The sequence below is a fragment of the Ptychodera flava genome, chromosome 9 (genome assembly GCF_041260155.1).
Source record: "Ptychodera flava strain L36383 chromosome 9, AS_Pfla_20210202, whole genome shotgun sequence".
In the NCBI taxonomy this organism is placed as follows: Eukaryota; Metazoa; Hemichordata; class Enteropneusta; family Ptychoderidae; genus Ptychodera; species Ptychodera flava.
In genome coordinates this window covers 12,351,559-12,473,454 of record NC_091936.1, presented here as the reverse complement: position 1 = coordinate 12,473,454, position 121,896 = coordinate 12,351,559, and the positions used below count along the sequence as shown (strand labels likewise).

The following is a 121,896-nucleotide window of genomic DNA, read 5'->3' as shown; positions in this document are numbered from 1 at the left end:
ACAGTCAAAGAAAGAAAGTTTAAACAGGAATAGAAAGATGAAGACAGTAACTCAGTCATACTCTCAACAACCTACAGTTGTTCGCTGGTGAATATGTTGTGTTGCATGGGGTGTGAATTTGAAACGTAGACGAGTAAAATTTAAAATTTCACCATTCTGTTTTCTGGAGTTAAAAAAAGTCATTTTCCCTGACAGCATCGTTCTTAAATCATCTTAGGTCCATAATTACACTAAAAGTGAATTTTGATTTCAAATCGATAAAGTTGATATTCTTCCATTGAATCTCAATGGATGTTCTGTCAATGGAGATCTATGCCATACGTCCATAGAGCTGTACAGAATTGACAGTGGCGCTTTTCAATAAATTGATGCACGAAAAATTACCAACCCTCCACTAATTGCTTGGGCAAAAATAATGAACTTCCCTTCCCAATAATTATATCATGTCACCATCCAGAACCAGTACCAAGGAGCAGTAATTGTTGTTTTAAATATTCTTTAAATTCTGTCCAATATCCCAAATTGAAATTCAATCATAATCTTATGCCTCATCTTTTATTCAGCTTTGACGTGAAGTATTGGGTAGTACAGACAATAGACTGTCTATGGTAGCACATGTGACAAGCACCTACACAACTGAGGATCTTACATAAATGAATTCAAAGAAAACATAAGAAATGAAAAGGAATCATGGAAAAAAATAGTAAAACAACTATACGAACAGAAGTGACAAAAATTAAAATATTGAAATAAGATCTAAACAGCTTTCATCCAAAAAACAACAACAAAAAAAAACCAGTAAAATTACAGTGGCACTTCCCTTCCCATGATACGTGCGTTATTATCATTTGGAAAATTCGTGTTTGTTTTGTTCACAAATTATCCGTCCTTTTCTTTTTCAGTGCCTCTACGCTTATTCAAAATTATTTATCATCACGATGTCAGTTTGTTGGCGTCAACAATGTCCATTCCAATACAAAAAATGATCTCTTGCGGCGTTCCCAAAGGATCAATTTTTGGCCCGACTTTATATCTCATCTATGTAAACGATATCACTGTGTCATCACGCAGACGCTTTTGACTTCCGACTTTACGCAGACGATTCCAATTTATTCCACACTTTCAGAAAAAGCTCGTGGATATTGAGATCTACAAACAGCATAAGTTACAGCTTGCAGTTTTTGTCCGTTATGCTCTTCATGCCAGACTTCCATGTACTTTTCAGGACTTTTTTACCCCCATTTCGCATTCATGGATTCATGCAGCACTCGACAAAAAGATAGGCGTGACCTTGTTATAGCCAAAGCAAAACATGGAGTGGGTCAGTTTACACATGATTCTGTGGGGTAGAGTAACCGTGGTAAATGCAGCGACAAAGACTTGGAATTACATGTAATAGCATACCAGACGTCATACGGAACGTAACGACAAGAGGCCATTTCAAACGTGAATATACAAAATACTGTCTTCGGATTAGTCTGTATTGTATACAATCTTAACAATTTTCGTTATATCTTTTTATGTAAAATTTTGTTATTATTTCGTCTTTGTTACATACAATGATATTTCTCCGATTTTTCATATCGTTTGTATGCATGTTAGCGAAGTACATCTTGCCCAGAATTTTCTAAGGGTGAATGAGTAACGTGTCTGGAGGCGGACTCGATTAATTGCTTGACAATTGTTTTCCGCAACCAGCCTTTTTCCTTTTTCATGTACTCAAATCAATGTATGAATTCTTTTTTTTAAATATGTTTTGGGAATAAAACATTAATTGAATTATAAGTACGAATTCAGTGTTCTGTCTTCTCATTCTGATGTAAAAATCATAATTTCACTAGATTTGTACCCTTTGTCAAATTTTAGTCAATTGTTTTCATCGTTGCACAAAAAGGGCATGGAGTGAACTGGTCTTCTCAGAACCTTTATGTGACAAAGGAATGGCGACCTGGCATCCGGTCGCAATAAACCGATGTGTTGATGCTGCCAAGTCCTAAATAGAGGAGATTATTGTAAAGTTTCCCCTTCCGCAACCACAGCTAGGTCGGGAAAATTTTGATTTATATCGATCTTTGACCCGTGATGACGCATGCTTGCAGTGCCCTTTCACATCGAAAGCGATCAGATTTCTCTACACTGTATGTGCTTCCGTTCTTCGATATTCCCTATTGCAGCTGAGAAGTGAACAACTTTTGACATAATAGTACAAATAAAAACATTACAAAGAATCTACTTTGACCGAATTCCTTTTTGAGTGATCATGACATTAATCCTATTTAAAAGTGAGTGTTGCCCTTAAGCTTATGAATTTCTTAGCAGTCGATTAGGGTAACAAAACCCTTGAAATTCGATACCTTGAATTTTTGCTAAACCTTTCCCGAAGGAAACTGCAAATCATTCCCTTTCGAAATCAAGAATAAAGTCAAGAGACACCATGCAAAATTTGGTACTAAATGAACAAATTACCAGATTATTTATTGACACTTAAAATTGGAAATGGCCGTCATTCCTGTGTTTACTCAGTGGGGAAAACAAAATTTCGATTTTTACAAAAATAAGCTGGTGGAAACTTTATTTACTCCATAAACTTGAATTTGCGTCCCTGCAAGTTGTAGACAAGAAACAGCATTGCAAAAGTATTCGAGTCAGAATATCTTGCCGGATCTAGAGGCAAAGTCTACCTTAAAGGGAGGGTGTCGTCGGAACTGCGCGTGTGCAACTTTCTTGTTTACAAACAATGTATTTTATGCATGATATCTAGATGAATCACGTCCAAATAAAGTTTACGATATTCATTGTCAACAAACTGAACAAACATTTTTTAACTTTCATCAATCGCCAACGTACTCTATCTACAGTGTTTACATAGGTCTTAGGGGTCCCTGGTATAAGCCTTAAGCAGAGTTCCGACGGTACTCTCCCTTTAACCCTTTCACCACCATGGTTTGTCCCAAATCCATTGTTTTCTATGGTAAAGTTGGACCTGTATACAGGGAACTGGGGGTGAAAGGGTTAAATGAGCGTTCGGTATATCCTGGCACGTGAGCGTGCAAATTCAGAGTCATCTAAAATAAGAAATCTGCTACGAGAGGTATTATATTTTCCTAAGATAGAACAGGGGTATGGTGTCATCGTATTTTCAAAATTTCTACCCAGTCACAAAACTTTGCTTTGGTGTACCAATATGCTCCGATAAATATAGTCGATTCTCCGCATGTTATCATTCTTTGAAATCATTTCACTATAGTCTGCATATAAGTATTCATTACCCCGTCTTGTCAAATCTTGCCTTTGCAAGCAAATAGAGATTCAAACAAGTTTAGGGTTCTTTCAGTTTTATTGGCAAACAACAACATAAATAACAACAACTAGATTACTAATTTCCCTGTGATTAGTCAACAAGTACAGCACGTATGATGTGCTAGGAGTACACAGATTGCGCCTTCAAGCCAAAATGACAGACCATTTCGACCCGAACAAAAATTTTAAAAAGCTGTCACTTGCTGTCCTTGCCATCACTTCACCGAAACACTTTTTTCAAAGCAATATTTCTTCGGGCGTGAAATCACCTTTACCATATACTATACATTTTCAAAGAGGAGAGTATATAAGCTTATGTAAATTTAGTATGGTACTAATGAATAATTTACTCGAAGGATAAAGGGGTATATATTTGGTTTAGAAAACCTACATTTTGATATTACTAGTGAAAATAATTCAGTCAAAATCTCTATAAATATATCATTTAAAGCTAGGGTAGGACAATTTTATTTTGCATTTGTATCTATTTTCACAGACATTCTTAAAAAGGATTAAATTCACACTGAGCACACTGGCAAAATTGAAGTGACTCTTGTTCAAAACTTGGATTACCAAATAAATTGCCATTTTCCAGTATAGCGTTTAAGAAACTTAAAAGTTTCACCCAGCTTGAGGGAAGTTATATTTTTGAACGTTGAAAACGGGTGAATATGGAAGCCAGGAAATCGGTTGATTTGCATGTATTTGCATGAACTTACACTACTCTCTCACCCAACTTACGACTGCTAGTCCTGAAAGGTGAAACCGACAAATACTTTAATCTTGGGTGACCAAATTAATGAAAATTGAATGAATTTTTTCAATTTTTCCAATTTTAGAAAAAATAAACTGCATTATGTGCTACGTCACCTTCATTACTAGATTGTTGTTTAGATTAAAAACCAGAAACAAAAGCTTATGTCTAAATCACCGGAAACTTGGCGTAGCGCATAACATACTGAAATAGTGACAGGGCCTTCCAAAGTGCCAGAAGGTAATTTTTAGTTGTGATTTTAGTCTTTTGTCACTCTATCTTAGACCTACTTCTTTTTTTATTAAATGTGCGCTGAGGGTCTTCAATTTTTTTCAACAATCTTCCTGAGCCTCTCTGACTTTAACGGGCCTCCTGCTGTTTGAGCACTTTCAACCGTCCGGGGCTTCAAAAAACACATACCGCAACATTTTCAACAACCCCACCCCCACCCCAAAAAGCCAGACTAATTAGTCTCCATGGTAATGAATCGAACAAAGTATCTTCAGATCTTGGGGCGGTCGAATGCAGCTCGCGAAGTATGGAACGAAGAATGTAATCGCGAAATATTTGTGACGTCACACCTCCACAATAACAGTGACCTGTGTGGTAAACGTTCCACGAACAAACACGCTTATGGTAACGAACGTGACCGACGCGTCGTCTGCCATTGCCAAGGTCTTCGTTCGCCTGATCGCTTCACAAGATGCACAGCAGTGCTGAATGGAGTTGAAAGGTTTGTGAGCTGTCAAAATATAGTATCTCTTTCCATACGTTAGACTAACATGATAGGGTGTTATTTCCCCAGGTTATTTCATTTGGTGTGATGTGAAACGAGTCCAAACGTTCGGTGGCTCACGGTCTTTCAACTGGATAGAACGCAGTTTCAGAACCCAGAGATTCTTGAACAACTAAGTCAGATTCGGATTTAAAAGAGTGGCTTTGTTACATGTACTTTTCGTACATACACGAAATATGACCAAATGTATGCCTAAAGTATCAATGTGAGACAAGTCCATTGACTGATATAAATTTCGCTGTATGAGATCCATGATGTAGAAGTATAATTTGCTGCGAAAACGAGCCCTGCCACTCCTTGACGTGTTCTGCTGGGAGTGGGGCCTACCACTCCAATGACCAAGCTACCCGAGTGGCAGAGGCTACGGATTCGCAGCAAAAGTATAATATGTAGTACAGAATTCGTGCATCATAATCAGTAGTTTATTACCCTTGAGCCAGATGCCCGGTTGGGGCGATTTTAAAGACACAATTTCGTCAACAGGCTATAATACGATGTATTGTTTATCTTAAAAAACTCGCCTACATTATCCATAGATAACGTTCAATGGGTTAAAACATACACTTGGCAAAACAATGTATCGAAGCTAGCCTGTGGCTGCAAGTGAAAGTATACCTTCCGGATCCGAAGATTGTTTTACGTGGGGTTATCATTATTAGCCTAATAATGATCTGATAATATTATAAGAACTTTGTGCTCTCATTCTGAGGGACTGTGACGTCACGATGATGTTAGTTTAATCAAAAGTCTGATATATTGAAGTCACAGTGATGTACTTAAAAGTTGTCATCTGCCCTTGTTCCGGCTCGGCAGCAGCCTGTACATATGTAGTCAGATAGCTCAGCTATATAGTTGTCTGGTGTTAAAACCAACAATTTCTCATTCCAAAATATTCCGCATGTGTGATAAATGTCTTTTATTTCTTTGCTTACTCTCATGGGGCAACATTTTTCCAGACAATTTCAACCATTGTGACAAAACAGGGAAGCTATTTTCCCATTCATAGCGGTAATTAACAGGTTTAATACCAACGAAAGAATTGATGTAACACTATGCTTCGCCACCTCACTTTACTTTACCATAAGTTTTGAAACTTCCAGAATTATGTGAGAGTGGCTTTTACTAACTGTTTTTCAAGAGAACTATCATATTATTGTAAATTGACCAACTAATATTTTTTTGTAATATTTTTTAAATTTGAGAACACCGTATTTGTTAATTGATTATACATGATGACCCAACACTGTGACTGTGCATGTGACTAGCAAAAAACAGATTTTCTCAATATGAATTCAATGGAACATTTCATGGAAGAAAAAAGATTAACATTATGTAAATAGTCAAGGACAACCACAAGTAATGTGAGAACAGTGGATTTAGGACTGTGGTTTTTTAACAGTCTCTCTTGCTACTGTGGATGAAAATGATGAGTTGCTACTATAAACTAGGATGCTAATAGCACCTTAGGGTCCACCATCTTTCTGTGCAAATGAAGTGTCAGATAGCCATGTTGCGAATCAGGGCAATAGCTCAGTCACTAACAAAACGTTGCAGGTGATAGGTGTATAGGCATGTCTGATAAGGCGATTTATGTATTTTGGCATCAAGAAGAGATATAGGGACAGCTAATGCAATTTGGACGACATATTTCAGAAAGTAGACACCATCACTTCATAATTGAGCTGATCTTGAAAGTAACAGTTAACAATACAAAAAATGTCAGTGCAATGCTAGCTTTATTTTAATCATTAGATAAATACAAGGACTATTTTTGACACGTTTACTCACAGGTTATTGTAACGTTGCTTGGATAGTCGTTCGAGGCGGGCGGCCGTAGGTCGCCGTTTACTTGGAAAAAAGAGAAAGGTCAGACATCGATTTCAGACAAGCAGCCAGAAAGAAACAATCTGGCGTCAAATAAATGATCCTCGACTATCACAAATACCTTCAAATGTTTATTGCTCCGGTATGGCCGGCCTAGAAACGTTACATGTGCCGAAATTTGGCAATATTCACTTCTTGGGGATTCCGCACACTTGTCCTGTAACCGCCATACTGAATTCGAACTACCTTACCCACAATTCAATGCGAAGTCCAATTAAGTCAATTTCTTTTGTTTCTTTCTGGCTGCTTGTCTGAAATCGATGTCTGACCTTTCCCTTTTTTCCAAGTAAACGGCGACCTGCGGCCGCCCGCCTCGAACGACTATCCAAGCAACGTTACGATAACCTGTGGGTTACTTCTCAACATTTTAAATAGTTGCTGGATTGTTGTCTCTAGATTAAGTGATTACATTTGTTAGTTCAGACAATTTTTACTGTCCACCATTACTATGATCTATAATGAAAAGATCTTGAAGATGAATATCAGTGACACTAGGAGGGACAAGTTCTGAAGCATTCAACTCTTTATAAACTGATTTACCTGTATATCAAACATTGAAATAGTTTGTTTTGCTTTCCAGAAGTATCCAACAGCCATCACCCATTGAAATTTCTTATCGATGCCAATCAGCTGACCTTTTTTACCGTGAAGATATGCAGCTTGGTAGGATGTTTGTGATTTAAAAATAGGATTTCTCATCGAATCAGAGACACATCTAAAGACAAATATGTGACAGGTACTCTCCTGAAAATCTGTGTTCTCCGATAGTCTCAAAATGGAGAATGAGAAAGGCGATGCTGATGATAGAAAAGACAAAGCCAGGCAGTTATCATGTGGTGTTTGTGATGCCAAGTTTGTCGATCAGTACACGCTGCTTTGTCACCAGACGGAACACACCGCATTGATGTGCAGCCTTTGTCGTCAGATCTTTTCCAACGTCAAGCTATTTGCACAACATCAAAATGATGAGCATGGCTACTTCATCTGTTACACCTGCAAGCAACCCTGCAAGAGCCAGGGTGAACTGGACAGGCACCAAGAAGCTGAACACGCCAGTGTAAGCACAAATTCATCTGTACTTCATACTCCAAGGCATGTCCAGGATGAGCATGGCAGGCACAAAGAAGCTGAAAACCCTACGGATGCAATGTGTGCAGCCGTTCCTTCAAAACTAAAATTTCACTGTTGCAACACAAAGCTGACTGTCGTCACGCGAAGGTACATTGCACCGCGAGTAGCCAGGTATTCAGCGCTAGGAAAGATCTGACGGAACACGAAGCAGATCAAAGGAAACAGAAATTCATCTGTACTACATGCGCCCTGGTATTTCCTGATGAGGATGAGCTTGTGAGGCACAGAGGCCTCTGTGACACCACTTTGAACTCTGTACATGGGTCACCCAGTGAATTGCCACCTGCAAATGTTGTTTGTGAGATCTGCAGTGAGAAATTTTCAAGCAAAGTGACACTGTCTCAGCATCAAATCGCAAAACATGGTGTATATCTTGATGCTGGCAATGAGAAATTCAATGATGAAAAGACACTGTCCAATTGCCACTCTGAGCTGCGCAATACATCCTGCCCACACTGTAGCATGTCATTTCCCAGCAAACATGCATTAGTTGCGCATGAAGTGGAGATGCACAAATTCACATGTACAACCTGCCAGCAAGTCTTTGTTGACCAAATCAAACTAAACGAACACATCAGAAGTAACGATCATCACCTCAAGTGCGACATTTGCCAATGCGTCTTTCTCAACAAGGAGCTAAAGGCTAAACATGTCCAACAAAAGCACAGATATTCCTGTAAAATTTGCAATAAGCTGTGTTCTGGCACAGTCAAGAGCCTTGCCTCCCACTTACTAATAAAACATAAAATGCCATGGTTGTGTGAATACTGCCTGTTGACGTTTTGTAGTGAGAAAGCGCTTGCAGGACATCAAAGTGAAATGCACAAGTTTCCTTGCAAATGCTGTCCTTGTTTCTTTGACAACCAAGATGCTCTGGATACACACATGACCCAGGAACACCGATTTATGTGCCAGATCTGCAAACGGTCTTATACCGGAGAGGCCCCATTGGAACAACATCTCATGGCCAAGCACAATGCACGCCTGCATTTTGCTGGCTGGGGGAGCCAGGTAGAGTGTCACACAACTGCAGATGTTATTCAAGGACAAGCCAAAGACAGTGAGTCTCTGTCAAGTGGTATCCCAGGGACACTGTCAGTTCATCCTGTTTTGTTTGGCATCCCGGAAGGGTCATCCCAAGTGCCACAAATGGTGCAAGTAGCATCAGAGCCAGCATCATTCCCGATTGCACCAACTGACCAAGGTGAGAAAAACAGTTCCTCGGTAAAGCCTTCTCGAACATCAGAGCAACATATGACCCCAAAATGTGAGTCACCACAAACTTCATCGTGTGAGCGAAATCCGGTTCAGAATTCCATTTCCGAGACAGTGTCACGCCAAGTTCGGACTCTCTTGGAAGCAATGACATCTCCAGCGCTGGTGTCGCCCCAGTTCCCGTTACCAAAGCTGAAGTCTCAACAAGTGGTATCCTCAAAGCGAGTTTCATCACACCCTCTTTCCCATCAGCCAGAATCAAAAACAGAGTCCTCAAGCAGGGAGCTTCCAAATACTCTGTCCTCTGGGTCATCACAACAGCCATGCTCAGATTTGCTCTCAAATGGTTCCCAATCAGGGTCCCGACAGAAAGATACAACCAAGAAAGAACCAGAGGCCTCAGTTTCCTGTGATTTATGCGATTATCATATTTCAGATGAATCTGAACTGCATCACCATTACACAGACACTCACAAACTCTCAAAGACGATCTGTTCTTGCAACTCCTGTGGAAAAATATTCATCACTGCAAGCACACTTGAACGACATGTTCTTGAAGTTCATTCACCACCGGTGCATCATAAAGCATCAAGTTCCATGCAAAAGGGAAATGAGACTGGGAATTCTAAAGCTGCTGCTTTGAAGAAGCCTCAGCGAAATCAGCTGACTGAGAATTGTCAAACTTTCTCCGATGATAAGCTGTCTGACCAAAAGGAGTTTCCCTTGCCACAACAACTGCATGAGCAACCAGGAAATAATTGTGATGAAGGAGCTGCTGTTGAAGAGCATGGAATGTTGCATTCCTCTCAAAACAATTGTTTTCCTGTAGACAGTGGCTCTGAAGACTGCAAGAGATGCTTGATCCCACAACGCAGCTCTCAAACAGTGCAAACAAGCTGCCATTGCTGCAAACAGAAAGGTGATAAGGGTAAAGATATAAAATCAGAAGCACGATTATCATGCTCAAATGAACAGGTATTGAACCATAAAGGTAGCATTCAACAACATGCCCACGATAACCGTAAGGCAATTAAACTTGCCCCTCCTTCAACTGTGAGTAGACAAAGTGAACTTTCATCATGCAGGATGCAAAAACAACAGCACCAGCAACACAAGCTAGATTCTGAAATTCGGCACACTCAATGCAAAAAAGACTTCAAAAAATCAATGCTACTGGGTCAAAACAATACTCGCGAACTACTGCCACAGAAGAAGAAGATGAACACGATCATACCAACTGTCATGACAAGTCAACACAGACATCAAGCTTTCAATGCAGTCAGTGTGAATATGTTTCCCGCGGAAGAGTGAGCTGCAACATCATAAGAAAAGTCAACATCGCGTCTCCTCAGGAAGAGCTGTGCGATGTGTAAGGTGCTGCCTGACGTTCAGAGACAAGAGCAAATTGGAAAACCATCGCAACAGCCAATCTTGCCGGAAGTCAGTGCCTTCAAATTACTGCGTGAAGTGTGGACTGACCTGCAAGGATGATGATATGCTGCAGCAACACATGAGAGGCAAACACAAGAAGAAAGCACAGCTCATGTGCAGCAGGTGCAAGAAGACGTTCAGAGAGGCAGAAGCACTTGAAAGACATCAGAGAGACAAACATGGTTTCCACATCCCAGGTGAGTCCTATACTACTGTCAGGACTTCTTTGATTGCAATGACTGAAGGACATCAGAAGGCTCTAATTTTAATTGATTACCAGATCACTCTTTGAAAGATCATTGATCATCTAAAAATAATTTGAGACAATGAAAACAAATTTTGTACCACTGCATACACATCGGAAATGTTTCAGGTAGATTTTGAATTATCAACTTATTATGAGAAAATATTACCAGCATCACTATTACGTTGACTTTGTTTGATATACTGTTGACGTCAAAGGAAAGAGTGCTTACTATCAGCAAATGCATATTTCTTTTGCAAAACACAAGTATCTTTGTCGGATGATCATATTTCATCATAATCTGTTTATTTTGCCATGGCTTAGATGATGGTATGAGGATTCCAGGGAACATTTCTTTGAAAGCCAAAGGCCTGTCTCTGTGCCAAGTCTGTGGGCGTCTTTTTACTCACGAGGATGATCTAGAACAGCATTGCAGAGACAAACATGCCAATGTGGATGTTACAAATGCCAGTGTTCTGTCTCCCTGCCAAGTCTGTTGGCGTATTTTCACTCAAGTGGATGATCTAGACGAGCATTACAGAGACAGACATGAGAAGGAAGATGTGAAGAAGACATCAAGTGAGTTGAATACAGCGTACCCTGCCCTGCTGTAAAGTCTTATCCAGCAGCCCATACACTGAGCCTTTGGAAATGCCATTCAAAATCATTGAGTAAGATGGCATGACTCAGAAAAGAGCACTGCATCCTGGGAGTAACTTATCTATGATAAAATAATTATGTTTTGAGACAAATTCATGGAAAATATAATGTTAAGGTTATGTGGAAGTGGCTTTTTAAAGTCCGTACAATGAGTGTGAACTATGACTTATATATCCAGGATCAGTTGTATCATACTTGTCCATAAATTAACTGATAAAAAACATTGAAGTTGTCGGTCACACCCTTTTCTGAGAATTGACTTTTAAAGCCGTGTATTTCTCCATAATCTTGAAGCTGTCCTTCCAGTTACTTTGTCTCAAAACATAACAATAGCATCATAGATCAGTTGCTCCCAGGATGCATCACTCTTATCTATGTGCCTTCTTGCACAGAGTTTGAATGGAGCTTCCCCAAACTGTAAAGGGGCAGCTGGATGAAAGCTCCAAAGTGCAGTCAGCCTGGTAACCAAGACTACCAAATGTGTTTTTGTTCGCGAACAAATCTTTCATTGCGGCATGGAGAGAAAAAACAGTCTGCTTAAAGCCCGGTGCGGGGTATAAAAGACCCCTAACTCATCGAAAATTCATAATGGCTGCTTGAGTGACAACTGGCAACAGCAAGGTAGACCGCTCCGTGAAAATCAGCTGAAGCGATTCTCAAACAAACATTATTGGCATACCATAAACATAGACTGTTTCATAAACACGTAGGCCATACAGGTATCCGCAAAATTTCACGAAGCATTTTAAAATTACGACAATTAGGGGAAAAATCGCTTTCGTAACAAAGGAAATGGCCCCTAGAGAACAGTCGTTCCGTGATTCAAACAATTGTCAATCATTCAGTGACGCGCAGAGGTGTAAACTGGTCAAACATTTGCTATGCATACGAGAACAATTACGATGTAAACAAACCATGTGTACGCTTAGAGTTACATATATATATCGGCGTGCACACACGATGAAAACTTCATGGTTGTCATAAACTATTTTACTAACAAGCGTTTATGATGCAATGACATCGCGTAAGTGAACCCTTTTCGGATGTGACTTAGCAAGAGATGAGTCAGTACCGGTACGATGTATTCTTGCGAAAAGTGCGTACACTATTTTACAAAACTGTAGGCAGGGTACATAGTTTGCATTGACAATGACATCGAAAAGTACTAGCCTCTATGATCAATTTAATTACAGTCAGTCAAAGAGAGCCACTTTTTTTTTAAACAGCCCCCCCCCCCAAAAAAAAAAAAAATCTACGGCCGAAAGTACCAGTACGCTACAGTCGCTTTGATATAAATGCAAGCCCTGAAAACGGCCGTTTGGTATGTACGGTATATGTACACGTGTTCTCACACACGGCAATGAAATGTCGTGTTCGGAGGTTTGGTAAGGTTTTGACATACCGCTTGCCCAAGTAACGTTTGGACTTCTGTTGTAAGGTTGTAAGACATCAAAACAGTTGAAACGTTGTATTTGTCAATGTCATTTCAAGGTGAGCAAGTGAGCGTCACCACCCGATCTTCTTTGAAAGGCTATAGGCCCAAGAAAATACGTGTGTCCAAGATCGGCTCATTGAGTTGGCACTACATCGTAAGATTTCGACAAAGGTTGGACTTTAATTTCTTCAATAACGAAGATATCTATGAACCCAGTCCGTGGTTCATCCCATTGCTCCGAAAATAAACATAACTCGTGATGAGTTGTCCGGGGTCACCCTCAAAGCAACCGAGCAGTCGACCTCGATCGCTTACAGATATCGTGGTACGCGAGATTCATGGAAATCTCGATCCTTCCGTGACGTAGTGAACTTACTTTCTTATTTTAGCGATCGGGAAATGACGTCGCGTCGTTCACCTATCAGACATATTTCCTACCATTTTCCTGTCCGTGTTTCTCAGTCAATGTTTAGATCGGTAATTCGTGATTTCAACATACGAAATTGCCAGCTTCGGATTATTTTTAATGTGTATGTTTATTACTTTCTTGATGATTATTTCCACTACGTACGGCGCCATTTCCGTATGTACATATGGCGGTCAGTACCCGAATCATTCTCGAACGATGACATGACCCCGAAACTTCAGTAAATCAACTCAGCAAAAACTTCAGTAGATCCAATCAGCAGGCTCCTGTTTTTATGAAATTGATATTTTTCCCTTCATTCTTTTTTCTTTCCCGTATTGCGAAAGCTGTACCCAAGCCTATAGTCAGAGCGTGATTTGAGAGCAAACAGATTACGCAGATAATGCGAACGATAGCAACCGTTACCAACAGACTCATTATGCAGAGCCATGCCCCAAAACGCCCACCCAAACTTGGCATTAATCCGGATCCCGGTCCATTTCGCCCCGGGCTTTAAGTGTAAATTGAAAGCTCAGCAATTAACACTTTGTGAACTGTTGTATAAAAATTGTTTTTAATGATTGCCAAGAATATAACCAGATGTCTTAATCCTTTTCTATCAGGCTCCATAGAAATAAATACCACTTGAAAGAAAGAAGTGTAAGATGATTTGTTAAAATGCTAGGCCTGATCAGTGAAAATGATATACTGGGGACTGAAAAAGACGAGTGATTGATATCAATAAAGTCAAATCATTCCAGATTAGAAGATCAAAATAAATTTCATTGTGATGATGCTTATCATTCCTTAACCCTGTCACTTACCATGAGTTGCCCAAACCTAGTCTTTGTCAATGGTGATTGTGGACCTGTTTACAGGGAATGGGAAAGAACAGGTTAAACTTTTGACCCCTGACCTCATGATGGCCTATGACATCATGCAGAGGTTTCTGAGCAGGGTGCAAAGGGTATAAATACTGTTGGTCTTTGAAGTCAATGTTTGCAACAGTAATTAACGTAGTTTTATTTTTGGTTGATCATCAATGTATTTTTGTTTACTTATACACTTCCAGGCAATGCAGGGCTTATAGACAGTGCCATTCCAGAGACAATTACCCATGCACACTCCATGAATTGGGGTAGTTTATTAAAACAGAAAGCAGACAACCTGACGACCTACATGGAGATGCACCTTCAACCAACTGATGAATGCAATGATGGGATCTCCAGCATCATAACTGAAATGTTGACTTACCTCCAAGGTTATACCAAAATATGCCGGTATATCAAGGTAGTTCTTATCAAGTTGTATGTTCTCAAAAGCTATACAGTTAATTATGGCTGTCCCATAACTTGCCCCCAGTGTGATCTGTTTTGTGGTTGCTGTTGTATGGATAGACAGAAGTGAACAGCAGGAAATGCAGTGACATGCTAACTTTTGTCAGATTGTGACCGTACCTTTTGTAATTTAGATTCATATTTCCACTTCTTTATTTTTCTTTGGACTACATTTCATGTTCTCAGTCAGCTTTTTTTAATCATCAAAGCTCGATGCAAAAAGCTGTGGTCAACTTTTCATTGCTTTTGACTGACTTCCAAGTTGGAATATTTGCTGATATAACTTAACACTCACTTTTTGAAAAGTGAATCAAAGTTCTCATTTTATTTTAAATCAAATTATTTTTTTTAATTAATGAATGCAAACAATACAGAAGGAAAGTCACAGTTATGTTTCAAGGACCAAAATGTATTTTGTCGAACAAATAAAGAACTACAAAAAGTTGTCAGGGTGACAATGTTTGGGGCACAATTTTTTTAAAAGTTTACTTTTATCATCTCAATAATTGAAATTGTATGTAAACTGTATTGGAGATACAAACTTGTTTGCCCTCATGCAGCTTTTAAGGCTTTCTACAATATGATACCAAAGTATGAAGTGAGAAAACCTTTGATCCTTGTTCAGGCTGGCTGTCTTGGTCAAGGAATTCATCTGCTCAACTCTGTGGACGTGAAACTCTTGCTCTTCTTGGAAGATTTCAACAGCCTGGAAGACATGAGGCACAACCTATGGACCAAAATACAAGGCATCAAAGAGCACCTGTTGAGTAGTTTGAAGTGGAACAATGAGTTTGATATGGAAGCTATCACTCTGTACAGCCTGAAACTACGCAGTAAACCATCAGCTAATCACCTTTGCACCATCGAATTGCTACCCACTTGTGATGTCCTGGGTAGCCACCCTTCTGACGGTAATAATTGCAGATAGATTTAATTGCCTTTTTTCAGTCACTTCACATTTTTTTTGCTATGAACGTTTAATTTTCGGAATATTGAACAGTTAAATCATACTTTCTGAATCTTTGTATCGTCCAATTATTCGTAGGTGTGCAAACACTGCTAGTGACCAACTGACAGAATTTATGGAAGTAGGGAAAATATCTTTTTTCTTTTCAGTAACTATGTGTTCTTTCTTGCATGCAGAGTTGAACTTGTCTATCCAAGCTTGTACATACAAAAAGAACCTGTTTTGAACAGCATACCGGGTACTATCAAACAACTTTCAGTGACATACCGTATAACAGCCAAATTTCATCAACTACTAGTATGTATACTAAAATGCATACAAACAAAATCTTACATACGGGGATGACAATCCATGACCCAAATAGGCAAGGAATATATAACCAGGAATATAGTTCAGTGATGAAAATCGACGAAAGCTTTGCATGGTTGATCAAGGTTTGCTTTGTCAATATCTTATTTTTGTTTGATTTTATTACAACAGAGAAAAAAGAAGAAATGTTTTACAAGATGCTGGAGGAGAATGTTTCCAATTGGAAGTTTTATTCCGCTGTTTTCACTCAACTGAGGGTAAAATTTTTCCAAGCCTTACCACCGAGGGTTAGGGACCTCATTCGAGTGGTAAAACACTGGAAAGACTGCCACCTTTCTGCTGAGATAAGTAAGGCCAAGAATCAGACTGCTCCATCCTCATATGCATTGGCTTTGATCACTATCGATACTTGGGAGGAAGTAGGAGAGCCGGTCACATTCAGCGTTGTGCAGGGTTTTAAGGCAGTTTTGCAACGGCTTGTAGATTATGAAAGTATTGACATTGAATGGTACCACAACTACAGTGAAGACATAGCAGAGAAGACAAGAAAAAATGGTCTCTTGTCTCTCTCTAGGTATGTAAAGCAGATATTATCAGCATGACAGACGTCATTCCTCATTCGAATTGAACAGGAGCTCACACCCCCCGTGATAAAAATCTGATTTACCTGCAGTGCTAAAACTGACCCCTCAACTGCCATTCAGGGTTTCTGCAGAGACAGAGTTTCCTTATCAGAAAAAATACAGCATCGTAGAGTAGTAAAAACATTTAGAAAATCACTTTTAGAACTGCATTATCAAAAAAGTTGCTCTATTAAAGATTTAGCCTGCACTTTGCCATGTCACTTCTTATTATCTGCATGGCAGCCACTATCCGCGTAACAATGCTCAGTCCCAAGTACAGAATTCTTTTTGACGACGGTTGCTGAATTTTTTTATTCAGAATCTGCTCTTCTGAGTTATGAAACTACAGGGCATTCAACTTATCAGTGTCAGAAACACAAATTTTGATAAATATAACAACAATAACCCCTTTTGCAGACATGCATGTACCTGATTTTGGTAAGGTTTGCTCCATACAGCACAAACTTAGTGGCTACTATGTTGTGCAGTATACCTAAAACTTGTGTATACCTGCCTGTGGCTGGGTTATCTTTGCTGCATTCATGCAGGATTTTTTCAGTCAATTGAACCCGTCACCTCATTGCCTGTATCTGAACCCGTTGAAAAGAATGGTCTTGTGGTCACAGGCGTGCTGTTTTCTGGGTAGTTTTTATAAGTGTACTTCTACGTTTCGACGTTCTCTTCCATAGCCTAATCACCAAGGTAAGAAACAGAATTATCCGGCCTGCAAGAAAACTGCACGTTCTAGTCGAAAAATAAACACAAATCCTTCATTGAGTTACCTAGTTAGATGCGGAAGCATCTCGGCTGTCCAAAAACACACTCATGTCACGATAAAATGAAAACTTTCGAAGAAATCTGCCGCGTTTTGACAACATCGGCGTATCTGATGGCCACTGTTGTAATAACGCAACTCATTAACATAATGGACGGTGTCTGCACATAGAAAGTGGTGCATCTCAGTCTGAAGCCGTTGATGGCGTTGCTCACAGACCAATCAGCAATGCGGACGGCGTACAATTATAATAATGAGTTGCGTTATTACAACGTTGGACGCCAGAAATGCCTAGTTTGTCAAACACGGCAGATTTCTTCGAAAGTTTTCATTTTATCGTGACATGAGTGTGTTTTTTAGACAGCCGAGATGCTTCCGCATCTAACTAGGTAACTCAATGAAGGATTTGTGTTTATTTTTCGACTAGAACGTGCAGTTTTCTTGGCAGGCCGGATAATTCTGTTTCTTACCTTGGTGATTAGGCTACGGAAGAGAACGTCGAAACGTAACTACTCAGAAAACAGCACGCCTGTGCTTGTGGTGTAAGCGTTACAGAAAATTTTCTTTGCATCATTATCCCTGTGTTTCAGAAAGCCATTTCATGATAGCCTGATCACTGAAGCACATCAAAGAAACGAAATTTGCATATCTCATGTCAAATGTGTGGGCACATTCAAATGGGCTTAGTTCAATAATAAATGCTATTGCATGTGTTGCTTTCAGACCCCTCATTGTGGACCCAGGAAACCCGACCCTCAATGTCTGTGCCGACTGCAATAGATGGGGTGAAGTTGCCACGGTAGCATGGGAAAGTCTACAAGAACCACTCCTACAGGGTACTGTGATCAAACCTGACTGGACAGCATGACCTTTTTCATAGGCGAATAGTGTTTTACATTTTTTTGCTATTTGTACAATAACTGCTTCACTTTGAACTTTCTTTCTCTTCTATGGAAATATTCTTACATTTATATATTCAAGAAAATATTTCAAATATTTTCTTTTATGTAGAAGTATTAAAATGATAAATTACAATATCAAAGCTCTGTGTTTTTATAGAGTGCTCGCAGAGATTCAGTTGTGTTGTCTGGTGGTCTAGCTAATGAAAAGAAACTTTGTAAAACAGGTTTTACCATGACTGTAGGAAATGAGTTTCAGATCATCAGTGTGAATCAACCTCTGCTGAAAAGGATAACCAAGAGAGCAACTGTGAACAAATTCTGCAAAGTCATCCCAGGCAAATTTGAAGAGCGCCACCTAGAGTTCATTTTGATTAGTTTTGTGATGTTGCTCGGCTTGGCATTTCATTGGTTTAATCGTAGACAGTAGAGGGATGAACCTCCGCTGTCTGTGGTTTAATACACAGCTACATTTTGAAAAGTTTCCTTAATCAGTTGGATATATTTGACATTAAATTGCTTCAAGAACATTCATAAATTTTTGAAGGAAATAAAAGAGCGGCTTGATAAGTAAACCAGCTAGTGGTACATGTAGTAATCACGGTTATAGTGAACAGAGTTCTGTCACGTCGAGAGTGACACTGTACATCTTTACCATTTAATTATTTTCTACCAGACACAGAGTGATCTTGCAGCAAATTATATACATTTCTCTGAAACAGATAGTACATTTATGCAAGCTGGCCACTCCATAATATAAGATCATTACATATTTATCCTCACTTGAAATTTGTGATCTGTAAGCCAGAATCCTGCAATTCATATGCAAATATTAACATTGGTATAGGTCTATAACCTGTCATGCAAATATTTGACCTTCATTGGCTTGCATACTGTGAATTAACATCAATCGTGTACACAGGATTCCTGTACCCTGGTATTTTATTATGTAATGCTATAGAGCTTCAGAATGTAAATATAGGTATTTATTTTGCTCCTTATAATCTTGCTGTGTAACTTATATATATTTGATTTTCTTCCACAGAAAAGAATTGAGTTGTTACTGATGGATTTGATAGGTAGTTTTCTCTGAATCTGCAAAGGTGCATATGGGGAGCTGAGTATGTTGAAACACAGCAACTTTCAGAAATAGCCAAAATTTTTCCAGTCTCTTGACTGACTATGACTCATGCGGGTTAACCTTGGGGAATGGGGCAAAAAGGGCAAAATCAAAGGACAAGCACAGCTGGTATCTAATCTTGACATCAGTCACGGATTTTCAACTTCTCATGATGGATTAAGGTCTACCCTGTATTAGAAAGTTGATGTGCAATTCAATGTGAACAAGAGTGAAATGTGTCAAAACAAAATGTGTCCTTGATGTCTGGCCAGGGTCCCTTTGTAGCCAAGCTCTCTGTAGTGAAAGAAAAAAAAACTTTTAATTATGTAAATGTAGGTGACATCTTACACTTTATTAAAACCCACTTGTCTGAAGCAGATACCATGCCTTGTGATAATGTTGTTAGTTTTAAAACAGAATCTGAGTTAATTGGATGGTTTTACGGAGATCCCTAATTGTGGTGAATAGATATCCACTTGACCTGTATGGAGTTGTGACCCAAAGTAAGAAAACATTGGACCAAAAGTAAGAAAACATTGGAGTTGAGATATTACAGATATGTAGACCAGTGTTGGTCTGTATTTTGTTTGCACATGCTGGAATCTGATCTTGAGAACATGGAATATACTTAATGGCCATCCCATGATCTTTCAAAAACTAAATCCAGCTTGCTTCTGCAAAAAAAATAAAAATAAAAAAACAATTGTGTGGTTGACGTTATTGTTTTATATCATTGCAATATTATACATAAAACTTACTATATGATAGAATGTTTTGGTGAACAGGTAATTCTGTAAACATGGTCCAATAAGAAAGACTGATGTATAACTTTTTAACAATGCAAGGAGTGAGCTAGACAGAAAGATCTGTCACTGGAGGGCTACATTCCTCCAAGAGGGGGAAGCGCAGAGAGCATCCGTGAGTGATTGATCTTCCAGTCTAGGGGTGAGTATGGCTTACTGATAACATATGTAATTCAAAAGACAACAACTGACCAAAGGGCAGAAGTTGTGCAAAAAATCACAGTTGCTGACGTCTAATGAAACTGGGCAATTCTGCATTGATCTTCAGCCGCTGATAGGTAAGTATGACCTGGCACTGCTACTGTTTGAAGTCTACTACATTCCTTGTTTCTTGGTTTTAATAATAAAGGAGAAAAAAACCAGCTTGGATTGCCTGAGAGTGAAACAGAATAATAGACTGTAGTGGACACACAACCATCTACAGTAGAAGAGACAGAAGTTGTATGGATCTACACACTGTGCTATAGGTCCAAGAATGTGCCTTGAGGGGTATCGGAAATGTTTTCATTTGTGAGAAAGCAACTGAATCAAATTTGCAAGTGAATATCTCCGAAGTCATCTAATGGGTCCAGCAAAGTACCAGATTTTTGCAGTGATCAGTGTCTCAAAACGGTTACCATGGTTTTGTGTGTTACACACACACACACATATATATATATATATATATATATATATATATATATATACACACACATATATATATATATATATATATATATATAATGTATTTATTTGTACAGTACTGAAATTTCAGTTCTCTGGGCCCAGCTCGCTTTCTCTTGAAAACAATGGGCTCCTACCAAAGTCATGTGGCAAGTTGATGTCTGCAACAGAGACATGCTCTATTGTCATTTAAATTGAGGTTACATTGGGTCAAATCATAAATTGGTAATTGCACTTTCTATTGTCTACTGTTTTTCTCCTGGTGTGTTGTCCATTTACATTCATAATGTATCTTGATGTACCATGCCATACTTTCTGTTAATATACGTGTCAAGTAAAGCAAAGATTGATTGGATTATGTGGATTATATGCTGGACAAGTGTCTGGCATCAATTACAGTATGAATTTGTTTTACCTCATAATCTAGCAATTGTTGCATATAAGACATGGTTAGGAAATAAAAAGACACTTCAACCAGTTTTCAAAAATTTGAAGTTTGTTTTTCTAGTCACATAATCGTACAATCAATAATTATCTCATTATCAGTGATACAGCAGAATACTAGCAGTTGGCAAATGTCAATGATTCATATCATTTTGAAGAAGTGAGTAAGGTAGACATTATAAGTGTGGCATGTTATTGTCATGACACAACAGAATGAAATCAGTTTGCAAAGGTCACCATAGCTTGTAAGACATCCATGTCCATATTACTGTATAGCAATTAGTAATTTGTAAAAAATGTCTACGGTACCTCATTTTTAACGCACTGTTATTGTGTTATTTTCATATTAAGTTTTCCTGTTCATTGCTTAGATTTGTTGGTGCCTGAGCCTTGTGCATACACTAGTTTTATGTATTTTTCTGCCAATATCATCAATAATGAGCTGAAGCAATATACACCCAGTGGAGTACAGAAACAAAAATGCAGCATTTTTATGTAAAAATTGATGTGAATGTGACTGACGTTGTAGGTTATTTCACTTGACCACAATGAGTTTTGACCTTTCACCAACTCTTGTCCACTGAAACATGTTCTATTGTTTGGAGGATTTTTGTATCGGAAAGCTGGCCAAAATGTTTTGGTTCTACTGAGGCTGCATAGTTAATGGATCAGCACTTCAGTCTGAGTCAGAAAAAGGACAAAGTTAAAAGACTAAAAATCTTGCTTGAAAACTACACTCATTTCTTTTTAGCTATTTTCTGTACCACATACTCTCCCTAAAAGACAAACTACCTCAACCATGTTAGCTTTCTGGCATGATTTTCCTCCAAGAAATGTTATTGTTTCAAGTAAAATTATAGTCCAACATGTGTAAGTGCAAATAACAGCATATTTCATGAGCATCAATTCACAGACTCTTCTTAAAGTTTTTGAATACAATATCCATCACTTGTCTCTTAAATTGACTGGCAGACTTCTTCTGGCCAAGTCTCCCAGCTTCAATAACGATATATTTCTGCAGTTCATACAACAGGTAAAAACTTGTCGTGTCTTAGCCTCGGGTGTCTCGTCACGTTTCTTCCCATACCCTTCCCAGAATGCTGGTCCTGATATATCGCAGTAGTCCAAGACAGCAAATTCTATCTCAGGGTCCCCCCACAAGGCCCTATCCCAATCTAAAACACCCGTGACTTGGCTGTTTTCATCCACCAGTATATTTTGATGCCAAATATCCATGTGGAGAAGGTGTGGCAATACAGGGCGGTCGAACAGTGCTCGGTGTTCTTGGAACAGCCCCGTCAAAGCATCCTTTTCCTTGTCTCCATAGTAACCAGTCATGACGATGTCATCGATGAGCTTGCCCCACATCACTTCAAACGCGTCCACCCAGGTGTCCTGTGGGTCCATTGGTTGGTGTTCACCTAAGTAGCCGTATTTCTGAGACACCGCCGTCAGAGAGTGGACTTCAGCCAGATGCCTCCCAACCTGAAACAGGATCTTCTCCCAGTCGGCGTTTTTCTGATCCGTGGCAAGCTTACCGGGGAGTCTCTCCATGAGCATGAAGTCTCGGTCAATGACCTTTCTCGTTGTATCATAAGCGACAATTTTTGCGACTGGCACGGTGGTTTTTGCCGGATCAGCTCGTGCAGCCCTGTTCCTGTTTCATCATACCACGTTCATAGAACACAAAGACAGAATCGTCAGGCGGTGCAACACGGACGACGAAGTTATTGTCAACGTAATATGATGAATTAAAAAGCCCAGACGAAATATATTTCAGCTGAGAGGTCGTGGTAATGCTGGGAATGTGTACCGCAATGGCTTTAACCAGATCACTCTTAGGAAGTTTAGCCATTTTTAAAGACTGTTCATAATACAATTATCGGTAGCACCCCGACCTAAAGGATGTCCACGGTTCCTACCCGCTAAAGGACCATACTACTCGGATAGTGTCGAGCCTTTTCACACGTACAAAACACAATGACCTTGAATGCGTGTGCGCGACTCGACGGTTTGTTGACAAGCGAACCAGCTGATAATATGGACCATCTAACGTGACATAAAAATTTCCCAATCACTGGTGATGATTAGGGTATGACATATGGAGCAAACGAGGAAAATTCTCCATGATAATCATATCCAAAGGAAATTCGGACTTTTTCATTCACTTATGCAGGGTTGTTGGACGTAAATACAGCATACTTGTATGTGATGCGGGCCAGCTATCCAACAAGTATTTAAAAAAAATACAGTCTTAAAAGGCCTTTCCCCACAATTCTGTGCGTGGGTATGGCGTCAACAACTTAACTGATCGTCGGACTCGGAGCAGCCAGTTAGCCAGCATCTTCAGGAACTCGAAATCTATCATCGAAGCCATATTGCAAATTAATCGAGCGAGCGCGCGTCGATAAGTGTGCTTTGGCGACTTGTAGAGTCTTTGCACGTAAGTACAAGTTTCATAGTACCGACGTCTTCTTTGAACCCTCACATATACATGCATATATACATAGCTACAGCAGCCACTGTGGCCAGCTATGCGTGCAAATGCTGGTCTGGTCGTAGTAAATGCATTGGCCGTCCTTGAAAAGAGCTGGCTTTGTAGATCGCGCGACACCACAGCCTTCATGACGTTCTTACGGACGATGAGTTTGATTATAAACCATAAGGTGACCGTTCTTTGTCCTCCTCGACTCGAGCGCGCGATAAAAACTTTCCGGGGTACACGTCATGGTGGTTTGTTGTGTACATCTTGATTTGAATAAAAAAGGCACTCACCTGCAAGGCTGCCACGTCACTCACGGTGTCTCAAGGAAGACTTGAAGTAGCAGTTAATTGTTATGAAAACTGTATACTATAAGTGTCCATTAACATGATTAACCCGCCTTTTGTTATCGCATTGCACCAGCATTGTAACCGTATGTTTTTTGTATTCTATATTTGTCACAGTTCTTTTGTTTTCTTTTTTGTTTTTTAAATAAGAAAACAGTTATTTTGCTGCAGCATTGCAGACACCTTTCCAAGCAAAATGATCCCCTCTTCAAGTGGTGATTCCTACACCATCAAAGAATGGAAAGCTGGCTACTATGTGCCTACAAAGAAGAGATGGGTGTATGGAGTTCTCATCTTAACACCAAACTTCTTGCTGTTTCAAGACGATGACAAGAAAGAGCCCATTGATGATGTGATTGTCTATTTTGCGGAATTCACAGAAGTCAAGCGGGAGAACAGCAGTTACATGTTCAGATGTGTCACTGTCAACACCAACACAGGCAAGCACTGGTTTGGGTCGCTGCCTAACAGAGAGGAAGTGTTTCATTATGTGGAACACTTCTGGAAAGAGAGGCTGGTCGGCAAACCTGCCCCTACGATATCCCTCGGTGAGAATGGAGAGCAAACTGAACTTGGTAGGGAGCTGCTGCGATTGGCCTATGACTCTCAGAACACCCTGAACATAGCTGGGGAAAGACTAGCCATCCAGGGTGATCAGCTGGATTACGCATCACAAGTTGTGGACGATATCAATAATGATCTTACCGTCGCTGAGCACTTGATAGAAGGGCTGGATTCATGGCTAGGAAAGTGGAGCGCCGTGGCCAGAGTCCCAGACTCTCCGGTTACGGAAGATTCCAACAAGCCCAAAACCTACCCCCTGCTGTATGCGAAGAAATTCAATGACTACGCATACCCAGCAACACTGGAAATCCAAGAAGACAAGTTAGAATTCAAGGACTTGAAAGGAAAGAAGGTGCAATCCTTCAGCTTTAAGGACATATCCACCATGGTGATCAGCACACCATGGAATGTGAAAATCAGTCAATACATGATTGGTAAACCAGACATAAATTTCTTCATCACCTCCTCCAAAATGGTGCAGATTTTGAAAGCTTTAGAGCAAATATGTGGCCAAAAGTTTGAATATGATGAAGCCAACTTGCCTGAGAATACAGTCGACTTGGACTCACAACCAATGAAATCATATGGAGGTAAGACACAAAGATAGACCTCTACCCATATTACTACAATTACAACAATAAACATTATCAATAAATACCAGGGTGTCCCCACGCAATATGTAATTATGTCTGTATATTTGTGCAGTCTAGTCAAAATAATGTCTGTACAGACACTAGCTACTGTCAGTCTCAATGTTAATTTGCGTGAAAATGATTTGCCACGAGAAAGTGTTAAAATTTTATGTATTTGAAAATGTTGCTTGTTATATTGTGCATGTGCAATGAAGGTCAAATACACTTTACTGTTTGCAGAAAAAACATGGTACAATGGTGTTTTGTTTTTTTATCACTATTGTAGGGGAAGACCTTGCCTGACTAAGCTGATTGTGTCATGAATAAATTATCATCTAATTTGTCTGATCGTGAAAACATTACAAAAGCTTTCACTCATCTCCCAAAAGACAGGTGACATAATACATTCCAGGCATCCATATTGCATAATTTGTTAACTGATACAATGTGCATCACTACTCCAAAAAAAGAAATGTGTCACAATAGGCCAGTGAGTGACATGGCTGGTACTCTGAGAGTGAGTAGTAAATGGTTACAATATGATGACCTTTCCATCTGATTATAATGCTTGCCTAGCCTGTCAGGGTTTGGAGATTTGTTTATGATGATCTGTCTCACAATCATGATGATCTGTCTCACAATCATGTGACGGGTATCTTCCACGTCACAGCACAGTCTAAGCCAAACTGTGCATCATAATAAGATAAAAATACAAATAGCACTCATGTCAAGCTGTCATTTACAGCTTTATACCATAAATTTTGGGTGTAGAGAATTAAATAACAATATTCATGTTATATTTTGACAAATTCTACAAGGGTTTCTAGTTGTATTACCAGGTTTAATTAATTATTTGATATGCAGAGGTCCAGGAAAAATCAACAATCAGAAATACATTCTCATGATGACTAAAAAAAACAACCATCATAATGAGCATAATTGAAAATTCAAAATGTGAAAATTCTGCGTATGTTTGGAACATAAATTTGAGGAAGAATGTTTTCAGTCATCAGAAAACGGCAAATTTCTGCAACGTGGAAAAGTAAAAGATATCATGGTTCACAAACTTTGCTTTTTTGATGCGTTGTACAGAACTCACATCCAGACCCATTAAACAACAATATTCATGACTTGATTTTATCAGTTTTCTCAGTGACACTGACTTAGAACATCATACATGTATGAACCAACATCAGTGTAAGCAAGCATTCAGTTTTCATGAATTCATGGTTTACTTTTTCAAATGGAACTGTTCAAACTTGTATGCTAATATGGATATGCTGTATGTTTACCAGTTGACAGTTATATCAACCTTTAATATATTTCTCAAAGAAATTTTAATGCGTTTTTCAAAAGTGACATAGAGAATTTCTATAAATAAGTAATTCGGTGTTTTGTTTTTGAATTGGATAAATGTATGTGCCATCAAAAGTTAGCACAAGGCCATTGTACCAAGATTTGCATTTCATTGAAATACTTCAGGCTGTATCCTTTCTTTGTAAAAAAAAAATTTTATGTTATGTGACTGACATTGCACAGCACTTGTAAGGTGATTCCTTGGTTGGATTACAAAAGAGGTTGAAAATTATGTTTCTTATTTGATGTGAACAGTTTTAGCCAGTTGGTGTGAAGATACGTTTTGATAGTGTGTTCCATCATTTGATCCTTTGTCAATCTCAAATCAGTTTATTCTGTGAAACATACGGAAATAATCTTGTACAGTGACAACCTCAAACTTCCATAATTAACAAAGTGTCATATATGATGTGTGAAGATTTGATACTACATAGGTGGCCTGTAAAGAAGCAAATACACTTAAAAGCTGTATTGATGTCATTGCTATTGTATAATGCTGGTATGTCATCAAATCATCAATATATCATTTCAGCTTTGTGAAATGAATGTCATCAGTTGAGCCACAAGTCGGGGAAAATTTTCCAAAAGTTTGAATGTTATTGAAATTATAAACTCCTGTTATTTAAATCTTTTTCCTTTTTTCACAACTTTGTGTTCCTCATTGTGAACTCACTTTCATTTTGTGGAACCTGCACAATAAGCTCACCTCTTAAATAGAAATGCTATTGAAATTACTTTGAAACTAAAGTCTATTGACCCTTTCCTCTGTTTGGAGTCTATAAGTTCCGTGATGATTTAAGTACATGCAACAGAAGAAATCAACTCTTGAAATACCTACTTCTGTCTTTGCAGATCTTGACACTGGTCATGAACACTACGGTGGAAGTCCACGTGTGAGGGCAGGACACCACAGAGTCACGCGCAGAAAACGTCTCAGATCGTGTCCGACGCAGAGGCTGATGAGCTCAAGCACGTGGTCGGAAACCTGAAATCCATGGCACTTGACATACAAAAAGAGCAGGACTTACAGAGTGAGAAGATTACCCACCTGACTGGAAAGGTTGAAGACACTACAGAGAGAGTTAAAAGTGACTCTAAAGCACATGAAAAGGCTGTTGTAGACTGACATAGAACCCAGAAAGGGTATTTTTGTACACTGTGTTGGGTTTTGTGAATATGTCTTTCCCAGAGTACTTGTTTGCTATGGGCAACATTCGTGTGAGGCTTTTACGCAACAGCTATACATAGATATGTTTCAATTTTGTGTCTAGCCAAATGGTAATGAAGTGTAGACGGAAAAATTTGACTATTTTTATCCGTCAAAGCTTTGTTTTCAAAACAACACAAGTATTGTAAAAATATACATCACTCATCAGTCCTAGATTTATCTCCGATCGATGCATAGGACTTTCTTGATGACAACTCATGACAATAAGCTTTGAACTGGATGTCATTGTGTTACTGCACAATGTCACCATGAAATGTCTGGCTTTGCAAAGTGCAAGTCGTCTGTGGCGTCCAGGAGTTAAAAATGCTAGTGATTTCAGAGCCAGGCCAGCAGATACAGGCTTGGATCCTTGCTCATTTGTGTTGGCAGAACACGAAAAAAAGGAGTTTGCATTTTACTTAATTAATTTGCTCCACAGTATCAATTACTTTGTCTTTAGATTAAGTTACCTTTTTTCAGTAATCACAGTCTGAGCTATTCACCGATAATTATGCCAATTGGCCAATGTGCAAAGTTTTATCAATTATTGCAATTAACCATTGTTTTGTCATTTTAGATCAATTCATTTATCAAGTCAGGTGCAGTAAACATACAAGAAAAAGAGCAAGGCTTCTTGATTGGGCCCTCTGATATATCAAAAGGCAATATTTCAAGCTGTTTGTAATATCCCTCCTTCCACAAACTCTGTTGGAATAGACACTGGTTGAAAGGTGACAAACTGCCCTCTGAATTTTGAGACAAACTCTTGTCATCTGCTGCCGACAGTAATCCAAAACACTCATTACATCTTAGTCAATTCTTAAAGGCCCATGAGCTGCAACTCTGCAAAATTTGTCCAACCTCAAGGTACCTCCAATTTCCTCAGATATTCATTGCAATCTGCAAATTGAACGATATAGTCATTAAGTATGCCTCAACAATGTTTACTTGTGGCAGAATAGGCAAGAAATTGAACAGATTTTTGTTCATTTTAAATTTCCCGCCATTTTCAAAATCTTGCCATGTAATGTGAAAAACGGAGAATTTTTTGTCAAAGTGGAGTGAATCCCTTTCCTGTCCTTACAGTGGGCTGCAGTATGTTGTATTTGTAAAGATTCAAATGTGTACATGCACCATCACACTGTTTATCATGTAGTTGTATGGAGGCGGCCAAATTTGAGTGTGACACAAGTTTATTATTTGTCTTACTCAAACCTCCCCATGCAGTCCCACTCGGTGGATAATTATACTTGAGTAAACATCTCTGAGTAAGAACATCTCTATGGACTGATTTTAATCTAAATATAAAATCATGAAAACAATGCCAAAAGTTGCAGCTCATGTGCCTTTAACCGCTTTAACACATAGCTGTCTCCCATTCAAAGTTAGTTTTTCTGCAGATAAAAAAAAAATGTTGGAATAGTGTTTTTAAGCCTTATTCTCACCACATGTGAGACAAATGTGTCCTGTATATTGTCAAAAAAATATCTTGACCATTAATAGTGCGAGAGAAAATGTTCAGTCTGTGATAAAAAATCTCTCTATGCAGCAGTTTACACTTGCTTTAAAACATGAACAGTTTTACCAGGTTGAATGTCCTGGTAATTTACCCAACTGAAAAAGTTATATAAAATTTTCTTTATAATGATAGTGTTGTTTACTGCACCTGATTTAGAAAAAAAATGTTTGTTTGCTCCGATAACTAAAATGGACATTTTTATGTAGTTTTAAGTTATTGAGTTTACATGTTTAGGAAATGTGAAATCTCAAGAGTACAAAAACATAACAATGCACCATTAGCTGAACCTAGATTCCATCCTTATCATTTGGTTTTCATGTGAAAATTTATCTACAAAATAATCCGCGTGAAAACACAACAGCTGTTTAATTTAACGTTAAGTTTGTAGATTAATAAGTTGTGAAATTTAAATAGCATCAGAGCTGTATCAGTAACTATGAAGGACGTGTTTTATAAATAGCAACAGGAGACGTAATTGATGATGTGTTGGCAGAATTCAAGTGTTTACGTATCTCACTTCAAAAGTATGACGAGTGTTGACCTCAATCCCTTGGGTTTAATATGTAGTTTGTCAAAAAGTGCACAACTTCATTTCTTGCCAAGAGTGATCACTTAATAGACAAATACGATATGAATAACATGAATTAAAATCTATGTGCAAAGCACACCAGTGCATGTACCTTTGTGCATTTTTTATCAGTTGCAATATGAAATTTTGCAAGGCCTATAGAATTAGTTGTAGAACGAAAATATTTGGACTGCTTAACACTTCCTTAAACGCAAATATACGATACAGTAACAATACAAAATTTAATAAAAAAGATTCCCTTTTTTGCTGTAGCTGGTAGTGCAAATGTTTATTTTGAAATGATGAAGACATTAGGTAGAGGTAAAGCATTTATAATTTCCGATCAGGTGAATAAGCAACAAATAATGTGAGATTTTGTCGATCCAATTGTGATAATACTTCGAACTGTCAGTCAGGTCAGGGTAGCTTCCCTTTCATATCTTGAATTTGCACCTTTTTTTGAAAACTTTTGCCACTATTGAATAATTTATGTTAATTTTACGTATCAGAGCTTCTTTTCTGTTTCAACGTACGCACTATAGTTTTGTCAGATCCTCATTTTATAATGTATAATTTTAGCCTCATTATACCAGTTTCCAAGGTAACCATGTACTGAAATGGAAAGCAGGGCAGTATTTACATCTTTTTGAGAGTTTGTACTTTTGTAAAATTGTATTCAGCGAGAGATAGCTATTATCCTTAGAAGGCAGAAATTAGGTGAATGGTAGTCTGTAGATTTGAAGTACGGATTGACCCAAACAAAGTTTATCCTCTGTTGTGCTGAAATGTTTTTTCTTTCCCAATACTGCCGTTTTTCATTTTTGCTAATCTTCATAATCTACATGTATAGCATATTATTTGCTGTTCATCCAAGTTGTTCTTCTTTTTCAGTTTAACTTTACTGTACTTTTTTAAGAGAAGATTTACATGCATTTCCACCTTTGTTTTCTTGAATCAATTTTTCAAAGCTTTGATGATTTGAGAGGTATCAAACACAGACCCCTTAGGCATTCTGTGCATGTTTGCCACTGGTATCTGATAATCAGTGAACAGACTGCAATGTAAGTTTCAAACCCACTGATAAATGCGTAACATTTAGGCACAATGTGGCGACTTACAGTATGTTTGATAAAGTGCTCACATCTCATACATGGTACAGGAATGTTGGTAAATGGGCTTATTCCAGACAGCATAAACCAGAACAGAAATAATTTTGAATGATTCAAAATTCAATGACAGGGAAAACCTGTCAAGGTGTTAATTAGATAAGTACACCTGTGGAACAATACGCCTCAGTCTTGAAATTAATTACGATGGAGGTAGGATCATTCCTGACTACCATGCTTGGGTTGATCACTTAAAGGGACAAAGTTGGCCATTTTTCATGAATTTTGTTTGATGCCAGATACTACTTACATTGTTGATATGTCAAAAGATACTGAATGAATGGATGACTACATGTATGTATATATTCGACCTGGGTTTTAGACTCAATCAATGAAACCTTGTGAAAATGAATTAATGGTCATGACCATTAATTCATTTTCGTGATGGTTCATTTAATTTGTCTAAAACAGGGGTCGAATACATGCATGGTCACCCATTCATTTTGTATCTTTCAACTTGTCAAACAATATAAGTAGTATCTTACATTTAACAAAATTCATGAAAAATGGCCGACTTTGTCCCTTTAATAGTTTCACATTTATCAGTTTGAAACAGCCAGGGTTGTGACAGTTGTCTGTATGAAGTCAATACCACCACCTTGGAACATGCAAACAGTTAGACAACAGGTCAGGATACATTGACTCAAAACTACCAAGAGTTAAAATAAGGGAGACATTGATCCACATTTCTGTCTATTGTAAAATATAGCAGTAGTTTTTGGCTGAAATTAGACACAATGATTGATTAGTGATTTTTTTGTCTGTGTATTTCATTATTTTGACCATCTGTGTTTTGGAAAATTAAATATGGCACAGCTGTTGAGATAGTCATGTTACTGTTTATTTCAGACAATGAAGAGTACCATGATTAATGCTAGGGGGTCAAAGTTCATGGTACAGGCTTTTATGTGGCTGTCTAGCAAATGGTAAACCAAAATTGTCAACAGATATCCCTTCATTCAAAAATCATGTATTACATTTAGATGAAAAAGAATACTGCATTTCTGTGCATAATGCATATGACTTAAATGCTTAGAATGGCTGAATTCTTTATTTTCCTTATGCGCTTTTATGAACATAGGCCTTTATTTTTAAAAATGAACTTGCTATTTTCATAACTGCCTTATTACACTGAGTATTGTAAGTTTTTATGTCGTCACAAACACTGTAACCTTGCAAAGTAATTGGCAAATAAGTTCACAAGTAATTTTAAGAAATTCTTGTGTGTAACTATTGATTTCTGTTGTGAGGAATTACTCAGTGAAGAAATATAAAAGAATATGCAATGATTGAAGTACAGTGTGGGTTGTCAGTCAATTGATTTCATCAGGTGAGTAAATCTCTTGGTAACTGAAGTTTTGTTTGAATTTGGTATGTGTGTCTTCAAAGCATGTTTTCAATGTCACGGTCAAAGAAACTGAAAATCATGGCTTATATGTGGAGGTATATAATTTATATATGGCAGACTTCAAAGTTAACTTACACAGGAAACTTCACATATATGATTCAATTGAAACCATGCCTTTATAATATTGAGAGAAAACTGATTCACGTTGAAATAGGAAAATTTTGATGCTCCTATTCTAATGAATTTCCTTTTTGAGTTGTGATATATTGCATGCAAAACAGTAAAGGTATGCATGAAGTGTGCATATGTACACACATATGGTACAGATCTTCCCATGATTAGTTTTAACAAAATATGACGATGGATTGAGTTGCTATTATTTGAAATTAATTGAAATTCCAATATCCTCAAGGATATGTTGTGTGCATAACTAGAATGTCATGTCATATTTCATCCACTGCTGATTTCATAGAACTGCCATATGTTGATGTTGACAGCTACCATATCAATCAGATTACATAAAGAACTCTTCTGAGATTGGTATGACCATGCAGAAATAATGAGGAAGATGTAGCACTCATGAAATAATACAGTTCAACTGATTCTCGTCACAAGTCTGGACATCATATATGTAATTTTTATTGAACGTAAGTTCTTTCTGATGATCAAGATGATACATGTCACTGCGTTGTGATGGCATGGAGGTTAAGTTGATATGTCACCATGACGACTAACAACGTAAACGCAGAAATCCAGTAAACTCTACCTCATCAACGACTTAAATTACTGGTGTTCGAGACAGAAAGTGCGCTATATACCGCCCTCTTACGACCTTTAAGTGCCGATCTATCTTCTTTCACCGACGAACAACCTGGCAGACCTCCATGCTACCTACGTGCTCCTGGGAGAGGACGGTCATGCTAGGCGCTGATATGCAATTTTCTCATATTCCAAATTTGGCTGATAATATTTTAATATTTTTTGCAACAGCATGTATACTTTTTTATACATCGCGTCCAGTGTTTGTGTAGTTTTGCTCATCAAGGCAATTTTATGAAAGATCTAGACAAAAAAATGTTCTCCACTGCTTCGAAAAAAACAGAGGGGGCGGCCCCATGTACTTTTAATTAAAATGCTAACTTCGCACGTTTTTTTCTAATAATGTTTCTTTTTTATGGTTATCAACACATGGGTGGATCGCTCGGAAAACAGAGGGGTTGGCCATCCCTCAAAATCTTCTTCATACATGTTTTCTGTCTATCTCTGTCTCTCTCTCTCTCTCAGAAAAAAATCAAACAAGCAAATTAACTTTTGTTTTAATCCATGAAAAGAAAAAATCAATGTTCTCGAACTTGTACCTGCTTGTACTTGAACTTGTACATAAATAGAAAACATAAGTCATCGTTGAAACTTCCACTCATTGCTCCGAGTTCTGTAGGCTACATGTACGGATCAAGAATATGAATTCTTTGCAATTGTTGGTCAAAAAGTGCACAGAGCCTGTTAGTGTCTTTCGTGTTTCTTATGACAACTACATAACATTGAAACAACAATATATTAGCTATGTTCGTTGAATTTTATTGGTCAACAACATGAACACGAGTAATATAAACCTAAACATCAATACAACAACAACAACAACCAGATTTCTGGGTTCCCTCAGCATCGACGTAGAGCTATCAATGCACGGTGATGGATGATTACAATTTTAATACATGTCAATTGTTTGGTTTACACTCCACAATCTTCAAGTTGCATAGACCATAGACCTCGAGGGTTTATGCCCGGGATTTATGCATAGACTAGAGCATCAGGTGCAATTTCCTTTCTTTGGCGACCTATTCATGTATTTTGTAGAGGATAGTGAAGCAGCTGGGCCCAAAGAGAGCGGCAGTTTCGATATTCTGAAAGGTGTTCATCTGGTCAGATTTAACAATCTATTCATGAGTAGTATCACATCTTTCGGTTGTGATACACCGATTACACTGAATTTTTCAGACTTAGTCAACAACCAATGTCTGGGGTAACGGAAAAGAAGCGGTGTCTTGTCACAGGTGGGCGTGTGTCATCACCGAATCACCGTCATCGTTTTTCGATAACATATAGTAATTTAGCCTCTCTCTGGCGATCAACTCATTCCCGCGCGCTTCTTCGTTCTGCGCACTGGACTCGTTTTCAAAAGTACTGGCAGTGCAGTGCGACGGTCCAGAATGCCAATTTCAGAGAATCGTTTTGGAAATGGAGGGTGGTAATATCAATACACCTCCTCCAGTTATGCAAATTTCTCCTTGTAAGAAAGCGGCTTCGTAAGCGTGAAAGAAACAATAACCAAAGATGAATAGAGAGGCCCCGGGTCAATAGTAATAAACATTTCAGGATGCCAAACACTTTTTGTTAGATATTGTTTGATTGGACGTCACTTTAGAAGCCAACTTATGATTGGGTAGCTGTCACATGGTATATGTTGCTATGCACTTACAACACAAGCGGCAGTATTTAGGAAGTGGGTCCGATCGAACAAGACGGTCGAACTATACTGCTGTGCTGTGAAGCGGCTGCCCAACCTAAAAAGCGAATTTCGGTGAGTTTATGATGAGTAATGTAGTCACTATATCGCACTTCATGTTTAAAGCCCACCATATGTTTTGTATCGGGGCGTGCAGCGCTTCTTTACGCCGGTTTTGTCCAAAATAAGTTGACGATCGACCCTTCGTTGCGTGCACGCCGCCGGCAAATCGAATCAGCTGACAAGGCCATTGCCCTCTCATGACAGTGGCACTGGCGCGGCAGTATTGGAAGTCGTAAAAAAGGTAAAGTTTTGTGAAGAAGGCCGCTTGTGATTGTCGTCGTAAACAGTGGCCACTCATCAGCCATTCTTGCCTTGCATTCGGAATACAATGGTGTACTTTAATCATGTCGATCGAAAAATAAATCTGAAATATTCATGTGAGGGGTGGCGGCAGCCATTGCATTTTTATGCCACCTTTCAGTCGGGCTCATGTACCTGACCACGTTCAAATCATGGTTGTTCTAGTATTTCAAGTACGTGGTACAGTTATGACGATTCCTAGAAACAGTCTTCAAACGACGGTTTGCCCATTATGGCTTTAATTTTTTGTAGCTTGGTTCCTTTCGAAATGTGACACAACTTACCAGTTAACCGTAGAAAATCAATGTCATCCTCTTGTCACATCAATATCAATAATGCAAGGTAGACTCGGTTTGTGTTTGATTCCAGGGTATCACCAAGCCATCTTAGATACACCTTTTCCATTCCCCTTCCTCGGTGATCATACAGCACCAATCATTTTGAATTTTCTCTGTCCAATGAATTGATGAACTAATTTTAGTAAATCAAACAGGATCATCATGTGACCAAATTGTCTCTTTTTGACATCCGTGATTGTACCTAAAACCATTGTTCAGATTGGTTTCACCATACAGGGTATTAAAATACCAGTGACTGTTGCCAACCAAACCATCCTGAATAAATTCTTACAAAACTTTGTACCTGTGCCATATTAGAAGTGTTCTGACTGTGTTGTGTTAATTCAATCCTATAAACAGTAACTTGAGATTATTTATTGACTCTCACATTTCGTAAACCATTTATTTGAAACCACATGAAAAAATATTTGATTGTGGTCATACTTGAGAACCTGCAATGAACCTCTATGAACAGAAATTTGGCTAGTTATCACTTTGTTGTAATTTCATCTAGAAAAACAGCTAGTCATTCTCTTACGTGTGAACTGAGGACAAAAATATCCAGCTACAATCTTTAAAATTGTGGCTGAATGCAGGAGCCATTTACATTAACAACAGAGGGTGTCAAAAGCATCTTTGGTATAGCCACTCTGTGTGGCATGGGTCAAGTATCTATTGCCATCATACTTGTACATACATTTATATTCCTTGTCCAGTGTTGCAGTGGCAGTAGCAGCAACTGTGCTTCTGCCACCCATACCCAAGCCCCTCTCAGAAACTCACAATGTTAAAGGCATGCAGACATTGACAGCAACTTCCCCGTAGCACACTAGATGGCCAATGCATAGCTGCTATTGCCACTCTATGCTCAGTAGTTCCGATCAAGTTACCACTCTGTGTAGCGCTATAAGTGTGGTGTTTGATCTTACACATTCATTTCAGTGTTCCACTAAATCTGTTCGCTAATTGCTTACCTTACAGTTACTAACTGTGATAAGATTTGCAAACACAGATGATACACACATACTGTGAACATATATATATATTTCATAATATATATGACATTTTGCACCTGTAGAACACCATATAACTATGTTCATTTGGTTTAATCTATTGTAATATCAGGTTATATGATACTTCAAACAGCTGTCCAGTGAGTCTACCAAACTCAAGATAATTTCTTGCACATTCTAAGATAAGTTTCTTATTTTTTGGACAGAGAAAGGGAGCGGAAAAAATAAGTAACATTGCACTCTACATCAGTAGACCTGGCAAAGGTGACATTGAAAAGTTTCAAGGCATTGTAACAGTAAGTGTACTGTTACTCATAAAGCTGTTTACTGTAAAGAGAGGGTAGATGAGATGTCTCAAACGTATCATTGTCACATGACATCAGACTGAAACTCCAGGAAGATTATGTTGCTAGTATATGTTTTCAGTTTCATCCAGGTCGGAAGGTGTCACTGTCCTGAAGTAAAAGCAGATAAGGTCAGGCTCTGTGCAGCTTCAGTATAGTTACATCATGTGACCTGTTGACAGTCAGCAAAATACACTGAGAGGGTATATTGTCAGTTTGTGTAATGCAATCGCATGTACCCAGAGGATTGCTGCGAAGGTGTGATCATATTTCAAGCTTGTCCATTGGTCTGAATTTTATGCTCACAGAATTCACTGAGAAGGAACTAGCTAGCCTACACACTTTTTTTTACATGGCTATGATGCCCCTTTTGCTACATATTTTTTTTTGAAACCATGGCAACAGAGTAGTGATGAAAACACTTATGAATCAGCCTCTCTCTTGTGCACTATAATTGTGTTCTTTATTGTTCTTTTCAGTGGTACCAACAAAATTGATGAGCTGTGAATTTTTTGCCGGTTACTGTGGTACACAAGTAGAACAACATGTCCCCTCTGTGAAAAGACTGTGAATAAATCACTAGAAATAATGTGAATTCCCCTTGTAGTCAGACTAGACATTGTGTTGGAAATCTCTTTTGACATGTAGCAAAAATTTACCCAGCAATGGAGGATGTGAGATCAAGTGTTGCCGTGATATTCAGGACGTGAAGCGAACAAGGAAAAATGAAATCATTTGTGCTTTTAATTTGTAGATATTGTTATTTGTTATCACATTGATCCACGAGGGCTTTAGAAGGTCCGGAGTTAGAAGTACATTGTGTAGTTTATTTATAGGGATCTTTGTTAGGTGCTTTGCAGGGACTGGCATGCCTAGCAACACGGCTGGTCTGCACCATGTGTTGTATGGCAGCCAGGCTTCGTTTAAATCAACATAGGGATTTCTGACTACTGATACAAGACAAACGGTCAGAAAATATTTATGTTGACGTGGACCGTTTCGTGGTAACTGTATGCAGTATTGTAGTGTGGAAGATGGTAGAAACAATTAAACTGTTATCAAGATGGGGAATAAAATTCTTACCCAAGAATGTTCCAACCTATCTTGACGTTACATGCTGAATAGCAGTATTTGTGGTATCGTATCACATCCTGGTAAGTTACAATCAGTCCGTGAAATACTGATAATTGGGATGTAGTTCATGCACAATTTAATTTTGTTAATGAATTGATAGCAAACATAAACATTATTGAAGCAGGGTCACAGTTTCTCAGGGATGTTGAAAATAGCCGGCAGCCGGCAAAAACAACTGGCTGTTTGCTTAAATTTGCCCTCTGTAAAAAATTTAGATTTAGTAAAATTATATCAAGACATTTTGCACAAACGTTGTGCGCTCACACACCACTTTATAACGACCTATACTTTTGTTTTTGCCATGTGTAACCAAAATATCTACATCCCTGGTTTCTTCTCAAGTTCCTTTTTATTCCTTCACACCCTAACTTTCATTGCCAATGTATAGACTTCCATGGCAACACGTTGTCCTGTCCTGTACATAGAGAATGTCATGGTCAATGTCATAGTGAATTGCTTCATGTATTTTTGTAAAAATTCAACAACACTCGTGAGTGAATGTTGCAAGGGTAAACTGCTAGAAATTGGTAGTGGCAATTTTTTCAGTGTTTACTTTGGAATAAATTTGAAGTTAGATTCAGTGTCAATCAACTTAATTACTAGTTTCTATATTTATGTCAGAATTTTTTCCTCGTTCAGTTCACATAATACTGGTCAAAACCATGCTAAAACTGAAGCAAAAGAAATGATTGTGTTTCCTGCAACCTAGTATACTGTATCTAACCTCCTGCCCAAGCCTATATGTAGAGCATTTTAAGAAATAAGACAATTTTGCCATATTTTGCCACCTTTTGATAGGTCATCTTTTTTGATGTGTTGCATCTAATCAGAGAATAAAATAAACTAACAATTCCCGTCTGACCTGCTCTGTTTCCTGAACTCATGTAAAGTGGAAAGATGTTCATTACATTTAAGTTTTTTTGGCCTCAATGAAATAGTATGTAACTTAAGTTCTGTCCATTGGTACTGTTTCCTCTGTTTGATATGATCATTTTAGTGTGACAATAACATTATTAATTTGATACTGATGTAGACATCAAACCAGTAATGCTAGACAATAGCAAGTGTACAGAATATCAAATACATCATAGTGAGCTTATTGCCTCGTTCATGACTCATGAACACGTCACTGGGGGTTGTGGGTAGAAGCGATTGTAATGTGAAAGGTCATCGGTCAGTTGTTTTTGTTCAATTGCTTCTTTTATGACCCTAATTTCCAAGGACCAAGGAACAAAGAACAATAAGAGTGTGACCTTTATTGACCAAGGTAACAGTTTCCTTTTCTAAATGTTTCCAGTCGTACATGTAGATTGTGTGTTTCTTAACAATTTTACTCTCAAGTAGTCATGTTACAGTATTGACACTGAGCCTTCCGACAAGAAAGGTGTGTGTTTGTCAATAATAATTAAGCTTTCCTCTGACTCTTCAAAATATTCTTTTTGATATGAGACAAATTTGATTTTGCTCATTTACGCATACTAGCTGTTTCAAAAACTTAAATGAAGAGGCATATCAGTGATGAAATTCAACAGAAAGCAAATTGTTTCAACCATTTTAGAATTCAGTGGAAAATAAGAATGAAGTGTGAATTAGAACAGTATATGCGAAGAACAACCACTGTTATTGTGTACCGTGCCAGGAGACATGCCCCATTGAGAATCACCAGCTATGTCAAATTGCCAAGTGTGTGTGTATTTACTGTTTATTTCACCGTAAACAAGCAAACACCAAGTGAGGATGACTCTGCACATATGCCTTCTACGTTTAAGTGTTGACTTTACATGTACCTGCCCTTGGGACTAATGGTGTTCACTTGGTACATAGACCCTAAAAACGGAAGGTTTTTTGTTAGGGTCTATGCTTGGTATCACTGTTGAAATATTATTTGTGTAATAATTTAATTGTTTTACTGAACAATGGTGTTGTTTAGTGATATGTGTTATCAGTATTAGGCACCAATATGAGCGCATACTTTTGTTCTGTCCATGAAGATCTGGAAGTTTGGCGTACAACTGTAATAATGTCTACAGTATGTTTCCTATTGTAGTCCCTTTGCCATGGAAGCTATTTGCCATATACAGTAAAGTTGACCTTTAACCTTGTGCCCCACAATACCTGTTGTGCTTGGGAGAGGTGGTGTTCACCAGTTGTGTACTGTACTTGAGATTATATCAGATATGATAAAGCATAGATTGGGATTTAATTCACTGCTTGTATAATTAAAGAGCTGTCAACTTTAATAATGCAATATCCCTGGGTAAATTTGTACCATAATCAAAATCACAGGAGGGGCGTATGGTGGAATGTTTTCATATAGATGTTCATATTGCGCTTTAATCCATAATTTAGGATAAGATCTATGTTTTGTGGCTGTTTTGAAATCTATCAATATTCCCCTAGGTTCAAGGGTTTTGTCTAACAGACACTTATGTCAGTACCCTCTAGTATTTCTCATTTTTGCTGTGACTTCCTGGATTGATGTGACAAATATTATTCATTATTACATATGTACCACAGTTTACTTGCATCAAAGCGCGCGCGTACTACCGGTATTTGCACTGCAGTGCAAATACCAAAAACATTATTCCATACCTGCATGCAAATGAATAGAACAGCGCGTGATCCTTGTCTTTCAATGTGTGTCGCGTAAACTATTTAAAATGTGTTCGCTTGTGTTTTTAGTTCTTTTGTTTTCTCCATAAAATAAACAGGAGGAAACATATGTAATAATAACAGAACCCCATGGCGAGCGAGCAAGCTTGCCGTATCTGGGGTATTTGCACTCGTGTTTGCGTTGAATCCGGCTGTCCTTTCACTCGCTGCGCTCGTGAAAGCACGACCGCCGGATCCCCCGCAAACACTTGTGCAAATACCGCTGGTACGGCGCGCTTGCACTCTCTCGCCATGGGGTTCTGTCATATTACTTGTTACATGTACAAGGTGTGATATCAATCCATGCAGTTTCCATATATAGTGACTCACTGACTGATGTGGACCATTTTATCACAAAATGACGGTTACTTACTTTGATTTACTACTACAGTCAAAAAGTACTGTCAAAATGGTGTACCTGTCACATTCCATTTGGAAAAAAATAGTATTTTTCGTTGGTTATTTTTGAGAAAATAACTGAAGAGAATATAAAGGAAAACCAACAGCAATTAGATTATGTTACTTTTAAGAGAATTCAATTTCTACTAACTCAAAATTTCAATGTTATTTTCAACTTTGGAGAACAGATATATCAACATCTGATTGATAACATACATCATACATGTGTCACTTGATATACAGTCGCTAATCAAACCTAAATTAACATGGGATATTCATCTGATATGAAAACATCACCTTTGGATTCAAGATGACAAATAATATATGTTAACTTAAAGGCAAATTCTTTCTTTGTGAATAATGTACACAATATATTTTCAATACATTTGCTTCGTGAAAGAGTTTTTTGACCACTTTGGTGTGTGGCTCCAAAGTTCTAAGTTAACAATGTGAATTGTTATTGCTGAATAGGAGCAAGGACTTGGCCAAACATACTTTGCAGCCAAGGCATTTTTCAATCAAGGATAACCCTGTGACCTCTGTCTTTGTATTGTCATTTATAACAATGAAACCAGCCCCTGTGTCCATGACATTTCTGCCCAAGTGGATGAGAATTCAGCCCCTATGATGTTAAAGGTACATGCATTTGCATGGGTACCTGTCTTTGGACTCATCAAGCCCTGTTATTAAACACCGCTCCACGTCCACTCCTTGACCCCTCTTCCCCCACTTTTTTCTGTTTTCGTTCATCAGCAAGCTCACAATCCCAATTGTGGAAACTTTAACATCTTCAGCAGCAGTGCAAAAATTTCACTCTCAGTGAGCAACACATTCAAAGGAGATAATGTACATGTTAAAAGTGATGACAAAATAGCCAGCATAGGCTAGCACATACATGTACATGTAGATGGTGAAACCCCCACCCCTCACCCCCCTTCAAAGTCTGTGGCCAGCTATCACAGCCTGTTCAGCATTGTCTTGCTTCTTCATCTTATCACTTTTAGTATAGATAAGATTCGATAACTTTCAAATAGGACTGATCGCAATGATCATTTTTTTCTCTTATTAATATGCATAAATAAATGAATATGTCTACATTCTCCACATAAACAACAAAAATGAAACCTGCTAGTGTCATATTAACTACTAAAAGACACACTAATTTGTATGAATTTATGGCTAAGACTACAAGCTGCAACAACAGCCGTGTATGCAACAACAAAATTTGTCCAAATTTTGACCAATTTCACGCGCAAGGAGCTATATTTAGTACAAACCTGAAATCGCCAGCAATGCTTTTGGCAACTGTGGTTTTCCCAAACACCAAATGTTATTTCATGTACAAATGAAAGTACATGGAAGTTCAGACTTCGTAATTTGTATATCTGCAACAGTGTTCAGGATTTCTAGTTTATGATATACCATCACGACTACACTTTTTACACTCTTACTGTAATGTATTTAACATTACCAGATATAATTTGGTACCATGTTTAATTCTGCACTGAATTATTTTGCATAAATATTATAATACACTTGCAGTGCATATTGAACTACCCAACATGTAGCAAAGGTTCATGTTTTTGACAGTGTTTTTGAGTTATCTGCTCATTTGGCAAGTACAAACTTCAGTTTGGTTAAAGTTCAAAATTTCCACCAGAGGAGTCTCTACATCTACCTCTGAGTGTGTGTCAGTCATCTCAGTCGATAGCCATTGCCTTGATAACAACGCAGGAATGTGCCAAATAAATGGATGTTGCTGAATAAATCAATATTGAGTAAATTCCACCACAGCCTGTAAGTGTTCTGAATACCAAAGCAACTTCTAAAGACTATTAACGGGGAACGATGGTCAAATATTTGTATTTTTCAGAGTTATTGACACGTATGGCTTTCACAAAAAATTACTGGTTTAGTTTGAATTCTCAGACGAGTATTGTAGCCCAAAGCAAGCTTTAGTCAGTCTTCAGATCAATAAATGTTAAATGTCACAGAAATTTAAGGTTTTTGAGAATAGCATTTGAATTCTCAGACTAGAATTTTACTGTGTTTTCACTGTCCCTTGGTTGTTGCAAATATTTACACATTGTACTTCTAGTACTATTATTGTGAAGTGCAAATAAGGACTTTGAAGATTAGTTTTAATGTTCTGTATTTTTGAAATCATGGTTAGCAAAATATGGCACTCACCCTTCTTCCCAGCTAGAATTTAACCCATTCACCACCATGGTTTGGCCCAATCCCATTGTTATCAATGGAGAGTGTGGACCTGTTCACAGGGAATTGGGGGTGAACAGGTTAAAGAATAAGAATACACTGGAATAAATTTCTTCATAATTGTAGATGTCATACTGTGGTTGGTTTGTGGGAGAGATGTTTGCTCACACTGTAGAAAAGCATACCACTGCCAACCGAGTGTACCTTTTTATTCCCTCTCCAAGTTCTTCTTGAACAAATTTGTCTTTTCGATTGGAAACACTTTACCAGTAGATAACTCAAATTGATTTTCATACCCAGTTCAAAGGAAATGGAGGATATAAATTTACATTTTCTCATTGAGGATTGTACGTGTGTTAATTTAAATGGCAGTTTGAGACATTGGGCAGTAAATATTTAGACATGTAGGACATGGATTTGTTTCAAGGCAATGCTAAATAACTCTCGTATCCAACAACCCAATAAAACTGCCAGTCACGTTCAATAGTCAAGGTCACTTTTATGTGTGTCTTGCCCACTTTATCGATAAAAAAAATATATAGCATCGCATTTTGTACATTCTATACCAATGGTTAGAAGGACCTAGTTGAACTCTGCACGTCAGATAATCAATACATATGTGAGTTGCTAGGTGCCGGTTGTGGAAACGTACACAAATTTTCTTCCAATTACAGACGATATTGTCGGCAATAGGTGTACCTTGCAGCAGCGATAATTGCATTCTTAACATGCGTAATTGTCTTTCTGTGTGAAACGGACCATGTTTGCACATTTCTGTGTCCCGTACACGGTAAGGACTTGACTTTTAAGGTTTTGAGTTTTTTGTGAGAATTTGTAGATTTTATATCATCGGATCAAGCAGTTGTTTGGCATTATTGTGTGTGTGTTGACAGTCTGGTTGATGTGGTTCACCTGAAGCATATGATCATTGTTGAAGTGCTCAGAATTTTACACTGGTGTAACATGTATAATCCCGCACAACCCCTGTGCTCACAACATTGAATTTAATTTCAGGAAAAGATATCATCTGTTGTAGTAAGCTAGAAAAAAAGAACGAGTTGACCATATTAATTTTGTAGATGCAATCAAATGACGGTTCAGTTTGCAAATTTACAGATCTCCTATGTATATCAGACCCAACTGTGTGTGGTACAATAGGTAATTATCACTATGACATTCATCTTCTGTCATTCCGACAATAGTTACCATGGCATCGCCTTCATACAAATGTAATCACCCCAACATTCCGGATCCGAGAAGATTACGACCCACTGATGCGAGCATCTTTGTCGGCATTTAATTTAGAGGATTTTTTTATGTGTGGGTTTGTGTTTCTGCTCTTCTGGTGATGATCGGTACGCTGACAAGTAAGGCCAGGACTCTACAGTCAGATGTGTCTGGAGAAGCTTGTACTGTCAGATCAGTGGGTTTGATGGTGAAATATTAGGGATTAAAACGTCGTAAGTACTGACTCATTGTGTCCTCAAATGCCGTTGTATACCAGCTGCACAGTGGTCGTACTGGTAGGTCAAAATGTTGTAGATGTAACTTTGAGTTCTACATGTTGACATGAATTTACCATGATGAAGCTTAGAAGATCAAAGAGAGTGTTTTGATGAAAAAGGCAATTCTGCTGTGCTGATCACTACATGTAATTATAGGTTTTCCACTAAATACGGCATACACAGTATTGGATGTTATACAATGTAAATTTAACAAATTCTGTTTTGCAACATGTTATTTCCTGCTTTACTTATCTAATCCCTTGACTTATATGTCAGTTTTATGCTTTTCATTACAACATTGGTGGTAAACTTGTACATGTAAACAAATTTCTAAAAAGTCAATGTCGGAAATTTCAGACAATATTTTTATGCATCAGTGATAGAATAGTGACTTCATGAGGAATCAGCCGGATTATCCTATATTTTGTTGTAATGTCTGAGTAGCAGTAGTAAAATTCTGAATTGTGCTCTCCCCAACACACAGGTTACTTTTAATGTTACAAGGGAACAAACACAAGTTGTCATGTTTTTTATAGCAAGCCAGACTCACATGTAGGTGCTGTAAATTACTGTTGCTTAGCAACAGTCTGTGAAAGATTGAGTGAACCTGTCCCTGGGGACCTGTTTCTATAGTTGAACTGCACTGAGGGTTATGCAGTACTGGTAAATTCTGAGTGAATGCTTCTAAAGCGTTTTCATGAAAAATGCTCCTTCGGAAACGTTTTGTGATTTCTAAATGATGTGTGGATGTTGTGGAAAACAGAAAAATGTAGCAGATATGATCTAGCCTACAGTACATGGACTCTTTATTTGAAAAGACACATCGACTTTACTGAAGGTTTTTTATATCATTATTGAGACAATTGTTGCTTTACATAGCGACAAAAAATGGTACACATGTGTTAATTTACTGTTCTCAGAAATAGAAAAATATACAAGAAACCATGCATGCAAGGCTCACATGAAATTCCTCCCATGGCAATGCCGCATATTCTATTGTTAGTCCGGTAGTCCCCAGTTTGTGTAGCATTGTAATGAAAAGCCCTTGGGCCACATCTTTTGCAGTACAATCTTCTGGCGTTCAACATTATATGGCTGCCATCTGAAAAGAACCTGACATGTATTTAGGTGAGGGTACATTGTTGCATTAAAGGAACAATGACACCAAAGTACTTTACAAAATCAAATGATATCTTTGGTTAGCTGATATGCAACAAACAGAACATATTCCCCTTGTAATAAGTCAGTTAATAGTTTTTATCTGTTCGTGCTGGTATGTTTTTTGATATCATGTACTGTACAAATATACACATACACATATACATATTCACATACACACACGCATACAAATGTGTAAATGTATTATTATATGTCTATCATAAGACTAATCTATCAACCACTTGGTATTGATTATATTGTAGACAGATGACATATGTACATGTAAGGTCTCTTCTAAAAATTGTACATTTGCAAATATATGTTCCCAACTGTGTGTCCACTGATCAGCAAAACAGACTGATTCTTCACTTTTCAATAAAGAAGAGGCAGTGCTAGATAACATTTTTGGCAAAAAATCTCTAAGCTCTGACTTCTACCGCAGTTACTCTACCCTGCAGTAGAGTAACTGTGCTTCTACAGACATACAGTAAAGCTGTTTGTGTCGACTTTTGAAGATTTCTGAAGTTCCATTTGGCTTATTTACTTCATGTCTCCTAAACTGTCCCGTTTCACAAAATCTCACACAAAAGAGGCATTGGGGTCATGACGAGAACCATACAAACTGGTATTGATTGCCATCAGGATCTCTCTCCACTAAAATAACAATGCTTTATTGTCGTTCCGTACAGTTATCACATTGTACTGAGCATTGCTGTGTCTGCCTGAAACGCCATTATAATGCACAGGGACTGTGATTTCACCCACCAGTAAACCCCCCCTCAGTTACAATACTTGTACCTCTTATGAGGTCCCACTAGACAATTGGGAAAAACCAAAGTAAAATACAATGTAAAGACACTTACATGTAAAGAGGTCAAAACCATTCTCTCAGTGTTAATAACAACAACGAGATGAGAATATTATTCTCAAGTCGTACTTTAATGTGCCTATCATTGTTTTTAATTTTCTTCCGTATTATCAATGGGTTTTGCTTTGAAGTTTTCATGCCCTTTCATTGAACTTCCTTTCTTGGGGATTTTTCTTTGTTGAATTGTGTTCTGTACAAAGGAGGTTTATGATTGCTTGTATTTGGTAGGGGAATGAGACACTGTGTTTGTTTTCAAAGAGGGAGAAATTGATTTATTTTAATGTCCACTATCATCCAAGTTGATTTGTAAATGAAAGGTCTTGGATTTACATGTTTTCTCGGTGTTTATGATATGTAATTTAACAATAAAGGCGTTCAAAGATACTATAGGAAGTTTAGAAAGCGGACTTGACTGAACTTTTTGTGCATTTGTTAATGCAGACAAAATAGACCATTAATGTCGGTGTTCTTGATATCTAATCATGGCCTGCTCTTTTCATTGTTTACAGGTAACCATGGATACAGGATGAGAACCGTCAAATCAGACTGTGTCAAAATGACAGCGTGCTTTGTCACCATGACTGTATATAAGCACCAGTGCTTTCATCAATTTACTGGTTTTATTCAAAGTTAGAGGGAAAAAGGGCCAAGTGGATCACACCATGGCTTCAGCCAGTGATTATGAACAGTTGCGAGCCAGTCTGCAGAGGGGCTTGGAAAATCTCCTTATGTCAAATAATAATAATCAGAAACAGTTACCTCTGAGGCAGCAAACTAGCCGCCCTGTGCTGAAATATAATAGTTCCAGTACTAATGCTTCAATCAGCCCAAAGCCGCTGATTGTAAATTCTATGGACAGCAATCGTAGCAGTGGGCCAAACTCTCCGGGGACTGGCTCCTATTCGGCGGGCTTTGCAACGCCAAAACCTGTGAATCCGTACTCGAGGCCAATCAGCGCTCAGGATGTTTACACGCCACAGCCCAGTACCGTCCGTTCCTCTCACTCTACTGGGAACATAACTGCCAATAACAGAACCGTACAGAACGTGAATTCTTTCATGAAACCAAAGCCAATGTCACCACCCTCTAGTGATGCCAGAACCAGCAAATCCACAGACCACACTCAGAACACATCCAGACAATCCAGTGGAAAAAAGTCTGCCAAGCAGGTGACATCATCCATGCCAAATAAAAATTCCAGCGGTGGCATAACAGGAACCCTTCCAGGGAATCATTTACACTGAAATCGGAACACGGAGTCAGGCAACGGGGCGACGGCTCCTCCAAAGTGGTCCGGACTGTTCGGGAGCGACCAATCGAGGCAGAGGAGTGGAGTGATATTGATGAAAATGAAGAAGGTAGCGAGGATGACTTTGGGAGGTAGGTATTTCATTACGTCAGTTCCTTATGAGTAATGTGTAACATCTCTACCTGTATTCATGAGGAGGTAGTGAAGTGTATCACAATGTGAACAGAAAACCGAATTGTAGACTTAGAGTTATGCGTTACAAGCTACAAGAATGTTAAACATGAATGGTTATTGCAAAGCAACTTATAAATGATGTGACATTCATTGACACAGAGAGATATAGTACTTTGCATCACTATAGCATTTCATGTAAATTTGCATCAGGAAATTCTTTGAACCAATATGATTTTCAAATTTATAATCCATTCAGACAAATATTTACTCAGGGTGCGTCTTTGATCAAGCAACTGTCCCTCACTCACTCAAGCATACAAATTAACAAGGAACAAATGTCTGTACACTTAATCTAAAAACTGTAATATGTGTCTTCGTAAGTCCCCTTGGATAAAGTCTTGGGAACTGTGGATAGGGTGCTGTGTGTGTGTTCATGCATCCTTGCATCCAGGAGATATCTCAGACAGGCTCAGGCCAATTTCTTTTGAACACGATACAAGGATAATACACTATGGTGTACCTACATGTACATGTGTGCACGCTGCACTGGCTGGTTTTGTAATATGATCCAATATGGCTACCAGATGGCTTTTTTCCCTAAAAGCATAACATGTAGATAATTACATTTTGATATACATGTAAATAGTCTATTTCAGTCCGTTTCTCTGGTATGTTGTTTCCTTGATAGAATATGCTCAATGTAGTGAAGATTAACACTGCATAACTGCATTTGGAAATATGTTGATGCTTTGCAACGATGCAAAAGATGTATACATGTAGATATGCAGTGTTGATTACACACTGATCAATAATATTTTTGTATACATCATCAGTGAACGAACACCTGGTGATGGTGCCTCGTTGGACTTTGGTGAAGAGGATGATGGGATAGATGGACTGGAGGATGATCTGGCTGACGATGGTGGGTATCAATTATATGCTCAAATGTCATGGAAACTGCCCAGAGATTTTGTATCAGCAAACTGCAAAAAAAGTATGATTCTACTCAGTCTGTCTTTCAGTGATGCACCACTGATTCAAGAGTGTACTCTCCGACCCAAGACAAGTTTGCATGTATATGTGTCAGTCTGAATTTGCTCATTAACGGAAGTTTGAATACCTTCCTACTGGACTCAAAGTTTAGAAATGTCAATTTTCGAGGGCACTCTAATCTGTTTTCTACCATGGAATCTGTCTCAGAATTGGATATTTGAAAATTGCTGACCAAATATCAAAATCCTATGCATTTGAAGAGAAAATGGCAACAGGTAATTTGCATTGAGAATGGATTACCTGTCGTCTACAATCTTACATGAGTGAAACTCAAATGGCTTTTCCGATTCAGTGCACAGTATCACCTTACAACATGAGCATAATGTTGTATGATGTCTCAACATAAAGACATTGTTACCTGCAAATAAAGCAGCAGCTGAAAAGCGTCAAGACTCCTCTATTCCACAATATGATACCTTTGACCTTTGACCTCCTGCAGACGACGAATCTGATGGCTACTCGATATCAAGCAGTCTGTCTAGGCAGTCGTCAACCCATCCTTTCTCTCCTCTGAAACGTGACACCCCATACTCGGCTGAGAGACTAGACTCCATTGCCAATGAGATTGATCGGACGTCAGTTGGAAAACGGGCGTCGATGAGGCTATACAAACCAATGGTTGTGGATGGTGACGAAGTTCAGCCTGCCTTGACACCGAGTCTGTTCAGCAATATAGCCCCCACCATCAACTTCATAACACAATATGAAAAAGGTAAATAAACAAACACATATTCTCCTTAAGGATTCTCAGACAAGACTAGGCATATGAAATATAGTTTTTCCTTGTTTACAATTGATATGCATGTATATACACATACTTGGCAAACTTTATTAATCAAACGATATTTTTATTTTTATTTCACAGTGGCTCAGTTGCCATGGGAATTGAGGAAGTTGTTAAAATGGAGAATGAGTCCCATCACTCCGCATGTTGTGAAAAACTGCATCGCCAGGTCTGGATTCAGGGCTTCCAAAAGTAAGCTGTAAACTTGAGTGTTCACTTGAAAAGCTTACTGTCTCTCACCCTGTAAAGAGCTCAATGCTGCCCATCCATTGAAACCAGTGAAGTGAAATGAAAGTCTCATGACAGAAAATCTAATCATGGAATGAGATTCCGGAAAGCTCAGAATTTTAAACCAAAACTACTCAGTTACTGTCCATAAATTAAACCAATCAGTCACAAGGTTCCATTATTTCTAAATGTTGTAACAACAGAAGGTGGTGGCCTAGTATCGGTACAGTTTACATACGTTCTCCTAAAAAAGGGGTTAGGGCAATTGCAATACCTTCAAACAGTCTACACATCTGATTTTGGTACAACTGCAGTACTAATACACAGTAGTGTGGTGGGGCCTGTGGATTGGGTAATAGAGGCATGACAATGACATGTAGAGGGCGCTGTGCTATTTGTACTCACAACTCTGGATTTCCTTCCGTATTGCTACCACCTGGTGTCAATATGTTGTGTATTCTTTACAAAGCATAATCTTGTGGCTATTTTGTGCTTCATTTCATAAGCTCTCAGCAATCTTTGCAGACCCTGCAATTTATCAACCAAGCACATATGTAGATAGATCATTAGCCCACATGTGCAAATGGTATGTGGTAATCAGCAGATGACTAGCATAGTTTTAGAGCCAACAGTACAAGGATTTAGTGGTGTTTTTTTTTTTCTCTCTCTTTCTTTCTTGTTGTCTAGCAGCTGATGATCTTGACCACACAAACAATAACACCAATGATGATGGTAATGAACAAAGAGTGCTTACACGGCATGGTCTGTAATCCTCTCACCCCCATTTTGATGTGTAGTGATCCAACTTTGATACTGAAAACAAAGAGGATCATACCATACTATGGTGCTGAAAGGATTAAAATGACAAAAAAAGACCTGATTCATGATTTTTCTAACCTGCACAGACACCCGATGGTCCATCAAAAAAATGAGTGTTCCTACAGCAATGTTTTAGAATCCACAAATCCAGCACTTCATTTTCATTTCTCAGATGACATAAACTCTGTTTTTTGTACCGTATGCCAAGGAGTACATTTAAAGAGATAATCTTAATTCACGATTTTTTTGTCTCTGACCCATTTGCTGTGGCGTTTTTGTAATGGATAAACTTTTTTTTCCTGCATGGAGTGGAGTAGGAACACATAAACACCCACCAATCTTGAGTCCACTTTTTTCACCTTCATGTCTGCAACACAAATCACTATGAATACTCAGTAATGCAGAGCTCATGCTCAAGGAGTCATTGAATGCGGTGTAGACTTTCCATCTTTGAATATATGTGTTATTATTCCTTGCAGAGTCACATGACTGGCTGGGTTACTGGGGTAAACACATGAAAGCTCAGGGATTCAAAGCTATCAGGGAATATCAAAAGGTGAGTTCTTGTACAGTTAGCCAAGCACACTCTTGCCAAAGTCATACTTTTAAACTGTTCATTTCCAATTCCCTGTGAACAGGTCCACAATCACCATTGATAACAATGGGTTTGGACCAAACCATGGCAGTGAAAGGGTTAAGCTGCTTCAATTTTTTACCCAATTAATGAATAGGTTGAACCACGACAGAAATAATAAATTCATGTTTAATTGATTTCTGCATGCAAAAGAGAGTTTGTGTGTGTATGGTCCAGAGAGATAGAGTCTGACAGACAGACATTAGCAGATTAATGAGTTCAGAACAGTCAGGCTGGTACAGAAGGCACTTTGATAGAGAGTTCAGACGAACACTAATGGACATCTAAAGATGTCCAGGTCAGTTGAGATACAATTATCACAGTGCTATTGCATCTAAATGAAGCTACATGTAAGAGATGTAATAACTTCAAATGAGATGAAACACTTACCAGTGATATAACTCCAGTCTCTGTCTGCAGTTGTCCAACTTTGTCAGACACCATTACTCAAGAATTTGAAGATGAAAAGGTTAAGAGTGGATTCTTGTCAAGAGATGAAATATTCTGGAAAGGGCCAAGTTTTGAAATTGATTATACCACAACATCTGTCTTAACCAGCTATATTATTTCTTCCAGGTCAACCACTTTCCTGGCTCCTTTCAAATTGGTAGGAAAGACCGTCTGTGGCGCAACCTGTCCAAGATGCAGTTACATTTTGGCAAGAAGGACTTTGGATTTTTCCCGCAGACGTTTGTACTACCTTACGATACCAAATTGTTGAAAAGGGCCTGGGAGGATGGTGGTCCTAAACAGAAATGGATTTTGAAGCCAGTATGTCAAATCACAGTCGTTTGAAGTGTTTCATGTTTCACCCAATTAAGATAAACGTTTTGCTTTGCTCTTTTGATAATATTGCTTCATCATCTTTGAAAAGTATACAATCTTGACAAAAAGCCAGGAAACTCTTATAAAATATTTGATTTGAGAAAAAGCTTTAAAAGTTCAGATGTCATTTATTGGTAGGGTGCCAATAATGCCGTCTCTATCCTTGTGTAAATTTTTTAGTTTGTACTGAATTCAACATCTAGGAGAAAAGACATGATTTCGCGTAAACTCTGAAATTCTATGTCCAGTTTAATCAAATCAGTCCGGGGACAGGTTGCTTTTTCAGACTTTGCTTTAGAGGAACATGTATGAAGTGAGCTCAGTTAGTCAAGCTACAGTCATGCGTTTGTTTATAACTCTGGCATGGCAAATTCCCACTATGTGTTTCTCCACAGCCGACAGCTTCTATAGCCCTGTGTCCCCCCCCTCCCCCCATATCTCCTTAAATGTACCCGAATATGAATCTGAATCTGATTTCATCCACAGCCTGCATCTGCCGTGGCATAGGAATCAAAGTGATCCATAAGTGGAGTCAGATTCCGAGGCGGAGACCTGTCCTGGTCCAGCGGTATTTATCCAAACCGTTTCTGATCAATGGTAGCAAGTTCGACTTGCGGATCTATGTCTATGTGACGTCCTACGATCCACTGCGAATCTATGTATTTGAGGATGGTCTTGTGCGATTTGCTACCATGAAGTAAGTTATTCAGCTACTTTTAAGTGGGTACGGTTGAGTTTTCCTGTTGATGTGATCACAGTGGAATACTGAGCTAGAAACATAGACATGCTGTGAATAGTCTAACAAAGGTGTTAATGTGACAATTAAATGTTAAATTAGAAAGATGCCCAATAGATAAAGAGACAGATGATAGAAAGGAAGAGGAAAGGATAGAGATGTCAACAGTGAATAGGGACAAAAAGGACATACAGTTGTACAAAGTGTGCATTCTCAAATACAGTTGTAATTCTGTGACATACAGGCAATAAAGCAAACCATGGATGCATTCGTTCATTGCGGTGATTCTAAAAGTGACAGTACTACAACAAGGAGGTCTTAAAATGTCAGACAATGACTGTTAGTGACTGTAAATTTTTACTGCTTGTACAGATTCACAATGGAAACATTTGCTACACTGCTGACATAATGCTCTCTTTCTTTAGTAAAATTTGAATCAGAAGTGTGTAAAGATTGGTTTTGATGTACTTGCACTCATCTGTTCTTCCATGGTATTCTGTGTTTCAGATATTCCTCTTCCATGAAGAGTCTAAGTAACAAGTTCATGCATCTCACAAACTACAGTATTAACAAGAAGAATTCAGAGTTTACTCCGAACGACGATGAAAACATCTGCCAGGGCCACAAATGGTAGGCACCTTGTTAACCTTTGCAATGTAGTTTCCATGGACAGAAAAATCTCCCAGTGAACTATAATGGACATGGTCTTGAACAGCATTTCTGGAGAGATATCAGTTTTGTAGAACGTCTGACTCAAAATTGACAAATTAAGAGTTCTGAAATTAAACCTTCCACACCTTCTAACTCCCTTCCAACTCATCTCCCATTTCCCTTTATTTTCTAAATTTTGGTTTGTAATTTTGATCGACAAAGTTCACTTCCTGTGTGAAGCCATTTCTACCTCAGAAAATTGCCGCATTTTGATCAGAACTGGTTAATAAGTATATAATTTTGAAGTCACGTCTCTACACTGTCCATTTAAGTGAAGGGCAAGTCAATTAAACCTCAATGCCAAGACATCGGCGGCAAAAACTTCAAATTGACATCAAGTTACCATGGAGCATTAAAAAAATAGAGTCAAAGTGGCAGAATGGCAATTTTGACAAATGAATATTTCTTTGTTTGAACAGGATATGACCTGTAGTGAACCCAACTTTCGATATACCCCCTACATATCTCACAACAGCTGTTCTTTTGCATAAATTTAATGACTCAAGTACAACAAGGACACTGGAAGGACGGTTGGATACCATAATTGAGAGACATCCTTCATACATTATAATCGACAATTTCCCAGATATAACATTTATGAGAGGAACAACTTTGTTTTACTTTATGTTTTTTAATGATTGTGTTTCTTACGAGCCATCTATCTCCCTTTCAGGTCACTGAAAGCGTTATGGGGTTACATGCGAAAGAACGGCATTGATTCGACTAAAGTGTGGGACAGCATTAAAGATATTGTGGTCAAGACCATTATCTGGTGAGTGTAAATCAATATTACATTCAACTCTTTGATGTAAAAAAGAAATTGAAAAAAAAACCCATTTTTTTCATCTTTTCTGGAATTGTTAAAAGGTTAATATGTGACCTTATCCCAGGGAAAAATATGGAAGGTGACAATGCATCTGAATGCAAATGGTAGTCTGTGAGTGGTAGTACATAAAGCTGCTGCCCTCACAGTGCTGCAGTGCAGTTTTGTGACCAACTGTATTTTCACTGCTGAAAAGCAACAATGCAGACACCTTGCAAATTCAACCAAAATACTTGTCATTTTTGATGTCTGAGAAAGTTTTCAATAATTCTAGGTGTCTACTGATATGTGCATTCTGTACAATAGTTTGGGTATATCAGCCACTGAGGGCGCTGTTTAGAATATTTAGTGATTGTCATACTACTGTACTTCTGCGAGTACAATCCCCTGCATGAGTACCACACTCCTTGAGTTTGTGTTGAACAATAAAGTAAAGGTATAGGCCCCTCCACCACTTTCAGAGGATTTTTGAATATGCTGTACATCTGTGTAAAGCCCTTACTAAAGTTATCTCAAATGTGGAATGGTAAGGAGAGTATAATGGGGTGGTACACATAGGAAAAGTACTTTTCAGATCAGAGAAACTATAAGAAAATTAAAAAAAAATACATGATATCTTTGTTCAAAGTTTACTTTTATTCAAGATATGATCCAAGTAGAAATTCCACCAAATTGTCACGTCTGCATCCAGGGATTGTGTAATCTGTTTGATTTGAAACAGCGATATAAAATACTGCGTCAATTGAGCTTGGAAATCAACACATAGTTTTGCTGTCTTTTGGCTGTAGTTGTCTATCAGTATCAATGTGATCATGGCATGCTAGTTCATGAGATTATCAAATCTTGTCAGTACATTTTTTGTCCTTTAAAATTTCTTTGGATGTCAGTGGATTTTTGAAAGTAATCGCAAGTTCAAGTGGTGTTCAATAATCATGCATAAATTAGCATAAATTAAGCTTGTATGGCAGATAACATGGGTTGCTCAAGTATAAGCCCATCCCGTAGTATAATCACAGTTTTGTGTTGCCAAACTTAGGGGGTTATACTCTGATCAGTAAGGTATGCTAAGTTAATTGTAAGCTGTGGAATTCAGGTATAAGTCAAACTCAGTTAGGTGTTTAACTTTTTATGTTTATGGGCCTTTTTTTCAGTTCTGAAGCTGCTGTCAATAGTTTAGTCAAATCAAATGTCAGAAGACGTTACTGTTGCCATGAACTCTTTGGCTTTGATGTCATGTTGGATGAGAACCTCAAACCTTGGATCATAGAAGTGAACATTTCACCAAGGTAAGGAGAGGTCTTTTCTTATCCCTGCCCCACCTACTCCCCATTGGTTTCTCCCATCACTTTCCACCTCTGCACTAAGTCTCATCAAAATGCCCAGTATTTGACTCATCAATAAAGCAATTTATATTTCAACATTAACAGCATATAGTATACAAGGCATCTTTTATGCAAAGCAAACACCTTTTATTTCAGAACACTGTAGAGAGCAGGAAAAATTATCTCATTTCCAAATCATAAATAATCAGAATATTATAAAAAATTTAGTTTTTGTCTCTTTTAAAGTCACTTGAGTGGAAGATTCTAACTATACAATTTTGAAAGAATCTCATTTCATTTTTCACTGAGTAAAACTTCCCCATATGTAGTTGTATTTGCTTCACACATTCTTCAATATCCAGATTCTTCATGAAAGGGAGATTCCTTGTATAGAACTTTGTATACCAGCGTAATCATTATTTTTCATTACTTCACAGTTTACACTCAAATTCATCTCTTGATGTCAACATCAAAGGCCAGATGATGAAAGACTTGTTGAATTTAGCTGGCTTTCAACTGCCTGACAAGAAAGATGTTTACCCTAACTTGCCACCAAACAGTGCCTCTGTCAGGTACAGTATACCATGAGAAATTTACAGCATCACTTGGTGCCTGAACATGATTTCAAAAAGTTGTCCAGCCATATAAAATTTGCATACCGCATATCCCTTTACGGTAAAAAGGCATGGTTATCATGACAGAATATTTGGGGTCACACTTTTTCTGTGGAATGTAAACGAAAATCAATGCTTTGGTTCTGTGAGTAGAGGGGACTAAATGATTTTACAGTAGAAATTTCTAAACTGTCGGCATTTCTTCTTCCACCTCTGAATATTGAACACAATGTTATAAAGACAATCTTTGTTAAAGTTTTCTTTGGCTAATTACAACATTTTAATTTGGTATATTTTAGCACTGTGTGACCTTTTGGACAGCAGCAGATTTGTGCGAGTTTGCATAAACACACTGGTACTATTGTATGATCAACAGCTTTCATGGATTGAAACCACACTGAGCATGTCAAATGCATTTTGTTGTGAAGTACACAATCAAAGTTTGGACATTATTTCTTGTGAAGTTCATTATATGAAATTGGAAATGTTTTGTACATTTGCATTTTACAGTCATGAATATGGCAACGTGTTCACTGATAAACAACTGTGGAATGTACCAATCAGCAAAGATGAGCGTGCCAAACACGCCTTCTACATCCAGAAACACCTTGATGATGTAAGTGTTGTACCAGATCAAACCTTTATAAACTGATCTGCAATTGTCTCATTGTTGAGTTTCAGTATGACGTGGATCCAATTTTTGCTGTTTGATGTATTGACAGAAAACTTTACTTTGCTGAGATAATAACCAAATTGAGAAGTGCATTTACTTACAGAAAGTACTAGTCTAAGAGGAAACCATGAAAGGTTCCTGAAAATAATTAAAATGATTAGATTAATCAGAAAAATTGATATTTTAAAAATAGTGAGATATGTTTACATTCACTTCCACTCAAAATTGACCACATCCATATTGGCTAATCCATTCTTCCATACATGTTTTTATTTCAGCAATGTCGCATGACAATTCTAGACTCCTTGACTCCTGATGACATCAGAATGCTGGCAGAGACGGAAGACGAGTACAGTCGTCGAGGGTTCTTCATACGAGCATTCCCGAATCACACAACGCACCAGTATTTACGATTCTTTGAGCAGCCACGCTACTACAACATCCTGGTGGACGAGTGGATTAAGAAGTACCACAGGCAGCCAGCACGAGGTGAGTGGTGACCTCTGCAGATGTCACAGAGAATGAAAGAGCAAGCTTGTGTTGTGTATAATAAAAAACATAAAAAATCTTCTTATCTTTTTATTATTGACAGAATAAGATTGACAGGTTGACATAAATACTGAATCAGCCAAAAACAACTATAGATAGCTTTGTGTTACATGATCCAAAGTAATTTGTGCATAAAGATCTTGCTTTAAAGGGAGGCAGTCGTTTGCCAGGGATGCCTATGACCAATGTAGATACTATATCTAGGGTACCTTTGCGATTGATGAAAGTTAAAACATATTTGTTAACAATGAATATCTCAAAATTTAAATGTTGCAGCTATGTTGACTTCATGCATCTAGATATCGTGCATGAAATACATTGTTTGTAAACAAGAAAGTCGCACATATGTATTTCCGACAACCCTTCCCTTTAAATGTTTCTGTTTCTGTTTTGATCATACAGGCATAGCACTGTTGGAGGAATACTGCAGAGAAGGTATACACTACGGTCCAGGCAGTGAAACAGGCCATGTGGTAGGTCCTGAATCCATCAAATACTCCACTAACACTTGCTGTAGTGTGTGTAGTCGTAGAAGTCGAGACTCGTCCATTAGTAGCAGCCCCATTGATGAGAACAGTAGACTAAAACAAGGACCATTGCCATCTATACATTCAGTGAGGTCAGAGGTTCATTCAAGGTCACCATCAAAGTTCGTAGGCAGCGTAGCTAGGGAGCCAATTGCTGCGACAGCTTTGGCTATTTGTAGTAAGGAATATTACTTGACTTTTGGTGCTATCAAAACAGAACAGAAGCTTGCTAAAGCTGAAGTTAGTGACCGCAGGGCAGAGAGCATCAGACAAAATCGCATGGCTAATTTAGACAGGCTGATCAGAAGCAGTTTACAGTTTCCACGACCACTGCCGCCGAGTAAGCAGAAAAATGTATCGGCACCCAAAAGTCACCAGGCACTGAGTCTGCTACCGAAACCAGTGAGGTTAGCTAGCCGTTGCAGAAGGCCCGCCTTCCGTAGTAATAGCCGGTCAATGAACCCACAGTGGAGAAGGCCAAGTGCGGAAGATTCTAGAGATATCGTCGTTAGCTACAACCGAGAGAGTCAGAGTGTCTCTAATCGAGATTTAGATAGTTATCAAGAAATTACAAGTATCACTATCGGTGATAGGGGAACATCGCCATTGTCAGACCCCACTCCAAGCTCTTCCCAGTACCAAGTGCAGCTTGTTCCTAGAAACAGTGGCCTGTATTCCCTGTATTCCGTTACTCTGCTAGCCACCGGAGAAGGCTCCCTTCAACCAAGAAATAGAGTCAGAACTGTTCAACGGCAAGAGTTTAAGATTTTTGACTTTGATTGTTGATGATAAAAGTGCTTGTTCGATGAAAAAAAATCAAAGAATTGAGGGTAAAGCAATTATTGTATAGAAGATCTTGAAAATCTGGTTTCTGATCAGTTACCAAGCAACTAGTATAGCACCTGTCAGTCGTGTTTCCAGCCAGAATACATGTATAAAAGGTAGAGTCTAGACACAGATAGTTTGAGACATAAGCAGCAGGCATTAGATTACACTGGGTATTTTACTAGAACATTCAAATTCTTCCCAACACTGTAGGACCCTTTGGTTTCTTTGGGCAACTTTTTCAAGATAAAATGATTTCATATTATGATTAAGTTTACTTTCAAAACAAAGATGTTGGCCAGAAAGGTGCAATGCTACGTTGATCTCATTTCTTTCAAGAGCTGTTCCAAAAACTGCTGTCAACATGGAGTAGATCACTAATCTACATACATAGAAAGTAAATTTTGTGGTATATAAACATATTTATCCAAAATGTTAAACTTTAGCTCAATTTTACCCATAAGCAACACAAGAAGCAATTCACATATAAATTTGTTCACAGTTCTTTGAAGAGTTGATGTGTTAAATTGTTACAAGTTTGACAAGAATTTTTGCATTTTAAATATTTTGACGCTAATTTTGCTGATGATATTTACAGCATGTTTTCCTACCCGAAGGCTATTTTGTGTGTGATAGCATTGTTTCAATTTTCCAGCATTAATTTATTTTATTCAAACGTTTTTTTTTTCAAATGTTTACTTCTGTTCCATTCAGTGGACACCTGTCTCTAGCTTCCTGATGGTCAAAGATCCCCGTATCCACAGTGCCGGTCACAGAGACCGGAGTTTGGAAGGGAAGATGGACACGCCAGAACCTGGAGTTGGCATCAAATCAAGGTAATGCTGATGCCTCAAAATAAAACCACCAATAATTCAACATTTGAAACACACACAGGTTTCCAAATGCTATTCAAGCTAATAAAGTTTAACCCTTCACACTTGTATGTGAAAATAATAAGCCATTGCATACTGTAGGAATTCATGAGAAATAACCAAATGTATAGGCAGGTAACTCAATTTTCCAGGTTTGGTACAAATTTTATAAGTGTTGATAAATTTTAATTCGAATACAAAAGCTTGATCAAAACCTATTATTTACATACAACACCATTTGCTTTGTTTCAGCTCATCATTGTCCTCATTGCCAAGGCTAAAGAGGAGACTGGCAAAATCAAAGAACCATCAGCTGACAGGCCCGCAAAACCGCCGTCCTGCACCGTTGCCACAGACTCACTCCTCCAGATCTTATCACCACCTCCAGGCACAGCCGCCAGGGTCATCATCAAGGACTATCAGTGCCCAACGGTCGTTTCTCTGACTACCCGACCGCCGCCGTACCCGACAAAGTCACAAGTGGTGCGCAGTGACCAGACCTCCCAAAGCTGACTGGCTGTCCGCCTACCTCCACTCAGCGATGTTTACATGATGCCCCCTCAAGTGTTCAAGAAGTCCTACAGATATGTACTGATGCAGGACGAAAAGAAAGTCAAGAAGAAGAAGTTCCTCTAAGAGATGAACTCTTCTCAACGTGCGAACCAGACGTCACAATCATCCAATCATATGTAGTGTGACGGAAAGATTTACACTTGATTTTGAAAAGGCTATGCTGTGGAATTTAATTTGAATGGAACGTGAAGATTCTTTTCTGACATATGCCAAGAAGAAACAACTGTCTGTTTATGTCATCCTTCATAGCTCATACGTTATCCTTTATTTTATTTTGATACTTTCACTATTTCTGCAGCTTTGCGTCTTGCGGTAAAAGCAGTATGCCACAGCTTTCCTGAACTTTGCCAATATTCCGTATTGTCAGGTCACAGAAAATGATTATGGTTCTCAATTATTAGTGGGATCGGTTCAATGATCACAGATTAAACTTCCATGCTTGTGATTAAAAAACTCTGCTACCAGCAGATGGTCAGGAAAAATAGCAAATAAGTCAACAATGTTTGATTCATTCATATGATTTGGAATGCTTCTTCAATTAACCGAAGGATTGCTCTGTGATCCTTGTGATATGACTGCCAAGGTCAAATCAAGGTCACTTCCAAGGTCAAATCAAGGTTGTGTCAGTTTGAATGGAAGTAAAGAGATAGTTAGGCTGAATTAGACCCAGTTGGTCTGCAATACAAGTGAATATCCATGCCAATATAGGCAGATGCACATACACACATTCACACAAACACATACACATACACACATATTCACACAAACACACACACATACACACATACTTCAATTACACAGTGTACATAAAGATATATAAGAATTGAATACTTAATCTGAACATATCATGTTGAATTTTTCGAGCCACATTTACAAGGACACAGATCAAAATTAAATCAGCCAAAACCATGACATTTCCTCAGCCGAACAGTAACAATCCTTCTTACAGCTTTTAACTTCTAAATAATCAACCTTGAATACTGTAAATAAACTGAATTGTTTGCTAACATTATATAGTCAATTTAGGCTAAGGTGAAGTTTACATATAAAATTTTGCTTGAAAGTTTCTGGAACTATGTCTTCCATAGTGTAGAAAAATACAAAAGACAAATATTGCCAAAATTTATTTGTGACTTGTAAAAAAAACTCTTCAATTGAGAAGAGCACAAAGAAGTCTTCGTGTTAAAGTTCCAGTAACTGTAATTTGTTACAATTTTGTCAGTATTGTTGTTCTGTATTATATCAACTTCAGTTTGTTTTGAAAATAGAAAATGCCTTGGTAATTGGCCTTCCAAAACGGACAGCATATCAGCGTAGGAAATTTTGGGAAATGCTCACCAGACATCTGGGGAGTAACTCAGAAAAATTGCCTGTGCAAGCAAAATGTACGCTACCCTAATGGATTATATCGGGCGTACCGTTTACCTTGTATAACTTGCCTCCGATCTCGGCAAACCAAAGAATGTAGTTATTTTTACTTGTCCGTTTGGAAGGTAAATATCAAAAATTTACCTGTCTGGCCAAAAATGTTCTGCCCTGGCTTAACAGGTTGGCAGCCATTTATTTCCTAGTCTGCTTATATCTGTGAATTGTATTGTGATCATTGACTGTTGAATGTCCAACCAGATGTGAATTTGCACGTCAACAATATGTAGTTTGTGCTGGCAGTGTCAAATACCTGGTAATTCACCGTGCTGTATTGATCTACAGTACAGAAAGAAACTAAAACAATGAAAAGAAATTACAAAATTTACAGTTACTGGTGCTCTAACATCACTGTTCACCCCTTCACCACCATCATTTCTTTGAGTCTCAGTCTGTTTAGGTTACTTTAGACCAGAACATTGGACAGTGGGGGTGAAAGGGTCATACTTATACAAGGAACTGAATTAAACCCATGTAATGCTGATTCGTGAAAACATAAAGTACATACACGTCACAGCAATTTTGAACTTGGTTTGTTTAATAGCTGACATCCACTGGATATATATATATATTACGTTTCTCTTGCAAGAAATTTTCATGCATCTTCATAAACAACGCGTTTGCCATCATTTTGCAAGCATTTTTTTTATAAATCACAAAAAAAGTGAAAGGGTTAGCAGACAAGGTCATGTTCATGTAAGTTGTAAATAACAGTTTGGGTCTAAGAATGACTAACACGTCGCATCATAACAACATTCAGGAGGTAGGTGGCCCCTGAATTATAAAATGTATGACATTTTGTAAAAAAACTATTTTTGAATATTTTGTACTGACAGGGTAATATTTACTAAAATTTTTAAAACGTGATTAATTAAACTCCTTCCTTTAATAGCGACTTACTCAGAATATTGAAAAATACAAATATTGATTTCCTGTCAAATCTGTCATGTTCGACCAGAAGAATCCGTTTTACAAAAAAAACCAAGTTACTATATCTGTGCGGGTCAATAAAAATACTATGTTCAAGCAGTAATTTCAGTTTGTTATAATAATCAGTGTGACACACCGGTTGATATGTTTTTGGGTTTCCTGAAGGGCTAAGGCACTTTTGGTGGTAGAAGTGTGTTCTTTCATAGTATCTTTCTGAGTGACAGTGGTTTAAATTTTTTTTCCAAATTTATTCTGATTAAAAAGACCGTTTGTACTTACAATTCCAAGAGTGCATCAAAGATAAAATTAAAAAAAACAATGTTTACAAAAACTAACAGTACTATATATTAAATCAGGTACTCTCTAGTGTGTGTCTATTGTTACAAGAAATGGATTATAGTTCTTTGTGGCTGAGATACTCGTTTTCACTTTGTGTTTCTCCAATTTGTCTCTGAAGAGCCCAAGACTTATTTCAGAGCAGGAGCGAGATTTGTTCGTATCTGCTCAAGTGAGGGGGCTTCTTGAACTTAATCATGGTGAAGATAATGGTTGCAGTTTGTTAATCGATGAAAAGTCCCCCAGGACAGCATTTGAGTGCACAAGGGTTGACATTACGTAGTCTGCAGAGTCGGGACTGTTGCTGATTTACACTTGTCATTGTGGATTTTTTCAAAGTATCTGGGACTGACAGTCTGAGTAGCACAAATGGTGATTGTATTATATCTGAAGATTTCGATTTTAAAGGTGTTATTTCCAGTCGGACGTTAATCATTGTGGACATCGTGCCAAGAGTTACAAAACTTCCAAAGTTTGATATATAATTGTTGAGGAATACAGGAGCTCTCTTTCAAGTATGAATTAAGAAATGACTGTAGGGAAGTTGTTTTGTCCTATTTTTGTTTTCATTTTTGATGATCAGATGTCTGTTTTTCAAAAGTCTCACATCTCCAAAGACCATTAACACAGCGACTCCAAGAAAGACATTTTTAATGGTTGTCGAAATTTATCTGTTGTGTACTTATTAAAATCAATTTTCGAACTTGTCAGTTGTAAATGTGTATTTAGAGGAGTGTTGTCTCTTGTTTGTGATTGTAACCATACCAAAAATTATTTTGGTTTAATTTTCTGTTTTGTTTACTACATTTAAAGGGACAAAGTTGGCCATTTTTCATGAATTTTGTTTGATACGAGATACTGCTGATATTGTTTGACATGTTGAAAGATAATGAATGGGTGACCATGCATATATTCGACCCCAGTTTTGGATACAATACATGAAACCATCACAAAAATGAATTAATGGTCATGACCATTAATTCATTCTCGCGATGGTTTCATTTAATTTGTCTAAAACTCGGGTTGAATATATGCATGATCACCCATTCATTCAGTATCCTTCAACAGGTAAAACAATATCAGTAGTATCTCGTATCAAACAAAATTCATGAACTATGGGCGACTTTGTCCCTTTAAACTAAATGAATACTCAAAAGATGCTGTTTTAGTCGTGCAGTATGTGTGAACGTAATGTTGTTTGTTGATGATGACAGCCCCAAGATCTCTTGACTATTATTTTGACGTGTAAGTCCTATGTAATTTAATTATGCACATTCACTTACAAGGACGGGGTCGTGACATCTGTGGCTGCATGACCTTTGTTGATAAACATTGCCTCTTCCCAAACATTGATGATGAGTATCCAGCAGATGTTAACCAAATTCAACATTCGATGCATGTTCACAGTTCACCAGTTTAGTAGCTTTCCACGTCACTGCAAGACTTGACAAATAAACTTTTAGGTGTGTACCTTCGTTGATGTGAAGCAGTCAGTACAGCTGCCATTTTGATATTGCACAAGGGCTTATGGAATACATATTGTCCTTAGCAACAGACCCATTTATGGGTGCCTTACATGCAGCCTCAGATAGGACGACCCCCCCTTAAAGAAAGAGTAGTTTTGGCTAAATTTATTTCTGTGTCATACTTTTGCACATTATATTTCATGAAGTTTCTGTGTTTAGTTTGTATGATGGGGATTTCAGTTCGATGTTCTTGATGTAAAATTGAAGTGAATTGATCCATCTGTTTTTTTTAAAAATGACAAATTGTTTCAAACAATGATAGAATAGCAGAGTCTTGTCAAGATGCTTCCATACAAGAAATTGTCTTTCAGTGTGTGTCAATTTCAGGTATGTACTGTCGATGTAACTTTCAGTGTAAGTTTCCTTCAATGCTAGACACAAACAACTCCCCTAATCCATTCTTTTGACCCTCTGTCCCTGGTATCCATTCCAGTAAACTACCCCCCTCCCCTTCCTCAAAACTTTGAAACATTCTGTCACCATGCGCATCAATTTCAAGACCTGTGCCAAGCTGTTTTGTTACCTAACGTAATCTCCCTGGCAAGATTCCGATATCATGCTTCTAGAAGATGCAACCAAAGGGTAGTGGACAACTGAAATTACTGGTTGTAATTTTATGCTGTTTCTTCCCGGTTCCTCACTCAATGAAAATCACTTTGCAGTAAGGATAACCATACTTTATATCATAAGGATTATAAGCCAAAGCCTTGAAATACTACCTATATCTTTTCCTATTATAGAGAGGATATGCGGTCCTCTTGTATGAGAAGTATATTTTTTCAACTGAAATTGCTCATGTAAATCTGAAGATTCTTTCATATCGATGTAGAGTGTACTCCAAAGAAAATAGTCTATGACTGTGGAACTAACTTTTCAGAGCAATAAAATTATCTGTTGTCTTTCGTATGTAAGTTTCGTCCTGTGTGATATTTCCTACTCTATGACTGCAATTGTTGTTTTACTGATCACCATCATGGTTTGGCCCAAACCCATTGTTATCAGTGGCTGTTTTGGATATCGACTGGAAACATGGGGTGTACAGATGAAATAAATCGCACAGCTTAGCAGCAAAATCCAATTTCTGTCAATCATTCCGAATAGGCCTACACATACATACAAAGTAATATAATATTATGTAATACATATGTCTAATGATTGCAAGCTGCATGAAACTTAAGTTTAGGTAAACAACTTTTTACTTTGTACTTGAAGTAATCTGTGTTATTGTTTATAAAACTGGTTTTTGCATCGAGCACTGTAATTTCTCAACCAGGTCGTCTGTATGATTTTACAGAACAGATATATATATATATATATATATATATATATATATATATATATATATATATATATATATATATATATATATATATAATCATATTCAGTTCTCTGACTAGATCTATACACAGTGGTGGAGGGACGGGAGGAAGAGAGAGAGAGAGAGAATGTTTCCACCAGTTTCAAAAGAGGAACCAATTCACATATCAATAAAGTTCACTTTTTTCCACAAATCGTCTAGTTTTTGTTAATAGGCGACCAGTAAGAGAGACGAATGACCTAATTCTCTCCACAGAACACTGGAACCAAGTAGTCGAGTTCTGAGTCTCTGCCAGCACACTAGCCCAGAAGTCAGAATCACAAGATTGCAGCGATGGGGGCGCTCTCTAAATGTGAGCTCCGATGTTATTTACCGCCGTTGTGTGTTCAGTGTCTTTTGCGTACCTTAGCGACATTGGCATAGTTACTCACTGCAGCACTTCTAACTCATATCATCCCAGACCTGCAGCTGACCCCATCCTTGCCAAACCAGAGAGGCCAGATCTGTAATGTCGCATATGAGTTACGATTTAAAAGTGCTGGGAAAATTTTGGTTGAATAACGTTTGTCACGGTGTTTGTCTGGAGTATATACTAATTTGAAGTAGGCCAAACAATCCATTTTGTTAGCTAAATTTTGAAGCTGCGTTGGTACTCAAAAGATGGATACCTTGGTAGTTAAGCTTGTGTTCGTTCAAGAAAATGTCACGCGGGGGATTTTGTATAAAGGGAATTTATTCCAATACTGTTCCTTGATTAACATCTAGGGTTGGATGAAGTTTGAGCCTAACTATGAAGGAGCGATGCCAGATCAATGGAGTTTGGTTTATTTCAACTCTTCAGATGACTGGTTTATTTCATTTCGTTGTGTATTTGACTGCTGATACAAGACTAAAGGAGGCTATTAAAAAACCGACGAGGAAAGTTGAGAAAAAAGGTGTCTTGTTCAATCAGGAAAATGCTCCACCCTACAAGTCAGTCATTGACATGTCAACAGTGCGTGACTGCAGCTTCAAACTCGTTCCACCCCACTACACTCTTTTTAACCTAGTACCCTCAGACTTTCATCTCTTCCCCAATATGAAGAACCAGTTAGCTGCAAAGCATTTTGACGATATGGCGTCATATCCGCCCTTCAGGACTTTTGGACGACCGAGATGAAACTTGTTACAAAGCAGGGGTCCAAGCGCTGCAGCACCGCTGGGCAGAAGTGTGTGGACCGCAAGGGGTGCTATTTCGAAAAATAGCATAGAAACTCATTCCAGTAGGACTTCATAGTTAGGCTCAAAACTTTTCATCCAATTCTCGTAATTTTCTTGCAAATGTACAAAAAACGGGGGAGCGTAACTTCAATAGTGTATATTCCTTCAACCATCCATCACTGAACGATTGGCTAGTGGCAGTGGTAAATCACATCAGATGAATTGAGGGACAATGTTTACGGGAGGGGGGGGGGGGGCTTGAAAAATAATGTACATTCCACCGACCTTCTTGACAGCCTTCTTGTTGGTTCTATGACAATTTATATGGCAATTAATTCAACCTGTTCATCTGTGATCTTGGTAGTGATGTTATTTTTCTCGTTTCACATTTGTGTGGCAAAAACAAAAAAGATTGTTTCTTGTTACTGACATTGGCAATCAGGATGTCATTTCCCCTTTTAGTTTTCCTTCATTGTTGCTGACCACCTAGGTACCAGGTAAAACAGTTATAGTGCCATTCTTATGATTTAGGGACTGGACACAAATTACAGGGGGGGTGGGCCGGTGTTTTTGGGGGTGGGTCGCCATTTTTCGCGCAAGCATTTTGAAGGGTCATAAAATTTTGTGCAAGCCTATGGGGGAGGGTCACCTTTTTTCATGCATCAAAGCTGAAATTGCATGTGCACGTTATGGAATACTGAAAAAAGAAAAAATACCTCCTGACACTTTCATTTTCTGCCATTACCATTTTCGGCGCGCCCTTCGGGCGCAAATTTCAGGTATAATAAACAATGTATTGATGATCCAAGCAGCCACATTGATTTAAGTTGTCATGATTTCTACTTATTCAACACTATTGTGCATAACTGTCCCCTATAATGACTCTTTCAATAACAATTTGGGAGATTACTTATTTGACATCATTCTCCCATTGACAATACATTGGGTATAGGTCGGTGTCAAACGTTCATGCCGCTGTATGTACATTTTTTAATTTTTTGAGGACATTGACAGAATACAAACTGTTCAGAATAGTGCATAGTGTCATCAATAACAACTGGAAGCTTCAGGTCGAACAACTTTTGAATAACAATTTAGGATCAGATAACCTATGAGTTATTTGAAGTTTCCTCATAGTTTTCCTTCATGTATAGTGAATCAACATTTTGGTGAAATTCCAAAATCAAATTTCTTGCACAACCATTGACTTGAAACCACTCTAGTCTAATCATGGATATTAATACTAATAATTAGGTGTACATAAATGCACAGGTTTACCAAGTTTTGTATTGGAAAAAAATTATTCATAGTTTCATCATAGACTGCCATGTATAGTGAATGGACATTTCAGTGAAATTCCAAAATCAAATTTCTTGCACACCCATTGTCTTGAAACTACTCTAGTCTAATCATGAACATTAATACCAATAATCAAGTGTACATAAATGCACAGATTTTCCTATTTTTGTATTGGAAAAAAATTATTCATAGTTTCATCATAGACTGCCATGTATAGTAAATCGACATTTAAGTGATATGCAAAAATCAAATTTCTTGCACAACCATTGACTTGAAACCACTCTAGTCTAATCATGAACATTAGTACCAATAATTGAGTGTACATAGATGCACAGATTTACCTATTTTGTATTGGAAAAAAATTATTCATAGGGTTTCACCATAGACTGCCATGTATAGTGAATCAACATTTCGGTGAAATTCCAAAATCAAATTTCTTGCACACACATGGACTTGTAACCACTCTAGTCTAATCAAGAACATAAATATCAATAATCAAGCATACATAAATACACAGATTTGCCAAGTTTTGTATTTAAAAAAAATTATTCATAGTTTCTTCATAGACTACAATGTATAATGGATCCACATTTCACTGAGCGAAATTCCAAAAACAAAGTTATTGTACACAGATGCATGTGTTACCACCCTCTTCTAATCAAGCACAATTATGTCAATTATTCAGGGTCATATATGCACAAATAGTGCATATTTTGAATTCTGAAAATCTTTTGACAGTTTTGTCATAGACTCCCATGTATAGTGGATCAACATTTTATGCGAAATTCCAAAAACAAAGTTATTGTACACAGATGCACATTTTACCACCCTCTTCTAATCAAGCACAATTATGTCAATTATTCTGGGTCCATATATGCACAATAGTGCAAATTTTAATTCTGAAAATCTTTTGACAGTTTTGTCATAGACTCCCATGTATAGTTTTGTCATAGACTCCCATGTATAGTGAATCAACATTTTGACAGAAATTCCAAAATCAAATATCTTGTTCACATGTGCACTCGTAAACAACCCATGCTAATCAAGTATATCTATATCAGTTATTAAACATCTGTATATGAACAGATATAGCTAGTTTTATACTGGAAAATACACGTTCGTAGTTTTCTTATAGTCGACTACATGTATAGTGAATCAACATTATCGATAAAATCTAAAAAATTACATTTTTGTACAGGCATGCACTTTTTACCTGCCACTTCAAGCAAAGTACATTACATGAATAACACACATATGATTTGATATTTTTAGGACAACGCGTTATATCGGCCACATTTGCCTTCCTTTCGGGAGGGCGACTTAAAAAGTATAGCAAGTCAGAAGGGGGTCTTTAACACATTGCGGGTTTTTTTGGGGGGTATTGAGTAACAGGGGAGGGTCACTTATTTTCATGCACGGATAAGGGGGAGGGTCACTACTTTTTGTGCATGAACTTTTGAAGGGTCACTATTTTTTACGCAGCGGTTTTTTCGAAAAACACCGGCCCACCCCCCCCCCTGTAATTTATGTCCAGTCCCTTAGGGTAGTGAGTACTTGGGCCGTGATGGAGTAATTTTGAGGACAACATATACTACTATTCAAATATGGTCTTGAATTTCCTCCTGTCAATTAGGCATTTGATTAACTGGTTATTAAACGAAGCAATGGCATGACAACGGCAAAATATGTCTAGCAACTTTTGTGGAGTTTGAGGCAGGGGTTCTTTATTTATAGTGGAAATTGCTTGAACTCCTTAAATATTCAAATTACAGCAAATTTCTTTTGTTCTCGATGGTAGATGTCTAATATTTAGATGGGCATATTTAGATTTCTACCCTATAGTATCCCTATATACCAAAATCGGACATCCAGCTCTATTGGCTTGCTCAGAATTAGATATGTGCATAATTAATGAGGTACAATATGTGGTGTCATAAGGTGTCCCATCATACCAAATATGAAGGGTGTAGCACTTGTGGTTACTGAGTTGTGGACAAATATATATATTTGAGGTCAAAGGTCATTGAGGTCACGTCACATTTGTCAAAATAATTGTATTGCTAAGTTATTCCTATATACCAAAAATCAGACCTCTAGCTCTATTGGCTCGCTCAAAATTAGATATGCGCATAATTGATGAGGTACAATATGTGGTGTCATAAGGTGTCTTATCATACCAAATATGAAGGATGTAGCACTTGTGGTACTGAGTTGTGGACAAAATTATATATTTGAGGTCAAAGGTCATTGAGGTCACGTCAGATTTTGTCATAATAATTGTATTGCTAAGTTATTCCTATATACCAAAAATCAGACCTCTAACTCTATTGGCTCGCTCAAAATAAGATATGCGCATAATTAATGAGGTACAATATATGGTGTCATAAGGTGTCCTATCATACCAAATATGAAGGGTGTAGCACTTGTGGTTACTGAGTTGTGGACAAATATGTATATTGAGGTCAAAGGTCATTGAGGTCACGTGACGTTTTGTCAAACAAATTATATTGCTAAGTTATCCCTATATACCAAAAATCAGACTCTAGCTCTATTGGCTCGCTCAAAATAAGATATGCGCATAATTAATGGTACAATATGTGGCGTCATAAGGTGTCCCATCATACCAAATATGAAAGGTTTAGCACTTGTGGTTACTGAGTTATGGACAATAATGTATATTTGAGGTCAAAGGTCACCAAGGTCACATGATATTTTGTCAAAATGTCTGAGATATCTGCGTGAACCGATGGACTCACTGATGGACTCACAGGACGGATATGACCCAATCTATAAGCCCCTGGACTTTATCCGTGGGGACAAAAAACTGTGTCACTGCATCCTTTAGGCAATATGAATACGATGAGAAACTAAATTTTTATTTTTCTTGGCCTTATACATGGGAGTCTATGGAGGTGTAAACTAAAAAGTCCTCTAACACGGCCAAATTCGATCGTATTGTGAAACAAATCGACGTGCATCTGTATGGGTTGGGTACTATTCTTGTGCAAAGTTTGAAAGACATTGACCAGGGCATGTCTGAGATATCTGCGTGAACGGACGGACGGACGGACGGCCGACGGACTGACATGACCAAACCTATAACCCCCCAGGACTTCGTCCGTGGTCACTAAAAACAACGCAACGGTTATTACAGCTACACTGGCGGTAGGTTCATATCCAGAGCCCCGTACTGTCTGCCACCGTCGCTTGAAAACAATCTCATAAACCTGGCCATATGGGCAACTGTGTATGTGCAGCTAGCTGGATGCTTGACTTCCCGGAGAAGGCGAGCTGTCACGTTCAAGCTCAGGATTATTTGTCGATCAAATTTCAGTAAATTTACCTTACCTGGATGAAATTTTGTCTATAGGCTGAAATTTCGCCGAAGTTTGACAAAATTGCGTCGATTTTTCAGGTTCATATCCGACATTTTTGAGTTTTGAGTGCAGACAGAAATAAGTTTTGAGGCAACATGGCTGCGACCCCTAGCCCTGCGCACGATGCTATGTGCTACAGCTAACACACAGCATCGTACGCAGGGCTAGCGAGAGAGTTGCCGACATCGACGGTTATTTACGAGAAGTGAGTAAAAGACTGTCATTTTTGGAAGCGATCGAGTAGCTGAGGTAGGCTGGGATACGACTTGGGCCAAGAACGCTGAATTTCGGCAGTAATTTGGCTTTTTACGTCAAGTCCCAAAATGGATTTGAAGTCACCGACCCTACGTACGGGTCTTTGCAGGGCTGTGGTGAGCGGGGCGATTAGCTGTAGCGGAACACACAGCATCGTACGCAGGGCTAGTTGACCCCAACGTGAAAATGTGTTCGCGATCAAATTTTCATATATTTTTTCAGAATTTTCGACAAAATCATTGCTTCTTAAATCTTTTGTAAAATATAAAATACTAAAATAAAAATGCGATGTGCCATGTCTCCAGATTTCTAAAATATCGTTCGTTGACCGTTCGACGGAATACTCATTTCGCAAACTTGTGACGCAGTTGAAATTCAATACTGACGGCCAAATAATCTTAATGAGACGAGATCATTCTAGACATCCCCCAAATTATCCAACCATTCGCGTTAGAGTTCAGCTCGCTATAGAGTATCATAACATTCTTCGGCCTTCGTTTAGATCGACCCTAATCTCTCCCATTTAGGAAATAAATACACAAGCCACCTTGACAAAACTTCGTGCACCATCCAGGACCAAACGCACTGCAAATCTGTCTTGACGTCATCATCTCCTTACATGGTAATCGGCATACCGTATTTTTTAGCAAAGGAGACACAGAATACGTCGGAGTATTCAGTTTCAAAACGTATTACATTGTGTGATGTTGTCAAAAAAAGGTAATGTTACTGCAGTGGTATAAATTACAAAACACAAAAGTTCAAATCAGTTTATTTGGACTGGCTTTACCCAACATTTCATATTGTTTCTTATGCCAGATTTGACCTCGTGCTTACTGGCGACCCCTTTACATGCAAATTTGTGTCAAATGGTGTGTTCTCCTGGAAAAACAAACGTACGATTTCTATATGAAGGAGGCGAAATTTGCCCTCAAAACTCGAAACCACCCCTTTATGGGGTGTACCTAGCTATTTTGAACGAGCTTCTCGAATCTGCAGCTCTATTTCGAAATGATGGTCTGGTTTTCTCAGCTCAAGGATAAGTGTTCTCCATCGCTGTGGGCATTACTATTCTCAACTGGGGGTACAGTTTCCAGTCGTAATGTTTTTCATTGTGTCCGGGATATAAAACCTTTCCTTTTCACTCTTTCACTTTGATTAAGACTAGTCCACATCTTGTCAGCGATTAAACATGTTTCAAGTTTAAATGTTAAATTCTGGTCTCGAGCCCTCCTGTTCAACCAAACTGAAATTACCCCTCCCACTTTGGCTCGTCCAGTGGGTGTAGCAAGGGTCGTGCCATCGCCTAGGAAACGGAGGTGCATTAATTGTTGCATTTCGATGCACATTTTGATTATATTCAGAAGATTTTGTGGCAAAAACTCAGATAGAGAAGCATTAATATTCACATCTCACTTATTCAAGACTGGCTGAGAGCAGCACTTCCATTCAGTTAACATCATTACGCCATTTATTATGCCAAGAAAGATGAAGCCAAGACATTTTGCCCTCTATGGTCTCAGCCAGAAATGGTTATACCTTACAGAGTTTTTTCCCACGGAATGAAAACAAATGTACTTGGGCTGAGGCCCAAGTACAATAAACGCATGTATTTTTGGAACATTCATAACCCAAATCTAGTTAACGCATAAAAAACTCATCATGACCAGGGAGTTTGTGTGCTACCTCCACGATATGAAATATTATAAGTTGCCATCAATCAAAAGCTCCACATACGTAGTCAATAATATGTTCCGAAACAAGGATTTGTTTCTATTCGAAACTGGTTTCCTTGTCGGTGAAACAAACTGTAATTTATATTATTGTTATTTTAATCCATAATTAGACAAATGTAAACATAATCGAAGCGTCATTTCAAGATCTATTAACCCTCACACATTTTAACGTTTATTTGCCGTGTTCGATCTTTTGGGTCGCTTTTCTCTCTTTACAACATGGCTGAGGTGTGGATTGCAAGCACCGGGTTGTCGTTGGAAGGAACGTAGATGTATGCGTTGCCATCCCAACCCACCGTGACAGTGGTCATGCCACCATCTTTGTTGGTGCAGCTTTTGGAAGTGTAGTCTGATGTGTACAAGTTGCAGTACGTGCCGGCGGGGAGACCTGTGTAGATCGTATCGGAGAGGTCCCAACTGTCTCCGTTGATGGCAATAAAGCCAACATTTCCACGGGAGAAGGCGATTTGATTGCTGCCGTTGTCCCACCAGTTCTCCACCGAGGTACCGGCTGCGAGCTTACGGAAATTCACCATCTCTGATATTTGTCTCCATCGATGTTCGCACACCCAGTCTCCGTCGAAACATTCCACATCTTTTATAGACCCGTCGCCGTTTGCTGGGGGACCAGCGTCACTATCATAAAACGAGTAGCTACTCATGACTTTGCTCACACCGTAAGGCCAGGCCAACATGAAGGCGTTGGCCATTTTGTACTGCTTGGGCTCCTTGTGTGAGAGAATGTTGCCACCACCACCATGTCGCGCTGGTTGTCATGGTTATCGATGAATACAAGGGCACTGCCGCTAGCCAGGAGGCCCCACGCCTGACCAAAACTGCTCAACCATTTCAGCTGGTTTTGCCATGGAAACAGTTTCCCAACTCAATACCATACTTGAATTCGGTTACATAGCCTATGTAGGTGTAGTCAGTAGCTTTGACTGCTTCTCCACCCTGGTCAATGACTTCTAGGTAGATGAAAGCACGAGCTCCTGACCCGAAAGTATCCGATGGCAAGTTGTTCAGGCTGCTGAACATGCTATCCACGTCACCGGGCCACATGTGTTTACAGGCGTCCACGCGGAAACCAGCCACGCCCATGTCGATCAAGGTGTTCATGTATTCTACGATTTTACCTTGGACCCAGCTGCTACTGTGGTCCAAATCAACAAGGCCTGTCAGCCTGCAGTTGCGCACCTCGTTGGCGTCGTTGTAGTTCTCGATGTTCTTGTCGCAGCGCCAGTCGTTGAAGTCGTAACTGCTGTACGGTACGCCAGGGAACGAACGGGCACCGGTGTCAAACCAACTACCGGCAGTACCGTAATCTGCCGAAAGTAAAACAAAGGAAAGGAGTTCATAAGCTTATAGCAATCCAAAGTCTGCAAATCGAACATGTCGGCACATTTTTTTTCATATTCAAAATTCAAAAACCACAAACTGATGAAGGCCAAGGTACAAAACACGAGGCGATTTAGAGGTAAAATCGAGAAAGGAACATGTAGGGGCGTGTGTAGTCTCAAAACCAGATGTGACGTCAGGTATTTCGAAAAGAATGAGCACACCCTACGATGATTTTGAATAAAGAGAGAAACTTCTAACCAGGGTTTTTGATCAAATGATTTCACCTGACAATATAATTGAAATCACTTGAAGAGTTAACATCAGATGTGCCCGACACTGTCACCTTCGCGAAAGGACATGCCCCGGGAGTTCGTGATAAATGCGCCAGCGATCAGGTATGAAAGACCCACTTTACTGAAGTTTTTTAGCTCAAAACAGAAAGAGAGTTGCCGATTTCGCTCGAGTTATTCGCCTTTACTGTTCATTACACAGAGAAATGATATCAGATTAAAGTTCCAAATGACAGCAACTATTCGCTGAAATTAAGTCATCACCTGACCTGTTCAGCGGAAGCGAACTGTCCCCATATTAATTTAGTGGAATATAAATAATAGAGTCAAATCACGCCATTTCTCCAACACTTGCCATAGATAAAGCGATGACGCCCCAAGAAAATTTTGAGATTTCGCCTAGGGCGAAAATAGTTCATAATTTCACAGAAACAAAGCCTTGGGACATTCAGGATTACCTTAGCTTTGCAACAGAAAACCATTTACACGTGTATTGACTAGGTGTATAGGCTACGGCTATGTTTTGCAATGATAGACAATTCAACCTAAAAAAGAAACGATTTTGTTTTCTCTAATGAAATAGTGAATATTACGCATTTCCGTTTGTCACTTCAATCATGTATGTATGTATGTATGTATGTATGTATGTATGTATGTATGTATGTATGTATGTATGTATGTATGGATGGATGGATGGATGGATGGATGGATGGATGGATGGATGTAGGTATGTGATATCCGACCAAGAATTCCCTTCTGCAGAAATACTGACTGTGAAAAAACAGAGAATCTTGGCATGCTCACCGTGGTCTCGCAAGAGATGACTCAAAACGACTCGTCTAATTCCACAACACTATGACACCTGCAAAAATTCACTTACCTGTGCCACCTCCGGTCATGTGATTGATGACGGCGTCGACGTAGATGCGCACACCGACAGCGTTGCATCTTTGCACCATGCTGCGGAGTTCGTCTTCGCTGCCGCTTCGACTGGTTAGCTTGTAACTGACCGGTTGGTAACGCTCCCACCAGGGGCGCCATGGACTCCAAACTGTGGGGTGCTCGTGCGGTGGGGAGATTTGCACAGCACCGTAACCGGCGCCGGAAAGGAAACTGTGTGTATGTCAAACAATTATTTTTGTTAGAGAAAAAATATAATATGCCATACACATAGATGCAGAAGGTACTTTTGACTTGAGGAACCTCGCATACAAAAGTACTAACTGCTTAAAATTTGTACGCAAACAGGAAGCCTAAGCTTCTGTTCGGTTTGGCCAAGCGAGAGGTCAACAGGACACTATGGTCCAATATCGCCAATTCAGTCTGAATTTCATTCATGGGATTAGCATTATCGTTTTACCATATAGGGTATCACTTCATAGACTACCGTTACAATACTCTACTTATAGATGACCCTGTTTCATCATCATCATCATCATCATCAGTTTATTGAAAACCAAAGATTTGAATATTGAAATGTCTGATTCACTTGTTATCGGACTAGAAACCATTGCAACTCACTTTTCACATTCTGAGGCTATGTCATTCCACTTCCATCCAAACAGTTGGACGATAGCTTGTCGGTTGTCAGCCATGTTGGTATTCCACTGCGCAGTTGCACAGTGCACCACAGACAGACAAACCAGAGTGAAAATCAACGCCATTCTGAAAGAGTGTCAAGTGAAGATCGAAGAAAAGGATTAACAGAAAAGATCCAGCAAAGTTAGGAGAAATTACTGTTATGTCAACAAGTCGCTCTTTGCAAGCAGGAGAGTCACCATGTGTTCAATCCAACGTTCTGCCGGCATATCAGTGATTTCAGAAGTTAAAGTAAAGAAGCTGGAAACTCCACAGGCTAATTAGACATTATTTGTGTTGATGTTTCCAGTTATGATCAAAAATTAATTATGAATATTGATAAATTATTAATATGAATGCTACAGAATAATAAAATCTTGCTTTTTGCGAACAATGTCGCCCATTGTGTGTAAATACCTTCTGGAAACACCATTGTTGTTATGATTATTAATGAATTATGATTATGTTTGATAAAATCATGTTTACACATTGTAATCTACTCATGTTAACAACCCTCTGGAAACCCTCATTTAGTTCACAATCTATGCCAAAATATACAAGTGACACCATGACCCATATTCAGTCTACGGCGAAAGTTACTACACAGTGTATACAATATACATAACTGGAAATATCAGTACAAATAATGTCTAATTAGGCTGTGGAAACTCGCGAAATTAATGCTTTACAGCCATAGCTAATCATGTAGGTCGACATCTGAAAAATTAATGAAATTCGACATTTTCTCCAACGATGTGAAAGAAACGAAAAAGACAACTTGAAAATTTAAACTAAAAAGAAACATGTCCGTAATTCACTTACAATCTTGAAGTGCTGTGACGATATGCTAATAAATAGATTTTCTTCTCTGTTTGCCTACAGTATGATGAAATATAAAGTAAACATGAATGCGTTGTGTGGTTTCTGGTCTGGACTAAAATTCAGTTGCCAACGATACATTGAGCATTTCACATATATGGACGGTGTTGACAAGTATATAGAGGAGGATGGGTTTTTTCAGCAGAAAAAAAGAAGTCAGCGTATTTTACAAACAGAAAAAATGCCGGAAAGGCAAGAAAAGTTACAGCTACAATGGACAACGTTAATAAGAAACTTACATTCACCAAACTCGTCTTGCTATCTACTACAGACTTCCACACCAACGGTCTCTTTGGACTTGACGCTCCTGGTGAACTGTGCATCGCGTGACTTCACCATTTATACGTCTTTGATGTTGAGACTTCCGTTCTGTATTTGCTCCACCTGGGTTTGTTCTCATTAGGGGTATTTTAGGGGGTGTACACTCCTATTACTTTTAGCCAGTCACCTGAGGAATATCTGGAACGATTACAAACCACCCTCACATCTTCAGTTGCAGCCCCCCCCCGGCAGGTGCGCGCTATCATATTTTCCCGAGGAGATTACGAAAATCTTCAAACAAAAACATACCAAGAACTGTCGTAAATGGGGATAGATGGTTATGAAATGACGATTAATATCGACACACATTATGTGAACCAACTTTAATGATTAGACTAAGCTGGTTCACACAACATGTGTCAATGAAAACCATGTGTGAACCTTTTACGTAAAAGTAGCAGATTTCATTTATATTTTCCGCTGTTCTTCAGATATAACTGTAATCGGCTGGTGAGGCTTGCAGAAATTTACTGTCATCTAAAATTGTGTATTTTCTTACTTGATATACCAACGAATCCCGTGCTTCTCTGCATAAGTAATGGCAACATCGCTAAGAAGCACGGAAGTTATTTTGTTTTTCGAAAGAAATAGAGTAAATCCTTATATCGAGTGCATAATAATTCAAAATTTTAATACCCTTCCCCGGAAACTCGCAGATGATTTTAACAAATCTTTCAAATGTTTCAGAAAGAAATGTGTGAAAAATTATCGTCATCTTTGTTTGAAACATAAGTCCTGTCCCATCATGTCCAGTCTCTGATAATCTTTCCAAATGTATAACACGGCAACACCTGTTGCGTAATGTTCATACCACTTTGAGGAGTCAACGTTGCCAATAAACGTTTCAGAAATACCATGTTTCGATAGGAGGCCAATAAGATTAAAAAAGCCGGGATTGACGCGATGAACTGCGGCATCATAGCAAAGGCGAACTAGCACATTTTTGTTGAAATGTCTGTTTTGTGTAAAAAAAAAAAATAGGTAAACAGCATTGCTAGCTAGAAAATAGAACACGACTCCTTGATATCGAGGGGGTGCAATGGCCTGGCAGAATTCTCTATTTTATTATAATTCGATGCAGACATTGCAAAAAAAATGTTACAATTTACAAAAATATGCCAGAACAGCCACTCTTTACTATAGTATTACTGGTAGAGAAGCGCAACGTAAAGAGGAAAAAACATACAGAAACAGAAAACAACAACAACAACAACAAAACTGAATATGAAGAGACTTCAGCCCACAAGATCCGAATAAAGTAGTGTACTCATTTTATATCATCCTGGAAAGCTATCAGCTTTGAACAACTTTTTATCCGGCTACGTGCCCGGGCCCCAGCGAAAGGGGATTTTTTCCTTAGTATGCTTCAACTGGCACACGCTGTCAAGCTTCAATGAAGTCTACGTAACGTATATAGCCCAAGGTCCCGGCCTACTAGTATGCTCAGCTGAAACAGTATCAACTACAAGTGATAGAACTGCCCTATTTGAAGACTGCCAACTTTGGGGAGGAGGCCCTTCGGTATCTCCAGTATTCCATGAACAACGTACTTGCAAACACCAGTTAAAACTTCAGTACAATTGCCTGTCTGAGCCGTAACGACGATTTGCTACGACTTGGTGAATTGAGAGCTGCTCGGACCCTGGAACGTCAACTAATTGATTGAGGATATAATACAAAGCCATGCGCTAACACAGTTATCTTCTAGTCAGTGATTATTTCCAATATAACACTGCAAACGTAGATATAACGTTACCAATATTTCTTCATCTGTTTTTAAAGAATCCTATAGTCGAACACTGAACCCTTTCTTCTGTCTTTTAGAAATTAGAAATAGACTTTTCCAGTTCTAGATGAGACGTAGCTCATTGGCAAGAGAAATAAGCGGTAATCTAAATATCATAATAAATAATGAGAAGGTCTTCCATGTTAACCTTTTCGACAATCTTTTCTGTATGAGTAGTGAAACATCGGTTATAAGAACAACCCCTAAATACATTACAGATCTTTATAGTGTCATTGTGGCGTTTTACATGTAAAGGGTCTTTGGAACGCAGCTGGTGCTTGGTCCGGTAATCCAAATAACACTACATATTCCACATGGAATGACAAGCCTAAGGTATGCAGTAACTTAATCATTCTGGTGTACTTTTTCTGTTCTTTTTGTCTCCTAGACACATTTGTCAACTTTTCATGTAAATTTTGGTGTTTTACCTATACACACCCAGAATCCGATTCGAGTGAATTCGGGTATATATGTTATAATCGACGATTTCAGGTTGGCCCTAAACATACACAGCTACAAAGCTTACAGTCGCATCTATACATACCTCACCTATACTTTGCAACTTTTAGGTCACTGCCACCGGTCTCGTATGCCTTCCGAACCGTAACGGAAGAACATTATGTCGTGCCGGTAGGGGGTACACTTTTGCCATTACTTTATAGTTTTGGCTATACCAATGAATTTGTAGATCTGGGGCTATGCTGGACACTCGGACACATTATCAGTAATAATCTTAGAGTATGACGTCACGAAATTCGCTGCTATTCACAAAGTTGTACTGTAATATGGTATATTGACGAGTGCAAGAACGTGGTCTTGATATTTCAGTTTATTCATTCAGACCATTGTACCGTGGGTGGAAGGGGATTATGTAGACTGTCGACAGTCCCTTGTACCTCATTTGTCACGGTCCATTACTGATGTAGTCTCTCCACTCGCGTTATGTTGACTGGGTAGGTTGTAAAGGTGTAGTTTATGCTACGTTCCGATGTTCTGACCGTAGGTGAGGCTACGTGACAGTACGTCGGAACGTAGCATAAACTCACAGCATAATCTACACTTTTACAAACTACCCAGTCAACATAACGCCTTTGAGTTTCTCGCAAATTTGGCAATGGGGGATTCGCGAACGCACTACAGCGATAATGCTGCGGCATTCCCAGGTCGCGCCTTTAGAGCGACGCTTGCGAATCCCCCCCCCCCCCGCCCCCCGCCAATAATAGACGGAAAACTCACGCAGGACTGTCGACAGTCTAAGGATTATGATTTACCGAGAATACAGACATTGGGTCGAAGTAGATATTATTATTTTGCCAACATGCGCGCCATGCATGTCAGGTTTGCATCAGCATGCAACATCTTTTATGTACCTCAGTGCATAATCACAGATTTTATACCTTGTCCTGTCATTTATCATACAGATGTGACAAGTCATACTACCCATAATCCCATGCGAAGTCTTCTTTTCGGGTGCATATTACTTTTAGGCAATGTATGCCCACAGTGTATTACGTTTTCACGAGATTTTTCATTCGGTATGAAATTGGTTCTATACCTTCAAGCAGTCAATTTATTTTGATTAGAAATACAAATTAAACCTTAGACTTGCTCCAAGTCTGTGGGTATACAAGCATCAATACATATAATAAATTGAAGGACTTAACATCAGCTGACTGTCGCACTAATGGTAAGCTGTTGATCGTGGGATGAACACCTTGGCGTTTAGCAAGCCAGTAACTCAGCTGCCAAGAAAAGCCAGGCGACTGCGCCAGTCTAATTAAAGCTGTAAATTTTGCATGGCCACATATACACATTGATTCAACGTTTTCCGGTAAAGATAAGAATATTATTCTGTGTTATTTTTTCAACCCAACTCAAAGATAATATGGACATGCATAATTCAGTGTGCATATGACTATTTCGAGTCCTGGAACAGAGAGGGAACAAAGCGTTTCCCCGTTCAAGATTTGTGCTTTAGCGGTTAAAGCACGTAACACAAGCTAGAACTGAGACAACAATTTACGCAATTCAGCGAAGCTTTCACTTGTGCTGGGCCCTATCGGAAAGGTGGGTGTTAGTTGCGGGGAACGGACATTTGGACGAGAGGAACACACCTCCCCTTCCATTTGGGTTTCAGCTTGACCCGAAAAAAATGAGGATGACTACGATGTATCGTAACACCATTTGAAATCAGCTGTGTCGATAAAGACGGCCTTGTAGTGCAGATCTGGGTAGCAGCTGCAATGCAGTTATCGCTTTCCACGGAGCTTTAGTGAACATCTTCGGAAAAGCATATGAGGACCATAATCGTTATGAAACGAAACAGCGGTTGTCGTTGGATCGAGTAATATATACTCTCTTTCTGGCAGGGACATTCTGAATTGTGTAGAAAGTCGACCAAATGTCCCAACTATGGTATTATCTTTATGATAATCATTTTTATTTATATCATTTTATGGCAATAAGGGATCGTTTGTACGGTTGGATGGAAAACTGGGAAAAGCTGTGTCTGGAAGTATCTTAATCCTTAGTAGTGGTGAACAGCTATTGTTGACAACAGACGCCAAACTAGTGGCTTAATGAAGCCACAATTTGTTTTCGTATCTGTTATTTGTATTCCATTACCTTGTGATCTCAACGCTAATTTCATATTTACTGAGGCCGAGTGTTGTATTCCATTACCTTGCATTTATATCATGGCATGGCGAGTCACAGTACGAGATCTCAGTCGTATACCCTTAATACGCCACATTCAAATGCGATTAATTATTATCTAAACCGCAAAAATCAATGCAAAGTGATCCTGCTAGAGGGCGCTATATACACATCAACGACACCAACGAAATATGGTTTGTCCCCTGTGAACTACAGGTGCAGCCAACGAACAATGCACTTTTAAAGGGGTCCTTACTATGATAAGATATATTGTACATGACAAGTAATGTGAACTGACTTATTTTAAGTCAAGAGGGTAATTAATTAGCTGTTCATAATTTGCCCTCCCACTGAAAATTTTTTGACTTACCCTGCCGCACTCAAACTTCATTTTTACCCGCTCCCCACATATTTTTGCCTGTTTCCCCTCCCCACTGTGAATGTTTGAAGCTCCCTGCCCTGTGGCGAAAAAAACTTGCCGATTTCCCCTGCCCTGGAAAAAATTCCCCTCAAAATTTTGTCATTCCATTTCCCCTGCAGACATGAAGCTACCCTACCCTGTGATAAAAAAAAAACTGTCGATTTTCCCCTACCCTGAGAAAAAATTTCCCCTGAAAATTAACATTCCCATGCAGACACATACTTCAGTGGCCTTCTATTCGGTTTCCATCGCGCATTACATAGAGTGAGATGTGGGTTAAATCGATAGGCTAAGTAGTCTGGGTAACCTGTAAAAGGTATAAGTACTTGCCCTGTGTCCCCATCCCCGGAACAACCATGGCTGAAATTCCCCTGTCCCCGTTTTAAAAGTAGCTTCCCCTCTCCTCATTTTTCTCCGAGCCCTGTCCCCAGGACAATCAACCAATATCTGCCCTGCCCGACAAAAAAAACTAAAATTTGCTCCCCTGCCACCTAAAAATATGTCCCCTGCCCTAGCAAAATTAAAATTTCCCCTGCCCTCAAAAATTGCTTCCGGAATAGCTTTTTCGATGAATAGCTCCGTTGGCTGCACCTGGAACTAGACAGTATGTCTGCATGCAAGTGAATTTGTCAGTGCTGCTCAGGAAATCCGTCGCTCGAGGGCGCTGCTTTCACTCTCCCCACCCCAATGGCCCCACCCCGAGATATTTCCCGCCCAGCCAACTGTCCAAGAGGTGTTTCGCAGCCAGTGTCACACAACTCAAATAGTTTTAACTGATGAATAGTACGTTGCATCTTCCAGTAAATTTCCTTTGCACGCCGTACACGGTGTTTTCATATTGTCGTCGTTTGTTCCTTTCAATAAAGAAGGTTATAAACCCATAAAAAACAGCATTGTTGGTGGGAGAATAACACCTGCTCTACTGAAATACAAATCAGCCAAGAATGTCAAAGAATTTTTTTCAAAGCGATCAACAATACCACCTGATGGCGATTATGAGGCGAGTTTGAATGGCAGTCGTTTTGTAAACATTCAAACGTTCAGAAAAAGGTTGCACATGGGCTCGGTGAGGCATTAGATATTCATCAAAATGTAATATTCGGCACAAACTGTTCAACGATGTAGTAACTAAAATTGCAAATACAGTGTAGCGCGTTTTACAAGATTAGAGGATGATAATAACTAAAATGTGGAGTCTTCAGCGAATACATGTATGGAATTGCGACATATTTTACGGTGACATTAACCTTCAGCAAGTGAGCAGAGAAAATAGTATTGTCACTAGATTTTACAACAAAGCAGCGATTTTCGCGATAATTCCACTACAGCGTGGTCAGGAAAAACAGTTGAGAATGCTTCACTGCCGTGTATTCACAAAAATTCGTTTTAACTCAGTCTTGGACCGAGTTTATGTAACACTTCAAGGAATTAGATACATAGATACATACATACATACATACATACATACATACATAAATACATACATAGATACATACATACATACATACATACATACATACATACATACATACATACATACATACATACATACATACATACATACATACATACATACACACACACACACACACACACACATACATACATACATACATACATACATACATACATACATATATACATCATAGATACATACATACATACATACATACACACACACACGCATAGCCTACATACATACAATACATACATACATACATACATACAACATACTACATACATACATACATACATACATACATACATACATACATACATACATACATACATACATACATACATACATACATACATACATACATACATACATACATACATACATACATACATACATACATACATACACACACACACACACACACACACACACGCATACATACATACATACATACATACATACATACATACATACATACATACATATATATACATCATAGATACATAGATACATACATACATACACACACACACGCATAGCCTACATACATACATACATACATACATACATACATACATACATACATACTACATACATACATACATACATACATACATACATACATACATACATACATACATACATATACATACATACATACATACATACATACATACATACATACATACATACATACATACATACATACATACATACATACATACATACATACATACATACACACATACATACATACATACATACATACATACATACATGTATACATGTCGCTTTGTAAAGCAGGGCGGCACGACCTTTTGGCGAATTTGCGTAGTGCACGAGCACAGAGCATGATATCCATATGCGACACTTTGTTTTTTTATGAAACAACGATCAGACGAAGGCTGTTCTGTGTACTTAATAGGTGTAAATTGATAAGGGATAAGGGATGTCTGAAATTACGATTTGCTGATATGATATGCCCGTGTTTGTCACGCTTGTTCCCCGCCACATAGCGTCTGTCCAGAGTACAGAAATTGCATGAACGAGTTCGTACTATTATACTTGAAAATACACGATTGGATTGATTCATTGATAATTTCATGTCAGAACATGAACGCTAACCGAAGGCTAGGTAGTGTGTATATCGTTATCGTAACCCGCCATGTCTCAAGCAAAGGAGGAGATACTAAGACACTGAATGCACTAAGAATCCCAACTGAGCATGCTTTGATTTGAGAAACTTACTAGAAAGACTTCTTTGCGAAAATTGAAATTTTTTCATTGTACTTATCCGTCGATAAATCTGCTATAATCCTAATATATTTTTTATAAAACGTTTTACTGGAACGGGTCAAACGCTTCGTGGCCTTGTTGTAAGGTACAAGTATGGTACACTTTTAGAGTATTATTTTCTTTGTTTATTCCTTAAGGGAAAGGTCGATTGAACTAGGGAAAAGGTCGATTGAACTTATGAACGATGTCATATTTCAGTTCTATAGCGTGCCATCGATTTGCAAGTAATGGGAACAAAGCATATGGTCCGACTAGCAAAGATAGTGATATACTGTGATAAATGCACCGCTATCAGCATTTTGTAATTAGGTTCTAACGCCCAAGGATAATTAATGAGATGGAGAACTTTCTCGTAACGTGGACTGGGATCATCAGGTATACGCCCGAAAAATCTGAAGTTTCGTGTTAAATGGTGCGAAAGCATGTTGATCAGGTTCAAACATGCGTCTGAAATTAACCTCATGATCTTTGCTGGTTTGATGCAAGACGATGCTGGCCATTGGCATGGAAATCTATTTATTTGAATAGAAGTGGTTTGAGTTGCAAGAGAGTAGGATGTTGTGAAAGCGCTCTTGTAGCTGTTTTTCGTGACAATCCAAACGATTAGAAACGTCAGCATATTTTCTTGATTTGGAACACACTGCCGTCCTTTAGCAGATAATATATCTCGTGATACGATATCATAACAGCCAACAATAAATCTCTAAGGCGCTTTAAATAAAATCATTTGTTTGCCGTCCTCATGCTACTAAGTTTTCAGAGAAAATTAAGAAAACAAGCACAATGTTAACACTATTACAAAAAATATTGTTTTTCCAAAAGAAACCAAATAAAAGATTAGCTTATTTCAATACGCTTGTGTTTTGTCTGTGTCAGTTCTTTTCCCTGGCTGGCTGGTAGATGTTTCAAAAACTCCAATGACGGCAAATAAAAGACAAACAACCCTTGCCGAGATAAAATCAAATTAAATATTTCATTTTCAATGGCGACGAGTTGGTCACCTTTTCCTTCAAATAATACGATTGGAACTAATTTCGAATAATTGGTTCATCATATTTTTCAAATTTCTCAAGAATGTTAGGTGCCCTATAGCTGAATGTTGCAATAATACAGATTACTCATAAAGCAGGTGTGTAACTTGACAAGAAAAGCAGATGAGCCTTTATTTGCAGATTAAAACGATCTTACTTAACTATCCAATTATCCCAAATTATTTCCAATCGTGTTAAATGGAGACGTTTCTTGATCATTCGATTAAAACATGGTTCCTACTTCCATTACTCTGGCCCTGCATGCCAACAAAACATCTAGTCAAAATAGCTTGAAATCTGCATTCTGAAATATTGAATATTGACTTCAAGTGCATGAAATCAAAAGTCCTCAGATTGTACTCAAAGTGGATGGTGGCAGCTGCAGAATGGTGCCTGGTCAGTTTTATTACGAACGCGTAAAGTTGTAGGTCCACCTCGGTAACCTTTGAGTAATACGAAACTCATTTCTATATAGAACAAACAATTTTCAGCAGATGCGTCCTACCTTGCATGACATCTAGTGCTAAATCCGACAAGACAAAGACTTTAAATTTCGCTAGGGTGAACATCTAGGGTCGTCTTTTTTCTCTTCATATGAAAGCAGGTACAGAAAACCAGCTGGTCGACCGCGTTAGTTTCCCGCCGCATATAGTAATTGAAACCCTACATCAAACGCATGTAAGTCATAAAAGTTTACTTTCAGCGAATTTGGTTCTGGTTGCATGAAAATAATCAAGAGTTATCTTCATATGTAACTTTATGGTACGCCCATAGACATTTCCAAAACACTCACAGCATTCTCACACCGCTATCCTTTCGCTGAGCCCCACTTAATGTATAAAACGACAGCCAGTAAGTCACATCTGTACAGAAGTTCCTGCAGCCGGAACTGGACGAGATTCTCTTGTACAACTAGAGGTAGGAATGTTACAATATTGTCGCTCAGAATTTGTATATACTAAAATGCGCGGCTTTGGTCCGACCGAGAAACTGCCAGGTGCTAATTACTGAAGCTGGGGTGGGTTTTGAGCTGCTTATTGATATTAATTTTAGTAGGAACTCATATAATGTATATGGGAAATGTGGACTGAACTTTCATATTTTCATTAAGTTACATTGGCTTAATGTCACTAAAGCTCTGTATGATGAGAAAGGTCCGCACTATATAGTTTAGATCAGGTTAAGGCGTGAGGGAGAGAGAGAGAGAGAGAGAGAGAGAGAGAGAGAGAGAGAGAGAGAGAGAGGAGAGAGAGAGGGGGGGGGGGGTTTCAGGGTCTGCCGGCTACGTTTGACGCCCTAACTGTTGGCCTAGACCAAGGTCTGCAAGTGACTGAAATACAGTGTGGACGAACCAAATTTCCTCCGATCTTTATCACAATCTTGGACCTGACAGAGAGGCACAGCAGCAATTTGCCTGAGGTCGTATCTCGGAATATTCATTGAAATCGTTCATAGCGCAGTTTAATTTGTTTTCTTTGTTTTGCCGCTCTGCCCAAGGTCTATTTCCGATTGAATTGTGTGTTCTTTAGGTTTCGCATACCGCTGGTCCTACTCCTACTCCGTGAGGATTGCACCGGCTTCTTGAACTTTCTACCACAAGAAACCCACATAGGAGAGCTATCGCGATAGGTTTTCAATTCAAATCATATTTCACTGTCTTGTGATAATCTTTGAGTCTTTTTTCTCTCTAAAGGATGAGGCTATCTTTGATTTGTGTGTTGCTGTGGGCAACCACTGCTTACTGCCAATGGAACACCAACATGAAAGGCAACCGTGAGGTTATGGTCCATTTATTTGAGTGGAAGTGGTCGGATGTCGCAAAAGAATGTGAAAAGTGAGTTAGTTTTTATGTATGATTGACGTGGGGGATTTTATTAATGTCTTGAATGAAGTACGAAAAGTAATATTTCCCTGCTTGAAAAAATCTGTGTGAAATCCTTACGAACCTTGAAAACCTCCGGATTACTCTAAAAGCAAATAATGTAACGCGTGTCTCAGTGATGCTATCACTTCGAAAAAAAACACAATCATGCTGTTCTCAAGCAAAACTTCTCTCGTAACTTTCTGCAACAGTTCTAAGCATCATTGATAAGTTTAGTCAGCATTTTGACAACACTCGTGATCTCAGTGTAACCAAAGCTTGGGTTAACTCGCGCCATGGTAACTCTTCAGCAAGTTTCCAAATTCCTCCTGTCACTGTTGACTTTGTGAAAAAGCATCTTTCTTTGCTCGATGAAAAGAAGTCTCCTGGTAATGATGAGCTCTCCTCGAAATTTCTGAAGATTGGTGCGCCGTGTATTGCTGATTGTGTTACTAGTATTTTTAATATGTCAATAACAAATGGGGTCTTCCCTACTTGTTATAAATGTGCCAGTGTTGTTCCCATTCACAAGGGTGGTTCGAAAAGCGATGTAAACAACTATAGGCCAATTTCCATTTTGCCCTTACTCTCTAAAATCCTGAAAAAGCATGTTTATATTAGCCTTTTTAACTATTTCGCAAATGAATCATTTGATTGTTGAGTCCCAATCTGGCTTCAGAGAACATCACTCATGTCACACTGCTCTGATTAAATTGACGGATCACCTTCTTTCGAACATTGATTCTGGTCTCTTCCATGGTTTATTGTTTTTGGATCTACGTATAAGGCCTTTGATCTGGTTGACCATGATATTCTTACAGATAAACTTGCTATGTATGTATGGTGTTTCCCGGTCATCTCTCCGTTGGTTTCGCTCGTACCTGACAGACAGAACTCAGCTTGTTCAGTATCTTGGATGTGAGTCGGAGGTCTTATTATTGGCGTCCCTCAAGGTCTCTATTCTCGGCCCCCTACTTTTTGATTTTCATCAACGACCTCCCCTTTGCCTTAACACGGGTGAGTTAGATATGTTCGCTGACGACCAGACTTTGTGTGTTTCAGGTAATAGCGTCGATCAAATTATTTCTCGTATGAACGATAATATTGTCCCAATCTCACCGTGGGTTTCTCATAATGCTATTGCAGTCAACACGGAGAAAACTAAAAGCATGGTTATTGCTTCTTGCCCTAAAATTAGACATGTTACTAACACTGAGACCTCTATTTGTGTCACAATACAAGAAATAATTATCTCTAATGTCTCTTCTCACATCCTCTTAGGCGTTTCAATTGATTTAACTTTACGTGGGGGTGTTCACGTTGATAACCTGTGTAAGAAACTTTCTATCAGAATTGGTATCCTTCGCAAAATACGTCCATTGGCCACTACGAGTACTCTTTTGGTTGTGTACAATGCACTGTTCCTTTCTCTGATTGATTATTGCAATACTTCGAAGTCAAATCTTCACCGTATTTACAAACTCCAGAAGAGGGCTGGAAGAGTAATTTTAAGGGTTGACATGAGTGTTCCCTCACGAACTATCTTTTTAACTTTGCACTGGTTGCCGATTGACCTACGTATTCACCAAGTTATTGATATTTAAAGCCTCATCACTCCGCTCAAGGATATTTCTATTGTTAAGGATTGGGATCGAGATGTTCATTGTTCCCATCCCTGCTGTCGTTTTCCATTTTTCACCCATTACTTCTTTCTCCAATCCTCCAAATCTTACACCATGCATTTCAATTTCCTCACACTTCATCCCATACCTTCACTAAAGACTCACTCCTTAACTCAAAGCTCATTTCGCATAGCTGGTCTTAACCTAAACGCCTTATCATATAAAGCATTATCCATATGCATAAAACGTTGCCCAAAAATTTTAATCACTTTATTGCGATTATCCAAGACATAATTACATTTATGCTTTCTCTCATGTTGTGTTTACTAACATCATGTATTTGGGTGGAAAGCCACCGTAAACCCAGTGAGCTTGTCCATATTTTCGTAAACAGTTGTTTCGGGGACACTATCGACTACTTCCCTCATTTTATTAGCAGCAGTTCCTACCCCCGACACGGTTAGCAATTTAGTATAATGATTTGCTGATGCCTCTGATCGCCAGCCAATGTGGTCCATAACCTGCTGTATACTAGCACCAGTGAGAGACATGGTTATGGCGCACGCACTTCTAAGGCTGTGCGGCGTTTCACCCTCATCCATATTCAACTCTTGAAGGTATGACTTCAATCTTTGATACATGAGTTGAGATGATAGGGGCTTGTTTTCTACTTGCCCTGCAGGGGTTGTTGGTCGAAAAAGGTACCCTGTGTTCAATGAGATGCCTAGTGTTCCCGCAAGATCGACATATTGTTCTAAGGTATTGATTGGACAAATTCGAATGTTCCGACATCTCTTTATGGCAAACATATTCGTCCCAGCTCCCCGTAAAGTCTTTCCAAACGTATGGTTGAAGATCATGCCCGAATTATCTGGAAAACGTAGAATTTCTTGTGTTTTAATTTGCCCCAAATCACCCGCTCTATCACCCGAAAAAAATAATATTTTCAGAAAAGCGAGATCCCTCGCAAACATATAGAGGTGTGCTGCTGATAGCGCTGTTTTCATCTTCTCGAGAATGTAGTCAAACACACTTTCCATCTTAGGCCAGAACAGTGGTTTTGCTTGCTTTGCTGTTATGTGGGCTTTAGCCTGTTCTTCTTGCATCTTTTTTACATATCTTTGAACCATTATAGAGGTAGCCGGATTATCCGCGCCGCCTTTACCTTCTCTTCGCATAGCCTGATAAAAGGAGGATAATTTAGATACAATGTTTTTCACTGTACCAGCCCTCAGTCGTTTTGGGCATCCACACGAAACATGGCCGAACCGCCCTAGAAACTGACAATTGTAGCGGTGGACTTGCGTCCTAGAGTCCTTGTCTTTGAACACAAGAAACCGCACTACATCCTGTGGACTCGCCGAAACAACAGATTTTGGTGTGGGTAGACTCTTTAAAAATGACTCAAATTGCTGAATAAGTCTGTCTTTCTGAGTCTCATAGGCAGACTTTTCTCCCAGTAAGTCGTTAATACGTTGATCAATGTCCTCCACATTAATAGGCTGATCATCCTCTGTGTCTCGTGTCCTCATAATAGCTGACCCGCACATTCTACATGATTTTAGAAGGGGATGATTCATACTTCCACATATCCAGCATATCTACGTACAAGAAATCAAAGGAACGTCCTCAGATGATAAACAATTTTAATTCCTTAATATCGTTTTCTGCTATACAGAATACAATTATATTCTACAGTAGAGAAGCTAGTTGCTTCTTCATGTATCGCCATAACCAATAACTTATCCAACAATAAAGACCCTTGTCTATTTAGAGGGGTTCAATACTACTCGAAAGACATTACATATAAATCACAAGGAAGTGAACAATCAACATATCCTTTACGCGAGGGGGCCATTATGACATTTCTGTCTCCTCGGTTTGCCAACTTTTCTACCCTTCCCACGTGACATCTTACCAGTGGCCAATAAGATTGTAAGAAACGATATCGTGGTACTATAACCGTAGCCTTAAGTTTGCTCTTAATGATATGCCTAAGTACTGCTGGTACCAACATGAATGGTGGGTACACATAAATGCGTTCACACTGATCAAAATTGTGCTGGAAGAAATTTGTTCCTATACATCCAATTTGGCCAAATTGAGACACATATCTTGGCAATTTCCTATTGGAATAATTTGCCATAGCATCTACCTGGTGCGGGCCAAACTCTTTGTTTACCCAGCCCCATGCTGCGTCCGACAACATCGCATTACTTAGCGAAGTGTCTCGTGACTGCGCATCGGCTTCATTATCAATGGATGCTACATGTGTCATTGTGAGACGTATATTATTATCAAAACAAAAATTGATATACGTTTTAATGTCTCATTCAGCTAATACGCTCGTGCCCAGGGACGCCATCGTTCCATGACTGCACAACAGGCAATGCGTCGACACACGCATCTACCCTCCTATCACTGATATACTGCTTAATCGCCTGAGTGCTCTGAAGACAGCCTCTGCCTCTTTCCTAACTATTGGCTCATCTTTCCAGTCGTTCTCCCACATATCTCCTACCTCTATCTTCCTACCATCTAAATGTGTGACTGCACCCCATTTATATGCACTGGAATCTGTGAATATTTTAACGCCGATGTGGCCCTCAGCCGGCCACTTAAATTCTCCCGACTTTTCCACTGCTCGATTTCCTGCTTAAGCAGTCCCCGCACTGGTATCAGCATCTTAGCATCTCTTTCGGCTTTAGTGCAGGCAAAAGCCATCTGCCTTATATACAGCCGAGCGCACGGTATGGCAAGAGCAAAAGAGACACACTTCCCATGATTCTTTGAACGACGGACAATGGTACTGCCCGTTGCGACAATGTGCTATCTATTATCTCCAAGAATTTAACTTTCTTTGCATCAGGAATAGCAAAAGACTGTGATTCTGTATGACAGTGAACCCTAACATGACTAATGACTTTGTTGGATGCAGAACACTTTTCTCTATAGCCAAAAAATAACCAGCCCGTATCACTAATCTGCATAATATGTAGGCTGCGGCTTGCGCACGTTGTAACTGGTCCCATGTGTTAGACTTACAACCTTCCCGTGGTGTCAAACCTCCCCATGCCTGTCGTCAATATATTGGATGCACGGGACTCCTAGTGACCTAGCATAATTGGTCACACAATACCCAATGGTATGGTATATATAAGCAGATAGTTTCCAACCAAATGGCAAAGTGTTATTAACATACCATACACCCGCCCACTCAAAACCTACATACGTTCTTTCTGACGGTTTAATCAGAATGTGGTCATAACCACTCTTGTCGTCACACTTGAAATGATAATCATTATGTTCTACATATCTGGCGACTTCTATCAGCGTGTCCAACTTGAAAGGCATACTTTTAATCCATAAATTTAGATACCTCATGTCTATACACATTCTCGGCTTAGTGGGTTCCACGGTAATCGGCATAACTACGTGAGGCGGGTCTCGCCCAACAATGCCCCAAACTGAGACTGCCCCTGATCTTATTCTATCAGATACAGTTTTTGCTATGAAAACACCAAATTTACTACAAACTGCATTGTTATAAAATTTTCTAGGTGGTGGCAACTCGTGGTCATATGACATGCCTTTGAACCGTCCCTTAAAATGTACAAAGTAGTCCGATATGCTGATTTTGTGTTTTATCAGTTCAAGATTTCCGCTTTATTACCAACAAGTTCGGCCAGCTCATCCCAAGTCTCCAAGTTTTTGTGTATTTCGCCCGCTATAAACTCATTCGGGTTTCTAAAGAACAGATCATCGGGTGTTGCAAAGTTGTCTCCATTGGCCACCATTTCAACACAAGGTAGTTTGCTAGCTTGGTCCTGCCGAGGGGCGCCCCCTAGGGTCACCCAGCCATAGCTGAGACGTTTTGGTACATCTAGGTTCACAGTGTATTCCATCTCCCAGTCAGGTACATGGAACTGAAAGTCGACATTACATACAGGATAATTACTCTCAACATCTCTCACAAGGGGGCGCCCCTGGACAGGACCGTGCGAATGGCAGGTTGCAGAAAGCAAAGGGCCTATTTGAGGCCCCCCTGTCAGGGGTGCAGCTATACAAATAAACGAGATGTGACTCATCATTTCAATTTCATACACCTTTTAATGATCCATCCTGCTACACAAAATTACAGGTGCCAAGATAGACATTAACTTCCTAGCTGCTCGTTACAACTATCTAATTTTCGTTAGCTTTGGTATTACATTCTCTCGCAAAGTGTCCCATCTTTCCACACTCGTAACATCTCAAAAACTTTTTGGAACGTAGAGTTCCGAAAGTCGCCCGCCTATCCGGATATGGTCGAAATCTAGAGTTGTTACTGTTGCTCGTGCTATTCTTTATAAATTTAGCAACCTTTGATGCGATTTCCTCTTCCTCTTTATTCCCTAATAATAACACAATTAGGCGACCAGCATCATTGCCAAAATCGTTGGCCTCAAATTGCGATAATACAGCCCTAAAACGGGCCAACTTAGCTGATCTTGTTGCCCTATCTACGAGTGTTCTAAGAGCATTCAATATTTGCTGTCTGGACACAAACGCTGGCATCTGCGCTATCTCCATTAACTTTTGAAGGGCTTCTTCTACTGTGGCTGTCCCCGCCATCTTTTCCATATTCTCTACCTTCTTCATGATCTGTCCAATTTGATCTTTCATCTGAAAGATACACACAAAGGGGAAGGTAATCAAATGAAGCATAGTTCACAAATCACCGACCCTCATCAACTTTTACATAACAATGACTACAGCCGTCACCAGCCATGACATCTGCGCACAATCAGCATGCAACTTTCTGAGTAAAGTATGGGCCAGCATTATGCAATAACCACGCCTTCGTGAGGCTCTCGATAATTTTTTTTTCTTCATACATCCGGTGCCCTTCATTTTGGCACTCTTTCATTACTAATCTATTATGTCCTCTGATACACCTCATTCATTTGTCCACAATTTCGGTGCCCTTCACATGTATACACGTTGCCTTTATCAATACCCACAGGTGCCCCATGAATCGGCACTCATTTTCCTTATCCATTCTCCGTGCTCTCCAATTTCTCCATTAATACCTTATCAATACTCGGTGCTCTCCAAGCACTCGTTCTCCCTTGTCATATTCTATACTTCTCCACCCTTTGGCACTCTTTTACTATATCGATACCTACGGTGCTCCGCCAATAGCACTATTCCTCCTTGTCATTACTTGGTGCCCTCCAGTTTAGCACTCCCCGCACGTTACACCCGCTCCATCCTGAAGATGGTGCTGTACTCCAGCGTTCCTTACGGCAGTAAATTAAAATTAAGTGGGAGTGTGTGCGCGCGTGCTCGTGTGAGTGTGGGAGTGTCTATTAAAAATAAAACATGAAAAAAAAAGAATGTGGCATCAAATCCATAGGAATGCAGCCTAACCAATAGCAAAGTACAGTGTTTTAGGGTAAAATAGCAAGTCGCCGAATGCAAAATCTAGCAGCAACCCCAAGCAGAAAGCTTTTGAAACATACGCAACAAAGAGTCCTACCCGCAGGCACAAACATTTACACATTATTCAACCTGCACCTGTCCCACATACAGGTGTGACCTTTCAATAAATTCCATAAATGACACCTAGCCCCTGCAAATTCTAATCCCCATATACAGACATTTTGAAGAATGGTTCAGTGAACGGTGACTATCGATACAAAATGGCACCCTCTTGCAAAATACAATATGCTGCATACCTGCGACGGAGCATTGTCAGAATTCTGGTTATCAGCAGACGTAGCTGCAACCGGTGGTTGTGAAGCACCCCTTCCTGCCCCAGTAGATGCATGCTGTTGAGCTGTCGAGGTCCGTGCTTGTGCTTGGCCAGTGCCTGGAGCAGTGGTTGGTGTGTGGGCTTGCACAAAAGTAGCACCCGCAGCCGTCACGTTGGAGGTCGTGGTAGTAGTATCTTGCCGAGCAGCTTCCATGTCTCTATCTCGTTCCTGGGCAAGGTTTGACACTGTGTCTTTGTTTCACCTGATTATATACCTTGCTTATGAATATTAATGATATATTTGCATATTGCGGATGTATATCGCTCCGTGACGAGGCTTTGAATAATCCGAAAACACTGGAACATACTTCAGTCAAACCAGGCCACCAGCAAAGTCTTCAAGGACACACCTGTCATAGCATACCGTCAATCAGCCAACCTCAAGAAACTGTTAGTCCAAGCTAAAGTCAACCACACCAAAGACCCCGCTCAGAATATTACCGGACAATGCAAACCCTGCAATAAATGCAACCAGTGCAAATTTATGAAATCTTCAGACAATGGCCGCATTCACAACCACCTCACTGACAAATCAATCTCCATCACTGGCAACATGAATTGTTCAACTCGCAATCTCATTTATGTCATAACTTGCAAAAAATGTCATCTTCTTTACATCGGGGAAACCAAACGCGAACTTCGTAAACGCATCTACGAACATCTCTATAGTATAAGAACAAACAAAAATACCCCTATAGCGGAACATTTTAATAGTCCTGGTCATAGCATTAGTCACTTTCTTTTCACTGCACTCTGCAAAATATTTTCGAAAAAAGACAGTATCAGAAAACAAATGGAACTCAAAATAATTGAAGAACTCGACACCTTATGTCCCAATGGCATTAACAGAAAAGATTGGTAGAATTTGCACGCCATCTTATTTCCGTTCACTTACCTAGTACTTTGTAAGGCTTTGTCAGTCGCCTCTTCTCACCATCATAGTGCGATCGGTTTTTACAGCTCTCCAGTATCGTAAGTTATTTCTTCGTTCATACTGCTTTCAAGACACCAGTTTGCTGTCAATATCTCGTTTTGCCTTCACTTTTTATTACATGTATGAATCCCGCTTTTGATTTTACATATTTTTTAAACTTGTTTCATTGATTTTACATTTCCTATGATACGCGCAAAGCCCAGCTTTACTTTTACATCTCTTGTACGCAATATCTCTCTTTTCATTTTACTGTGTTGTATCGTTGTTGGTTTTTTATTTTTTAATCCTTTTTATCCGCTCATGTTATTATTTTAGACCCTGAAGAAGACCTCCTGTGTGTGGTCGAAACGTTGGTTTTTAATAAAGGCTTACCGGACTTGTCTCCTTTACCAAACTACAATTATTTCATTATTCATCGTTGGTATATGCCAAAAATATAGCAAGTTTTTCATTGGAAAAGAAATATTCATAATTTTATCATAGACTCCCATGTATAGTGGATGAACATTGTTGGTGAAATTCTAAAGTCAAATATTTTGTCCACATACCAGTTGTAACAACCCTATTCGAATTAAGTACATTCATGTCAATTATCGAATATCTATAAATGCATATATACAGTTTTGTATAGTGAATCAACATTATCAACAGCTGATTATCAATTAAATCCAAATATCAAAATTTTGTACACACATGCTTGCGCACAAATAGGGGTAATTTCAAAATACAGCAAGTCAGAAGGGGAAATTTGAACATTAACACATTGTGAGTTTGTAAGGAGGGACATTTGGAAAAAAAATCTAAGAATCTATTTTTTTTATTCTATCGCCCCCCCGAGGTGTTTGTGTGTGCAGCTTTACTCAAGCAATGTGGGGGGGGGGGGGTCATGAAATTGTTGTCATCTTAAAAGGGGGTCATCAATTTGTTTGTGCAATGGGTAGGGGATTCACTTATTTTGACTGATGCGCAGGAAGAATTCCACCCGGCCATAATAACTGAACGCTCCCTTACCACAAATAATATAGGCAGGAAATTTATTTAATTCTTATGACCCGGGTAGGTTGGGAGTGTTAGACCACCAGTGAGGGATTGTTTTTTTCACACTTTGTAATAGCATTCTTTTCGTGTGACGAATTCCAATTGCTCATTTGCTGTCCCCGCGCCAAAGGCGCCTGTACTATTTGACGATCGGTAGGTGGCGTACTGGCGGCTTCAGTGAGTATTATTAAATGAGCAGAGTTGACGTATATCTGTGTGCGCAAGTTCCTGTGAATGAAGTTCAGTTTTCCTATATTTATTTCCCCGATGTTGTGTTGGCCATGCAGCCAATAACGTTATTTGTGAAGAAGCTTTTCACTTGCAATAACTACAGCAAATTCCTTACCTGACTCACTCAATATCTTTCATATTATAACGCACAGAGGAATATATTTTGCAAAATATTTCTGTATGTTTATTTTGTTTAGTTTCTTGGGTCCTGAACTCTACGGTGGTGTACAGGTATCTCCCCCAAGCGAACACCGCGAGGTATGGAATCCACACCGGCCATGGTGGGAGAGATACCAACCCGTCAGTTACCAGTTGATCAGTAGAAGTGGTGATAGAAATGCCTTCATTGACATGGTCAACAGATGCAACGCTAAAGATGTTCTTATTTACCCAGATTTGGTCATTAATCACATGACCGGCGACGGAGGTGAGACTCTCTCTCTCTCTCTCTCTCTCTCTCTCTCTCTCTCTCTCTCTCTCTCTCTCTCTCTCTCTCTCTCGTATGTATGTATGTATGTATGTATGTCTGTCTGTATCGTATGTAGGTAGTAGGTAGGTAGTAGTAGGTAGTAGTAGGTAGTAGGTAGGTAGGTGGTAGGTAGGTAGGTAGGTAGGTAGGTAGGTAGGTAGGTATGCCCTCGATGAATTTAGTGTGGTTATATTATGTGTTGGTAGGCGGGCATGTGTCTGGAGGATAGGTTGACTGTCCTGTTTTTGTTGTTGTTGTTGTTGTCGCAGCGTTTTAACGTCACCAGTTGACGATCTAAGGAATGATAACGTACCGGTAGGATATCTGGTAGGCCGGGTGTTCCGTTTCCTATGAAAACAGCACAATTTGAAAAAAAAAGATGCGCGACGTTTCAAATACGAAAAAGTTTCAGGTTGGAGCATTTTAGTAGCGTAGGTCCGGTTACTACAATCACACATATTTTACGAGGCGTAACTATACTACTCCATGGTGTCAGTAGAAACACCTGTATGAAATAACCTACTTAAAAGATGTTTGTTTTCACTTCTAGTTAACGGAGTTGGTTCAGGAGGAAGCTCCTTTGATACTAGAAACTCTGCCCGTGATTTTCCAGGCGTACCGTATTCACGCCCGGATTTCAATGACGATATCTGCGACCGAAATATTGGTGACTACAATAACGAATGGGAGGTCCGCAACTGTCGTCTGCTCGGCCTTGTCGATTTGAAGTTGTCCAAGAGCTACGTACGGGACAAAGTCGTTGACTTTGCCAACGACATGATAAACATCGGTGTGGCTGGTTTCCGAGTTGATGCATGTAAACATATGTGGCCCGATGAGTTGAAAGAGATCTACGACCGATTTAACAATCTGAAAACACCTACCTTTCCGAGTGGAAGCAGGCCGTTTATCGTACAAGAAGTCATCGATCAGGGTGGAGAGCCAATAAAAGCTACTCATTACACACACCTTGGACGAGTGACTGAATTTAATTACGGTCTGGAGCTGAGCAACTGCTTCTTGGTTATAATTACTTGAAATGGTTGGAGACCTGGGGTGAACCATGGGATTTACTGAATCGTAACGATGCACTTGCTTTCATCGACAACCATGACAACCAGCGTGGCCATGGAGGAGGCGGTGAAATCCTTACTCACAAACGATCAAGAGAATACAAGATGGCAGTAGAATTCATGCTGGCACACGATTACAGCGTTCCTCGCGTGATGAGCAGCTACTACTTCACAGACACTGAAGCTGGCCCGCCTTCCCATCCAGATGGTTCGACCAAGATGTCGTCTGCTTTGGTGAATGGGTGTGCGAACACCGATGGCGACAGATCGCTGCAATGGTTTGGTTCCGTAGGGCTGCCTTCGGCACGGGAGTTGACAACTGGTGGGATAATGGGGAAAATGGCGGTAATAACCAGATAGCTTTCTCTCGTGGTACCAAGGCGTTCATTGCTATAAACGGAGACAGCTGGACTATGAATGCCTCAATCAACACAGGTTTGCCCGGTGGCAGCTACTGCAATCTGATTGTGGCCGACTACAACTCTGGTTCAAGATCGTGCACTGACGTACAACAGAACGGCACCCCTCACATCGTTACGGTCTCCGGCAACGGGTGGGCATCAATCAATATCCCAGCCAATAGCGATCCAGTGGTTGCTATTCACGTTGAAGCCACTCTTTAAAGGACAATATATCTGCTGTGGTCACTCCATTAGGATTGATGAATACTGGTGGATTCAAAATTATTATTTGATGCTAATTTAAAGATTGAAACTGTTTTCGATGTTAAATTGTGCAAACAAGCAAATCGTAATTAAAGCCATCTTTAAGAATTCACCGAAATTATTGAGCTTGTGAATAATGTTGTTTAAAGGGACAAAGTCGGCCATTTTTCATGAATTTTGTTTGATATGAGATACTACTTATATTGTTTGACATGTTGAAAGATAATGAATGGGTGACCATGCATATATTCGACCCCGGTCTTAGACACGATGCATGAAACCATCGCGGAAATGAATAAACGGTCATTTTCGCAATGGTTTCATTTAATTTGTCTCAAACCGCAGTCGAATATATGCATGTTCACCCATTCATTCAGTATCTTTCAACATGTCAAACAATATAAGTACGATCTTGCATCAAACAAAATTCATGAAAAATGGCCGACTTTGTCCCTTTAATTGATTTGAGCACAGGGAGAGGCGCAAAATCTACACATACTTTTGATGATATCTTTATGCTCTCTGTGATTCCTTGATAAGGTCAACATAGTCGGCGATTAGGCAATGTTATGGACTGACAATCATCATTGATATCAGCAATATTATGTGTGAATTTCGTGCTTCTCCCTGTGGACGAAGTGCTCACTGCCGTCGCCTATTTCATAAATGTGTTGATCTCGGGCGGTAGGTCATAGACCCTAAGAAAGATAGTCTATGGTGCGTTCTTATGTGTGCAGTTTCAATAACGGTATATAGGTACAGCGAACAGTATTGATTCGATCCATGAAGCGATAATTATTGACCGTGTGCGTGTCCGTCAATAAACGACGAAAACACCCGAGTCGAAATATTTCCGTTGCTTACAATCTCTGCATGGACTTTGTCATGATTCCATTTGTCAACCAAATGTTTGTAATTATTTGATTGTTTTCTGGAGGCGGGTATATAATACATGGAGGTATCCATAAGATATCCGTTGAAGCTGAAGAAGGCTAAAGTAGCTGTAACTTTTGGTGAGTTTTACACTTTTTGTTAATTTTGTATGTCGATTGCAAGTTCTTCTACTCCCAAACCATGTTGGAACATCGACTATTTAGCTTTCGACACGGCGTCCGTACGTGTAAAATGCACTGTATTCTTCACACTTGAATTCTAGGCTGGACCAGAATTCACTTGTGTCAACAATAATAATGCCGTTTACACATGTAAAGGCTTGTTGACAAGAGACTGAAGTTGAAATTAAAGGTAATATAATGAAAAAAATTCCCAGAATTTCAGCTACTGGCCCATTAAAATGAACTGAAACTCAGGTTATAACAGTTTAGTGTCGTGAGAATTAAATTGCTTTGAAAAAAGCTGTGTTGCATGCAGCTCCACCTTAAAATGTCCCGGTCTTCCCCCAGTGGGTTCGGGCAATCTGTAAATTGACTCGCAAATGTTTAAAGCATCCAATGTGACAAAACCTCCAGAATTCGGTTGACGTGCCTTGTGTTACCTTTCTTGGACATACAGTAAAACCACAATCACCTAATTTTAAAATTCCGCTCTGTGCCTAATCTCTCCATAGACGTCAGACAAAAGTCAGGAAACCAAATGCCTATATGGACTATTCCATGTCATCTTCCGAGTTCGATTTTACTGTGAAAATTGGCAACTTTATTCATCCATTAAACGTTGATCGTTGCCTTACATTCTCAAAATCTATACCTGATACCTAATCTGCTTCAATAAAGCTCGTTTCATGTGATTTTCGGCCGAGTTCGACAGATATATCGCCAATGTTAGAATGTTAGATTGCAGGCGACTGTGAACAAAACTTTCTTTAACCCAATCAAACTACAGATGACTGTCGATTGACAAGTATCATTCAGTTCAACCTAGACCTTGACTTGGTTCAAGTCTGTGCTTTGTGAATTTTTGAGTGGGATGGACGCGATGATGTGTACTCTATTTTCATATGAATTTGTGAGTAGGGTGAACGCACAGGCGCCCGTATGCTGGGTAGTCTGCTAAATCGATCGATTTTCGGCTCGATTTATCCCGTACTCGATCTGCCCGCCACTGCAATCAATCTATCTAAATGTTAGGTTACAGTGGCAGGCAGATTGAGTACGGGATCGATAGATCAAGCCGAAAATCGATCGATTTAGCAGACTATCCAGCTAACGAGTGCCTGTGGGTGAACGCGTTGAGTGATTGAACGCTATACATGGCAGTTTCTCTCGTAATCACAGTGCAGTGGTGAATCTGGAAGAAAGTAACTACTCGCGCAGACTCAGAGGTAACGCGTTCAATCGCCGCTAGGAAAATCTCGCCTGGGCTTCCAAATTGAAAGTAGGTTTGTGTGAAATGGGGGGGGGGGGGGGGAGACACACGAGAAACTATTGTAAATAGTTATATTCTTAAAAGAATTAACGACTTGAACCAAGTCTAAGGAAGACCCTAAGCTGAAAGCTTACGTAAGAATATACACAAGCGCGGTGTCTATAGAGGAAATATTGGACTTCGGCGATGTATCTTCTTGGCACCTCAATACCTCGGAAGCTATACAACTATTATTTGCTTGTGCAGTTATTTAGAAGATTGCAGTACAAAAGAATCAACAAAAAAGAAAATAATCGTGTTCTTCAATTTTTTAAGAAATAACATACTCCCTCCCGGCCCATAATGAAAGAAAGTTAACTTTTCGCGGCATAATATACGAGGCGAATATGTCGGCATAGAATTTTTTTCTCCTTGTCTGTTATTATGGGGTGCAAGGATTGCTTTAGTCCATTATGGGCCGGAAGGGGATACATTGTTGCTATTATTTTATAGTTTTGGCGGGGCCAGTCAATTTGTAGAAACGTATGGGGCCGCGATACAGGACAAATCGGATACATTGTCAGTAATAATCTGGGGGATGACGTCACATAATTCACTGGTATTGACAATGCTATAATATAATACCAAACAACAACAACAACAACAACAATATTAACAGCCAGATAACTCTGATAGCCAGTGGTCGGACCTGTACAGAGGAAAATTGGATGAAAGAGTTAAGTTAGCTGGAAATCATTGAGTGTTCAGCTTGTCGACACACCTTGTGTAAACAGAGAAATTGATGACTTGAAGTCAATACTTAAGATAAGTTGTCAAGAATAATTATGCACATCACTTTTAAGGGTAGTGTCAACAACGTGGAAGCCCGACGTTTGCGCTTTTTTACTAATTTTGGTTGAATGTTTGCCTCCTTCCAGTTATTGACAAACGGTCTCACAACACTGTATACAACAACTTCATATTTCGAGAGATTTCATATACTATCACTCTTCGTCAAGGAAACTCTTTTCCCCCCCCTGACAGAGATATCATGCTTCAAATGGTATATTTGTACAGTCTTTGCAAGTCTCGATTTGACTCATCGAAGTCACAGCTTGCCATACAGGACAATATGGAATTCATGGTTGCTTGAAAAAAGAGGCTAAATGAAATTTCGCTGGAAGTAAATAACGAAAATGATGAGGAAGATTTCCGGCTTTGCATGGTATATATAAAAAAATAATGAATTAAATTATATGAGGCAAAAGTATGGTTGCTTGGAAGGAGAAATGTAGCTGCCGCCCTCCTCGTATTCTGCATGCCGATACAAAAACTGAAATCAACACTAGGATCACAAGTCTTGCAAAAAGTCGACACTTGCATGGATAAATTGCAACTTATGTGAACATTTAAGAGCCCGTCTCAGATTTATCATATAAGTACACTGATATGACACTTCACTGCAAAAGATGTAGATACGCGCAGATCATTTATCCCATTGAATTAAACATTTTTTTTCATACTAAGCGATAAGTTTTCATTTGATAATCGACATACGGCAATTTGAACCTCTTTGTGTATGGGCCACTTTTGTACAGCCATGCTCACAACATGACTAGACTTGATGGTCTCTTGTCGATTTAGGGTAAAGTGTATCATGGTCCCCACTTGTTGTTGGCGAGTCTTTTTCAACCTCGTTTTGAATCTGCAGCCATCTTGAACACCTCTGAGGATATGCATTTATGGGCAATGCAAGTTCAACTTCTGCCGAGCACATAAGGGACTGGTCAGTTTCTTCGGCCTTGGGGGTGGTGGATTCATGGAGGGGGTCACCCTGTTTTTGACTTTGGTGATGGGGTCACGATGTTTTGAAATGCCCAATGGGGGGGGGGGGTGTCAGTGTGTTTTTCAATTTCGACAAGGGCTCATACTTGCATAAAATGCATTGTGCCAGCCACAAATTGTATCATTCAGTTGCATTTTTCGCCCTTCGGGCGCGTAACTTTAATAATAATAAGACATATTTTTCAGAGCCCCGTCCTAGTGCAAAACTTTAATATATCAGACATATATATACCTGTCATGTCTGTATATGTTTACAATTTTTCGGCGCGCCCTTCGGGTGCATTTCTTTAAAATATCAAACATGTTTTTCAGCATGCTCTTCAGCTACATGATTTTCATATATCAGATATATATCAGAGATACCTGGATGTTAAATATTTTTCGGAGCGCCCTTCGGGCGCAGTTAATAAATATATCACAGATATATGTCAGAAATATCCTGATGTCTGTGAATTGAAAGTCTGTTTTGCAAAGTGTATTAATCATTATGAAGTCCTATCTGCAGTTCATATGAAAAGCATGACAAGTTCCTGATAGCCTACTTTTCTGTTTTCTCTTTGAGAATTCAATATTAGAAAGCAACATGCACTAATATTTTACAATCGCAGTTTTCTTACAGCAGTTCTGGACATCTGGTTACCGGTTATGCATAAAAAGAGTTGGAGTACATACAGCTCATTCAAAATACTGCATTCAAACTTCAGAATTGACACTTTTAAGTTCCTTTACTGATATCACAACAATTTCATCAAACACAGAATGACTGAATGTTTAAATATACCCTAAAATTATATATATATATATATATATATATATATATATATATATATATATATATATATATATATATATATATATATATATATATACTGATTTATTCAATTTATATACCATCTTTTTTTTACCTTGTTTCGCGCGGGGGGTCACATTGTTTTCGAAAGTTGGAACAGGGGGTCACCCTGTTTTCGAAAGTTGGAATGGGGGGGTTCAGCCACTTTTTGATGTCGGCAAAATCCACCGCCACAGACATTACAACAAGACATTTATTGATCATATTCATAACTTCTACACTAATAATTCCTGCCACGCCCTGTGGTCCGACTATTCCCGACTGTGACTGATGGAATGATGAGTATAAAAACTAATCTAAAAGTGTACTCCAATATTTATGTCACTTAAAACACTGTAGCTTTTGTATTTTACAATATTTGGTAACTCATATTAAAGTGGCACTCCCATTTGGTAACATTTTTAAAACACATTTTAAATGCCAACGGTCGATATTTGACGTGGCGACTTACGCGCGGATCGCGAGATATCGATAAAAACATGTCATTTCCCGAGCGTATTTTTCGCATCCCGAAGTTTTACGATCGTTTCTGATTATGACCCGAAGTCCCCCGAAGGTTTGTTGTTGTGCTGATTGACGATATTCTAGGGCGTCCATAATAAGTTCGAACGACGCAATTAATTTACCTCCCACTGCGAAGACTTTATATACAGCATTATGCCTTTACCTCAGGTAAGTTTTCTTTAAAACTTCTCTTTAGTTTTTGTCGTTTTTATTATTCTCAATCAGTTGTATTATATTTTTAACCAATACCACATAGATATCAGTTTTTACGTGTAAAATATTAGCTGCCTCTGATGACTACATTTTGTCGTCTGCCACACGTTAGATGCGTGGTTCGATACATAGCGGCCGCCGCGTGTGGTATGCGCGCATACCACGCGGCGGCCACTATGCATACTATGTATCAACCGCACCTATCTGTGCTAGTCACCTATGCGAATTCTGGTGGAATCAGCAAACTTTGTTTTCCGTTTTTTCACCGAGTAAGTAAGGTAAGACTCAGCTTTCTCCCACAGGGCATGACCGATCACCGACGCGAGTAGTACTGTGGCGTACAACAGCGTCAGCGTAGACTCGTACTCCATAGCTTAGTTGACAATGGCCCCAGTGCCGAACGTTCGATGTTCGGAAGCTGAATTTAGGTGGGCCACCGGAATTCAAACTTTTACTTTTTTGAAGACATGTTTTTATCGATATCTCGCGATCCGCGCGCAGTCGCCACGTCAAATATCGACCATTGGCATTAAAAAAATGTGTTTTAAAAATGTTACCAAGTGGGAGTGCCTCTTTAAATGTCCGATCCCGTTTACCAAAATATAGTTCTGTTGCCATAAGTTCGATTGCCGCAAGTTGTCGTTGTTCCTTGAAATCCAAATTACGTCGACTTTTCAGGTCGCAAGTTACAGTTATTCAAGTACATGGTTTCTTACGTTTTCTATATAATTATCGCTTTAACATCCCCTTACATGGTGAAGAGTTTTACACATTTCAGACATTATTAACGCATGAGCATTGCAATATTATGATGTAATTGATGTAATTGTACGACAAATGAGACAGTGCTCGGAGAATATGGGCAGCTTCACATTTTCGTTGCTGCGGTCAAACATTGTATTAGTTAATGGTTAAAGCTGCTGCACATGTCTCCGGACAGATTGCCTCGTCAGGCATATATCATACGGCTAGTTTTCATCGGATTCGAACCCACAACATACGGCATCAGTCGCCTAGCTGAGAGGCCACAGACAGAACCACTCGGCTAAATCTCCACTCCCAAAAAAGAGTGGTTCAATAGCCGGCTAAGTTGTTACATTTTCTGACTGAGACCGCTCAACACGTTGTAGAGTTCGTGAAGCACTCACGCACGCATGCTCACTATCATACATCGCACATACACACTTTATCGAAGCGAAGAAACGAATTTCATCGCTTTAAACTGGGCGAACGATAACCTCGGGACAATTTGTCCACCAGCAGTGTTACCAACCCAGGGTAGAAAATACAGCTAGTTTTCAATCGGATTCGAACCCACAACATACGGCATCAGTCACCTAGCTGAGAGGCCACAGACAGAACCACTCGGCTAAATCTCCACTCCCAAAAAAGAGTGGTTCAATAGCCGGCTAAGTTGTTACATTTTTCTGACTGAGACCGCTCAACACGTTGTAGAGTTCGTGAAGCACTCATGCACGCATGCTCACTATCATACATCGCACATACACACTTTATCGAAGCGAAGAAACGAATTTCATCGCTTTAACTGGGCGAACGATAACCTCGGGGACAATTCTGTCCACCAGCAGTGTTACCAACCCAGGATAGAAAATACGGCTAGTTTTCAATCGGATTCGAACCCACAACATACGGCATCAGTCGCCTAGCTGAGAGGCCACAGACAGAACCACTCGGCTAAATCTCCACTCCCAAAAAAGAGTGGTTCAATAGCCGACTAAGTTGTTACATTTTTCTGACTGAGACCGCTCAACACGTTGTAGAGTTCGTGAAGCACTCACGCACGCATGCTCACTATCATACATCGCACATACACACTTTATCGAAGCGAAGAAACGAATTTCATCGCTTTAACTAGGCGAACGATATTTTATTCTCATGTTATTTAACCTCGATTTATTAATCAATCAATCAATCAGTCAATCAATCAATCAATTTATTTACTCGACACATACTAACAGAGAGTATGGTATGGTACATCAAGATGTGTTACAAATGTAAGTGAACAATACAGAGAAAGAAAAACAACCATTCATCTCTGTAATACGAAAACATGCAATACTTACATTCATTGAAGCTGCTTGAGCTCAGTATAAACATGTGCTCTTTAAGAAAACAGTAAAAGTCTGAACAACAAATGAACAAAAGTTCACAGGACATTTTTCAGCCCGGAGTTGCTGGAGGGTTTAGCATACATTTGTATTCTTTATAACTTTTTAACAACTTCTTCTTTTTCTAAGAGACTATAACATTTACAAAAATCTGTACCACTACTTTGTCCCAATAAAATTCTTTCTGAAGTATGATTTTTACATGAAAATGATAAATGAAATTCATCATCAATTTCATTATAATCACATCTCTGACAGATTCTTTCACTCAAAGGTAATCTAGGTTTACTTTTCTCCCATTTCAATACCCAAGTTATGGTCACTCAATCTGAATTGGACAAATGTTTACGGAGCGTAAAGTCAGACAAGCAATCTAAGTAATTTTCGAAGACAAACTCAGTTTTGAAAATTCTATATGTATTTTTTCTTACATCATCAAACAGATTTCTCCTCCATAACCCAAATATTCACTTGTAAGATTTTCTTTTATTTTCTTCTTCAGTTGACAATATGATTTCACTCCCAATGAACTGAAAACATGCATATGATTACAATCCCCCAAATTAAGATAAATAAATTTCACCCAAGGAGATTGAATTTTTCTGTTTTCTGTGAGTGCCTTTTTAAGAATGTGATTTGAAGGCAAACTGTTCAGTCTACACCAATATCTTATAACAGACATATAAAGTGAGATCTTCAATGGTAGTCTACCCAACTCAGCTCTTATGCCTTCCAAAGGAGTACGTTTACTGACTCCTAGAATAAATCTGTAAAACGACATACAAAGACTTTCAAGACAATTATCAGTACTAGTGATTTCTGTTGCCCAAATTTCAGAAGCATATGAAAGAATTGGAACAATCAATGTGTCAAAAAGTTTTAAGCAAAGTCTAGGATTTAACATTCTTTCACATAAAATTGACTTTTTTATGCTGAATAAAGCAAGCTTCATTGCTTTGTTTTTAAGATTATTCTGGTTTTGTTTGAATTTTCCATTAGGTGTAATAAGAACACCAACATATGTAAAATGTTTCACTGTTTCAATCAAATTGTTTTCAAAGTAAAATTGCACATTGTTTATGAAATGATTACTCTTGTTAAATACCATTGTTTTTGTCTTATCTACATTAACTGTGAGACCCCATAATTTACTATAAGAAAGTAACTTATTCAGACAATTCTGTAAACCTTCTGCAGATTTTGACATAAGTATTAAGTCATCAGCATACAAAATACAACTCATTTTCAGGTCTCCAATTTCTATTGGAAATCAGACATATCACCAAAAATACCTGGGAGATCATTCAGAAAAATATTGAATAAAGTTGGTGAAAGGTTACAACCTTGTTTAACACCACACGTAGAAAGAAACCCATCAGAAATACCTCTTGGTAGTTTCATTTTGTACTGAGTGTTATCATACATAGATTTTACAACATCATAGAAACCACCAGTTATTCCCAACCTCTGCATTTTAAGAAATAATCCTTTTCTCCAAACAGAATCAAAAGCTTTCCTAAAGTCTACAAAAGCTACATAAAGCTTGTTTGAGCTTGAGTTTTTCAAACTTTTAGTAGAAACATTTTATCAATTAGTCTTTAACAAAAAAAACACAGTCTGAAGTACGTCTATTCTTTCTAAAACCAAATTGATAAGGTGAGAAAAGATCATTGACCTCTAGATACTTAATGAGACGCTTGTTCAATACCAATGTGAAAAGTTTTGATAAACAACTTGAAAGTGCGATTGCTCTGTAATTGTTTGGATCACATTTGTCCCCTGATTTGTGAAGTGGAACTAACAATGTTGATTTCCAGAATGCAGGAAAATTACCACTATCCAGTATATGATTAAACAATTTTAAAATGCTACTTATACACACATTATTGCTAGCTTTAATCATCTCATTGCTTATGCAGTCTTCACCCGGTGCTTTCTTATTTTTCAATTGTTTAATGGCAGATAATAACTCATTATGTGTTATTGTAGTATTAAGGTAAGTATTTAGTCTCTTTATTTTTTCCAACTCTCCCAATTTTTCAGAAACAAATTTTTCTTCAGTTGTTGTGGACTTATTATTATACAATGACTCAAAATATGAAATCCAATCATTACTCTGTATAGATTCATCCAATGGGACACCCGATTTCTTCCTAAGGTTCTTCAAGATATTCCAATATTCACCTGAACTGTTCCATCTGCCAATTCTAGTTTGTTTATCAATGATTTGGTGAACTGCTGTTTATTAAATTTAAGTTGCTTTCTGTATTTTTTCCTCGGGGTGAAATACAACCCTTTTCAGAATTAGAGCGCGAAGCCACTGCAGTGAACTGCAATAAAACTGCTTACACTAATTAGTTTCAGCTGTAGCCGTGACCACTTTGGTGTTGAACAAGGCTACTTGATAAAGACCAAAAAGTCTGCTTGTACAAAGGCAAAACTAGCTCTGTCTGAGGCTCGAGTTGTAAATGAGAGTTTACGATGGGCACCCTGTGTTCAAGATTAAGATACAATGTAACATTACCATGCACTGGTCCATGTACAAATCTTTTTTATTTCAACTTCCCCAGACAAACTGTCTGCATGGGACATACAATGTTGTCGACTTTGCCAGCTGGCTACAGCTGAAACTAATTAGTGTGAGCAGTTTTATTGCAGTTCACTGCAGTGGGTTCGCGCTCTAATTTTGAAAAGGGTTGTAATTACATCTCAAAACTGGATCATTAGGGGTTTTATCAAAGGCTTTAGCAGCATATTTTAGTTCCCTGCGTAAATTATGACAGTTTTTGTCAAACCACTGATTTCTTGTCTTCTTTTTCCTAGACTTATTAGGAGACATACTTGTGCATCATCAGTCAGACATTTCCTATTTTCACATGGTCTTGGATATGCATGGGTAGCACAGGAAGTCGGAGATGAAACAACTTTTTTAAACTTGCCATATATCAGAGTGCCAGATATCTGCAAACAAACTTATCAGAAAACTTGTAGAAAGCCAAAGATGCGCTCGTATAGAGTTTTCAAGAGCTTACTGGAAGCAGAGAAGTACCATTTCCTGAATTGTGATTGTAAATTTATCAAAGCCTTTGCACGCTTTTCGTTGTTCGTCCTCTGATTTAGCAATCGAGGTTGGTAGACGTGAAGGTATAGACCCACACATCAGAATACGTAAGATTTGTAACACATGTGACATTGAAGATGAGTACCACTTTCTCTTAATTTGTCCAATGTATAACCTCATCAGAACCAAGTTTTTACCGCGATTTGCATATTTTGAACCAAACAATGACAAATTTCGAGCATTTATGTATGTGTCAGACAATGAGATACTTATCGACCTTGGCAAATATGTATTCAAAGCCATGGAGTTGAGATCTCCACTTGCCATATCTGCATAAGTGTTTTGGTTAGGCCGAACAAAAAAAGTTGTGCTGTTCCGATAACCCGACCTATCCTATTTTTTACTTGCCAACCCAAAAATTTTTAGAGCTACGTAAACAGGGAAGTACAAAAAAGAAAAGACCCGTAAAATCATGCGTTCGTTACTTTGCATTTGATTTTTGCTTGAACGAGAATGACTTTTATTTTTTTCCTTTATATGTATGATACATTTTTCTGGAAACGTTGTGGCCAGTGTTTGACCGCCCTGAACCCCTGAAAAATGCACATTTAAAAATAAAAATATTATGGAAAAAAATTCCTGCCGACCTACCTACCCTATTCTTGAAAACTATGTTATCGGAACAGCGCAATTTATTTTTATTTATTTATTTATTTATTTATTATTTATTTATTTGGCCATATGTAATTATTTGCACATCACCTGTAATTAATGTTTCACTACAAGTCATGTATCTATTTCGCATGTGGACCGGTGGCCTAGAAAAGCAATAAACCATTACCCGTTGTATGAGTTACCCCCGGGAGTTACCAAGACACCAACAAACACTACCACCGACCATCAACTGAAAATCACGAGCATTACCAAAAGTGAGTCTTTATGGGATATTCTGCTGATAAAATATTTCTTACAAATTTTACAGTTCAAAAGAAAAACGCGAAAGTAATGGTGTGTTTTTTGAGTAATAGTGATTCAGACAGTACTTTTGTATGAATCTGGAAAACGTTCCCGGTACAGACACACTCAGAATTCTTCTACTGTATTAAGCATTACTTCACCTTGAATTGTAAGCTTATAGATTTATGGAATGAAATATAAATTAAGCATGACATCATCTTGAAAGTCTGTATGAATTTAAAAGATAATAAATATTAGCACTCGAATTTGATTGGATGCAGGTAATAGAAATTTTGCAGTTTATTCTAGAACAGTCAAAAGTTCGGTAATCGACTCACCCCTCTTATTTTGGGTTAGCACAGCAATCTCCTCCTAACAAAGTAAGAAAACCAGGAGACCTCCCATCACTGCATATCTCACACGAAGAAACCAACCAGTCCCTTATGGATTATAGTGCAGCTTAGCCTTTAAAGGGGAAGTTCATCAAGAATGATTTTTACACATGTAAAAATCATCCTTGGTGAACTTCCCCTTTAAGTTCACCAAGGATGATTTTTACATATGTAAAAATCATCCTTGGTGAACTTCCCGTTTAACACAGAGATTCTTATTGCAATTATTTTTTTTATTTTTTATTTTCCACATTATCAAGATCCAGACACTTGGGGTTCCAATATATTTGGTTAGATTTCAGAATACAAAGTATTGAAGGAAAATGCCATGGCACACAGTAGGGGTTTTGGCACATGCAGCGCGGAAATGGTATTTTTCAGAAATGTCCTACATAGGATATCCTCCACTGTGGTCCCCTTTGAGACGGCTCCGCTGACGAACATCAGCTTTGCGTGCTTTGGTTCGAGGTCATAGCGCCCTCTTGTGAGATGACTAAGAAAGCCGTGATTGTGGATAATCAAATTTTCTCGATATTTGTCTTGTAAAGGGTTGATATCAAGTGGCACACCTCCCTGAGTGCAAACATGGCACGATTCAAGCTAAAAATAAAATCATAATATAATATGAAAAGCTATGAAAGCCCATAAGGGACATTTTTTGTGAGAAAAAAATTATTATCTCGTGCGCACGAGATACTATCTTGTGCGCACGTGAAAGTATCTGGTGCGCACGGGCTTTCATAAAAAGCTGACTCTTCTGAGGGTTTTACAAAATAATGTTCTGTTTCAAACAACGATTTTACCCCGAGACCACTACAGTCTGTGACTGAACTGTCTGCTTGAGAGCATTAATAAGCAGAATGGATTGTTCGAATTCTATATATTTACGTTTGGAAGCTTTGGTGAAAAAAAAGGTCAGAAGACGAAAATGTCAGAGAAATGTGCCCCTTTTGAACACTTAGTACACCTGGTGGGCGGAGCTTTACCAAGTGTGTCAGGTGATCTAAATAAACGAGTGTTCAGTTATTCGGTCGCAAAATTCAGATATGCATCGGACACTCAGTCAATACTAACATCGCCTACTTCAATGCTTTATGGAGTATGTTGTTTAGTCATATCATAGACCTTTATTGTGACGCCAAATAAAGTTTCTTCGTCATTCTCTTCATGTGGGGCACTTTGGTGTTAAGGCAATATGACCCGACCTGATTATTTGCCCCACTTTGGCTAGTCATAGCAGTTCTACGCTGTTCGGGAGAAATTAGTTTTTCAGTGCGTAAATAACGCTCGACAGCAAACCAAACATGTGTTTTACGGTTCTTTGCATGCATGAAAAGCTTGATAATGTGTATCGTATATCTTGTCAAGCACGCAGCAAAGCGTGATATAATTATATGGCGCTAAAACGATTAAATGTGAAAACCTAAAAATGTCAAACACCACATGCTGGTTGAAGCTATGTTGCAAATGACCTTTCCATACGAGTGACAGGTTCAAGTCGACCTTTTAAGCTCGACCTTCGTGGTCGAATACACGAGTTAGGTCTTGTCTGATTATTCCTGCTAGATCCGTCGCTAAAAGTTCTTTTGCATATGAATTGTTTATTAGTCATCGCTATATTTCTTTCGCGCGCGCGACATTATAGCCGCCTCTGACAGAAATGGCATGATCCTTTGATGAGGGAATTTTATGGCTTTTCAAACCCCTTATGATAATACAGTACCACAATCATCATTCTTGCATGTTTAAATTCCGATAGTCGTGTCCTACATTTCGGACAAAATTTAACTAAGATATCTATGAAAAGATAGAACGCAGGCGTTTTGCTATCACCAACTTTGAGATTATTGTGTCGTCACTATGCGATGAAAATGGAGTGTATTTAAGTCACAGAGATCTTGGTCCATCAGATCTTGTGGGGGACCATTAGATCTCGCGGGTATCAAGAATCGGATGAAAATCTGCAGACCAAACATTATTTCAAACTTACAGTCATGCCAATTGAAAATCATTCAGATGAAGGTTGGTTGAAAAAAGCATGGAAATTCAGCAAATGGGTGCCATACAAAGTCCAAAGGAAAAATGTAGAATTTCGATAACGAAACGAATTCTATATCGTCATCCTGGCCACCCCGGATGTCCATTTGAGTCGCAACTTTGTTTTCACAAAATACAAAGACCGGGTCTCCTTCACCGAGAGCCTTAAGTTTAATATGTTATCACAGACAAATTTCTCCTTGTCTGTAATGTTATTTATGTCTCCAAGCGAAGTTTGCACCATGCCCTACAGCGTGACATATGCGATCACGATGTTCGGATGTGTGCAGAGAATCATGCCACCCCGCAAAATGTGAGAACATATCAAGTTTTAACATGTGTACAAAGATAAGCTTAATGCTTGTGAGAGTTAACATATAACTTTGCAGCAGACTGGTGCTGAGCTGTGTATTTGCTAACATGCACGTAGATTTTGACCTCCACGGTCTCATTTCATTACATTGAACTTTCCAAAGAACAGATACAACTCTTTAAGAATTTAGAATAAGGAATCCTCCAACAACCTTCTACCACGGTTTCTCAAGTCGTGAAACGGGCCAGTGGCTGTAACTTTCGATAATTTTGTCATGATTTTGTGTGTGTGTGTCAATCGCAACTTCTTCTCCTAAAGCATGTTGAAACACCTATCAGAACTTGTCAACACAGAGGCTATATGTATAGAAGCCACTGTTATTGTTTACACAATTGAATTCTAGTCCGGACCAGAATTCACTTGCCAACAAAAACAACAATGCAGTTTACACATGTACAGGCTGAGTTGACAAGCTGAATCATGTTTATCTCACCATACTTTTTAGGAGTAGAACAAGAAATTGTAGTTGACATTAAAAACCAATATACGGAAAAAATCATCAAAGTTACAATTACTGTCCCTTTAAAGTTGACCGGAATTCAATACATGAACACAAGCAAATATACACAAAATACCATTTACCGGGACCAGCAAAGACTAATCAGTTATAGAATTATTACGACCCTCATTATTGGTAAATTGTATGCAATTATGTGCATTAAGTTTATCTTGGACAAATTTGCAACTTAATGGTGTGTCCATATAAAACTTGCGAAACAGATGCAGTTTTCTCACAAACTTTTTCTGTCCAATGCGATTGTTACCTGATGTATAAAAAGACGTGTTGCTCAATCGGCACGACACCTCTATACCAAAATTTTCGAAGCTGGGATTGGCCGAGTATGGTATAGCGACTGCAGGTACGGATAATGGCGGGTGTCCTTCTTTTCCCTTTGAATTTTTTGAAGATCATGATCTGTTTACTGCGATGACACAGCCTTCTATACGAGCGAGCATATTATTTTTAGGTCCGCTTGGAAATATTTCAAATAGGCCGTTATACAATTACTGATCTCGTCTCGTCAACGCAGAAGTTTTGTGAGCAGTTGACAAAATTGCGATGGGAGACCTACTCCGAGGCACATTCAATGTCTACCACAGTACAGTTGATTGCAAACAACATTCAAAAAGGTTTACTTTAAGTCTGGTGACAAAGCGTATGAACATTTTCACATCATGATCATCTCTTCCCCTTTATCTCTTTCCGAAGGATGAGGCTATGTTTGATTTGTGTGTTGCTGTGGGCAACTACTGCTTACTGCCATGGACTAGCAACATGAGAGACAACCGTGAGGTTATGGTCCATTTATTTGAGTGGAAGTGGTCGGATGTCGCTAAAGAATGTGAAAAGTGAGTGTAACTTATTTGTCTATATGGTCAACACAGAGTGACATTGTTAAGGTTGTAATGGTTGAGATGAATTACTATATTTAGTCTATAGTAATTCATCTCAACCATTACAAACTTAACGTAAGCGACCTCCGTAAATTCTGAGACATCATCTCGAAGAAAGGAATAAAAAAAACATGGATTCTTGCGACAGGTTTAGCAGAAAACCTATTCAAACTTTAACACAATGTACAATTGCTATTGCAAACGTGGTTACTGAAATGGCCCAGGGCCTCTAAATCCTTGTGTAGAAAATGTATATAATTCCACCAAATTTGAAGCAGATAAAGTAGTTGAAGATCTGCTAAATTTGTATTCTCTCACGACATGCGGCCCACGGTGTTCAGCCGCGCGCGCGTGCCCCGAATTATCTCGTCCAGTATTGCTGGAACGTAAAATCATAATAAATGAGGAATGTTTTCCGGGAATGTTAAACGACCATTGTCAGTAGCCATTCGAATACTTGGGTACACCGTTTTTAGGTAGATGCACCTCCAAGATACTTCTTCGGATTCTCAAATTTTCAACAAGATGTGCCACTTGTGGTGACTCGTTGTCAGTCGTGTGGAGTAACTGGAATCTTCGGTTGTGAAAATCGTAAATTTCATTTTCCCCATTGAGTTAACAACAGGTATTGCGCCCATTTTCATTTTCAAATATCCACAAAGTCTACTTAGTTTGTTTGTCCAATTTGCACGGCAAGTCCTGACTTTCATTCCAGACTGATAATGAAAGACAATCGTTCAATATTTTCTCGAGGAAAGTTTGAGCGAAAGTTTGAAACTGTAAGTTTGGAGACGCGTACAACCTTCACTGAATATTTAAGTATAAGCGTGGGCTCCTTATGCCGACTACACATTGTTACTGTCAGCGGTGTTTTCTGATGTAGGTGCACTTCATAGGCTCCGAGAAGCTACGGCACACATCTTTAGAGGCCTTGGTTAGTACCAATTCCGACGTGCAACTTTTTCAACGTGTACTTCCGCAATTTGACGATTTTTGTATCTAAATATGGACTTTGTATGGCAGTTTTGGCCGACCTTCGGGTGTATTTTTGAAACGTTTTTATCTCTGCACCAATTTGACAACAGCTTCAAAAGATTTAACGGTCAACCTCTAAAGCGGTAATGACACTTGTAGATATTAGACAGTAGTAGATAGTCCGTTTAGATGGGTGTTACATTTTTTTCAGTCAATAAAATACTCGCAAATAGTGTTAGATAAAACGGTTTGTACCCAGAGTTGGCATGATAGCAAATCTTGACCTCAACAAATTGAAGTTATCCTAGATGGCAATGTCGAACAATCTAGCGTTTGTAAGGATATTTGCGTGACGGTCTTCAAACGGTGAACAGTTGTTTATAATGCCAGTTATTTCATTCAAGGTGAAAAATATATGTACTAGTTAGCCTGATCACAACTGACATGATGATAAGACATTTACCTTTTGACCGTTTGCGAAAACTCAATCGACTATTCACCTTGTGGACGGCCAAATGAAATGTGGGCCAACACCGAAATATGCAAATGTTGCACGGGTATAGGTATCTGCTCACCTTACGAAAGTACGCCGCTTACGGAGTGTTTGGCATTATGAATACCGCCCGCATCGGATAAACGTGACTGGAAATTACAGTGTCATTGAAACGATGTTCTGCTTGCTCCTGCTAGTTTCCTGGGACCCAGATTGTACGGTGGTGTTCAGTGTCTCCCCCAAGCGAACATCGCACGGTATGGAATCCATTCCGACCATGGTGGGAGAGATACCAACCCGTCAGTTACCAGTTGGTCAGTAGAAGTGGTGATAGAAATGCTTTCATTGACATGGTCAACAGATGCAACGCTAAAGACGTTCTTATTTACCCAGATTTGGTCATTAATCACATGACCGGCAACGGAGGTGAGCTCTCTCTCTCTCTCTCTCTCATCTCTCTCTCTCTCTCTCTCTCTCTCTCTCTCTCTCTAACGCAATGTAACGTATGTATTTCTATCTATTCCTTTTTCTCTATGTTGGTATTTATGTATATTTAGGGCCTGCAGGCATTGGGTATGGGCAATACAAAGTTGATCATTAGGGACTGGTCAGTTTCTTCGGCCTGGGGGCGGTGGATTCATGGGGGTCACCCTGTTTTTGACTTTGGTTATAGGGGGGGTCACCATGTTATTGAAATGCCCAATAGGGGGGGTCAGTGTGTTTTTGAATTTGGAAACAGGCTCATCATTGCCTAAAATGCATCGTGTCAGCCACAAATTTCATCCAGTTGCATTTTTCGGCGCGCCCTTCGGGCGCGTGACTTTAATAATCAGACAATTTTTTTTCAGCACGCCCAACTTTAACATTTCAGGCATACATATATCAGAGATATATGTATGTTCAATATTTTTCAGCGTGCTCTTCAAGCGCATTACTTTAATATATCAGACATTTTTCAGCACACCCTTCCTGTGCATTACTTTAATATACAAGACATATATCAGAGATATCAGGATGTTTCGTATTTTCTCCGCGCCCTTCGGGCGCCATACTTTAATAAATCAGAGATATATGCCAGAGATATCTTGATTTTTGCTAAGTGAAAGTGTACTATTATGAAATCTGCATTTCATATGAAAAGCATGACAAATTCCTGATACTTTTCTGTTCTCTCTATGAGAATTCAGTATGAGAAAGCAACATGCACAAATATCAATGTTACAAGAAAAGGTCATCTCAGACTCTGCACACATCAGATTTGGCTAAAATGCCTCTCTAACTATGGTTCCTCAGGAGATTTAATTGGATGGCTGGCAAGTCTTAACACCCATCAAAGTTTTTGATTTACTGCTTTTTCCTGTTTGATATTAATGATTGACATCCATTTCTGTACAACAGTTCAGGACATCTGGTTAAGCATAGAAAGTGTGAAATACATTCACAGCTCATTCAAAATGTACTGTATTCAAACTTTAAGATTGACACTTTGAAATTCCTATCTTACAACTGACATGCCAGCAATTTCATTAAAACACAGAATGACTTAAAATAAATGTATGTAATATATATATATATATATATATATATATATATATATATATATATATATATATATATATTACAGTATTATATTATTACATATTACAGTTGTCGCGGGGGGGTCACCCTGTTTTCAAAATTTGGAATAGGGGGGGTCACCCTGTTTTCAAAATTTGGAATAGGGGGGTCAGCCACTTTTTGTCGTCAGCAAAAATAATCCACCCGCCCCCCCCCCGGCCGAGAAACTGACCAGTCCCATAACTTGGGTTGGATGGTCGCAAGTAGTAAAATCAGGAAACGGTGACTTTTGAAAACAGTAATTCACATGAAGTTGACCGAAAATCCTTGGAAGTTCGGGGCAAAGGATGAATGCCATGCAAAATGCGAATGGACCATACTGATAAGAAACGTTAAACGAATTTATGTATCGCGTGAGTAAAGTGTGGGAGACATACGAAAGTGAAAGAGGAATTACGGTAACAATTTTACGGATGACAGAAAAACCTGTATTTTTGTTCTCCAGTGAACGGTGATGGTACTGCAGGCAACGCATACAATACCAGAACTCTGCCCGTGATTTTCCAGCTGTACCGTATTCAAGCTGGGATTTCAATGACGATATCTGCGACCGAGATATTGTAATTACAACGACGCATGGGAGGTCCGCAACTGTCGTCTGCTCGGCCTTGTCGATTTGAAGTTGTCCGACAACTACGTACGTGACAGAGTAGTTGACTTCGCCAACGACATGATAAACATCGGTGTGGCTGGTTTCCGCGTGGATGCATGTAAACATATGTGGCCCGGTGACTTGGAAGCCATCTACAACCGATTTAACAATCTGATAACACCTACCTTCCCAAGTGGAAGCAGGCCGTTTATCGTACAAGAAGTCATCGATCAGGGTGGAGAGCCAATCAAAGCTACTGATTACACACACCTTGGACGAGTGACTGAGTTCAATTACGGTCTGGAGCTGAGCAACTGCTTCTCAGGTAATAACCAATTGAGATGGTTGGCGAACTGGGGTGAAGCATGGGGTTTACTGAATCGTAACGATGCACTTGCTTTCATCGACAACCATGACAACCAGCGTGGCCATGGAGGAGGCGGTGGAATCCTTACTCACAAACAAGCAAGAGAATACAAGATGGCAGTAGAATTCATGCTGGCACACGATTACGGCATTCCTCGCGTGATGAGCAGCTACTACTTCACAGACAGTGAAGCTGGCCCGCCTTCTCATCCAGATGGTTCGACCAAAGATGTCGCCTGCTTTGATGAATGGGTGTGCGAACACGCTTGGCGACAGATCGCTTCTATGGTTTGGTTCCGTAGAGCTGCCTTCGGCACGGGAGTTGACAACTGGTGGGATAATGGCGGTAACCAGATAGCTTTCTCTCGTGGAACAGCGACGAGGCTAACAGGCGTTCATTGCGATAAACGGAGACAGCTGGACTATGAATGCCTCAATCACACAGGTTTGCCCGGTGGCAGCTACTGCAATCTGATTGTGGCCGACTACAACTCTAGTTCAAGATCGTGCACTGACGTAGAACGGAACGGCACCCCTCACATCGTTACTGTCTCCGGCAACGGTTATGCTAATATCAATATTCCGAGCAATGGCGACCCGGTCGTCGCTATTCACGTTGAAGCCACTGTTTAAATTCAAATGAAGAAACTCTGTTCAATCGATGCAAACGCGATAAACATGTTCATGTGCGTTCTATTAATAAACAATAATCTGAAGACTTGACAAACTGTCCGTTGGTATGATTTCCTTCGCATCTATAATCATTCTTCG

The 121,896-nt window shown here is 38.9% G+C and overlaps 5 protein-coding genes, 2 long non-coding RNA genes and 4 pseudogenes across 7 annotated transcripts; 8 read left to right on the top strand and 3 right to left on the bottom strand.

Moving 5' to 3' along the window:
• Positions 1 to 7,509: 7,509 nt before the first annotated feature.
• LOC139140582 (zinc finger protein Xfin-like) lies at positions 7,510 to 10,391 on the top strand. Its single transcript, XM_070709927.1, has 2 exons — positions 7,510 to 7,791; positions 7,953 to 10,391. Exons 1-2 carry the CDS (start codon positions 7,510 to 7,512, stop codon positions 10,389 to 10,391), a joined length of 2,721 nt encoding a protein of 906 aa, XP_070566028.1.
• Positions 10,392 to 10,574: 183 nt separating this feature from the next.
• LOC139140024 (2'-5'-oligoadenylate synthase 1A-like) lies at positions 10,575 to 23,639 on the top strand. The gene is made up of 6 exons (XM_070709019.1): positions 10,575 to 10,708; positions 11,080 to 11,334; positions 14,329 to 14,546; positions 15,219 to 15,504; positions 16,041 to 16,443; positions 17,991 to 23,639. Exons 1-6 carry the CDS (start codon positions 10,576 to 10,578, stop codon positions 18,133 to 18,135), a joined length of 1,440 nt encoding a protein of 479 aa, XP_070565120.1. The 5' UTR covers position 10,575; the 3' UTR covers positions 18,136 to 23,639.
• Positions 22,142 to 22,756, bottom strand: LOC139140580 (uncharacterized). The gene has a single exon (XM_070709925.1). It carries the CDS (start codon positions 22,754 to 22,756, stop codon positions 22,142 to 22,144), a length of 615 nt encoding a protein of 204 aa, XP_070566026.1.
• LOC139140025 (synaptosomal-associated protein 47-like) lies at positions 23,467 to 32,248 on the top strand (annotated as a pseudogene).
• A 2,639-nt stretch (positions 32,249 to 34,887) lies between these two features.
• On the top strand, positions 34,888 to 37,681 carry LOC139140031 (uncharacterized). The gene is made up of 3 exons (XR_011553932.1): positions 34,888 to 34,966; positions 36,812 to 36,901; positions 37,429 to 37,681. It is a non-coding gene; the product is annotated as an uncharacterized lncRNA (long non-coding RNA).
• Positions 37,682 to 43,512: 5,831 nt separating this feature from the next.
• On the top strand, positions 43,513 to 47,462 carry LOC139140030 (uncharacterized). The gene is made up of 3 exons (XR_011553931.1): positions 43,513 to 44,141; positions 44,554 to 44,811; positions 47,392 to 47,462. It is a non-coding gene; the product is annotated as an uncharacterized lncRNA (long non-coding RNA).
• An 82-nt stretch (positions 47,463 to 47,544) lies between these two features.
• Positions 47,545 to 64,519, top strand: LOC139140549 (tubulin monoglutamylase TTLL4-like). The gene is made up of 16 exons (XM_070709886.1): positions 47,545 to 48,038; positions 48,077 to 48,262; positions 49,139 to 49,227; positions 49,798 to 50,070; positions 51,669 to 51,745; positions 52,400 to 52,598; positions 53,135 to 53,345; positions 53,892 to 54,014; positions 54,769 to 54,867; positions 56,070 to 56,204; positions 56,678 to 56,812; positions 57,365 to 57,470; positions 57,806 to 58,016; positions 58,479 to 58,549; positions 60,143 to 60,264; positions 60,553 to 64,519. The coding sequence occupies exons 1-16, from the start codon at positions 47,545 to 47,547 to the stop codon at positions 60,743 to 60,745; spliced, it is 2,724 nt and encodes a 907-aa protein (XP_070565987.1). The 3' UTR covers positions 60,746 to 64,519.
• Positions 64,520 to 74,353: 9,834 nt separating this feature from the next.
• On the bottom strand, positions 74,354 to 78,666 carry LOC139140023 (alpha-amylase 1-like; annotated as a pseudogene).
• Positions 78,667 to 89,029: 10,363 nt separating this feature from the next.
• On the top strand, positions 89,030 to 100,990 carry LOC139140021 (alpha-amylase-like; annotated as a pseudogene).
• Positions 94,463 to 96,873, bottom strand: LOC139139702 (uncharacterized). The gene is made up of 3 exons (XM_070708560.1): positions 96,536 to 96,873; positions 95,277 to 95,480; positions 94,463 to 94,741 (listed from the first exon to the last, which is right to left on the bottom strand). The coding sequence occupies exons 1-3, from the start codon at positions 96,764 to 96,766 to the stop codon at positions 94,463 to 94,465; spliced, it is 714 nt and encodes a 237-aa protein (XP_070564661.1). The 5' UTR covers positions 96,767 to 96,873.
• Positions 100,991 to 116,963: 15,973 nt separating the features above from the next.
• On the top strand, positions 116,964 to 121,767 carry LOC139140529 (alpha-amylase-like; annotated as a pseudogene).
• Positions 121,768 to 121,896: the final 129 nt, after the last annotated feature.

Coding starts and splice junctions, on each gene's coding strand:
- LOC139140580 (XM_070709925.1), bottom strand. CDS start 22,756: ATGCTCATGGAGAGACTCCCCGGTAAGCTTGCCACGGATCAGAAAAAC.
- LOC139140549 (XM_070709886.1), top strand. CDS start 47,545: ATGGCTTCAGCCAGTGATTATGAACAGTTGCGAGCCAGTCTGCAGAGG. Junction 49,228..49,797: donor GGATGATCTGGCTGACGATG/GTGGGTATCAAT, acceptor GACCTCCTGCAG/ACGACGAATCTGATGGCTAC. Junction 54,015..54,768: donor ATCTGCCAGGGCCACAAATG/GTAGGCACCTTG, acceptor TCTCCCTTTCAG/GTCACTGAAAGCGTTATGGG.
- LOC139140582 (XM_070709927.1), top strand. CDS start 7,510: ATGGAGAATGAGAAAGGCGATGCTGATGATAGAAAAGACAAAGCCAGG. Junction 7,792..7,952: donor AAGAAGCTGAACACGCCAGT/GTAAGCACAAAT, acceptor CGTCACGCGAAG/GTACATTGCACCGCGAGTAG.
- LOC139139702 (XM_070708560.1), bottom strand. CDS start 96,766: ATGGAAGCTGCTCGGCAAGATACTACTACCACGACCTCCAACGTGACG. Junction 95,481..96,535: donor CTGACAATGCTCCGTCGCAG/GTATGCAGCATA, acceptor TGTATCTTTCAG/ATGAAAGATCAAATTGGACA. Junction 94,742..95,276: donor AGTTGGCCCGTTTTAGGGCT/GTATTATCGCAA, acceptor GTCGACTTTCAG/TTCCATGTACCTGACTGGGA.
- LOC139140024 (XM_070709019.1), top strand. CDS start 10,576: ATGCTGCAGCAACACATGAGAGGCAAACACAAGAAGAAAGCACAGCTC. Junction 14,547..15,218: donor AAATATGCCGGTATATCAAG/GTAGTTCTTATC, acceptor ATCCTTGTTCAG/GCTGGCTGTCTTGGTCAAGG. Junction 16,444..17,990: donor GGTCTCTTGTCTCTCTCTAG/GTATGTAAAGCA, acceptor TGTTGCTTTCAG/ACCCCTCATTGTGGACCCAG.